This window comes from Dromiciops gliroides, chromosome 4 (assembly GCF_019393635.1).
Source record: "Dromiciops gliroides isolate mDroGli1 chromosome 4, mDroGli1.pri, whole genome shotgun sequence".
Lineage (NCBI taxonomy): Eukaryota > Metazoa > Chordata > Mammalia > Microbiotheria > Microbiotheriidae > Dromiciops > Dromiciops gliroides.
This window is the reverse complement of record NC_057864.1, coordinates 180,114,849-180,255,223: the sequence shown is the minus strand read 5'-3', so window position 1 is coordinate 180,255,223 and position 140,375 is coordinate 180,114,849. Positions and strand designations below refer to the sequence as shown.

General features: G+C 43.7%; 7 protein-coding genes across 18 annotated transcripts in view; 5 read left to right on the top strand and 2 right to left on the bottom strand.

Annotated features, from left to right (window-relative positions):
• Positions 1 to 46,556, top strand: part of ATP6V0A1 (ATPase H+ transporting V0 subunit a1) — a 58,638-nt gene extending 12,082 nt beyond the window's left edge. The window contains exons 6-23 of one of the 7 annotated variants that reach the window (XM_044004762.1): positions 4,962 to 5,044; positions 5,547 to 5,673; positions 7,463 to 7,545; positions 9,005 to 9,098; positions 12,556 to 12,768; positions 18,664 to 18,814; positions 19,763 to 19,902; positions 20,263 to 20,417; positions 21,103 to 21,193; positions 25,653 to 25,771; positions 26,294 to 26,510; positions 28,173 to 28,280; positions 29,108 to 29,182; positions 32,128 to 32,235; positions 33,318 to 33,335; positions 36,865 to 36,982; positions 37,271 to 37,442; positions 44,728 to 46,556. In XM_044004762.1, coding sequence (XP_043860697.1) covers positions 4,962 to 5,044; positions 5,547 to 5,673; positions 7,463 to 7,545; positions 9,005 to 9,098; positions 12,556 to 12,768; positions 18,664 to 18,814; positions 19,763 to 19,902; positions 20,263 to 20,417; positions 21,103 to 21,193; positions 25,653 to 25,771; positions 26,294 to 26,510; positions 28,173 to 28,280; positions 29,108 to 29,182; positions 32,128 to 32,235; positions 33,318 to 33,335; positions 36,865 to 36,982; positions 37,271 to 37,442; positions 44,728 to 44,821 — 2,166 coding nt within the window. In that variant the 3' untranslated portion in view covers positions 44,822 to 46,556. Of the gene's footprint in view, positions 1 to 4,940; positions 5,045 to 5,546; positions 5,674 to 7,462; positions 7,546 to 9,004; positions 9,099 to 12,555; positions 12,769 to 18,663; positions 18,815 to 19,762; positions 19,903 to 20,262; positions 20,418 to 21,102; positions 21,194 to 25,652; positions 25,772 to 26,293; positions 26,511 to 28,172; positions 28,281 to 29,107; positions 29,183 to 32,127; positions 32,236 to 33,317; positions 33,336 to 36,864; positions 36,983 to 37,270; positions 37,443 to 44,727 lie in introns of all 7 variants that reach the window. The other 6 variants (XM_044004760.1, XM_044004766.1, XM_044004763.1 and 3 more) reach the window with 6 other exon arrangements.
• Positions 46,557 to 55,890: 9,334 nt separating this feature from the next.
• Positions 55,891 to 65,078, top strand: NAGLU (N-acetyl-alpha-glucosaminidase). Its single transcript, XM_044000683.1, has 6 exons — positions 55,891 to 56,334; positions 56,398 to 56,545; positions 58,153 to 58,299; positions 58,382 to 58,467; positions 60,326 to 60,582; positions 63,240 to 65,078. The coding sequence occupies exons 1-6, from the start codon at positions 55,934 to 55,936 to the stop codon at positions 64,448 to 64,450; spliced, it is 2,250 nt and encodes a 749-aa protein (XP_043856618.1). The 5' UTR covers positions 55,891 to 55,933; the 3' UTR covers positions 64,451 to 65,078.
• Positions 65,079 to 65,343: 265 nt separating this feature from the next.
• COASY (Coenzyme A synthase) lies at positions 65,344 to 75,102 on the top strand. Of its 5 annotated transcripts, XM_044000677.1 has the most exons (13): positions 65,344 to 65,756; positions 66,128 to 66,307; positions 66,432 to 66,525; positions 67,006 to 67,227; positions 71,142 to 71,896; positions 72,337 to 72,551; positions 72,849 to 72,980; positions 73,190 to 73,379; positions 73,478 to 73,542; positions 73,963 to 74,047; positions 74,241 to 74,338; positions 74,466 to 74,612; positions 74,710 to 75,102. In XM_044000677.1, the coding sequence occupies exons 1-13, from the start codon at positions 65,375 to 65,377 to the stop codon at positions 74,755 to 74,757; spliced, it is 2,613 nt and encodes an 870-aa protein (XP_043856612.1). In that variant the 5' UTR covers positions 65,344 to 65,374; the 3' UTR covers positions 74,758 to 75,102. The 5 variants fall into 5 exon arrangements, with proteins under 5 accessions (XP_043856612.1, XP_043856617.1, XP_043856614.1 ...); XM_044000679.1 differs by lacking the exons at positions 65,344 to 65,756; positions 66,128 to 66,307; positions 66,432 to 66,525; positions 67,006 to 67,227 and adding an exon at positions 70,494 to 70,945; XM_044000680.1 differs by lacking the exons at positions 65,344 to 65,756; positions 66,128 to 66,307; positions 66,432 to 66,525; positions 67,006 to 67,227 and adding an exon at positions 70,501 to 70,646.
• A 559-nt stretch (positions 75,103 to 75,661) lies between these two features.
• On the top strand, positions 75,662 to 80,405 carry MLX (MAX dimerization protein MLX). The gene is made up of 8 exons (XM_044000686.1): positions 75,662 to 75,876; positions 76,180 to 76,216; positions 76,562 to 76,651; positions 76,921 to 77,027; positions 77,544 to 77,643; positions 77,768 to 77,867; positions 78,743 to 78,944; positions 79,547 to 80,405. The coding sequence occupies exons 1-8, from the start codon at positions 75,835 to 75,837 to the stop codon at positions 79,601 to 79,603; spliced, it is 735 nt and encodes a 244-aa protein (XP_043856621.1). The 5' UTR covers positions 75,662 to 75,834; the 3' UTR covers positions 79,604 to 80,405.
• On the bottom strand, positions 80,396 to 88,896 carry LOC122753324 (PSMC3 interacting protein). 2 transcript variants are annotated; one of them, XM_044000687.1, is made up of 8 exons: positions 87,959 to 88,896; positions 87,766 to 87,866; positions 87,400 to 87,489; positions 85,086 to 85,197; positions 81,136 to 81,281; positions 80,964 to 81,017; positions 80,778 to 80,837; positions 80,396 to 80,686 (listed from the first exon to the last, which is right to left on the bottom strand). In XM_044000687.1, the coding sequence occupies exons 1-8, from the start codon at positions 87,987 to 87,989 to the stop codon at positions 80,630 to 80,632; spliced, it is 651 nt and encodes a 216-aa protein (XP_043856622.1). In that variant the 5' UTR covers positions 87,990 to 88,896; the 3' UTR covers positions 80,396 to 80,629. The 2 variants fall into 2 exon arrangements, with proteins under 2 accessions (XP_043856622.1, XP_043856623.1); XM_044000688.1 differs by having other exon boundaries at positions 80,778 to 80,806.
• A 42-nt stretch (positions 88,897 to 88,938) lies between these two features.
• Positions 88,939 to 112,573, bottom strand: RETREG3 (reticulophagy regulator family member 3). The gene is made up of 9 exons (XM_044000684.1): positions 112,267 to 112,573; positions 103,833 to 103,939; positions 96,241 to 96,271; positions 95,148 to 95,274; positions 94,424 to 94,508; positions 93,476 to 93,613; positions 92,709 to 92,794; positions 91,669 to 91,801; positions 88,939 to 91,143 (listed from the first exon to the last, which is right to left on the bottom strand). Exons 1-9 carry the CDS (start codon positions 112,518 to 112,520, stop codon positions 90,689 to 90,691), a joined length of 1,416 nt encoding a protein of 471 aa, XP_043856619.1. The 5' UTR covers positions 112,521 to 112,573; the 3' UTR covers positions 88,939 to 90,688.
• A 192-nt stretch (positions 112,574 to 112,765) lies between these two features.
• Positions 112,766 to 120,003, top strand: LOC122753322 (tubulin gamma-1 chain). Its single transcript, XM_044000685.1, has 11 exons — positions 112,766 to 112,988; positions 113,403 to 113,515; positions 113,736 to 113,903; positions 114,653 to 114,721; positions 114,987 to 115,066; positions 115,517 to 115,643; positions 117,442 to 117,528; positions 117,647 to 117,796; positions 118,902 to 119,054; positions 119,170 to 119,331; positions 119,546 to 120,003. The coding sequence occupies exons 1-11, from the start codon at positions 112,940 to 112,942 to the stop codon at positions 119,741 to 119,743; spliced, it is 1,356 nt and encodes a 451-aa protein (XP_043856620.1). The 5' UTR covers positions 112,766 to 112,939; the 3' UTR covers positions 119,744 to 120,003.
• Positions 120,004 to 140,375: the final 20,372 nt, after the last annotated feature.

Here is a 140,375-nt window from a genome sequence, read left to right as displayed (position 1 = left end):
GATTAGGGCCCAGAAAATAAAGGTTGGCCATAACATGTAGGTAAAACAGGTGAATTTTTCTTAATGCATAACTTTTTACCCTTTGCTTGTCTTTCTTCCACCAAAACGTTAGTTATTTTATTTTGTGCTCTCCTGGAAACTTGGAAAGTTTACAGTGATTGCACTCATATATTGAATTTCACAAGTGTTTTTCTTCGGGGTGTGTGAGAACTCAGAATATCCTGAAGTTTTGAAAAGGGTGTGTTTGTAGTTAGCATGACAACTTCAGTTGATGATTTTCTGACCCCAGAATCTCCCACAAACTTTATTATATTAACTTAGGGAAAAGATAGGAAAAATTCCTATATTAAAAATGTAGGGAATTAGGTTACCAGGTGGCAGCTTGCTGAAGAAAGAATTGGAAAGAATTTAGAATAACAATTTTAAAAAGAGTTCCTAGCCTCCTAATCTGCCCTTTAGGTAGCCTTCATATCCAGTACAGATACTGTTTCTCTGGTAACCTGAAACATGGTTGGTGACCTTGCCCTTATAGGTCTTTCTGACATCAGCTGAGGCAAAAATGTTTCATAAACTACTTTAGTCACCTTGTTTGTATGTCTCACCAAAGAATTTTCCTTGGGTGGTGCTTCTCTTTTGTACCACCTATGCCGTGTAAGGAACTTGGCAAAGTATTTAAATTTAGAACTTTAACATCAGCAACTGACATATTTTGAGCTCATTTATTTTGAGTTCTGCTTTTCACTTCTCTCTTGGAGGGAGAAACTGGCTTTCCAGTTCTGTGTAGAGCACAGAACGAGTTTGCTGAAGATGTGATACATTCCTCAGTGTAGCAGAGGACTTTGGCTCAAGATGGGCTGCCTTAATGTAATGGAAAAGACTCTGAAACTCAAGTGCCTCTTGTTTCCATGAGGCAAAGCCTGGTTTTATATTGATAGAGGTTTGGGTGTGATCATTTAGCTTTCTCACTGACTTGTGAACTCTTAGGTGGATGATCATTTTTCTCACCAATCCTACAAATCATTGCATTTTTGAAAGGGTGAGGAACAGTGAGATAACCTCTCTCCTAATGTTTAAGTCCTTTTGCAACAGGTATGCTTAGTTCATTTAATTTGACTTACTTAATGACCGGCATATAGTAAGCACTTAATAAATGCTTAATTTATCTCCTTTTCCAGTGCACAGTCACTTCCTTAGCATCACTATAAAATAAGGGCAAAAGCTTTGAAAGACTGCAAAAAAAAAAAAAAAAGGTCTTAAATCCCTTCTTCTAATGTACAGATTTTTCATTTTAATTAAGTGATTTAAGAATTCTAAGCATTAAATCTACGTCATAGGAGATAGGGGATTATTAAATCTTTTTAATGCAGAGGCCTTTTGGTGAGAGCTACACTAATTGGGCAGATAGTACCTTACCTGTATTTGTCACCAACTCCATTGTGGCACCTGGCCTACAGTGGCTCAGTCAAAGCTTTCAGTAAAGTCTTTTGCCCACTGTGATCCCACAGTAATCTCAGGTGGTGCTGCCATAATGTAAAAACAAAGACCCGCTGAAAGAAGACATCTTCCAGTGCAGGGACACAGTTTGAAGAGTGCATTAGAAAAACGGGTTGAGGGTCCTTGAAAAGTTGATGGACTAAAGTGATCCTTGAGATTTCTTCCATACCTGAAAATGTAATATTTGCAAATGGGCTATAAGCACTAGCAGATTGGTTTCCCAATTATTTGTGGTATAATAGTAGTTCACATTAATGAATTAAAGAGAAATGGCTAAATCAGGAAATGATTATTCTGCTTTAAGCATTGGCTGCTCTGGAAGAGGGAGAATGAGTGTATGTTAAATATTCTTATGCTTTATGGTGATTACAAATTTGATTTAGCCATTTCTTGTCCAGAACATTTAAAATGATCTGTTAATAATAATATCCTTTTCTCAGTCTTCTTGCTTATGAAGAAGAGTTAGAGCTGAAGAGATTTCTCTGATCTTTTCCCATAAGCACTTGAAAGCATAAAGAAGACTGGAAAAGTAATGGTTAATGGCATGCAGATCCCTGTCTTCCTTTCCCTCTAACTTTTCTTTCCATCTGCTTTCTTTATTTTTCTTTCCCATCCATCATCACATGGGGTGAATAAGTTAGATGATGAAATGTAATTCATTCCTTTCTCAATGTTGGTGGCAAAAGAAGCATATACTATTTATTGGAAATTGAAGGGACTTGGACTGAATGTGCTGCTTATATTGTCAAGTGCTACCATCTCATTGCTGCTGGGCTCTTGCCATTCTCAGATGTCTCTGTGTTCTTTTTCTGGCTTTGAGGGTAGTAATAAATCAGGAGATTCAGCCTCTGAATATAAGTATGACGTTAGGCATGTTATAATTAAAGGAACCAGATAGGCTACAGATTAAGGATGTATGATATTGTCTTAGATGTAGATTTAAAGAAGCACAGTTAGTGGTATTGGTCAGCCAAATTTTCTGCTAGACATGATATTTTATTTTAACTTTTAAAAGCCAATTTGGAGACTTGTGAATATTAAGTAAAAAAACAGTAATTAGAACATAATCAGCCTTTTAGTTTTTCCCAATTTAGTTCTGATAGGTTGCTTTTATTCCTCAACCTACATAGTGTGTTGGATTAGTCCAGTTGCTGAGTGATGTTTTCTGTTTTTTCAGCTATTTTCTACATTCTTTTTTCCACCAGAATATCTTTATGGATTCAGATGGGTCCTCTCTGAGGGGAGTGGAGAAGTGGGCATAGTGGTGGTAGAAATAATATTAGCAACATTCAGTTTCACTGGATTTTGACTAAGGGTTTTGCTGAGAACCTTTTGCAAGGCAGTGTTACAACATTGAACTTTTAAGTTTAAAAAACAAGATACTTGAGCATAAATTTTAAAATGCAGTACCTAGTATTACAGGCCCCTTATTCTTTTTTCATTTAAAAATTGATTTAGGGGGACAGCTAGGTGGTGCAGTAGATAAAGCACTGGCCCTGGATTCAGGAGAACCTGAGTTCAAATCCAGCCTCAGACACTTGACACTTACTGGCTGTGTGACCCTCACTTAACCCTCATTTCCCTGCCCACCCCAAAAAAATTTTATTTAAAGAAAGATTTCACTTTATAACATTCAGTTGATAAGATTTTAAAATAAAAAGTCCACAGATTTATCATTTGAATAGAAATGGCAAATGATGTTAACTATTATACTGCCCTAATTTCCCAAGTCTCAAGACATTAATTCTGCCTACCAATTAATTTTAACTGATGATAACTTTAGTTTCCTAATTTAGTTCTCAAAAGATTTCCTTTGCTTTTAGTCCATCTAATATTATCATCTCGTGGACTCTTGATTTTTTCCCCCTGGAATGTCAAATCCATTTACTATATTATAGTCATAAGATTTAAAAATTAAGGTTTTCATGCTGCTTATTTAGTAAATTTGAGTGGAAATCAGCAAAACTTGTGGTAAAACTAATTGTAAAAAGAAAAACCAATTCTCTTTTTAAAATGTTTTTTATAAAATAAAACAGGGGCAGCTAGGTGGCACAGTGGATAGAGCACCGGCCCTGGAGTCAAGAGTACCTGAGTTCAAATCTGGCCTCAGATACTTAACACTTACTAGCTGTGTGATCCTGGGCAAGTCACTTAACCCCAATTGCCTCACCAAAAACAAACCAACTAAACAAACTTTCCAAGCTGTTCTGACTTCTTACCTCTTATCCCCTTTCTCCCCCCTCTCTCCTGCCAGCCTTTGGGTCAGACAAGTTGAGTAGGTATGTGTATTGATTGGTATTTGGTACTATAGGCAGTCAAGACAGATGCATAATTTTACTTTAAGGTCAGTTTCTTCTTTGTGATAGGAATGAAGAGCTATAGGATTGACTGTATGGAAAGAATGAAACAAGATCATGTTTGGGTTCAGGAAGTCTTCCTCTATCTTCCCATTTTATTGTATAAGTTGTAATAACAGAATTCATTTTGAGATTGATTGTACCAGTCTGTTAGGTAGATATTGTGGTTCCTCCTCTATTACTCTTAATTTAACTTTCACATACTTGATTTGAATCAGTGGTCCTCTCTCAAGTTGTGCGCCCAAGGATCTTCAAAGCTACAAACCTTCATGAGCCTCTGAACGTATCATGGTTTCAAAACTTGATACCTTAGTACAAGGTAGGAAACTTCATTATGAGTTTTTAGTTCTTATTTATCTCATAGAACAGATGTTCTAATAGTAAAAGGTATCACTGTGTTTCAGGACTGCCTCGATGTTTTGTATTCCATCTCTGTGTAAGGAAGAAAGATACTTTAAAAAGCATAAGCACAGTATTCCTTGGCTCTTCCCAAAGTTCTCCCTAACAAGGATGGAGGGCTTGATTGGTCCTGAAGCTCTTGGACTCTGTTTAGCTAACTGGTGATGTTTCTTCTGTTAACAAAACAGTGTTTGAGAGAGTAATAGATGCTTCTAAAGAGCAGTGCTTTCCTGTAACCCATGCTTGCCATAGTTGAAACTGTAGGCATGGGAGCAGCAGGAAACACCTCTGCAGCTTGAAAGCATCTCCAGATCACTCCCCAAAAGTACTTTCACTGCTTCATATGACTGCAAAGGTGTTCTCTGGTGCTTTCATGACTTATTTGGTGGAAATATAAAAAGAGGGAAAATGACTTCTGCCAAATAAAAGATTTATACATGTCACCATCATGTGATATTTCTTCTTTTCTTCTCTCTAAAATCATTTCCCCAGATGTTTTGCTGGGACAGTTATGTGTTACCTCTTGATTTTCCCTTTGTTCTCTTCCCTTTTCTGTGTGTTGTATTTATCTTTTTGTGTGTGTATCTTTTCTTTTTTTCATATTTATTTTCACAAGCTCATCTCCTGGTTCCTCGTTCCCTGCATGCCACTAACTATTTTCATTAGATATTAATTGATTTGTGAATTCAGGCTGAATTGCATCATCAGCAGATGGCGGATCCAGACCTGTTGGAGGAGTCATCAACCCTCTTGGACCCAAGTGAGATCGGAAGAGGCACACCCTTACGGCTTGGGTAATTATCATTCTTATTTGTCTACTCTGCATTTAAGGTGTGTTCTTGGGGGGGGGGGCAATGAGGGTTAAATGACTTGCCCAGGGTCACACAGCTAGTAAGTGTCAAGTGTCTGAGGCTGAATTTGAACTCAATTCCTCCTGAATCCAAGGCCAGTGCTTTATCCACGGTGCCACCTAGCTGCCCCAGGTGTGTTCTTTCTCTTCTATCTTAGAAAACTTACAAAGGAAGGAGACTCCTTGTTGCCAAAATGGTGGTCCATTCCTGAATGACTCCCTAGCCCATTTCATATATTTGCTACATTGACAGCCCCCTCCTGGTTCTTGTAGTGGGTGAGGCCAGGAATCTGATCTTGGCAGCTTGTTTACCTGTCCATAGCTAGTCTTGTCTGGTCCTAGGGGTTTTCTTTTAGCTGCTTAATCATCTAAAAGCTACCCATACCATTAAATGGAATAGTATCCTTATTCTGTTTGTTTGAGGTTTTTTCACCTTCCTTTTACAGCTTTGTGGCTGGTGTGATTACCCGGGAGCGCATCCCTACGTTTGAGCGTATGCTGTGGAGAGTGTGCCGGGGGAATGTATTCCTTCGTCAGGCTGAAATTGAAAACCCCCTGGAGGATCCTGTGACTGTAAGACAAGGAAATTGTATCCTGTGGAGTAGGATTCTGTAAAGGGGGCCCAGAACGGTAACAGAACACTTGGACCATACAAAAGTATCATTCTCAAAGAAGAGATCTTTATTTCTTTGTTTTCAATGAGCTCCAAGGCAGCCTATCTCCCTATAATTTCCATCACACATATGATATTTATAAGCTTTGAGGCTTGGATATGACTACAGAGGTGTTTTTAATTGGAAATAAATTTTTCTAGTTATTTGAAACTTCAGATCTAGCTCCACACATCTTCTGTTACTGATCTGGGACCTGAAACAATTTGCCTTTTTGTAAAATTCACCTAAAAGCAAGAATTCTAATTCGGTAGCATGTCATACTCAAATTCAAGTTATCTGGTAACTATGCTTCTGTTTCTACTGATTGAATTTTTATAAGAAACTCCAAAAGAAAGGGAAGGACACTATTTTTATGACTCTAAACTGATGAAGTTAATATTTTCAGCTGTTTAGAGCCCAAGGTTTTGTTCAGTTGATGAAGACTTCTTTTTTGTCTCTCATTTCACTAGTTAAGTTGTTGAGGAAATTGAGTAATTTTCTTTAATGTATTTTAAGATAGTTGAATCTTGAATTTGATAGAAGGATAAATTCAAAATACAGATTCCAGCTAGCATGTTAAAACTGTGTTTCTGGTATTACAAGTTAAACAAGTTAAATGCATAAGGAAAAAAATTAGAACAGCAGAGATACACGAATAGCCTAGAGTTGGTTACTACTTAAAATGCCCATGACTCTCTACTTTACTGATGAAACTGTTACCTTTCTGCTCCTACTTAGTATACTATTTATTAAATCATTGATCTTTGTTCTTCTGAAGAAATGTTGAATCTAGTGAGGTTTCAGGCTGTATCACCAAACTAAAAAAGACCCAAATGCTTATGCAACTTATTTTCCGTATCATAGTTATGGTTATGGTGACATAGATGGTCCACAAAGGCAATTTGCAGCCACATTGAAGGCTATTACTGAGCTTTGGAAACATTTCATGCTCAGTTTAAGGTCACACCTAGTCTATAACTATTCTCAGGAACATTAAGCCAAGTTTCCTCTGGCAGGGAAGAACAATATTTTATCAACAAATACAGGAAGGGGGTCTGGATATCTGTACCAGAGCAGCTGTACAAAGAATGTGCTCTCAATATCCCTGGAGAACTCAAAGATTTAAAACACTCCTGGGCCTTCCACAGCGTCTGCTCACCTTATTTCCTGATTTTCTCTAGAACTCATAATTAGATTAGAGTATAACCTAACTATTTAAGATCTCTATGCCTTATTTTTAAAGTCAAGTTTGAGTGATTTATGGTCATCCATTTCATAACTTCTTGGTGGCTTATTCAATGCAGCTCTTCAGTATCTCTTATCTGAGACCATTTAAACTCATGAGCAGAAATTAACTCCTTTCCGTTTCTTTGTCACCATGCAGACAGAAATGTTTTGAGTTGAATGGTAAATGATGAACTGGTAAATAATCTTATCCACACCTCTGGGCTAGACTGCCTAAGGACCTACCCTCTTGCCTAATATGAAGATAAATTAAAAGGACTCACCTGAAGTAAAAATCAAAGGGAATGATGTTTTTTCAGTAAAGTTGTTAAAGATGCAAGAGATGATTGACAAATATGGGAGCTACCCTTGTGTAATGTATGAAGGAACTAGGAAACATTGCTTCTTATCTACCAAAGAAAATAATTTATCTAGAAGTTTTCATGAGCATTTAGAGCGAAGAAATCTTTGTTTCTGGGTTCTAGGGAGACTACGTGCAGAAGTCTGTATTTATCATTTTCTTCCAAGGTGATCAACTGAAAAACAGAGTCAAGAAAATCTGTGAAGGGTAAGAGAAATGTATTCACTTAGTGGAAATATTAAAACTTCTTGAGTGTTTGGTTGAAGATGAGTGAAATAGTTATTCTTTTGAAGAAGACTATGTAATGCTATAGGGATGTTTTGTTTTTGTTTCTTGTGAGGCAATAGGGGTTAAGTGACTTGCCCAAGGTCACACAGCTAGTACATGTCAAGTGTCTGAGTTCAAATTTGAACTCAGGTGCTCCTGAATCCAGGACTGGTGCCACCTAGCTGCCCCTTATAGGAATGTTTTAAAATGCTGTAGGGCTAACTATTGGATAAGTGATATAAGCTCATTTTAGAAATGAACTTCAAAGTCATAAGTTTATTTTATTGAAGAAATGAAATCTTTCAACTCCAGTTCTTTATAAGTAATAAATTTATTGAAATAATATAGTCTGCATACATGTACCAAAAAGTTATCTGTATGTATCGTTTCTTCATGTTTTCTGAAATAACATTCTTGACCCCTCACTTAATCATAACTTGGGTTTTTATACTGCATTAAAATGTATGCCTTATTTGCTTCCTAACAACCCTTTGAAGTTTTTTTTGTTTTTTTTTTTTACGGGCAATGGGGGTTAAGTGACTTGCCCAGGGTCACACAGCTGGTAAGTATCAAGTGTCTGAGGCTGGATTTGAACTCAGGTACTCCTGAATCCAGGGCCAGTGCTTTATCCACTGAGCCACCTAGCTGCCCCTAACCCTTTGAAGTTAAAGAAGACAAATTTCAGTTTTACAAGTAAGGAAACTGAGGCTAAGAAATGTTAAATGACTTGCCCAGGTTCACACTAGTAAATAATGTCATTGAGATTTGAACCTAGATCTTTCTGACTCCAAGGCCAAGACTTTTTCCAATCTACCAGACTCTGTCATTTTTTTTTTTTTAGTGAGGCAATTGAGGTTAAGTGACTTGCCCAGAGTCACACAGCTAGTAAGTGTTAAGTGTCTGAGGCCGGAATTCAACTCAGGTACTCCTGACTCCAGGGCCGGTGTTCTATCCACTGCGCCACCTAGCTGCCCCAGACTCTGTCATTTTTTAAACCGTATTTTCCTTTATTTTTCTTTTTGTGACCAAAAGAGAATCTTACCGCTGCAAAAGCATAATAGTGATGACAACTCAAGCTAAAATCTAGACTTTCTTCATGTAACTTTGCCACTATTCAATTCCCTTTTGCTCACCAAATGAAAATAGAGATGAGACAGTGATAAATAATCAGAGAAAGATTATGTTAGAATTGAAGGCCTGCCTTAGAGTCAGAAAGACCTGGGTTAAAATCCCATGTCATATTTATCTCTGTCTCTGACTCCAGACTAATTGAGCTGAATCCACCACTTTCCCCCAAGCTGAGCCTTTTTCCATCCTTTGGGTGGCTCAAGTCACTTTCTCAGATGCCTTAGCTTGATCACATCACTGTCATTCAACAGTGGATTCCTGTGCATTCTAGGTTTCGAGCTTCACTCTATCCCTGCCCCGAGACACCACAGGAGAGGAAGGAAATGGCTTCTGGAGTTAACACCAGGATTGATGACCTCCAAATGGTATGATAACACAAACAGAGTTGGTAGTAGTCTATAACTATTCTTCTTCCTTCTGATACTAATAATTTATTGAATACCTTTGCCACCCAAAGTTCCCACAAGCAAATGTTCCTGGATGAACTGTCTCTGTTATGTTTGTGGCTTCCCAAGGAGATAAATTTAGGAAAGAGTTTCAAGGATGGACCGGAAAAAAAATTAACCACCCTCAAAAGGAACAGCATTGGCTAGGGAGCTATGGAGGGATTTTGTTCTTGTTGTTCATTTGTTTGGGTTTTTTTGCCCAAAACAGTGGTCTCCAAAGTGCATTAAAATGATTGGAGGGATATATGGGGGAAAAAAATAAGGGTCCAGGCCTCCAGCTTTGACACAGCTGGCTTCTGGCAGAGGCCTCTTCTTTCTGAGGAGCTGCTGCAGGAATGGCACGGGCATGAATTCCTTTCTTCCTACCTCCTTCCATCCTGCCACTGCCACTGCCACAGTTTATGACTATACTGGACTGTGGAAATGACAGCAGCAGGGACAAATACAGCCCTAGGATCCAGGTGAGAGTGAGAGGCCTGGGGCAGTCAGGGTACCAGTGACCAGATTAGGAGGGGTACTTCTCACAGCAGGGGCAATGAGTTGCAGCTACTGTGAGAAGCAGTGGGGATGGAAGTGGATGTGGCAGGAGAGACTGGAGCCATGCAGCTCTGGCTTCTGAGGAAGCAGCTGAACCCAGTCATTTCTGTTTCTCTTCCTTCCTTTCTCTAAGGACTGTGTAGGCTTTGTTGGTGGTAGAGACAGATGGAGGCCGAGCAGGTGACCAAGGGAACATTCTGACCGGGCCAGGGATGGTGGCTATGATGACTGTGAGAGTCAACAGTGGGGAAAGTAGCAGGACAGGAATGGATAGCAGGGGCCAAGGAGACCACAGCTAGGAACAGAGTTTCCACTGATGTGACCAGTGGGCTGGTGGAAGGTAACAACGTGCCTGGCCCTAGGGATGAAAGGACAAAAATGAAATAGCCCCTCCCCTCAAGGAGTTTACAGTCTGGATTAAGGAAGTCAGTTTATGCTTACAAAATACAAGATAAGTTTTAGAGGAAGGCACTGGCAAGTAGGAAAAAACTGAGAAAGGCTTCATGTAGAAAATGGAGCTAGTCTTTCAATGAATAAAGAAGGAAGGAAGGGGAAAAAAGTGTTAAGCCTTTACTATGTGCCACGCTGTGGGATGAACACTGGAGATACAAAAACAAAAGTAAAGACAGTCCCTTCCTTCAAAGACCTTTCACTCTGGTAGGGGGAAACATTACACACAGGGAATGGTGAGTCAGGGAGAGGTAGTTTGGTTTATAGTATTACAGAAATAGTTAGTGAAGGTAAAGAGCATTTTTAGATTCAGAAATTTTTTGCTAATAGTCATAAAAGTTTTATAGTCCACTGGCCTAGAGTTTTCAACTTCCTTCCATCTCATGAATATGCTATTTTTGTGACCCTATTAATACACATTCAAAGAACAGCTATTGTAGGCAAATGGTATTTGTGTTGAATTTTATAATATTTTATAGAACTAGTTTGCATACCACAGTTATTTCAATATCCCAGAAGGGAATCATGATTATGTACATAGATAACAGAGGAACAAGAAAGGCATTCTTACCGTGGTGTCTATGAACTTGTTTTTTAAATATTTTGATAATTGTATTTCATTATAATTAATTTCTCCTGGTAATCCTATGTATTTTATGTACTGAAAAACATTATTCTGAGAGCTGGGTCTGGTTTTTTGCCCTTTTTTTGTTTTTTGTTTCTTGTTTTTTTGGTATCTATACCACTTAGCACTGTGCCTCATACATGCTAGGCACTTAATAAACACTTATTGATTGATTGATTGATTGAGAAGAGGTCTATAGGCTTTAGGACTGCCATGATACTATAAAGGTTAAGAACTTGTGAGTTAATGCTTTGACTTCTTGGAGCCATTGTTAAATCAGAGTTGTATACTCAGAGATTATTCAGATTCCTAGCAGTGGTAAGAATTGCTAAGAGTATATCTTCACTTCCATCTCAGATTTTTTTTTCCCTCTCTCTGTCTCTCTGTCTCTCTCTCCATTTCCTCTCTTCCCTGTATTTGACTTCTTCTATCAACTGAGTCCCATGTCCACCTCCTACTTTGTTCAACCATGCTCTTAGGGCTAGGGAAAATGAGTTTTGTTTTTTGTTTTTCGGTTTTTTTTGGTGATTAATTGGTTTGTTGATACATCCTAGTTTTTGGTGTCTGTCCTATTTCATCTGAAACTTTTTTTTTTAAGTGAGGCAATTGGGGTTAAGTGACTTGCTCAGGGTCACACAGCTAGTAAGTGTTAAGTGTCTGAGGCTGGATTTGAACTCAGGTACTCCTGAGTCCAGGGCCGGTGCTCTTTCCATCATCTGAAACTTTTAACTGCATTCTGGATCAGGAATTTGATAGAGACTTGCAGATGATAGAAATAAAACTTAAGAATAGAGATTGAATGCTTTTATTATGTTGGGAAAAGTAAGAATGGATGTTGCCTTTTGTTTATTTAGAATCATTCCTGAAGCAATCTGAATAATAATTGTGAACTAAGCAACAATCAGATAGAGAATAATTTTGATCAAACTCTAGTTTGAGGGAATCACAATAAATTCTTTTGAATTCTAAGAGTTTTCTAAGCTTTGATTTTCTCTAAAAGTTATCCACCCCAGTCCAAGATAATATAAGTTTAAAAAAAAATTTGTATCAATATCTTTTATCTTCATATCACCTACATTTCCCATTATATCCCCCCAACCATACCTTATAACAAAGCACTGAAAATGGAAAAACAGAAACAATTTAGCAAAACTTATCACACCAACCAAGTACAAATTCGTATGTAGTTTTCTATACCCATAGTGCCCCGACTTCTGCGAAGAATGGAATATATTCTCTGTTGTCTTTTGAGCCAAGCTTGATCATTATAATTTCATAGCATTCAGGTTCATGTATGTTGTTGTTGTTATTTCCATTTATTTTGCTGTATGTATCTTGTTTTTCTGGTTCTGCTTATTTCACTTTATATTTGTTTGTATAAGTCTTTCCCTGCTTCTCTGTAGTCATCCTCATTATTTCTTATAATATTCTGTTATGTTTGTATTCCACTGGCACTGTAATCCTGAGTTACAAACCCTGCATGACAAATATGAGTCAATGCCAGGAAATAAATGGACAGTTTATTATATTTTCAACTTAACCACAGAGGGAAAAATCCATTAAATGAAAATCAGCAAACTAGTGGTTAATTAGGGAATAATTCCCTGCCACTTTGGCTAAGGAAAACCATTTCAGCCAGAGGAAAAGAAAGATAGAAACTAGCCAGCCTTTAAGAAAATCCAGAGCTCTGCTTATCTGTCAGTTGCCTCATGAAATATGAAGGTTTTGGTTGCAAGGCTTACTTGTTCCTTCTTTTCATGCAAGGTTCTAAATCAAACAGAGGATCACCGACAAAGGGTCCTCCAGGCAGCTGCTAAAAACCTCCGTGTCTGGTTTATCAAAGTTCGGAAGATGAAGGCCATCTACCATACCCTGAACCTGTGCAACATTGATGTGACCCAGAAGTGTTTGATTGCTGAGGTCTGGTGCCCTGTTGCTGACCTAGATTCCATCCAGTTTGCTCTCAGGAGAGGCACGGTAAGTATTGTGGAGCTGAGACATCCCTGCAAACTCCACAAAGGCAGTGGTTCTGATTTTTTCCATTTCTGTGATGGTTTTCCAAAGTGTTTTTTTCCCCGCTAAGTGTTTTAACATCTTTTATTTTATCTTTACCTCCTAAACACCCTTTAAAGATAAAGCTAGAATCATAGTCCTAGAGTTGGAAGGGGATTCAGAGGAAGCCCTCTCTCCTGAGAGAGGAAATTCTGGTACTCTCTCCTAAGATGTGAATCCTCTTTACACACATCCCTAACAAACGATCCACCCTCTGCTTAAAGACCAATCTGGTTATAAGAACCTCCAGAGAGGGAGAGTCTGGAGTGTGCCCCGTCTCACCTCAGCTTCTTGGAATTCCCAGCATTCTTTAAAGCACAGCTCATATGTTAGCTGGCCTAAGAAATCTGTCTTGGTTTCTCTCCTCCCACCCTTCTGTCCTAGGTTGTTAGTTTTCTCTTCCTTGATTATCCTGTCTATCTCTATCTCTCTATCTCTGTCTCTATATATTTGTCTAATTTCATGTTGTAGCCCATCAGTAGAATATAAACTCCTTGAGAGGAATAATTATTTTTCATTTTTTGTCTTTGTATTTTTGTATTTGCATAGCATAGTGCCATACATATAATTTTTTATTACTAAATGCTTATTGGGTTGAATAAGTTACCCATTCTATTTTGGAACAGCTCTGATTGTTAGGAGATTTTTTTCCTTATATTGAGCTGAAATCTTTCACTCTGTAACTTCCATTTCTTGCTTCTATCTAGTTCTGCCCTCTAGAGCCTTGCAGAATAAATAGCTCCACTTTTATATAATAGCTCATTACATATTTGAAGACAGATGTTCTTTCTCACCCCCTCAGTTCTTTTTCCCATTTTAAACACTCCCAGTTCCTTTTCCTAATCTTAGAGTTTTCTCAGCATCACAGTGGCTTTCTTCTGGACCCTATTTCAGTTTGCCTATATTTTTCCTAAAATATACCCAGATATGGGCCAGTCAAGGCAAAGTACAGTGAAACTGTCCTCCTTCTCTTCATTATATTTCTATTAATAAAATTCAGCCACTGATCAATTCCATTAAAATCTTATCTTCATGCCTCATTCTGGGGTGGAAGGGACCCTGGGTTTTCAAAGATTACACCACTGAAGTGTCTTATCTCTTGCATATGGTACAAAACTGCAAAGTATTTAAAAACCAACCGGCAATCATTCTCTGTGTGTGTGTGTGTGTGTGTGTGTGTGTACACACATGTATGTGTGTATATGTCTTTTGTCTGAAGACCAGCTAAACTAAACTCATTGCCAGAGTGTCTATGGGGTGACGAATTGGGTTGGGGGGAGCCCCCAACAGGAGGGTAGTGATAATTAAACTAAAAAGACTTTCAGCAAATCATTAAAAAAGAAAGAGAAGAGAACAGAAGCAAGTTCAGAAGAGGACGCAGACTAGCAAGGTGGTTTGGGGATTGCCGTGTTAAATCAGAAATAGATTAAAAAACCAAAAACCCAAGCTGTACATAGCATATATTCACAGTTTTAGACACAGTCGTCTTTTTCTTTTCTGCTTTGTATAGGGAAATGTTCAGTGTTGTTAATGTTAGTCAAGGTCATGCTAATCAAAAAAAAATTTAAGCAAAAGGAAAAAAATATGAAATTTGGGGTTAGTCTACCCTGGCTTGTTCTTAATGGACCCATATTGTTTCCTAATTCTATTTATAAATGCTCACAAAGCAGTTTTATTTTTAAAATAAATTTGTGTTGTTATATTTTGGTTTTATATCACTTACATTTCCCAGTGTGTGCCCTCCCCCTCCCAGAGAGTTCTCTTATGATAAAGATGTAAAAAGAGAGGGGGAAAATTTAGCAAAACTAACATATAAAAGAAAATCAGGCATTATATACAGTGTTCCACATTTATAGTCCATTACCTCTATGAAGAAGTAGTTTTCTTGCTGGCTTTTCCATTTACATTGTTGTAATTATAATGTATATGGTTTTCCTGATTCCCCTTACTTCACTTTGTTTCAGTCTATCTAAATTTTAAACCTTCGATTCTTTTTAGTCATCATTGTCAGTCATCCCAGTAGTAATCCATTATGTTCACATACCACTATTTGTGTAGCCATTCCACCATCAATGGGCCTCTACTTTCTTTCTTTTTTTTTTTAATGGGCCTCTATTTTCAAACCACTCTCTTAATAGTCCATTCTTCTGTGTTTTTTAGGAATCAAAGTCACTAACCTATGAAGAGTCCTTCTTTTAGATGGACTTTTTTTTTTTTTTTAGTGAGGCAATTGGGGTTAAGTGACTTGCCCAGGGTCACACAGCCAGTAAGTGTTAAGTGTCTGAGGCCGGATCTGAACTCAGGTACTTCTGACTCCAGGGCCAGTGCTCTATCCACTGCACCACCTAGCTGCCCCTAGATGGACTTTTAAAAAACATTTGGACATTTGTTAATCTCTAGTTGTGTGGCACCTCTAAATTCTCCAGAATTCCTCAGGAATCACTGATGACAGATAGTTACATCTGAGTTTATTTTCTCTAGGAGAAGGGTTGGCAGACTACATTTGCCTTAGAGCTAAGAATGGTTTTTACATTTTAAAATAAATTTTGTTATGCTTAAGAAAGTAAAAACAGATGTACAAAAATAGGTAGTGGGCTGGATTTGGCCCTGGATCATAGTTTGCTGGCCCCTGCTCTAGGATATTATTTACCCAGACCTGGCAGCTTAGACATACTGAGGACAGCTAGGTGCTTATAACATCTCCTCACTTTTCTTAGGTTTCTAATGACAGTTTTTGTTCTCTCCCTTGTGGATTACTTCATTGGTAGAGAAGACAAAAGGAATAGAGGTTTTAAGTAATATTCTGCCTCTGTCATCATCCTGTTCTTTCCTCCAGAAGCAACGATCCCATTCAACTATTATTTTTTTTTTCCGACTATTAGTCTTCCTCTTGCCCTCAATATAATTAAAAAACCTTTTGTGTTATATTCAGTATTTAATGCAGTCTCTGGTTCATATTGAACTTTAACCTTCCCGATACTGTTCTAACATAACCTTGTTCTTCTTTTATGTGTTCTCAGTTTTTTGTTCTTGCTTTCATCTGTTATAAATGCCCTTTTAAAAATCTGAACTTGTTGGTGAGCTCCCTGTTCAGTTACATCCTACTTTTTTTTTCCATTGGAATCATCTTCAGAATTTCAATTTTATTTTTGGTTTTTGTTGTTGTTGTTGTTTTTCCAATCTTAATAGTATTTCATGTTTTTACAATTAATGTAAAGATAGTTTTCAGCATTTTGGGGGGGGGGTTGAGGGGCAGTGAGGGTTAAGTGACTTTCCCAGGGTCACACAGCTAGTAAGTGTCAAGTGTCTGAGGTCGGATTTGAACTCAGGTCCTCCTGAATCCAGGGCTGGTGCTCTATCCACTGCACCACCTAGCTGCCCCTCAACATTTGTTTTTATAAGATTTTGAGTTCCAAATTTTTCTTCTTCCCTCCCTTCCCCAAGACAGAAAGCAATCTGATATAGCTTATATATGTACAATCACAGTGAACATATTTCTGCATTAGTCATGTTGTGAAAGAAGAATCAGAGCAAAAGGGAAAAACATCAAAAAAAGAAAAAAAAAAGTAGAAACAGTATGGTTCAATCTGCATTCAGATTCCACAGTTCTTTTTTCTGGATGTGGAGAGCATTTTCCATCATGAGTCTTTTGCCATGGTCCAGAATTTCAATCTTAACAACATCTACATTCCTCTTGGACTGACTTCCCTTTTAGATTCGGCTCCTAGCTTTTTTTAAAATCAGAATTCTTTAAAATAATTCCAGACTGGGCAGCTAGGTGGCGCAGTGGATAGAGCACCAGCTCTGGATTCAGGAGAACCTGAGTTCAAATCCAGCCTTAGACACTTTACACTTACTAGCTGTGTGACCCTAGGCAAGTCACTTAACTCCAATTGCCTCACCAAAATAATAATAATAATAATAATAATTCCAGACTTCTTCCCTTGCCACCCCCAATCTAAGGTATACCTCAGACTAGGCCTTCCTTATCTGCCACAAGTTAAAAATAATATAATTATCACACCCCTAACACTCAGCTAGATCCTGTGAGGGATAAAGAGAGGGACAAAACATAGCACCTGTCCCCAAGAAGCTTATAATTTCAACATATGTAAATAACAACACAGTGTGGTAAGTGTTCCAAGATAACTGCTCTAGGCAGAGATGGAGAGGAGGTAGCATTTGATTAGGGTCTTGAAGGATGACAGGAGATGAATAAGTGGAGTGAAGATTCCAGGCAAAGGGAACAGCATAAGCCACGAAGGTGGGGAAGTTCAATAGATGTTCAGGGAATATCAGGTAATACAGAAGAAGTGAGATCTAGGTTGTGTGTAGGGGAATAGTGGAAAGTAAGGCCTGAAAAGTAGATTCAGCCTAGATTATGGAGAGACTTAAATGCTAAGATAGAATTTTAGACTGTTTAGTAAGCAGTAACTGGATTCTGAATGCAGATTGAACTATACTGTTTCTGCTTTTTAGTTGTTTTTTTTTTCTTTTTTGAGGTTTTCCCTTGTGTTCTGATTCTTCTTTCACAACATGACTAATGCAGAAATATGTTTAATGTGATCATACATATATAACCTATATCAGCTTACTTTCTGTCTTAGGGAGTGGGGAGGGAAGGAAGGGAGGGAGAAAAATTTGGAACTAAGAATCTTATGAAAATAAATGTTGAAAACTCTCTTTATATGTAACTGGAAAATAATAAAATACTTTTATGATTAAAAAAACCAAAACAATAAAATGGCCCAAAAGCAAGTCCAGAAGAAAACACAGATAAGAAAGGTTGTTTTGAAAGTAATGTGTGGAATTTATTATATGCTTTTTTAAAAAGCAAGTGGCATGAAATGGGGATACATAGTTTCATATAGAATCCCTTCTTAAGTTTGGCTGTTTAGGCGGAAATACTCTTTTTTGGTGTTTAAGCTCAGGATAAAAAAAATATTTATTGAGCAGAAAGGGGTGCTTGAGAAAGATAACGTAATATTGTATACAGGGCAGGGCAGATTGGAGGAGGTAAGGTCTAAAGGCAAGGAGAGAACTGAAAGTGATTGCAGTAGTCCAGGCATAAGGTGATAAAGTCCTGAAATAGCATGGTGGAGGCAGGAAAAGAAAGGAAGGAACAACACATTGAGAAGGAAAAATCAATTACTTGGGTACTCAATATAGTTACTGAAGAAATCAAAGGCAATTCTGAAATTTTGAGCCTGTGTGATTGGGAAAATGGAGGGTACAATGACCAGAAGCAGGGTTGTTAGGAGGAGATGATGTTTTCAGGTATGTTTAAGGTGCTGGTGTGGCAGTTAGAACTGTCTTACTTATAATTGATACATTATTCATTTAAGAAATTTGATGGTAAAAGGAAAAAGAAAGTGCAATAGCTCAAGTATTTGAGGGACAGGGGAGAAAGTGGAGAAGGAAGGAACCAGATGAAGAGGGAGAGATCGAAGATGTCATAGGGAGAGGGAATTGTTGATGGATTGAGGTCTTAAAAGAAGTGAGCAGAAATAGGAGAAAGAACAAAAGTGGAAAAGTTCATCTTGGAAAGGAGAACCATCCTTCCTTTTGAGATGAAGGAAAGAAAGAAAAGATTCAAAGACATTTTGAGGCTGTGGAGAAGATAGTCAGACTTGAGTGTTTCCCAGGAAGATTGATTCCACGACTTTCTTTAGTTGCCAATAATAGAGTTCAGTAACTTATTTTAAGGAAATTCTCTCTGATAACTAATTTAAATCTCTCCTTGTGAGTTTTGCATTTAGTTCCAGTTTTCCCGAAAGCCTTGGAAAAGCAGTCTAACACTGTATACCTGCTCTTTCACAGGAGCACAGTGGCTCTACAGTGCCTTCCATTCTGAACAGGATGCAGACAAACCAGACTCCCCCAACTTATAACAAGACCAACAAGTTTACAGCCGGCTTTCAGAACTTGGTAGATGCTTATGGCATTGGAACATACCGGGAGATCAATCCAGGTAATGTCCTAGACATTTTTCCTTGAGAGCTACTATTGGACAAAAATCTCACTCACTGTTGAACAGCCAGGATAAACCAACAGAGTCTCTTGATAATAGATAATCTCCCTATTGGCAGTTGGACTGGTGCTATTGTCCATTTTGGCTCACTGTGGGGCTACTCTCAGCCCTAGATCTGTGTATGAAACCTTAGACTTCATACAAAGGACCATTGGCATCTTATAAGGAAGTTAGAATGACTCTTTTGTATTGAACTGTTAACATATTTCCTCATGGCTATAAAATACTTAGCCTTCTTCTGGCAAAGCACCAACAGAGGTACCTCCAAGTCAAATGTCAATTTCTGATTATGATTATTCCATTCTATGATAATGATCTTGACGGCTTTCCTTTTCTCAGATATGGCGGCAAATTTTAGCCAACTCGGATTACAAAAATAATCAATTGATAATATTTTAGGCAACCTATGGCTTACTGTTCAAATAGCTTGATGAACTTGTAGTTCTTTGAGAAAGAATTTCTCAGAGCATCAGTCAGATTCTTAAATCATTAGCCTAAAAATAGAACCAGCCTTGTCCTCAGTCTGGCAGAATCATTTATTGAAAAATAATAACTGCCATAGGAAAAACAAAATGAAAACAGACTTATCTTAGAAGTCAGAGAAGGGGAATATGAGGTTAAACTGAGCTGTCATTTCGTTTTCTTTTTCATCTTTGTTTACACTTAAGGTCAAAGCTGCTCTGTCCCTTTGTAGTTGCAGATCATGCCAGGAAGATTTACCCCCAATAACTTTCCAATCTGACAATTGATCTCAGACTTCCTTAGAGTAGAAAGTCCTTTTGTATTATTGACAAAATGTAGAGAGGACCATGGTGGATTCAACAGATCGACATTATTACTGATAGTCTTTCTCTCCCCGCCCCCTTCTGTTTTTTGGTTCCTGTATAGCTCCCTATACCATCATCACTTTCCCTTTCTTGTTTGCCGTCATGTTTGGAGACTTTGGCCATGGGATTTTGATGACTCTCTTTGCTGTGTGGATGGTTATGCGAGAGAGCCGAATCCTCTCCCAGAAGAATGAGAATGAGGTAAAGCTAAGTCACACTTTCATTAGACCAAGAGTCGCACTGTTATTTAAGGGGGCAGAGGGAAGCTTTTGCTTAAATTTTCATTGTAATATGACCCTGTTGGTCACCTTGTAGACTCTATCAGGGAAATAAACAGGAAGAGAGAAGTTGATATTAACACCAGTCACATGCTGGCTCCTACTTGAGAAAGTGAACTTATAGCTGGCATTGGTATCTTCTTTGAGTTGCATGACCCAAAATAAATCATGGAACACTTAGGAGGATTAGGATATTACATTTTTAAGAGACCCTTGTCACCACTGTGCCAAGACTAAATCCTGTCAATATATACTTGTGCTCTGCTTTCTTTCCATTTACCAGATGTTTAGCACTGTGTTTAATGGCCGGTACATCATTCTGCTGATGGGTGTGTTCTCCATCTACACTGGACTTATCTACAATGACTGCTTTTCCAAGGCACTTAACATATTTGGGTCATCCTGGAGTGTCAGGCCAATGTTCATGTCTAATTGGACGTAAGTTATTGGAGAAGCCAAAGATCAAAGCTATTTCTTCTCCTATGCTCAACTTTGCTTTTCAAGACCAGTGGTGACCTACAGCAGGGATGCATACTCTTGGAGTGCAGCCTGAACCAGATCAAAAAATAATTGGGAAATATTTAGCAAAATAAAAATACAGTAGCATGTAGATAATGTTAACATGGTTTTCTAAGTCAATATGCAGTTCACAAGGGATCCTTCTTTTCTATTTGAGTTTGACACCACTGATAAAGAGTACAACAAAAGGCCCAGAGCTAGTTTTTTTTCTTAAGGGAATGGCTAAGTTGGCAAAAGTTTTTTCCTATTTCAAAAAGGATGCAGTTTCCTCTTATATGTGACAAATTGAATTATTTTGGTAGGACTCAAAATCATCAGGGAGCAGAAATACATTGGCTTTTTTCATAATAAAATGTCAAGAAAGAACCCTTAAATTCCTTCCTTTGGGGTATGTTTGATTCATCGTAGGTATCATTCCTCTTTTTCCCCGTCTCTCAGCTCACTTCAGCTGTTTGTCTCTTCCCTTTCTCACCGCAGCCATAACCATGCTCCCTCCTCTAAGAAATAATAGTTTCTGTTTTTTTGTTGCAAGGCCAGTTTCTATCCCAAGGTCTTCCTTTCTTGGTCAAACCAGTAAAAGTGAATTTTTTTTTAACCTCTCTAGGGAAGACACACTTCTAGGGAATCCTGTTCTTCAGTTAGACCCTGCCATCAAAGGTGTATTCGAGGGACCCTACCCTTTCGGTATTGATCCGGTAAGAGTTCTTTCTTCCTATATGGTGACTCCTTTTTGTGTTTTACCTGAGCCTTGGTTACGAGAAAGTAAAAACAACTTAACTGTGGAATCTTCAGAGACCTGGAACTTTTCCAGGGAGATTCAGTTGGTAGTGGTCAAAGCCATAAGTGAATATAGCAACAGGGCTGCAAATTTTCTTCCTAGAAGTATCCCTGGGGGCAGCTAGGTAGTACAGTGGATAAAGCACTGGCCCTGGATTCAGGAGGACCTGAGTTCAAATGTGGCCTCACACACTTGACACTTACTAGCTGTGTGACCCTGGGCAAACCACTTAACCCTCATTGCCCTGCAAAAATAAATAAATAAATAGAAGTATCCCTCCCTGTCAGTGGAGGTGGCTCAGTGGTAAACTAGGGGAAAACTGATATTGAAATTGCAGCCTTCATATTAAAACTCATTTCTTAAGCCATGGTTAAGTTTTAGTCTTCTTTGAACTAATCTCATTAGGGTGAAAATGCCTCTTTTCTGGAGGAACTTGGGATTTCCATTCTCAGCCTTACAAGTAATGCTACCTCTACAATATCTTTTGCCTGCATTCTCTACTCTCCCCTCACATGGCTACTATTGTAGTGTGGGCACTTATTATTTCTCATTCGGACTATTACAGCAGGCTCTCCCCTCCCTCTGGCCAACCTGCCTTTAATCTTTCTATTTTCCAGCCCATCCTTCACACAACTGTTAAATTAATATTCTTAAAGCACAAGTCTGACCACAGAACTCCTCTGCTCACGAAGCTCTAGTGACTCCCTCTTGCCTCTGGGTTTAAATTGTCATTTAAATCCTTCCACAGTCTGTCTCCATCCCACCTTTCCAGGTTTATTGTATGTTACTCCTCTTCACAACACTCTTTTATCCATACATCCCACTTGCCACTCCATTCCTTCCCTTCGTGCCATTGTACATTCTGTCCCTTGTAGCTAGAAAGTACTTCTTCCTCTCGTTTGTCTCTTAGATTCTTTGGCTTTCGTCAAGGTTCAGGTCAAATACCACTTGATACTCCCTCCTGAACCCCCCACCAGGTCCAAAGTGGCTCGTGTTCTCCTCCCCAGTATTACTTTGCAGGAAATCAGTATATATTTTGTGTTTCTTTTTCTGTGTCAGTTCCCTCCAATAAAAGGCTCCTTGAGCTCAGGACTGCTTAGTGTTTTGTCTTTGTATTCCCAGTGCTTAACACATAGTAGGTGCTTAGTAAATGCTTGATGAATGAACTGAAGTAAAGGTGATCAGATCTACTAGATCATAAGCTAGATAAGGAGTTTCTTTTTAAGAATAGTTGAATGAAGAGAAACTATAATTTAATGTGTCATTGAAGACCTTTCATCATGAAGAATTTAAATAGAGTGCACTGGGGCAGCTAGGTGGCGCTGGATAGAGAACCGGCCCTGAATCAGGAGGACCTGAGTTCAAATCCGACCTCAGACACTTAACACTAGCTGTGTGCCTTGGGCAAATCACTTAACCCCAGTTGCCTCACAAAAATAAATAGAGTGCATCTCTTCTTTCCAGTTTTGTTGAGTTCAGCATCCTTTAAAAAAAAATTCATCAAAAAATCAAACATCAGCATCTCCTGAATACAAAGCACTGTGCTAGGTCATGGGGGAGATAGAAAGTTTATGTAAGACACTGTACTTGTTTTCGTGGAACTTATAGTCTATTAGGGGATATAGGATGCAACACAAATTACTGTAGTAAAAATTAAAATTGCATTATAGTCAATGCCTCTGTATTACAGGTCTTCTATAACAAATCTTTTTTTTTTTTTTTTTAGTGAGGCAATTGGGGTTAAGTGACTTGCCCAGGGTCACACAGCTAGTAAGTGTTAAATGTCTGAGGCCGGATTTGAACTCAGGTACTCCTGACTCCAGGGCCGGTGCTCTATCCACTAGCTGCCCCTATAACAAATCTTTTAACAGCTAAAGTTCCTACCCCCCATAATCACTTTCTAAGAGCACCATCAGTAAGGGGCCATTGTTTTAATGCCCCGAGCATAGTCACTCCAACAGGATTCTGAGTTATTTGTCAGTAGACACAAAGGCCCAGGTACCAATAGAAAGTAGCCATTTAATTAAGAAGGTCCCACAACAGAGCCTTGGGGATTTACCTACAATTAGAGGACGTGACATATAGGTGGTGACCTAGCAAAGGAGACTGAGAAGGAGCAGCCAGTCAGGGTGGAGAACCAAAAGAGAGAGCAGTGTCACAAAAACCCAAAGATAAGAGAGTATTCACAAATAGAGGGTGACTAAGTGGCAGATGTCACTGAAAGGTCAAGAAGGAGAGAATTAAGAAAAGGCCATCAGATATGGCGATTAAGAAATCTGGTAATTTTGCAAATCAAAGTTTCATTTGAGCAGTAAGATCAGAAGTCATATTACAGAGTTGAGAACAGTGATAGGATGTGGAGGCAATGAATGTAGACAGCTTTTTTGGGGGCGGGGCAATGAGGGTTAAGTGACTTCCCCAGGGTCACACAGCTCGTAAGTATCAAGTATCTGAGGTCGGATTTGAACTCAGGGCCTCCTGAATCTGGGGGCAGTGCTCTATCCACTGCGCCACCCAGCTGCTCCCAGACAGCTTTTTTTAAGAGTTTGGCCAAGCATAGGACAGTAGCTTGAAGGGGTCATAGAGGTTAGCTTGAGCCTTTTAAGGATTAGCAAGACTTGGTGTTTGTAGGCAGCAGGGAAGGAATCTAATAGGGGGACAGAGGAGATGAATGCATGGGCAATTTGCTAGAGAAGATAAGAGGGGATAGGCTTCAAGTTTCATGTAAGGGTTGGCCTTGGTGAGAAGTGCTACCTCTTCATCTGAGGGGAGGTGTAAGAAGGGGAGAAGATCTTAGTAAATGCTCTTTATTTTCTCAGTAAAGTTCAAGGCAAAGTCTTTAGCTATGAAGGGTCAGGAAGGTTTGTAGGAAGCTTGAATAGAGGAGAGGAGGTTTAGAACAGTCACTAATGGGGTGGAATAGCAATTAGGAAGGACTAAGGGATTGCCTTGCTGCCTTGAGAACCAGGTGAAATTAGAAAACAAATTGTAGTGGTTCCAGGCAGCACAATTGCTGGACTTTCTCTAGCTTCATGCAGCTGCAGGTGACTAGTATCATAACCTCCTAACTGGTCTCTTCCACTTCCCTCTTCTATACCTCTATTCTATATATAGCTGCCAAAATCATCTTCCTAGTGAAAAGGTTACTGTTCATGTCCTTCTGCTAAAAAACCTTTACAGTGGCCTCCCACTGTGTGAATGATAAAGTACAAATACCATAGCCTGACTGACATACTAGGCCTTTGACAGTCTGGCTCCAAGATACCTTGATAGTCTTCTTCAGGCCCCTTATGTTCTAGGCAAATTGGACTACTTGCCATTGCTGGGCCTTAGCCTGCCCTTGCCTACCTCAATGCATTCTTAATCTTTTCTCCTATACCTGAAATGGATTTCCCCTATGTCTTTACCTGTTTGAATTTCTTCCCTTCCTTTAAAAAGCCTCACTTAATTGCCACCTCCTCCACACAGCCCATTCCCAACTAGAATTGATCTCTCTCTCCCTCTTCTGTTATCCTATTCTGATATCTAGGCACTTATATTTTAACTTATATTATTTGTGTATGTATCTTACCCCTCTCACCATTGCACTAGATTTTTTGCTCCTCAAGGGCAAAAATCATGCCATTTTTCATTTTTGTATTTCTAGTATCAAGCAGAGTACCTTTGCAGAGAGATATTTAATTTTTTTTGTGGTTTATTTTAATGAATTCAATAGATGTTTATTGGGTATCTACCTGTTTGTTTCTACTTTGTGGGAAAAACAAAGATTTACAAGTCACATCCCTACCTACCTTCAGTGTGCTTATTGGAAAAACTGTCTATTACCCAATAGCTATAATTTTTTTCTTAATGTCTTTAGTTCTATATGAATGGCACTAAGTTCAGTATATAAGTTGAGGGGAGGAAGAGATCACTTCTAGCTGGGGTGATTGGAGAGACTTCTTAAGGGAGGTGGCATTTTGACCTAGATCTTGGGGGATGGGTAGAATATAGCCAGGTACAGATGAGGGGATATATAAAGAACATTTCAGATGGAGGAAATGGCATAAACAGTCCAGAAAGGAGTCTCCCTGGGCTGTGGAATTCAGACTGGACAGGTATAACGAGGCCAGATCATGAAGAAGCTTGCGTTTGAGATGAAGTTTGAACTTAATTGGTATGTCATAAAGAAACCATTTAAAAGTTTTTGAGCAAGAGAGTGACATGACTCAGGGCTTAAGGGTGATTGTGTGTGTCTGTGTCTGTATGACAGAGACTGTGTATGCTGTGTGTGTGTTGGCGTAAGAGAGAGAGAAATCTGTAATACTTTTGCTAGTGAAACTTGTTGCATCTACCCAATATTTCTGACCTCTTTTTAATTTTGCCTTATATCACAGATTTGGAATATTGCTACCAATAAGTTGACTTTCCTCAACTCGTTTAAGATGAAAATGTCTGTCATCCTTGGAATAATCCACATGACATTTGGTGTTACTCTCAGCCTTCTCAACCATACGTGAGTTACTGTTTCTGATACAGTGGTATACTTGGCTAGAAAAATGTCAGCATTTCAGGGAGTATTTAATTAGGCCTTTGTTCTTTAGGTTTCCTATTCCTTTAATTTCATTTTTCAGAATGAGATTGGCCTACATTCCTCTTAAGCATTTACAACTTGTAGTGCTTTTCAAATATTTTTTTAAAAATTAGTCTTTTTGTTTGCATAAATTATGTAGATAATTATGTTATACAACCCAGGGGTATACACTCTAAAGTCCCTTTCCCATTTGCTAGTGTTAAAGGAGGAGTGGGGAGAGGAGCATAATTTAGAATTCCTTTCAAGATCCTTAAGACTGGGGCTAAAGTTTGATTTTAGAATATTCTTATAATGCCAGAGTTGCTTTCTGCTGCTTCTTAAAAGTAGTGAAGACAAAATTGGGGAAGAGCCAGGGTTACAGCTCATGGGTACTTTTGTTCAGAGAAGGGTGACCCTACCTAAAGATAATCTGTTCACCTTGATCCTTTGTCTCTCCTTCTGCAGCTATTTCAAGAAGCCTCTGAATATCTACCTTGAGTTTATTCCTGAAATTATCTTCATGACCTCATTGTTTGGCTACCTGGTCATCCTCATTTTTTATAAATGGACAGCCTATGATGTTTATTCTTCTAAGGATGCACCGAGCCTTCTGATCCATTTTATAAACATGTTCCTTTTCTCCTATTCGGACTCCAGTAATAACATGCTTTATTCTGGGCAGGTGGGTGATCCCAAGAATGTTAGATCAGTCTGATATACTCAGTTATTCAGCAATTAGAAGATACGGTGTTTTAGACGTAGGTATCTTTGCATTAGTTGTCACTCATTCAGATCTAGGGAGCTAGGTGATGAAGTGGATAGAATGCTGGGCCTGGAGTCAGGAATACCTGATTTCAAATCCCACTTCAGACACACTTACTGGCCATGAGACCTTCACAAAGTCACTTAACCTCTGTTTGCATCAGTTCCCTGGACTGAAAATTGGAGCTAATAAACAGCATCTAATTCACAGGGTCAAGATAATATTTGTAAATGAGATCGTTTTTAGTAAAAGTGCTTAGCATATATAGTAGGTGCTGTATAAATGTTTATTCCTTTCTCTTTCCTTTCTGGTCTCTCTTCCTTTATCTTCCATTTAGAGACAACACCTTGAGCTTTGCAAAAAAGCAATTCTTTCACTATGGAGATGAACACTATTTTAAGTGAAAAATTGAAGTGGAAGAAAAATATGTTGTAGCGTATCTGTCCACTGTAATTGATTGTTAAAAGATAATAAGAAGGCAGCTAGGTGGAGCAGTGGATAAAGCACTGGCCCTGGAATTCAGGAGGACCTGAGTTCAAAGTCGGCCTCAGACACTTAACACTTACTAGCTGTGTAACCCTGGGCAAGTCACTTAACCCCCATTGCCCTGCCAAAAAAAACAAAAACAAAAAAAAGAATTAAGTTTTTGGGGCATTTCAGAGTAGCCCCTCAGAGTACAGTTACCCTCCTAGGGTCTTAGCTACCTTCTGAAGCTCAAATCGCAATACAGGTTGAAAATCTTGAACATTTCATGGCTTATAGGCCTGGCCTATTAGGCCACTTGTAGAAATCTGATGCGCCTGGAGTTTCTATGGTTCTGTTCCTAAACAGACTTGGGGTCCTCAACTCTTCTGTTATTGCTGTTCAGTCATTTCAGTCATGTTTGACTCTTTGTGTTCCCATTTCGGGTTTTCTTGTCAAAAATACAGATACTGGGGGGCAGCTAGGTGGTACAGTAGATAAAGCCCCGGCCCTGGATTCAGGAAGACCTGAGTTCAAATCCAGCCCCAGTCACTTGACACTTACTGGTTGTGTGACCCTGGGCAAGTCACTTAACCCTCATTGCTCCCGCTCCCCCCCCAATTTTAAAATAACAACAACAAAATACAGATAGTGGAGTGGTTTGCCATTTCCTTCTCCAGCTCATTTTACAGATGATGAAACTGAGGCAAACAGGGTGAAGTGACTTGCCCAGCTAGTGTCTGAGGCCAAAATTTTACTCAGGAAGATGAGTATTCATGACTCTAGGCCTGGCACTATGGTACCACCTAAGTGCAGCCTTCTCAGTGTTAAGGCCTACTGTTTGGGTTTGGATTGTTTATCTAACTCTAGATCCAGACACTGCTGAGTTTGTGGAGGTCCTGGTGGCTGCAGATATTGAAGCGTGCAGGGCTTGTTTAAGGTTTTCTCAGGAAAAGGCCTAAACTCTGAAAACATACTGCACATCTTCCAGTTGTTTTAAGAGACTGGGCTGTTGAACAGCATTTGTCTTAGAGAACATTTGAGCTGTGATTAGAAACATTGTGTGTTTGACCTCATGGATTTACATGTAACATGTTTTTCCTCTTCCTTTCTCTTCAGCAAGGAGTTCAGTGTTTTCTGGTGGTGATTGCAATGCTGTGTGTTCCATGGATGCTGGTGTTTAAGCCATTGATCCTTCGCCATCAGTATTTAAGAAGGAAGCATTTGGTGGGTGACTGATTTTAATGTACTTCTGCTCAAAGCTACTAGGGTTTTGTTTTTTAAGATCAGCAGCTGAATAATTTAATTGCATTCAAGGATATTGCCTAGAATGCCTTCTATATAACATGTCCTGGTTTGTCTAATGACCTTGTAAAACAACAGCATATATGTCTGCTTCTTAGAACTCTAGATTCAGCTTTAAATGGCTGGAATAGAGAAACCAAATCTTCCTTCTGTCCTACCTCTCCCTCACCCCCCCCAAAAAAGTATTTGTTTTATATTTACTCTTATCAGCCTGTGGCCAATGAAAACTAAAAGCATCAGCCAGAGTGGGGCTATAGGTATGGTGACTGGGTGAATTTAGTTTTGTGGTTTGCCTAGGAAACCACAGGGCTAATGCTGAGGCACCACTGTCTGTTAAAATGAGTCAGTAATACTTTCACTGACCAATACATCCGGGGAAAAGGTTTTATTTGAAGCAGAGCTGATTTTTTTTTTCTTTTTAAAGCAGCATACATACCTTTGTAAGCTTAATGCTAATGTACATCTGATTGTTTTTCATTTCTGGCTATGTAACAATAGTTAACTCCGGATGCGTGCCTAGGGAAACAGGAATGCTTTTATTGCATGACTCTCAAACAGCTTTTGGATTGTTTTGCTCAGTTGCAGAGCCGTGCAGTTACAAGACACTCCCTCTCCCTTCTCTGACCATCTTTCATCTTCCATGTACCTTCCATTCGTCTCCCATCACTCCCTTCCTCACCGCCACCAATCTATCCCTCTCCCCCCTTTTTTTTTTCTTTCCTCCTCCTTTCTCTTCCATTCACTATCAGGAAGGGCAGCCTGTGGAGGCCCCAGTCAGCCCAACCCAGAGCGAGCAGGGACTAGAGGCAGCAGCGGCTGCAACAGTGAGTGGATTGGAAACCAACCAACAATCACTTTACGTATTTTTAAAGAGTTTCCTAGTCATGTACCAGAATCCAGAATAACTATACTGAGGGCGTGGGGCATGTATGACTCTTGGGAAGTATGTCCTGGTTGCTTATTGGGACTGTAGCAGAAGAGATTTCTACTTCTTGAAAACAAATTCTGATGCCATCAGTATAATTATAACATGCTAAGTTCATATGCCAGGATGCAAGGAAAGTAACTTCTATGGAACTAGTTGTACTCCAGATTTAGCCCTGTGATCCTAACCCAAAATGACAACAGTGGGCAAATCCACTTTCATGTCCCTGTATTTTGTTATGTAAGAGGGAATTTTCAACTTCTAGGCAAGCTCATCTATATGACTTCTGAATTTACTTTTCCTATACTTAATTGATATTGAGTCATTCACTACTTGAAGCAATAATCTGTCTTCTCTCCAGAGGAGGGCTTTATATGCTTCTTTGACTTTGTGAAAATTTAGGGAGCCCTTGTATCCCCAGCCTTTCCTATGAGATTTCCAGTATCACACGTGCTATGTTGTGTGTATCATATATCTGGTAAAAGAAATCAGTTTGCCGTCTGTCCTCGCTACTACTGCCTAGTTATTCAGCAATAGTTATTTGAAATGAAAATATTAAATACTTGTTCATAACAAACCTCTTAATAGGATCTTATCCTGTGGCAATTTCCAAATCAGCATGGTGTGTTCTAGGAGAGCAATGCACATACACGCACATATCCATTACATATAGAGGATCTTGGCAAAAATGACTCATAACCATACTTCTGTACACCAGTAGTATCAGAAACCCTTAAAAGAAAAGGAAAGGTTATTTATGTCCTTGGTGTTATTTACATCAGGTGTTTCTGATAACATTAAACTCAGTTTCTCCTAAACATCCTAGCATTAAGCTAAAAAGTGCTGATGATTTAGCCAGAGACCATTTTAGTACTGATGCTCCACCAATACCGAACCATGCTTGCCACATAGTAAGCGACTATCAAGCATTAGCTTGATGATTATGGCATACAGACTCTTTTCTTCCCTGCAAGTAGAAAATGTAAGGCACATTGCCTTGATGTGTCTGTTCTTTCCATAAACTCTTCTCTCTACTTTTCTTAATAAAGTTAAGGTGACCTTGTGAGAATATCTTGATGCTTTTGGTCTGGCCTCCTCTTCTGTGACTTTCTACTGTGTTGTTTTACCTCAGGATCTGGAAGCCTGTGTACTGATTGGCTTTTCTCAACAAAAGCTGTTGACAAAGCATCCATTCTGGGAGGAGAGCAAGAGGTCTTTGGGACTATAGTAGTTTTAGACATTAGGATCTCTAGATTAAGAAAACAGATGGGCTGCAGATCCAAACACTAACATAATTTTGTTATGTTTTATCTTTGTTGTGTATTTTGTGTAACAAGTTATTTTGTATTTGCCAGTCATGTGTGTCTGTGTGTGTGTCCCTTACTGCTCTCACAGTGTTTTCCCCCTCTCTTGTAAAGAGGCCTGTCAGTGTCTGTTCTGGGATGTCCCATCTGTCTTGATTCTGTTTTATCAACTGGTTCGTGGAAACCTTCAGAGTCTGCCTTCCACTTTAATGAGCCCCACCCTTCCCCTACTCTGCTGCCTCTATCCCACAACCCTCCCCCCTAGTCAGAAACTAAAGTTGTGTGCCAAATGAAATCACTTTTTTCTCTTTTCCCCTCCGTTCTACTACCATCATTTAGCATGTGGTCCTTGTAGAGTCCTTAGGCACCACATTCAGTAGCACAACCCAGAGCCTGAGCCAGAACAAGAGATGAGGATTACTCTAAATATTGGTTAGTAGGCTGTGGCATGAGATAGATACTGAAAGGTGTAGTCCAGAGAGGGAATCTATGGGGAAGTAACCCAGCCTGCCTGAATTATCGTTAGTGCAGCTGAAATGGCTGACTGCTGGACAGAGGAGCAGCCCTTCTCTTGTTTGGCCCTTTTGAACTGTCCTCAGTGTACAGGAGCTGGAAGGGTTTGCTTGAAGAACAGTTAAGTTAAACCTCTTCAAATGTACAGCAGATCGAGGCTGAATGTTGGGGCCCTTGTAGGTCGGGTATAATTCTAATTCTACCCCTGCTTTATTGTACTCAGAAGTGATCTCCTCCCTCTCTAAACCTGAGTACTTATTCATCAAGTTGATTTAAGAATTGTTAGCCTAGAGATATTTCTGTGCTGTCCTTGTATGTGGAGGAGCTCAGGATCTGACCAAATGCCTATAAAAGGAGCTGTTCTAAGGCTCCAGAATCCTCCATTTAAGGAAGGGGGATTTTTAATTTATTTATTTTAAGCTTCTGTATAGTCTCCTAGCAAAAGTTATATGTGGAATGAGTGTGTCTCCGGCCCTGATAGGGGCTGACCTTTTCTTTTTGCTTGGGAGTGTCCAGAGAACAGTCATAGATCTGTGAAACAGGAGGGCTTGAATATAGATCTGTCAGGAGTTTATCAGACTGATACAGTCACTTGTTGCCTAGCCTACCTAGCTTGTGTGAATTATCGTCTTCAGTGCTACAAAAACTTGACTCCTTGAAGGTTGATTTGTGACTCCGATCTGTTTATATTAAGCATTTCATTCAAACAGGTTTCTTGATGGATATTGATTGTGATGAGGTTTGTTTTTTTCAGATGCAGCAGGCAGAATTACACATTTCTTCGAGAACAGGATGGAGCTGTAAATTTAGGTTGGGTTGGAGGCGTGGGTTTGTTGGACGTTCTGTATTTTCACTTTGCTTTAAAAAAAAAAGTGGGATTTGTGTGTGTGTGTGTGTGTGTGTGTGTGTGTGGTGTAAGAACATGATGCTTTTCTGAGGTTTGTATGCACTAACCATTGCCCCTCCCCACTCACTGAATGTCACATTAAAGTCCAGGCAATTCTACTCTTTCTGTTCATCCGTGTAGGGAACTCACAACTTTGGTGGGATCAGGGTGGGCAACGGACCGACTGAGGAGGATGCTGAGATTATTCAGCATGACCAGCTCTCCACCCATTCAGAGGACGCAGATGAGGTAAGATCATGAATCTTGGCCTTTAGGATCAGCAAGACAGTGGCGTGAGATTCTTCTCCCTCCACTTTGGGCACCTAAGGCCTTGTTCTCTCTTGGTCTCCTCCTTAAAATTCAGCTTGCTTTCTGAACTCTTAGAGTTCCACAGCATTCTCTAATGGGCCGCTGCTCCCAGGTAACCCAGTGCTGCTTACAGAACCTCTGGCAGTCTGGGTCCTAATGTTCAGCTTCTTGAGGCTACATGTCACTGGTAGTCTACTTTATGCAAGCCCCTTTGTTCTCTAGGCTGAGGGCAGAGCTTGGCTCCTGAACTCTTGATACTAGGAGTACATGCTGTACTGGTCCAAGGACCATGCATTTCTTCCTGCCTCTGCCATCCCACAGAGTGCCCAAATTATTTGGTATCAGTAAAATCAAAGCTATTACTCTGTTTTATACTGTTCCCATTGACTTTGATGATCCTGTTCCTTTTACATTGCTGGGGGGAGGGGAGACCATCCACCTAGAAAATGGTGGAATTCTTTTAGACCAGCTTCTGCAATCCTTGTCCTGGCTTCAGCGCTCTTATTTCAGATACTCTGACTGCAAGCTGCTGTGGAGGTGGTTTTCCTCCTTCCTGTAGGGAAACTGAAAAAATCATTTGGTCAGGCCAGGAATGACTTGTAAAGTCATTGTCAGTCCACCACTCTCCAAACACCTGATTGTGAAATGTGTCCGAATTGTTAACGACAATGGCTCATCTATTCTTATTGTCCTTTTTAAAGCTGATAAGTGATCGAGGGTCTAACCACCACCTGGCTGAATCTCAGGATTTTAGCCTACCCAGCCACTTTCACCATGTATCTGAGTGTTGGATTTTAAAAAAGGAATATTTTGAAAGGGTCAAAGCACATTTTAAAAAATCCTTTTATTGTTTCAAAAATCTGCTGTTTATATATTCCCTGTATTCTGAGGAGAGACTTCTAGTACATTAACAGCATTTAGCATTGTTTGTCTAACTGAGAGAAGATAAATTAACCATGTGCTCAATGCTTGTAATCGTGTTTGGTATGGCCTCACACTAAGTGTAAATTTGTGTTTTCAAGCCTTCCGAGGACGAAGTGGTAAGACTAAAGCTGGCTTTGCATTCATGTTTATCTGGAGCTTCTCTTCCCATCCTTGTGATCATTCTGCTGACCTTGCCGCATCCCCTGGCCACATACACATAGCCTTGCAGCTTGCATCTCATGGCCATGTCTAACACTTCATGAAATGTGTTCTTAACACTTAGCTCATCTGCATTAACTGCATCTCATGTCATTCACCTCTGTCTTTCTGTTTCCTTTGACTTTGCTGATCCAATACCTCTACAGGTCAACTGAGAATGGCTTTTGAAAAAAACAAAAAACTGCAAGTGATGACTGAGTTGGCATTCTTGAGGTTATTGCATTGGGGGCTAAATCACATTGACGTCTGTCTTCCTCTCTTGTGATGTTGCAGTTCCTATGCCACTAGGAATAACTGTGTTTTTTTCCTTGCCACCAAGCGCTTATGAGCCATTTCTACCATTTCCCCCTGATCTTAGATACAGCCAGCCTTTTGCTGCTCTCATCAGCTTGGTGAAATCCTAATATGCTCATAATTAATGTTCTTGAATCTCACTCAGCCTGGAGTTCAGCTATGACCTCTGTGACACAAGCTGAAGGAGCAAAACTTTTGAGAGGAGGCTTTTCCCCTCGGATTGTCTGACTCCACATCTCCTGTAACTATGCTCTTCATGGAAGAGGAGCTTACTATTATACCAATATACTCAGATTTTTATGGTAGAGGGAAGAGAAAATTGGCAAAATTCTCAAGTAGCCTGCAGATCAGAAGAGGGATATAGCTTGACAGCAGTTCACTTTAATGATGCAGAAGATTTTGTTTGTGTGTGTGTGTGTGTGTGTGTATGTGTATGTGTATGTGTATGTGTTTTAAGGACCTCATAGTTCTTCCATTTGTGTTTTCCCCAGAAGTTCTCCTTAAAATAGCAAAATACAAAACTTTGTATTCCCTGTTTCCCCCACCCCCACTTCCCAGTTTTCCCTGAGTGGGTAGTGAAATAGGAAGTATTTTCTTTTTCTGAAGACTGCATGGTCTTATTTCTAGCATCAAGTGGTCTTTGTGGCACATCTTGGTCAGTCTTCTATGGATATTTCCTAGCTAATCTGTGTGTGTGTGTGTGTGTGTGTGTGTTGGACACCTATGTAACACCCATGTAACACCAGCAACTTTGGACACATTTTCTGGGCTTCTTCCAAATCGGGCTATAACTCACCTAGTCACTAAGAGCATAAAAATTCCATGTATAGATTTCTTCATTTGTCTCTTTTATATTGGAATTTACCCTCTCAGGAGGACCAGTTATATTTTACAAAATCTTTAACCTCCCAGCTTATATCCAGGGACACTTTCCTTGAGATGGTTAAATAGTTAAATAGTTATAACATTTTAACACTTACTAAGCACCCATGAGTTGGGTCTCTACAACCAAATCCAGATAATTAAGACAGACAATTTTTATCTGGCCAAGTCAAGGAAAAAAATCAACTACTTCTGCCTGAATTTTCCTTCACTTTGGTAAAAACCCAGTTACACTGTCTGGTATTGTTCCATATTCCCTGTTAGTTGGCAATATTGATGGCAATTTTGTGTTTTAGGAATAGATGTGAATAGTTGATTGTCTGAAGAAATACTTGCAGTTGCAGCCGTGGGCATGGCCCATTTAATCTGCAGTAGAGGAGCGGTGTTAGTTACTCCCTCCTCCCTTTCCAGGGTAACCATAAGCGATAGAAGAGGAAGCTCCTAAAAGGCCAAGAGAGAGGAATTATTTTCATCAGTGAATCTTTTAAAAAATATTGGACTCCACCGAACTAGGACATGGCTCTCTTTTGTTGTGGCTTTGGGGGAACTAAAAAACTGTTTTGAGTTCCTCACCATTCCTTGGAGCTGTCAGGTTTTTTTGTTTTTTTCAGAGGTAGCTAAAAAGACTTAAGAAAACTATCCTGGGGAAAGGCTCAGAAACACACTAGAATGTATTGTAGCCCAAGGCCAAAGTAAAGCCTGCTTTCATCAGATGAACTCTGTCCTGGGATCTGTCAGGGCAGGGCCTACCCCCCTTGGGACATACCAGGACTGCGTTTGCCTTCACAGAGTTAACTGACTGAGCCATTCCATATGCATGGGCAGGCCTCACATGTCTTCCCACATGCGTGTCTGGTGCCCCTTGGGGCGGGGTCACATTCACATCGAAAGAAATAAACTATAATAGAAAATGGGCTGCACTTTTCCCCAAACTCTTTTCTGAGGCTCTGACTTTGAGCAGGGGGAGGGGGAAATGGTAAGCGCTCTCTTGGAGGCCTAAAGTGGTCCTGCCTTGCCCAGTGGTGTTGATCTGAGTGTTTGTTGTGTTTGTGGAATTTTAACCTGTGAGTTACAGGAAGCTTTCTTTCCCAATCTCTTGGTCTGGGGGGAAGTGGTTGTTCTAGGAGGGGAGAGATCTAGGACTCTGGTGGTTCTTTACAGGACCTTTTTGTCACTCCCCCTGTGTTAGTGGGAAGCAAGTGAGGAGCACTCTGGGCTTCTAGAGGCCATTAGGTTCTTTCACTTGGTGCCCTGGCTTTATGACCTCTCTGGGAGCAGCCCATAGTCAAGTTCTGAATCCTGACCCCCTCCCATTGTTTTGAAAATAACTCTGGGTGATTGCAAGGAAACTGGCTGGGGAAAAAATGACAGTGGAAGGGGTAAAGGGAGGGTCGTGTTTGGCCTAAACTGAGTACCCAGATAAAATGTGCAAAATAACTTCCCTGTGTTCTTTCAAAGGTCACAAAGAAATGAGAGGTCGCCTTGCCCTAGAGCAGATTCAGGGCACTCTCTCCAGTGAGGTTTTCCCTTCTCTTCCCTGAGCAGAAGCAGCCTAGGATTAATCACATAAGTATAGAAACAGTCAGTCTCCTAATGGCATATCAGAGGAAAAGCAATAAAAGTTAATACCTTGGACAAAGGCTTCAAGTCCCTTTTCTGGAATCTCTGTGGCATGAAATGTCAGGGACAAAGGTACCTGTCCACAGGCTCTTATTGAGCATCCCGAGAGGAGAGTCCTGTGCTTGGAATAAACGCTCCAAGGCAAGAGAATTCTTGCCTTCAAGCTTATGTTCTATTAGGGTGAAAAGATGTGTAATTATATAGTGTTAAAAGAATCAGATTCAGATTAAGTTAGTGAGGGGGCAGCTAGGTGGTGCAGTGGATAAAGCACCAGCCCTGGATTCAGGAGGACCTGAGTTCAAATCCAGCCTCAGACAGTTGACACTCACTAGCTGTGTGACCCTGGGCAAGTCACTTAACCTTCATTGCCCAACAAAAACAGATTAAGTTAGTGAGAAAAACTAGGATAATCCAGAGAGCTTCTAGGGGATACTGTAACGGAAAGTAAGAGCCAGGTTTGACATTACATGCTCACAGCTGCTCCAGAAGTGAGTGTCCAACTGTGAGAACTGCAGCCAACACTTAGTGGCTTTGCTCAGGTCCCATTGCCAAGGACTCCTCTGATGCCTGCTGCTCCTTGGTGCTGTGTGTGCTCTCATATATTCTCCCTGGTTCCTTTCCCTACAACAGTTCGACTTTGGTGACACCATGGTGCATCAAGCCATCCACACTATTGAATATTGCCTGGGCTGCATCTCTAACACAGCCTCCTACCTTCGGCTCTGGGCCCTCAGCCTTGCTCATGCACGTGAGTATCATTCTCCTACGATGAGATGCTACTGGCCAACCCTGCTCCCTGAGCATACTTCCCTAATAGTTTGGTTATAAAAGCCTTAGTTCTCCTGAGGCTTTGGGCAAAGACAAAAATGAATCCAGGGCAAAATGCAGGAAGAGGTCAGCAACTTCAGTTTTCAGTACAGTTTGGCACTGTGAGAGCTAGGATAGCGAGAAGCCTACAAGAGTAAACATAGGGCCCTAAGCAAGGAAACCGGGCCCCTTTATACACTGACAGCTTGCACTTTCCCTCCTCTTCCAGAGCTGTCCGAGGTGCTCTGGACCATGGTGATCCATATTGGCCTGAAGGTGCCGAGTTTAGCAGGAGGTTTGGGCCTGTTCTTCATCTTTGCAGGATTTGCCACACTGACTGTTGCCATCCTCCTGGTCATGGAGGGCCTTTCTGCCTTCCTCCATGCACTGAGGCTGCACTGGTAAGAGGCTGGGGAGGTTGCGGAGAAAGTGGGGAAAACCACAATATTGCTGATAACATTGAGATGAAAATTCAAAGCCTTCTGCCCTCCCAGGTCATATACCTATTCCCATTGGAAATTTCAAACACTCCTCCTTCCTTTAGGGTAGGATATTGGACTGTCCTGGGGAAACTGACTAATTTTTGCCTCTTCACAGATGACTTAAAAATGCTTGACAGAAAAACTACCCAAAAAAAACCCCAACAACAAAAAAAACCCTGACCTACCTTTGGAAAAGCATTTCAGCCTTCCACTAGCCCAGTGAAATTTCCTCAGTGGAGATTTCCATGTTCCCCATTCTTGTCTTTGGGTCTTCCCCCAGACCCCCCGAATTCTCTTTTGAAAGAATTTTGCCTGATTTTTGCTCACGTGTTTGCTATTGTGATCCTAAGGAAATATAAGCCATAGTATGAGTTTTTAGGTTTTTGACAAGTGACTGGCTCTCTAGGTTTCAACCTATAGACCAGCTCTTTTTTTCTGTTAATCTACTCTTCTGCAAATATAAGAAGTTGCCTTTGCAAGGAGCAACTCAGGGTTAAATTGAGAGGAAACATTGCAGAAATGACTGTTAGAAACCAGGCCCTCACTTAGTCTCTGCAACTTGGCTTGGCGTGTGTGCTTTAATGTGGTTTTAGATTTTAGGAAGAAAGGGGGTTTGTGTGTGTGTGTGGTTGGGTTTTTTGTTGTTATTGTTGTTTTTGTAGAACAAAGCTTGTAACATTCTGACTCTTGGAAGATCTGGCTGGCCTCGCCCTTCTTCCTTTGTGTAGCAAACAGAAGACTGTTCAGTGGGATGGCCAGAGCAGGGGAGCTCCCATGTGTGCTACCTCAGTCACAAGACCTCAACTCATCTCCACCACTCTCTGGGTCACCTTAGATATGTCATTTCCCTTCCCTGGGCCATAGCTTTCTCCTCTATGAAATGAGATCGTGGGACTCAGTGGCCTGTAGGGACTCTTCTAACACTCACATTCCATGAGGCCCCAGACCTGGGCTCTGACTCTCCCGAGAGAACTCCAGCTATTTCTGTTCTTCAAGTAAAATTGCACATCATAGCTGGAGACCTTTTCTCTTCTAGGTAGGTGTGTTATCCTCTTATCTTTGCCTTTAATCTGCTTTGTCTCTGGCTGAAGCTGTTGTGCTATATTCAGCTATTTATTTGTCTACCTTGAGAGTGAAGTGTGAGGTGTGAAGCTCACTCTGCTTTGCTTTGCTTTGCCAGCTCATTCCTTTAAGAAAGTTTGGTCTGTTGTCTCTACAACACCTCTCCCCTGCCCTTTTCTACTTTGGCTTCATTTTTTCCCCTCTCTCTCCTCTCATCTTCTTAGTCTTTTGCAGTTCCTATCCCACCACTCTTTCATTTGGAATAAAACTGAGGCATTCAAGAGTGGCAAATTATTTTGTAAAGGCACATCACCCCATTCTCAGCTTATCAGCTCTCTTTCCCATCATACTTCCTTAGGCCCTTGATGTAAAAGGAACATCTGAGTAACCAGCATGTGGTGACTCATAGTAGCATGAGTCACATTTTCTCACCCTCCCTGGCTTCCTTCCCTTCCTATTCATTCCACGGTCTCCAGGACTCAAGGAGCAATCACCTCCTCTCTCCATGTTCTAGCTTAAATGTCTGGCTGGCTGCTTCCTTTGCTTAAGTCATTACAGGGCCAAGAGAGAGAGCAGTGAGCCTTTGCTTGGTGAAGCCAGGAGAAAGAGGACTTCTTTGCCCATGCTGATTGGCATTAGTAGCATTATCGTTCTGACTTTTGTTTAGTATGTTAGAACCTATTCCAGATAAAGTGGAGTTTTGGGTGGTAGTCCACTCTCCTGGCTAGAAGTACAGTGCTCATCCTGGGCCCAACTGAGGGACTTGATTTCAGGTTTCCTTTCTCTTCTGAATAAGCCTGAGAAAACATGCAAGTCCTGATAGATGAAATCAGGTTTTTTTCAACTCATTGAGAAAACAGATTCCGGGGGCAGCTAGGTGGCACAGTGGATAGAGCACTGGCCCTGGAATCAGGAGGATCTGAGTTCAAATCTGGTCTCAGACACTTGACACTTACTAGCTGTGTGACCCTGGGCAAGTCACTTAACCCTCATTGCCCAACCAAAAAAAAAAAAAAAGCTAACGCTTTCTAAAAGAGAAAACAGATTCCATTGGTCAAAACCAGGACATGCATGGTATTTTGTGACCTCCAGGCTCAGTGTGAAAATTGCACCTTCTGTGTGTTTCTGTCCCCTGAAGTGTTATGTTTTTCTTTGTAACCAACATAGCTTGATTTATCACAACATAAACCCCTACCTGATATGAGCAGAATTTTCTGACATTAAAGATGTATATTTATGACATTTTTACTAATTCACAATTATATAGCCTATGAAAATTTACCAATCAGCTGTCAGACAGAAATCATCAGGGGTGAAATGACTTGCCCATGATCACAGAACTATAGAGAGAAAGTCAGGACTCAAATCCAGATTTATCGGTTCCTAGATTAGAAGTGGAATGGATCAGAGAGGTTGTCTGCTCCAACAGCTTCTCTTTATGGTTGAGGAAACTCAGGAAGACTCAGAGAGATTCATGGTTCTGTTCAGTGTTGAACAAGCTAATAGGTGTCTGAAATTTGAACCCAGGCCCTCAGTCACTCTTTCTTCATCGTTCTTCCTCTATGTGTTTCCCCCCTCCAAGACATTATCTACCTTGCCTTGCCTAGTTGATCCTCTGGTGTTAGCATATAGATTTCCTCTTAAGTGCCTTTCAAAAGCGCTAGCTGGCACATAAGGGGAGGAGGAAAGCAGAACCGACAACTTCCCTTTGCAACATTTCCTAAGAATCCAATTATTGCCCCTTCTTTCATTTTGCCCAGTCACTTACTACCATCTCCAGGAAATTTCCAGTGGCTGGGTTGGAGAATCCCCTTCTGTCCTCTCCACAAGAGAGGGTGTTGTTGCACGCCCCCCTCTCCTAGCTTGGATGTGCTTCAGCAACTTCATGGTATTCCTGGGATCTTCCAAGTTGAGATAGAGTTGCTGGAAGAATTCTGACTCGTGGCCATCTTGGAAGGGGCAAAGAACAGCTGTTTTGGCCGTGTCCGGCTGCAGCGCTATTCTTGCTATGTTTCCTGATGTCCTTCAGGCAGGATTGGTACCATGTACTTTACCACTTGCTGTTCAGCCCATGTGTCCCAGGTTTGGCTCACAGGACCACCCTATTATGCAATTTCTGGGTCTGCTCAGTGACAGCAGGAAAAAGGATAACTTTTGATTCCCCATCCTGTGAAGTTCATGGTCTGGGATTATTTCTCCAGGGGTGTGGGAGCCAGGAATCTAAAGGTTGCAGGAAGGCCCATGCTAGGCAAATAGGAGCCAGTGCTGCTGTGGAATGGGCTATTTCTGAGAGTCATTTGTTCTCTTATTGCATGAAAACCCCTTCCCTTTGAACTACAGTTTGTATCTCTTCTCTTTCCCTTTCCTTCTTCTTGCTTCCCACGCCTGCTATCACATCGTTAGCAGACATTGGAGGGATGTGACCGTATCAACCTTCCTAGGCTTCTAGGCCAAATTCAAAGTGATTCTTTTCTATGAAAACAGTGTTTCACTAGAGAAAATGGAAATATGGTTCATAAACCTGAGTGCTGAGACATAAGTTGACGTTTTCCCCAAAAAAGGTCATCATATATAAAATTATATTAAATATGGCCACTAATGATATATTTATATATAATATAATTAATATATTCAACATATATCAGTATATATTTTAGAAACCCTTTTCAACTTGGGCATTTCTTTCCCCTCTCCTTTTTCCCTCCCATCTCTCTCATCCCTCTCACACCCACTGTGGCTGATGGGTAAGAGGGCTCCAAGAGACTGTTGAATAGATGAGTGATGTTGGGGGGGATGGGGTGAGGAAAAGGGAAACTATATTGAAGCTTACTGTGGGGAGGGTATTTTCTGAGCAAATGGGTCATGAGCACAGACAACCATGTTCACACCCAGAAAGAGTAGTACAACACTGGGGCCTCAGATGGAGTGCCCCACTTGTCTTCTGCTCAAGAACATGATAGGACCTCTGAGTGAGTGTGATGCCGTCGGCCCTTCTGAGTCACGTATATTGGCACACACCAAGGGCTGAAGCCTGGGCAGAGTCTGCAGAGACACACGTTGGACTTCCTCAGGTCCTCCTGCAACTACATTCTGAATCCCTGGTAGAAAGGTAGAGGGGTGGGAGTGGTCAAAGTGGGCCCCCACAGAGTAATTTGTAGCATGTCCCTGGCTGGTGGAAAAACTGACTAGGCAGCAAGCCATGGCCCTACCCCACCCAGTCCCAGCGGACTTTGTGTTTGTTCTTTCTCAGGAAGTGCACGTTTCCCTCACAAGAGAAGGAGAGTGCTTTCCAGTTCTGTGCTATGGGGCACAGGGTGGTGGGGCAGGGAGGTGAAATCAGGCTAGCCCCAGGCCCAGCTGGTTCCTTTTAAGAGCCTCCTAAGGTATGATTTCTGGGCTAAGGGAAATACTCTCCCAACTTCTGGAGGCCTGAATTAGGCCCTTGGTCTGGGGCTCTCTAACCCCAGGGAAGCACCAATGCATAAATGTAAACTAGGTGTCCGGCATTGGAAGCTGCCTTTGGGCTGCTAGGAGCAGCTTGTGCTCAGGTTGGGGTTGGGCCGTTGTGGGGAGTTCTTCTGAACCACCAATAAGATTGCTCATCTCTCACCACTGTGTGTGTATGAACACTTTATGTAGTCCGGGCCGGCTTCTGGCCCTTTCTCTCTTGAGCTGCAATCTCTAATTGAGTATTCTGGTCTTTAACTTTGCTGACTCCAAGGGGAGAGCTATTACCCTTCTGTGTGGCCTATGGAGGGTGGCAGACAGAAGAGAGACCAGGGTGGGGGGAAGGAAGACATCTTACAGCCAGCCCCTTGCTTCACTCATGTATTATGGCATTAGAAATATTTGCATTGTTTAAGTTAGAGTTCATGCTAGTGTAGCACTGCCCCCATGGCAGTGATGTGACTGTTCCAGTGCCTAACCAAGTGAAGAAGACCTCTGCCCAAGGTGCTTATAGGAAAACTCTGTGACTTCCAGGGAATGTCTGGGATCCTGGGGGAGCCTTTGTGAAATGTTGGGGGAAGGCAGCACACACTCTTTTGAATGGAAAAATCTACTCTGCTACCAGGGAGGCCTGGCCTAGTAGCTCAGCAACCCCAACAGCCTCACAGGGCACAGAGAAGGCACTTCCAAGGAAAAAGCTCCCTCTATTTCCTCACCCACCCATTTTCTCATAACTCTTCTGAGATTTCAGTGTGGGAATCCTTGGGGTTTGGATTGGAGGATGAGGGAGCAAAGGAACCCCTGTGTTTGACAGAGTCTCAAAGGAGTTCCAATAAAGGAATTCATCTTCTGAATGTCATTCCCCAACCCCCACCTGGGGGTTCCTGAACCCCCAGGGTCTTGAAGGCCCCAGATGGAAAATATTTCTCAGAAGCTGCACACGCCTCTCTCTCTCTCTCTCTTTCTTTTTTTCCCCCTCTGAATCACATATTTTTCTCTCCATATTTGGATGTTGTTTGGTGGCTGGGCAGTTGTCCAGGGTCATACTCTTAAGATAGAGTTTATAAGAAGAAGCAACAGCCAAACAACCTCCATATCAGTCTGGTTAAAGAAGAAAAGGCCTCCCTTCTCTACCTCCCTTTGAGTTTCAAACTAGCCTCAGGGACACTGCCATGAGCAGAGAGGCCAAGCAGCTTGGGAACTGAGTTGAGGTTCTGTTTTTCCCCTCGGTCCCCAAGAGAAGAATTCCTGCTCACAAGATGTTTTTGTGGTCTGAGAATGCTTTAAGAATACTTCCCCTCCTCCCCTCCCCCATTTCCTGGGAATAGTCACATTTCAATAGAAAATCTCCATTGTAGCTCTACCAAAAAAACCACTACTTCTTCAGCAGCATTTGTTGAGTGCTCCCCTGTGATGGCTCAGATGTGTTATCATCAAGCCCCTGCCTTTATTCCGGAAGGCAGAGGCCTCCCGCTCCCTCCCAACCCCCCAGCACCATTTGTCCCAGAAGGGCTCCATGTGTCTTTTGTGAGGCAAATACATGCAGAGAGGTTTCTAGATCCTGGCTGTAGTGTTAGACTCTGGGTGAAAATGGGTCATTTGAAGCCCAAATAGGGGGGCCCGGGAAACATGGACAGTGGATCTGGGTGTGTCTATGGGACCTTTAAACAAAAAACCCATGACAGTAGAAACATTTCACCTTAAAAAAAATAACTTTTAATGAAGCATCTTTTACATATGGAGCTGTGCAAAGAAAATTGCATGGACACAAATCCGGCCCTTGGGGAGTGTGTGATTCAAATCAGATGCATGATTACTGGCAGAAAATCACCTGAGGAGGCATCTAGCCCAGTGGTATCAAACTCAAAGAGAAACTGATTCCTGAGGGCTGCATATTGACTCAAAAAACAACAAATTCACATTATCTTTGTTGTTTCTTTTATTTTTTGAAACATTTCCCAGTTACATTTTCATCTGGTTCTGGCTGCCCAGGAGTTTGACAACTAATCTAGCCCGATCTTCCCTCCTGTGCTCCCCCCCCCCCATTTTATAAATAAGGAAACCAAGACCCAGAGTGGTTGACTCCAGTAGCAAGGCAAGAGCACACACTGATATCAGGCTAGAGAGTAAAACATTAACCACAAATGTATGCCAGGTTATGTGGGATACAGACAAGTACCAGTGTGTTCTTGAGGAAGGTGTGAGAGAGGGGCACAACGAAGGGAAAGACAGCGTAGTGTGGGACAAAGAACATCAAACTGCATGCAAGTCATGGTTTTAACGGACAGTCATGTATGGCCTTGAACACGTCACTCTCTTCTGTGTAGACTTTAGTTTCTTCCTCTGTGAAATGAAGAGGCTTGACAGAAGTCCTTCCGACTCTCGGGACATTCTGTGGCTCTGGGAGTTCCAAGGCTGGGGAAGTCAGATGTTAGCGGAAGGTATTCTTAGTGATAAAATTGTGAGACTGACCCTAAGGGACTGTTTCCTGGGTGGAGTTTATCTGAATCTGCATTGTAAGAGGCCTTAGAAGCCCATCCAAACCCATAACTACAGCATCTTTGACAAATGATTGTCCAGCCTCTCCCTGAAAAGTTGCAGTGATGGGGGCACACTCCCTCCCAAGGCAACCCATTCCTCTGAGTGTGGAGTGCTGTATAATGATGAATGTTATTCTCTGTCCTCCTTTCCCTAGGGTTGAGTTCCAGAATAAGTTCTACAGTGGGACTGGCTTCCAGTTCATCCCCTTCTCCTTTGAACATATTCGTGAAGGAAGGTTTGAAGAGTGAGCAGTGGCCCAGGCTGGCCCAATATACCCCAATGCCCCTACTATGGTGATTAGCTCTTCTCTCCAGTCTTTGTATTTGTTGTGATCCCTGAGGCCTGGCTAGCCATCTGTGGAAGTCATGTAGACTGTGATTGCTCCCCTGTTCTGTTCCTGGTCCCCACAGCTTTGTGTTCCGTGAATGGCCTGAGCAGCCCAACTGTGCTTCTGACGTAACCATTGACCAGAGAGCCAAGTTACCTTCCCAGCCTCCTGCCCGTTACACATTACAGAGACCAGAGGGACGACCTCTCCCTCTCTTTCCCCAATCTGTGGTTCACTACCCTTCTCACATTTGCACCCAAGCAGCAACAGGTGTTTGGGGGAGTTGGCATCATTTTGTTTCTTCCCCTCTTGTCACAGGAGGAGAACAATAGCTCCCCACTCTTGATGTGTGTGCCCTATACCTCTAGCAGGAATTATTGGAGGAATTCCCATCTCTCTGTCCTCAGGAAGGAGGAACTTCACTTAAACTCAGCAACAGATCTGGGAAGGTAGAGACTTGTACCTCCTTCCCTGTGCCCATCAACCATGAACCTTTGGGAGTTTTGTTGTTATCTGGAGCTTAATTGGAGCAGAAAGAGGTTGGAAGTAGCCTGGGCTTAGGGCCAGGAACTCCTCTCTCTTTACTCCCCAAAACCCACATATTCCAAGGAGGTTTCTTGCGATTTCCAACTCCTTAATCCTTCCCATGTGTCCAAAGTACAGAGAATGAGTTACCCAGAGCAAGATTGTTTTCTTTTTAACCCATTGGTATTTCCCTCCACTAGCTGACATTTATCCTCTGCCCCCCACCCCAGGCCTTTCACAACTCCTCTGTCCCCCATCTCTTTACTGGTTTGGGGGTGTGTATGTGTGTGTGAGGAAAGCTGAACACTATTTTGCACAGACTTATCCTATCCGGAACTAAACAGTAGAGCCCCAAAGATCCTGACCCCTTCCCTACTCCACAATCATGCTGTTTTGGTATGGACTATGGCCACTCATGATGATTCTTTTTGTGAGACTGGTGGACCTTCCTTGTTTTTCAGAGATCTTGTCCTAGCCCCTTCCCACCCTCAAACTTATTTTTAGAAATAGCTATAGTTGGGCATGGGAAGTGGTACTGGGGAAGGGAAGCTTCATCTCCACCCAGGTGGCTAAATGGAGATCAGTGAACTGAACCTCCGGAGGATACGCTTCCCCTTGACCTACACCCGGCTGTCAGGTTTATGGCCCTTTAATCATGTGTTGGCACAGTGACCCCAATAGACATGACAGTTGTAGCTAAATTGGCATCTGTCCCCACACATTCCCCCAATTGGCTGGCCATATTCTTACTATCACTCCTGACCTTTACAAACGAATCAATATAGGGAGTTCCTTTGACTGCTGCCCCCTCTCTCGGGCAGTGAAAGTACGTCTAAATCTGTCTGGGACATGTGAGCACAACTCCTCTGAAGGAAGATGGTTGGGGGTGAAGGGGAGAGTGGTTGTACTTCCCCAGGGAAAAGAAATGCATGAGCCAGAGATGGCTGTGACCTGCCTCAGTTCCTCATGCATGGTGCTCCCCTGCCCACCCTGGACCCTGTTTACATGACCCGTGATGTGTGTTTACAGTAGAGTTTGTTTAAAGTGGAGTCACCCAAAGGAAAGCCTTGTGCAAGGGCCCTCTGCAAACACACCTGTGCCGAATAAAGTGTGTTTAGCTTCACTCAGAAGGCTGCTTCTGTCCCTGTCCTTTCTCAGCACCTTAATTCACATCAACTTGGTTCCCTCCTCCCTGCTTCTGACCAGCTCTGCCCATTCCCTTAGCATTGCTCTCTGCCTGACCCAAGGCTGCAGCTAGAGCAACCCTGGCCACGGCTGTTAGTTTGTGGAATTCTGGCCTTATCTCACATTGGCTTGGCACCTTCCCTCCCAAGGACTCCACCCAGAGGGGTTCGGTGAAGACCAACCCGATTCCCCACACCCAAACAGTCCTGGGAAGATGAATATCTTGTCCATAGACTTGGCACTAAGCCTCCTTTTCCCCTCCAAGTTGCTGCTCCCCAGGGGCCAGGGACCAGGCAACAGGGCTATTTCTGGCTCTGTTGCCCCAACCTCTATAATGGAGTAAAAGTTCAGCACCATCTCTGAGGCAGTTAGGCAATATGGGAGGCCCTCTGGTAGGTAGGCAGAAGGGAGGGATTGAGGGAGGTCATGTTCTTCCTCTTACTCAAATTCCCTGCTGTTCTTGCCCTTGCATTTCTGTCTCCATAAGCCAAAAGGGCAACTGCCAGAAGGAATGCAGAATTGAAGCAGCCTGTACTCAGGGAGTGGGGGAGAGAATTGACCTCTTCATGTCACCTGGTCCCTGACAACCACCCACCACTCCCCCAGAGGTCTAAGGGGGAAGTTAACTGGGATGTCAGGTCTGTGCTTGTCTCCAAGAAGAGGATCTGAAGTTCAGCCTGTTTGGGAGAGAGCAACTCCCTCTCCCAGCCTAACAGGAGAGGAGCTGATTGAGATAGAAGGTTTGGCTTGTTTCCAGAGCAAGTCAACATCAGGAATCCGAGGCATTGGGCTGGTTCAGAGAATGAGGGTGGGAGTGGGGGTCAGGCTAGCTGCTGCCAAAAGCATAGGCCTGACCCTGCCATGCCTCTCCTCAGTGAGGTCCCTATTACTTCCAAGATAAACTATAAACTCCTCCACTTTATGCCCAGTGCTCTTTATACCATGGTCTCGTCTTACTTTTATAGTCTTACACTTGGCTTCCCTCCGTGCACTCACACACTGCCTTTACTTGCTTTCTCAAACATGGCACTGTCTTAGACTCGTTGCCTTTGCATTGGCTGTCCCCGATGTTGTGTTGGGGGTGAATCTCCTTCCTCACCTCCATCTTTAAGTTTCCCAGACTTCCTTCAAGAAACATCAAATTCGGGGGCAGCTGGGTGGCGCAATGGATAGAGCACCGGCCCTGAAATTGGGATGATCTGAGTTCAAAAATCTGACCTCAGACACTTACTAGGTGTGTGACTCTTGCCACTGTACCCAGATGGCTCTGGAGGAGGGAGTGAGGTTGATGATTTTGCACAGCCCTGCCTCACTTAAACCTAATTCACCACAAGTCATGACATCATCCTGATATCATAGTCCTCTTCAAGGGCCAAGGACAAACAACAACCATGCCTAGCACATAGTAGGTGCTTAATGTGTGGTTTTTTTAATTTGTTTTGTTCTTTTGTGGGGCAATGAGGGTTAAGTGACTTGCCCAGGGTCACACAGCTAGTAAGTGTCAAGGGTCTGAGGCCAGATTTGAACTCAGGTCTTCTTGAATCCAGGGTCGGTGCTTTATCCACTGCGCCATCTAGCTGCCCCCTTAATGGGTGTTTATTGACTGGCTTCAGACACCTGCAAAGTGTGCCCTACTCAGTGCCACTATAACTTGAGACAAGTTCAGTCCCTGCCCCATGCAATCTAGGGGACACAGCTACTGCTCAACTGCAATACCATTTCTAGGTCTCTTCAGCTCTTTCACCCCCACCACACACACTTTCGGGGCTCCTGCTAATTCTGGCTATCCGGGAGAGCTTTAGTGGAGGAAACAAGGGTATAGCACCGCACTCCCGTGTCAGAGGAGGGATTGTGCTGATCTTTCAGGGTGGGACTGGACTTTCAGGACTGAGCACTGGCTCCTTGAGCCCTCTGGACTCTGCTAATCCTAGCGAATTCAATCTCTACGATAAGGTTGCACTGCTCTCTGGTGGCCAAACTGAGCAATGTCATTTTCCCCAAGAAAGATGGGGTGATGGGAGCTGAAGGGTTTGGGGAATTTGGGATGGGGTGGGGGCGGGGTTGGGAGGGAAGCCTTGTGAAAGGATCTCGAGGGTGGCATCTGTTTTCAGAGGCCAGGGCTGTGTGGGTCCGAGGTGTGTGGGTGTGATGGACAAAACTTTAGACCTGCCATTGAACGACCTCCACCTTTTCAAAACAGTATGCCGGTGGCTCCCCTGAACCCATTTCCTCACCTGGAGAACGGTGACAATGCTTGCCCACTTCAGCTTGCAGGGCTAGGAGGGATAAGAGGGGATATGTGCTGTTGCGCCTTAAAGTGGCCAGTTGAAACGGTTCTGAATGTTCCCAGGGGAGTGCCAAAGATTCAGGGATTGGGGTGTGGGGAGGGAGCTGAGCAGACTCTTTGTTTACATCCACCACTCCCTCTGGGCACCTAGGAGTCTACCCTGGAGACCATGAAGCCCCTATTTTTCCACTTCCTACAGAGAAGGGCACTCAGGATAGATGTGACAGAGGGTGATTATGAGGAAGGCAGGTCAAGGCCTTGTAAGAATACTGGGATGTGGGGCGGGGTGGGGGGTGCAGCTATGTGGCACAGTGGATAAAGCACCTGCCCTGGATTCAGGAGGACCTGAGTTCAAATCTGAGCTGTGCGACCCTGGACAAGTCACTTAACCCTCATTGCCCTGGGGGGGATATTGGGATGCTGGGAGATCTTGGGATTTTGGAAGCCTGGATCCAGTAGTTGCCTACAGAGCCTGGTTTTACTGCACTCATTCCAGAAGCTTGTGGTTTAGCAGAAGGAGCAAAGGATAAAGTGATTTCCACCCAAGTCCTGGGTCCTTGACCTATAAGAGAGTCTCTTTTACTCAGCTAGACGGTAGCCCCCTGCACTACTCTCCTGCCTGAGACCTCCAGTTTATTCCTCCTTGCCAAGATATATTGGGAAAATCTACCTCTGCCCTCACCCATCCACAAAAAGGACCCTGATTCCTTTCTTGATCAGCCCAGAGTCAAAGTCAAAAAGCATTTATTAAGCACTACAAGGCACTGCTGACATCAAGAAAGGGGGAAAAAATAGTCCCTGCCCTCAAGGAGCTTCCATTCTAACAGGGAAGACAATATGCAAACAACTCTGTACCAATGAGATATACAAAGGATGAACTGAAGGTAATGTCAGAGGTCTTCAAAGAAGCTCTGTATGACTACCAGATACGTTGTCAAGGGGATCCTTATTCCAATACAGGTTGGACTAGATGGTGAAGGAAAAATTCCAAAGAGAGAGAAAGAGAGAGAAGAATATGTTTGTGTGTGTGTGTGTGTGTGTGTGTGTGTGTGTGTGTGTGTGTGTGTGTTTCAATTCTAGCTCTACTATTTATTCCATGCCTGACTTTGGGCAGTGTCCCTTAATCTCTCTGGGCCTCTGTTTCTTCCTCTATAAAATAGAGGGTTGGCCTACATGGTCTGTAAATTCTTCTAGTTCTAAATTTTGTTAATCCCAATTTCAGAGGTGAGGCCACTGAAGCTCAGAGAGGTTAAGAGACTTACCCGAGATCACAAGCAAATCAGTGACATGGCTGGAATATGAAGCTGGTCTCTCTCTCACATGAAGTGTTTTCTCCCCTACTCAAAGCTGCTTCACAGTGCCTAGCACAGCCCCAAGGGTAGTCCAATAACATTTGTTTGTTTGTTTATTTATTTTTGTGGGACGATGGGGGTTAAGTGACTTGCCCAGGGTCACACAGCTAGTAAGTGTCAAGTGTCTGAGGTCAGATTTGAACTCAGACCCTCCTGAATCCAGGGCCAGTGCTTTATCCACTGTGCCACCCAGCTTCCCCCAGTCCAATAACATTTAACAAGCATTTGTTGAAGGCCTTCTTATGGGCAAGGAACCATCTTAGATGTTGAGGATAACAAAAATAAAATAAGATATAGCCTGTTCTGGTCTCAGAGCACTTACGGGGGTAGAACAAGTACAGAAATTTTGATTTTTGTTTTTGTATCTTCATTTGGCAGTGCCTGGCACACAGAGGACGTTAAAGAATGTCTGAGGGGGCACAGCTAGGTGGCGAAGTGGATAAAGCACTGGCCCTGGATTCAGGAGGACCTGAGTTCAAATCCGGCATCAGACACTTGACACTTAATAGCTGTGTGACCCTGGGCAAGTCACTTAACCCCCATTGTCCTGCAAAAAAAAAAAGTCAGGATTGATTGCTGATTATGCTCAGCCAAGGCTTGGCCTTGGATCACTACCACCCTTTGTCACCTTTGCTCCTATACACACGTTGCCAAATGATGGTGGAGAAAATCATATAACTGTTGTAACTGTGTCTGCTATGAATTTATGTTACACAACCTCAACTGGACCCTCACTGATGCTAGGCAATCCTGCTGTACCTCCCTTACTAACTCATTGTCCTACTCTCCACAGAGGTTTTTCCAAACCATTTCATCCCTCCGAAAACCTGCCATGGCTCTCCCCTTACTCTCTCAGCTGAGAACCTTGCCTCCGATTTTACAGAAAAAATTGAGGTCATATACCATGAGCTCCCTCTTCTCTTCCTCATCTATCACTCAGGTGTCTTCTGCCACTATTTCCTCCTTTACCCCCATGTCACATAATGAAGTAGCCTTACTCCTCAGCATGGGTAACCCCTCTACTTGTTCAAGTAATCCTATTCCATTTCCTCCTCTAGCAGACTGCCCCTTCTGTCATCTCCACTCCTTGTTTTCAGTCACTCCCATTCCTACTGGCTTATTTCCTACAGACTACAAATATGCCTGGAAAGCTCAGTGGTGCAATGGATAGAGCGCCAAGCCTGGAGTCAAGAAAACCTGAGTTCAAATCCAGCCTCAGACACTTACTAGCTGTGTGAGCCTGGAGAAGTCACTTAACCCCGTTTGCCTCAGTGTCCTCATCTGTCAAATGAGCTGGAGAAGGAAATGGCAAATCACTCCAGTATCTCTGCCAAGAAAACCACACATGGGATCATGAGGAGTCAGACATGACTGAACCAACTGAACAACAACAAATATGCCCATGTCTCCTCCATCCTGAAAAAAAAAATTCTTAACTTGATCTTTCCATCCCTGCTAACTATTGTCCTATATCTCTTCCACCCTTTGTAGCAAAACTCCTCAAAAAGGTGTCAGAAATATGTACCTCCACTTTCTCTCTACTCATTCTCTTTTTTTTTTTTTTTTTTTGGCGGGGCAAGGGGGGTTAAGTGACTTGCCCAGGGTCACACAGCTAGTAAGTGTCAAGTGTCTGAGGTCAGATTTGAACTCAGGTACTCCCGAATCCAGGGCTGGTGCTTTATCCACTGCGCCACCTAGCTGCCCCTCATTCTCTTCTTAACCCCCTTACGATCTGGCTTCTGACCCTATCATTCCAGCAAAACTGCTCTCTCTAGTTATTAATGATCTCCTAGTTGCCAAATCCAATGGCCTTTTCTCAGTCCTCATTCTCTCTGACATCTCTGCAGCCTTTCACACTATTGGTCACTCTCTCCTCCTTGGTACTCTCTTCCCTCTGGGTTTTCGGGACACCATACTCTCTGGCTTTCCTCCTCTGATCACTCCTCTTTCTCCTTTCCTGAATGTTCTTTCCAGATCACCCAGATTGCTCCTCAGGGTTCTGTCCTGGGCCTCTCCCTCTGTTACTTCACTTGGTGATTTCATCAGCTCCCATGGATATCAGCATGCTGATGATCCTTAAATCTAGCCATCCTGCCCCAACGTCTCTGCTGAGCTCCAATCTTGCATCTCCAACTGTCTTTCAGATATCTTGGCCTCTATGTCTAGTAGACATCTTAAACTTAATGTCTAAAAGAGAACTCATTGCCTTTTCCTCCTAAACCCTCTTTCCTCCCCTCCTACCTTCCCTATTACTGTAGAGGGCAGCACCATCCTCCTATTCCCTTAAGCTGGGAGTCATCCTGGACCCCATCCTCCCCGTATCCAAGCTGCTGCCGAGGCCTGTAGATTTCACTTTTACAACATCTCTGAAATGTGCCCTCTTCTCTCCTCAGACACTGCCTGACTCTAGTGCAGGCCCTCATCACCTCATGCCTTGATTACTGCAACAGCCTGCTGGTGGTTCTGCCTGTCTCGTGTCCCTACTCTAAACCATTCTCCACTCAGCCACCAAAGTGATTTTCCTAAAACAGGTTCACCCCCCCCCATAAATTTCAGGGGCTCCTTATTGCTTCTAGAAACAAATATAAAATGTTGTTTGCCATTTAAAGCCCTTCCCATCTATCCAATTCTCTTATACTTTACTCTCTGGTACATACTCAACCATCTGGTCACAACTGTTGCTGGAACAAGACACTCTGTCCCTCTGCTCTGGCTATTCTCTCTGCCTGTTGTTCCCACTCCCTCCTCTGATCTACTTGGGCAGCTAGGTGGCACAGTGGATAGAGCACTGGCTCTGGAGTAAAGAGGATCTGAGTTAAAATCTCACCTCAGATACTAGCTGTGTGACCCTGGCAAGTCACTTAACCCCAACTACCTTAAACATACAGAGCCATCTGTCTTCCTGATGTATATCTTGCCACTGGACTCAGATGGCTCTGGAGGAGAGTGAGGTTGGTGACTTAGATCTAATTCGGTTCAGATCACGACATCACCCCGATGTCATGGTCCTCTCCGGAGGGAAAGACAAAGAACAACGACCTATTTGGACTTCATTTAAGTCCTAACTAAAATCCAGACCTCCTACAGGAAGTCTTCCCAACTCCTTTTAATTCCAGTGCCTCCTCTCCGATTTCTATTTATTCTGAATGTAGCTTGTTTGTTGTCCACCCCCCCCCCCATTTAATTGTGAGCTCATTGAGGGCAGGAACTGTTTTATGCCTTTCTCTATACCCCCAAGGCTTAGCCCAGTGCTTAGCACACAGTAATGAATGTTTGTTGACTTTTTAATTTAATTTTATTTTTTTGGTGAGGCAATTGGGCTTAAGTGACTTGCCCAGGGTCACACAGCTAGTAAGTGTTAAGTGTCTGAGGCTGGATTTGAACTCAGGTCCTCCTGAATCCAGGGCCAGTGCTCTAACCACTGCCCCACCTAGCTGCCCCGTTTGTTGACTTTTGACTTGATTAAACCCATTTTGTTCCATTTGCCATATTGCTGTGTTGACTAAGCTCAGGACCAGGGTTGGTTTCTTCTAGTCTGCCTTCTGCCTTTAGGAGCTTTGAAATTGCCCAAGAGCTCTTAAGAGGACTTAGACAGCCTGACTGGGTCTGCCTTGTCTCTCTCTCTTTTGGGGGGGGGGGGGCGTGAGGCAATTGGGGTTAAGTGACTTGCCCAGGGTCACACAGCTAGTAAGTGTCAAGTGTCTGAGGTCAGATTCCAGGGCCAGTGCTCTGTCCACTTCGACACCTAGCTGCCCCCTGCCTTGTCTCTTTATCTTATCTCTAAAGGAAGAAGGTTCCTTTTTATCCTCTTGGGAACGTCTAGAAAACAAGGACACATTCCTTCCTTTGTAACTACGTACTGATAAGTACTCCATTTTTCTCTGTCCAAACCGAGCATCTCCTCTTTCTTTATGGCATAACTGTTGCCAACTGATGGTGCTCTGGAAACTATTGCCTGGTAACTTTAGACCCTTGGTTAAAAAGAGAAATGAAGCATGTTCTCTTTGTGCAGCTATTGGCCCAAGTTTTGGTTGTCATCAAAGCAGATTCCCATTATATATACTGAAACTTCAGTCCAGTTAACACTGAATCATAGAGATCTATTTCATTATTTAGGTCTTTGGGGATGAGAATTTCACCATACACGACCTTACTGACTGATTATATGCAAATAAATGTTGGGTCCTGATGAAATACATGACAGGGCAATAAAATCATGGCTATTGCAGGGAAGAAATTAAAATGGGCAATGTATCTGTTTCTTACATAAAAAGAGTCTATATTTCCTGAAGTAGCCTGGGTCTGTCATTAATTTGGGTTTTCTTGCACTTACTACAATATCACTTTTTTCTCCTAATTCATAGTGTCACTTGTGTGGGAGGATTACCGCAGATGTTGGAGCAGTCTGTTCATTTTAACTAACTTTATGTGTGCTAGAAAGAAATTTTTGTTTTACTTAATGTATTTTTGTTGTTGTTGTTGTTGTTGTTTTTGTGGGGCAATGAGGGTTAAGTGACTTGCCTAGGGTCACACACTTGTCAAGTGTCTGAGGCTGGATTTGAGCTCAGGTCCTCCTGAATCCAGGGTCGGTGCTCTATCCACTGCACCACCTAGCTGCCCCCTAATGTTTTGTTTTTTTTTAGTGAGGCAATTGTGGTTAAGTGACTTGCCCAGGGTCACACAGCAAGTAAGTGTTATGTGTCTGAGGCCGAATTTGAACTCAGGTACTCCTGACTCCAGGGCCGGTGCTCTATCCACTTCGCCACCTAGCTGCCCCCTAATGTATTTTTTAATACCCTGAAAAGCCATTGTCTGCCATTCCCCTCCCCCATATGCAGAGGAACTGAGGCAAGGGAAACACCTGTTTACAGATCTTCCCCAAGTCGAATGTGTGTTCATCAAATTTTATCTGTGTACATATGTTGTATATATAAATTGGATGAGTGTGTGGGTGGGTGGTGGCTGGAGGTGTATACTTCTAAATGTTGAGCTTCTGAGTGTTTTTTTTGGTAATGTAAATGGAATACTACATTATTATGAGTAAAGGCATAGCTCACCCTGTTATTTGAATAGCAGGATCTCATTTATATATAGTTTGGGATTACACAATAAAAGAATTTGTAAATGTAAAAACAAACAAACAAAAAATAACTGTTACCAACTGAATAACGACAGGACACAAATCCATCGACTTCTGCCAATGTGTCACACTTAAAGTGAATAAACTTCGGTTTCCTCTCTCTGCATTGATGTCTGTGGCTACTGGAATTACCTAGTACCTCAGGCCAATTTTGTCACGGGAGACTGAGGCTGATTGAGGTTAAGTGATTTGACCAGCTCGCAAAGCTTAGTACAGCGTCTGAGGCAGGATTCGAACTCAGGTGTTCTTGACCCCAAATCCCCCGTTCTATCAACTCACTGCGCTCCCTCCTAGGAACACAAGACGAAGCAAAACCTGCTAAATGCAAAGGAGAAGTGGCTCTCAGAGAATCCCGCAGAGATGTTTAAGTAGCCTAAGAGCCAGGAGCAGGTGCCTCACCAGAGGATCATTTAACACCCTAGAGGGCACGTGCACGAAATGGCGACCGCTGATTGGTCAGCAGGGGCACCGCCCCCTCCAGAGTATTAGGCGATTAGTCGAGGAAATTAAAAGTTGGGCTCCGGGGCGCGGGAGCTGAGAGTTATGGCGGCGGCGGCGGCGGCGGCGGCGGTAGTGGCCCTTCTAGCCTGTTTGCTAGTGAGCGGGACCGGGGCAGACGTTTCCGGGGACGAGGCCCGCGAGGCAGCGGCCGTGCGGAGCTTGCTGTCGCGGCTGCTGGGGCCCCGGGCGGCCACGGGCTTCTCGGTATCGGTGGAGCGCTCCCTGGCGCCGGCCCCGGGCGCCGACACGTTCCGCCTGAGTGGCGGCGGGGGTGGCAGCCCCGTGCGGGTGGCCGGCTCCAGCGGCGTGGCGGCCGCGGCCGGCCTGCACCGCTACCTGCGCGACTTCTGCGGCTGCCACGTGGCCTGGTCGGGCGCGCAGCTCCGCCTGCCCGAGCCGCTGCCCGAAGTGCCCGAACCGCTCACCGAGACCACGCCCAACAGGTAACGAGGGGAGGGGGCGGGGGCGATTGGGGAACGAGGCTCATCCCCGCCCCCTCCGTGCAGGTACCGCTTTTACCAGAACGTCTGCACGCAGAGCTACTCCTTCGTGTGGTGGGGCTGGGAGCGCTGGGAGCGAGAGATCGACTGGATGGCCCTGAACGGCATCAACCTGGCGCTGGCCGCCGTCGGGCAGGAGGCCGTCTGGCGGAGGGTGGGTCCGGGCCGGACCGGGCCGGGGGGAGAGGGCTTGGGGCCAACGGTCCCGGGGAGCTTCGTCCGGCTCTCCTCCGCCTCCGCACCCTCCTCCTCTCTCTCCCTTTCCCCCCTCCTTTCCCCTTTCCCCCCCTCCCTTTCCCCTTTCCCCCCTCCTTTCCCCTTTCCCCCCTCCCTTTCCCCTTTCTCCCACCCTTCCCCTCCTCTTCCCTTCTCCCTCCTCCTCTCACTCCTCTCTTCCCTCTTTCCCCCTTCACTCCTCTCCTCCCTCCCCTCCCTCTCCCTTTCTTCTTTCTCTCTTCTCCTCCCCTGCTTTTCCCGTTTCTCTCCCTTTCTCCCTCCAGCCCCTCTTCTATCCCTCCTCTATCCCTCTATCCATGCTCCTCCTTCCTTTTCTCCATCACTCCCTCCTCCCTCTCTGCTCTTCCCCTTCTTTACCGGCCTCTTTTCCTTCTCTTTCCTTTCTCCCTCTTCCCCTCTTTCCTTCTCTCCTTCCTCTCTCTCTCTTGATCTTTTCTCCTTTTCCTCTTTTCCATCTTTCCTCTCTTCTTCTTTCCCCCTTTTCTCCTCTCCCTTCTCCGTCTCCCTACCTCACGTCCTTCCTTCCCTTCTCCTCTCCCTCTTTCTCTTATTCTCCTCTCCTTTGTTTTCTCTCAATTCCTCTCTTTCCTCCCCCATTTCCCCTTGTGCCTTCTTTCTTGCCTTCACTTTCTTCCTGTATCTCCTTCCTTCTCTCTTCCTTCTCTATCCTCTACCTGTCTTTCCTTTTCTCTCCCTCTCTTAATTCCTCTCCTCCTATCTCCCTCTTTTCTTCCTTCCCTTCTTTCTCCCTCCCTCTCTCTCTCCTGCTGTCACCTTTCTTCCTGCTCTACCATTCTCTTCCTCTTCCCCTCTCTCACCCATCACCTCTCCTCACACTCTCTCTTGCTCTTTTGTTCTCTTTCTCTTTCTCTCTCCCTCTTCCCTTCTCACTCTATTTCTTTTTCCTTCTGTATTCTCCCCCTCCCTTTTTCCCTCCTCTTCTTTCCTCTCCCTCACCCTCCCATGCCCATCCCCATCTCTTTCTCCCTTTTTCTTTCTCCCCTTTCTATTTTGAGGAAAACAGATTATTTCCCATCCCCGGGCCTCAGTTTCCTTCTCTGTTAAAGGAAGAATTGGACTAGTTGGTCCCTTCCAGCCCTGTCATTCCATGAGTCTAATTCTAATGACATTTTTTTTTTAGTGTGGGGCAGCGAGGGCAAGTGACTTGCCCAGAGTCACACAGCTAGTGTCAAGTGCCTGAGGCCAGATTTGAACTCAGGCCCTCCTGAATCCAGGGCTGGTACTTTATCCACTGAGCCACCCAGCTGCCCCCATGAGTCTAATTCTAACTTGGTCTGGTTGATGCCTCACTTAGATATCCAAATATATGTTGGGAGGGGCCAAGTGAGGGACATTCTGGGATCTTTGGAAAGGTAAACGACTAGGAGTCAGAAGATTCCCACCAGACCCAGGCCTCAGTTTTCTTCTCAGTCAAAGGGGGATGAGGATAAACTGAAGTATGCATTGAGGTGACTTCATAACCTGCACAGGTCTTGTTCATGCTGTTATCTCCCTTTTCTCCAGGTGTACTTGACTTTAGGCCTGAATGAGACAGAGATAGATGAGTACTTCACTGGCCCAGCCTTCCTGGCATGGGGGCGCATGGGCAACCTGCACACCTGGGGTGGCCCCCTGACCTCCTCCTGGCACCTTAAGCAATCTTACCTGCAGGTAATGGGGCAGTGGAGAGGAGGCCTCCCTGGGCTGAGTGAAGGGGTTCCTGATGATCCTGACCCTCCCTTTGCCTCCCCAGTACCGGATTCTGGAGAGGATGAGATCTTTTGGGATGAAGCCAGTGCTTCCTGCGTTTGCAGGCCATGTCCCCAAGGCATTTACTAGGTGAGTTTACCAAGTGAGAGCAAGGCAAGACCACAGATGGTAAGTCTCTGCATGATTCAAAGGTCCTGTCTAGGAAAGGCAGTAAGAGCATGCTAAAGGTGGTGTCAGCGGACCTGGGTTTGAATCCTGATCATCTGTGTGACCTTGGGCAAGTCCCTTAATCTTTCCACTCCTCCTTTTCCCTTCTGTGTTCTCAGGAGGGTAGACCAGACAGCCTGTAAGGACTGTTCGTCCCTTCCAGGACTCAATTCATTACCTTAGAATACCCCATTTGGAGGACAAGGCATTCCAGTGCCTTTCTCTGGAAAAAAAATGTAACATGATAGAAAAAAAGAGGAAACCTAGGTTTGGTTCCCAGATCAGATACTTGTTAGTCACTCTGGGCAGCTCACAAGTCCCTCCCTCCCTCTGAGCATGCATTTTGCAATCTGTAAAATGGTAGAAAATAAGACATGTATTGTTTCCAGCAGTGTGCATAGATTTGGAAGTGGAGGGAGCTTTGAAGGTCTTCTCTCCCTGGCCCCCAGGGAAATGCTAGTGTCTTCCCCCCAAGATGGCCTGGTCTCTGCCTTGTGTGTCTAGACCTGAATGGATTAGCCTGTAAGCCCCTTGGAGGCAGGCATGTTTCACTTGTCTTTGTATCCCACCATCTAACACAGAGTAGATGCTTAAGAAATGTTTGTTGCTTGATTAGACGGAAGCCCTGAGAAGTTGTGTCTTGTCTGTGGTCACAGAGGAGGAAGTGGCCAAGCTGGGATTTGAATTCGATTCCTTTGGCTCCAAACCCAGCTCTCATTCCACTGCTCCACAGGGTCGTTGTTTTAAAAACCACTTTAGGGGGTCAGAAGACTTGGATCCCAGTCTCAAGTCTGCTGTGTGGATTGGAAAAAGTCACTTCCCTCCTTTGGGCTTCTTCACTCAATCAGCCAATCTATCAGATATTTCTTGATTAGGCAGTTCAGCACCTACTGTGTGCTGGACTAGGTGGTGGGGATGCAAGTGCAAAGAATGAAACAATCCCTACCGGAAATGAGCTTGTGTTCTGAGGAGAAGACAAACAGCATATAGATCATGCACCTCCTCTCTTCTGTAAGATGATTGGGGATATAAGTGTCTGCAGTAGGATTTGAACCCTGACTCCAGGCCCAGCCATCTTTCCCTTACACCCATGAGCCCCTAAGGAACTCTTAAGAAGCCCTTGTTACAGAGGACACTCCTGGGATCTCTTGCCTTGAGGTTCTCCCCAGCCTTCCTGCCTCCACGAAGTATCATATGTTTCTGGCTATAAATTCGTGACAACATTAGAGAGAGTTATTTTATCAACAACATTGTTCCAAAAAACGGTGATCATCCTACTTGGGGGTTCTTGCCCTGGGCTCCTCGAAATTGGTTTGGTTTTTGTTTGTTTTAGCATTTTGATCATTGTGTTTTCATAGAGTCTGTTTCCTTTGTAACCTTATGTATGTTATGTCATGCATTTGACAATATTATTGTGAGGATGCCTCTAGAGGCCACACCAGGCTGCCTGAGGAGGTGCATGTCACCAAAAGCTTACAACCCCTTACTGTGTTCTGACGGTTAATCCCTGAAGGAGGAGACACTGACACAAAGAAGCAGCCAGTGTGTAGAGATGTAGTGAAGGTGTGAAGAGGAACAACCCCTTCCCCCCATGCCCCACTTCTTTCCTGGGAAGGTCACTGACCTCTGGGGTCCCCTTCACAGGCTCTCTGTGTAGGGATGGGAGGTTCCCTGGCCCAAGTTTCTCCCCTTCATCAATAGGATCCTGCCTCTCTGGGCTCTGCCATTCACCCCTCCTCCATCATCCTCCCCCCACCATCATCTCTTCCTTCCCTGGAAGGGTGTTCCCTCAGGCCAATGTCACACATCTGGGCATGTGGGGCCACTTCAACTGCACTTACTCCTGCTCCTACCTCCTGGCCCCAGAAGACCCCTTGTTCCCAGTTGTGGGCAGCCTCTTCCTGAGGGAGCTGACCCAGGACTTTGGCACTGACCACATCTACAGTGCTGACACCTTCAATGAAATGGAGCCGCCTTCCTCTGAGCCAGCCTACCTGGCTGCTGCCACAGCTGCCGTCTATGAGGCCATGGTTGCAGGTGAGTAGGGCAAGGTGCTGAGGGAGGTGGACATCCTGGGAGGGATCAGACAAAGAAGGGAGATGGGGGATGTCAGCCAAGGAAATGAGAGTTAGTTTGGGGGCATGTGTGGGGTGCAGGGGGAGGCCTGCTGTTTGTGACTGTGAACCATTCTCACCTCAGATCCTTACCAGCTGAGTGACCCTGGGCAAACCACTTAAATCTCTCAGAGCCTCATTTCTTCATCTGTCAAATGGGGATAACAATAGCCCTACTGCCGGGGGTCATTGAGAGGCCCCAGTGAGATCATGTATGTCAAGTGCTTTGCAGAGCTTACAGCCCTCTACAAGCGTCCCCCTCTCAAACCCTGGCCCAGAGATCAGATTGATTGCAAAATGTCAGAATCAGAATGCACTTGATGCAGTCTGGCTCCAGCACTGACTGACTGTGTGACCACTAAGGGTCCCACCCTTCCATTTTGTACATGGGGAGGTAACTTCTGAGGTCCCACAGCTACGGAGTGATGAGGCTCAGGCCGGAGCTGGGGCCTCCTGACTCCCTCTGCTCACTGTCATCTGGAACCTTTGTTCCCTCCCAGAGAAAAGGGGCCTGGTCCTGTTCTCTCCACCCTGCATCTTCCTCTTCACTCCTCAGCTTCTCAGGCTAATGGCTGCTTCCCTTCTGCCTCCAAACTATCCTCAGAAGCCCTCACTTGATCCTCAGTGACTGATAACTCTCCTCCCCGTCTCCCTCTCCCCTTGAGGTGCTGCCTGCAGTTAGTGTCTCTGCTCTCCTGCCCTGCCCTCTGCGGTCTGGCTTCTAACCTTGGCCTTCAGCTGACACTGCTCCCAGTGTCACCGGTGGCCCCTCAATGGCCAGAGCTGCTAGTCTCTTCTCCATGCTCAGCCTCTCCCACTTTGGCCCCTGCTCCTCTCCAGACAGTCCCTCTCTCTGGGCTTGTGCGACACAGCTCTTCTCTGCTTCTCCTCTTACTTGTCAGATCCCTCCAGTAAAATTCCTTTACTGGAGCTTTGTCCAGGTCGCACCTCCTAACCCTGGCTGTCCCACGGGCTGCCTTCTCTTCTCTCTCTGTGCCAGTTTCACTTGGTGATCTTGTCAGCCCCTGTGGATTCACCTACCATCTGTCTCCCTATTGATCATTCTCAGATCCATGTGTCCTGCCCCAAGTTCCCTGCTGACTTCCAGTCTCTCATGTCCAAATACCTATTGGACGTCAGCAGCTGGACAGCCCGTAAACGTCTTACGCACAACCCGTCCAAGGAAGCTATAGATACAGATATTGACATAGATATAGATCTAGATAGATAGATAGATATGAGAACTAGGAAACATATTTACAACACATTGTTGTCTTTCATTCCCCAATCCCCCCTCCCCACACACACACCTTCCTAACTTCCTGTTTCTTTCAAGGCTCTTCCCATCCTGGGTTTAGGATTTCAGTATAATCCTCAACTCCTCACTCTGAAATGCCAAAATCCTGTCACTTTGTCCCATCCCTCTCTCCTCTACCACCACCCTGATCCAGGCCCTCTTCACTTCACACTTGGACTATCTCAGTAGTCTGCTGGCATTCAGCTGGTGTCCAAGTCTGACCATGTTAACCTCTTGTTCAGTCTGCTCCTGTGGTACTCATCACCTCCAGAATCGAATAGATTTGGTTCTGCTCTAAACATTCTTTGACTTATACACCTCCTCCCACCCCCACCCCAGGCCCCTTTCAGGCCAAATTATACCTCCCTCCATCACATTTACTCTGTGATTCACTGCCACCAACCTTCTTGCTTTCTTTTTTTTTTTGGTGGGACAATGAGGGTTAAGTGACTTGCCTAAGGTCACACAGCTAGTGTCAAGTATCTGAGGCCAGATTTGAACTCAGGACCTCCTGAATCCAGGGCCAGTGCTTTATCCACTTTGTCACCTAGCTGCCCCCCTTCTTGCTATTTCTTGAGCAAGACCCTGTGCTGTCCCTCATGCCTACAGTTCTCTTCCTGTGCCCCTCCCTGGCTCCCAGCTGACATCTTACCTTCTACAGGAAGCTTTCCAAAATTCCCTTCATACTGGTGTCTCCCCTCTGCTGATTAGCTCCAGTTCATCCTGTCTGTATCTTGTTTGTACATAGTTATTTCTATCTTGTCTCCCTTATCAGACTGTGAGCTCCTTGAGAACAAGGCCAGTTTTTCCCCTTTATTTTTATGTCCAGCACTTAGCACAGACCCTGGGGCAGCTAGGTAGCACAGTGGATAGAGCACCAGCCCTGGAGTCAGGAGTACCTGAGTTCAAATCTGGCCTCAGACACTTAACACTTACTAGCTGTGTGACCCTGGGCATGTCACTTAACCCCAATTGCCTCACTGAAAAAAAAAACTAAAAAAACAAACTTAGCACAGACCCTTGCACATAGTAGGCTCTTCCTAAAGGCTTGCTAAGTGACTTACTAGGACCAGGGATCCTGAGGTTCCCTAGAGGTAGAGGTGATGAGACAGAAGTGGGGCTGGGTGTGTGTTGGTCCAATTTCGGAGGGTTCCATAGGGTGTGTGGTCAAGGGTCGTGATGTTGTAACTTCCTTTCTGGGTTTGGGGTCCCCTTTGGGAGAGACCCAGGTGTTTTCCTCCTCTCATTAGCAATCCCTTCTTCTTCCACCCCTTTTCCTACAGTGGACACTGATGCTGTGTGGCTGCTACAGGGCTGGCTTTTTCAGAATCAGCCAAACTTCTGGAAACCCCCCCAGGTGAAGGCTGTGCTGCAGGCTGTGCCCCTTGGCCGCCTTCTCATCCTGGACCTTTATGCTGAATCCCATCCTGTCTACTCCCACACTGACTCCTTCTATGGGCAGCCTTTTATTTGGTGCATGCTGCACAATTTTGGGGGGAACCATGGGCTTTTTGGAGCCTTGGACGCCGTGAACAGGGGCCCCTCCACTGCCCGTCTGTTTCCCAACTCCACCTTTGTGGGTACGGGCATGGTCCCAGAAGGCATCAACCAGAATGAAGTCGTTTATGCCTTGATGGCTGAGCTGGGCTGGAGGAAGGATCCCTTGGCTGACCTAGGGGCTTGGGTAGCAGGCTTTGCAGCCCAGAGGTACGGGACTGCCCACTCCTGTGCAGAAGCTGCCTGGAGGCTGCTGCTACAAAGTGTCTACAACTGTTCTGGTGCGTTGTGCACTGGCCACAACCACAGCCCCCTGGTGAAGCGACCATCCCTTCACCTGGACTTTTCTGTCTGGTATAACCGCAGTGACCTGTTTGAGGCCTGGAGGCTGCTGCTGGAAGCAGCCCCAGAGCTGGCCTCCAGCCCTGCCTTCTGCTATGACCTGCTGGACGTCACAAGGCAGGTGGCCCAGGAGTTGGTGAGCCTGTACTATGGGGAGCTCAGGACAGCCTTTGAGGCGGGGGCAATGCCGGCCTTGCTCACTGCTGGTGGTCTGCTGGTCTTTGACCTACTGCCCTCCCTGGATGAGCTGCTGGCCAGTGATGAGCGCTTCCTCCTGGGCAGCTGGCTGCAGCAGGCCCAAGAGATGGCTGTCAGTGAGGCTGAGGCCTGGCATTATGAGCAGAATGCCCGCTACCAACTGACCCTCTGGGGACCCACGGGGAGCATCCTAGACTATGCCAACAAGCAACTGGCCGGCTTGGTGGCCGGCTACTATGCCCCCCGATGGAAGCTCTTTGTGGAGATGCTGGAGAAGAGCCTGGCTGAGGGCACCCCCTTCCACCAGAGCCAGTTTGAGAATGAAGCCTTGCTGTTGGGGCAGGACTTTGTACTGGGGAGGGAGAAGTTCCCCACCCAGCCTCAGGGAGACACTGTGGACTTAGCCAAGAAATTTTTCCTCAAGTATTACCCAAGGTGTCAAGCAGGAGCCGTGTGACCCCCACCCTACCACATCTGGGATATTCAGTAGTTTGTGGGATCCTAAATCCTATCAGTGGCCTAACTTGGGACCTCTGGGAGTGGATAGTCTGTCCTTTGTTCACAACTAGGCTGTGTCTGGTTCCTAGAGACAGGAACTAGAGTGGGCTCACTAAAGAGACCTTTTTTAGCTAGGATGAGAGAAGAGTCATGACGGTCTGGGATTGAAAGCTGGGGCAGCTAGGTGGCACAGTGGATAGAGCACTGGCCCTGGATTCAGGTGGACCTGAGTTCAAATTCAGCCTCAGACACTTAACACTTACTAGCTGTGACCCTGGGCAAGTCACTTAACCCCAATTGCTTCACACCAAAAAAAACAAACGGAAGTGGGCCCTGTGAATTGAGAGTAATTGAGGCAGGAGATATCCATGCTGTTCTCTCTAGAGGAGAACTCTGAAGAACTGGAAATCAAATCACTATTTTCTATCTCATTCAATCAATAAATCAGTATTTCAGCATGTCTGTTTAGATCTGTCCTCAGAGGAGCCAAGCAGAAATGTGTATTGATTAAGTAGACGTGTTTCCCCTCCCCTGAAACTGTGAAAGCAGCTACTTTTGGCTCCAAGCATCTGCCTCTTGCCTCAGTTTCCCCCACCCAGTTTTCAGAGAGGGTGAGACTTTTTCCTTTGATGCCTGCCAGCAGATTAGGCTTGGGCAGAGGGGGGGGAAGTGTGAAGAAAGGGGTAGTGAAGGCTCGCTGGCCTTGAGATAATAAAGTAGACACAACAAAGGAAGCTGGGGGCTCGAGAAAAAGGAGGTGCCCTTGGGGCTCAAGGGCCGTACCAGCCTCTGTATCTTCGCCCTTTTGCCTCTGATTCCTTCCATCCACTCTCTGCCTGTCTCCCAAATCTGTCTCTTCCTGGTCCCTCCGTCCTGTCTTTCTATGGAGCCGAAGGTAGTTCTCATCACAGGCTGTTCCTCTGGAATCGGTCTGCATCTGGCACTTCGCCTGGCTGCTGATCCTTCAGGCAGCTTCAAAGGTGGGAAGACCAGTGTGGAGGTGGGGGTGGGGGCCTCTGGTTTCACGGAAGGAGGGAAGGGAAGTTTTGTCTCCTGCAGGGAAGCCCTAATTCCAGGGAATCCATCCTCCCCCTCAGTATATGCCACTTTAAGGGACCTCGAGTCTCAAGGCCCTCTGTGGGAGGGGGCACGGGCTCGAGGCTGCCCTCCAGGCTCCTTGAAGACGCTACAGCTCGATGTGACCGACTCCCACTCGGTGGCAGCTGCCCGAGACCACGTGACTGAGGGCCGAGTGGACATTCTGGGTGAGATTACAGGGACCCTTCGGCTCCTCTTATGTACTTAGGCAGAGGACAGTACAGTCCCCCTTCCCAGGACCATGCTTTTCTTTCCCAGACAGTGAGAGGTTTGAGGGTGCTTGGGGATCTGAGGAAGCTTTGGAGTTTCCAGTATGTCTTCTCGCAACTTTGACCTGGTCCACCCCATGACACTTTAAAAAGTGTTCTGAACACTATTGTTGAATAGTGTCTCTCTGCATGAATGAAAGTAAGCTGGAGGGCTTGGAAATCTGAGGATGGTGAAGGTTTGATCTGGGATGTTCTTGGTCCAGCATCAGTTTGCTGGGGGTGGAGGGGAGGCAGTAGGGTGGGGACGAGGCATGGGCTCTTCTCTTCAGTATGTAATGCCGGCCGTGGCCTGCTCGGGCCACTGGAGGCCCACGAGGTAGACACTGTGGGCTCCGTGCTGGACGTCAATGTGGCGGGGACAGTCCGTACGCTCCAGGCTTTCCTTCCCGATATGAAGCGACGCCGCTCTGGCCGGGTGCTTGTCACTGGGAGCGTTGGCGGCTTGATGGGTGAGTTGGGGAGAGGGGGAGACCAGGTGTTGATGGTTATGGGGGCACCGATCGGGTGGGGGATTTGGGGCATCCAGGTTTTAGCTCAGTCCCATCCCCTCTTGTTCTCTTCTGGTCCCCAAAGGCTTGCCCTTTAACGCAGTTTACTGCGCAAGCAAGTTTGCGCTGGAGGGTCTATGTGAGAGTCTGGCTGTGCTGCTGCCGCCCTTCGGTGTTCAGTAAGTAACCAGGATACCCCTAGGCACCCCAATTCCTTCCTCCCTCCCCCCCGGGGAAGCCCCAGAAGTCTCGTCCCGCAAGAAGCTCCGCTTAAGACTGCGCCCCTTGTTGAAAACTATTTCTACATGTAACTGGAAAATAATAAAATACTTTTTTTAAAGACTGCGCCCCTTCTCCCACTTCCGCTTTCTCCAAGTGTAGCAACTCCGGATCCAGTATCAGAAACTCTGGACTCTGCCACTTGTTAACTTTGTAATAGTTTCTCGGGGCACAGTGTCCTCAAATGCAAAACAAAAACGTTGGATAGCTAAGGGCCCTTCCAGCACAAACGTTCGTGGACGCACGTCACTTAGGAGCCTTGGCATCGCCTAGTTCTGGAGGGGAGGGAAGGGAGGGTGGAGGGGGCTGAGACTTGGGAGGCCAGACGGTGGGACAAGGATGACGCCTCCCATCCCCAGTCACTGTTTCTGTGCTCCCAGCATCAGCCTTATAGAGTGTGGCCCTGTACGCACGGCTTTCCAGGAGAAGCTGGAGGGGGGTCCTGGCGGAATACTGGGAAGCGCCGACCTGGAGACGCGGGCTCTCTTCTCCCGCTACCAACGCCACTGTGAGCGGCTCTTCCGGGAAGCGGCACAGGACCCAGAAGACGTGGTGGAGGTGGGAGGTAGCGGGGTCCGGAGAAGCCTGGAAGCAGACGCGAAGTAGGCAGGGTCTGGGGGCCTGTCTGCTCTTCGGCCCATGCTCGTCTTTCCCCCTCCCACAACAGGTGTTCGTCCGTGCGCTCCGTGCCCCTCGCCCGGCCCTGCGCTATTTCAGCACTGAGCGCTTCCTGCCGCTGGCCGGGCTCCGACTCTCCGATCCTGGCGGTTCTCAGTATGTAGATGCCATGCACCGCGCTGTCTTCTCGGAGCCCGAGGAAGGGGAGGTCGGCAGTGAGGCCGGAGGCCTCGAGGGCCCCTGAGTTAGCCGCCCTTCTTTACACCCCTACACATCCTCTCAAAGTACCCTCCCCATATTGCCTAACCAGAAACACATTTTTGGCAGAAACAAATTTTCCAAAGGGAAGCAGAGGTGGTGGCTCGTAGGAGGGGACTGTTTGACCTTTTCAGGGACCTGGTGTATTGGGAAAACAAAACAAAAACTTTTGGTTCGGTAACAGGATAGATCAGGTCCGACCACTTACTTTGTCGGTATGTGACTTAAGGCAAGTTACTTCTCAGTTTTTCCTGTGTAAAATTAGTTCATTCATCAAACAAGCATTTTTCAAGCATCAAAGTCCCTGTGCGAAAATTAGGAAATTGGACTAGGTGGTATATAGATCAGCAGTGTCAAACACTTTAGCTTCACTGAACCAGATTAAAATGTAATTTGGAAATATTTAATAAATAATAACACAATGGAACATAGGTAATGTTAACATGTGGTTTTCTTTTCTTTTTTTTTAAGAGGCTTTCAGTGACTGGTATTTATTATCAAAGTCGTAATGTCAACAAGATGCCACAACTACAAAAAAAATTTCGTACATTGCAATCTCAATGCAAACAGTGGAATCCCAGTCATTCAAAAAGTAATTAAAATCATCCCAGAAAGCAACTGAATTTTAACATCTTTATACATCCAGCCAACAAATTAAAATGGTTAACAAGGAAAACAAAATACAAATTTGGAAGTCTGGTATTGATGTTTAAAAAAGGCAACTGCTTAAGCATTTCTATCAATTCGCACATCAATCTGCCACTGAGTTTTATCCCATTCATCATCCGGCAGGCTCTTTCTGCCACCTCTGGAGATTCAAACTTAACCATGCCACAACCCTAGGATTTGCCATTCTCCATCTTGATGTCTGCACACAACACAACATGTGGTTTTCTAAGTCAATATGCAGCCAAAGGGATCCTTATGTGCAGTTTAATGGCTCCATTTCTTCTTGAGTCTGACACCACTGGTATAGATTGATTCCTTCCAAAACTAACAGTACTTGGTTTTGTTACTTAAGAACTTCAGCTGTCATTATTGTACTTCTTTGAACCCCATTTTTGTCATCTGAAAAGCAGAGAAACCAGCCCTGCTTATCTCACTGGCTGCTGTGGAAAATTGAAATAATAGATGTAAATGAGATTTTAAAAAGGCAGAGCCCCTGAAAATGTGAGTAGTCATTACCAGGAAATAAGTGGGGACAAGCAGTGACTAGAACCAATCCATCCTGTTCTCATTCTCTACCCTCCCCACCACTCCCTGCCCAGCTGCTGGAGGAGGGCCCTTCTACTCCCCTATCACAGCTTTCTTCCCAGAAAAGCTGTTGGGGAAAGCTAGGAAGGGGAGCTATATGTAATCCCCAAAAGACATCTAGTCCAATGGCAGTTGGGAGAAGGTTAGGGCTTTCCCTCAACACATGCTCTTCCATTCAAGGTAGATGGCTGAATAGGGGAGAACTATTGATAAATGGAAAAGGACTTTAACCCCTGAACCAGAGCCCTCCTCTGAGGGAAGGGTAAATGTACACTGCCACATAAGGGACAAAAGAGAAAAGATAGGATCCTAGGGAAAGCTGGGGCTTGGAGACAAAGGATTTTCAGACCCTTGGAGAGGAGGCCATTGACTTGGTTTGTGTCCCAGTAAGGAATCACTCAATAAGCATCTATTCGGCACCAGGCAGGCACTGAGAACAGAAAGATAAAATGGTCCCTGACCTCAAAGAGCTTACATTTTGTGGGGGAGCTATGTACACATGTACTATGTTGTGTGTGTGTGTGTGTGTGTGTGTGTGTGCTCGTGTGCATACACCCCCCTCCAATGTATCCTCTTTTGGGCACTTCTCCAGAAGGCAGCCACTACCTACAGGGTTATAGTGTACCTGACTGGGGAGTGGGGTTTGGTGGGAAGGGCGGCAGGATTTTAACCCTATAGTCCCCAAGCCTCCACTTATTTTTCTCCCTTTGACAGAAAACCAGTAGACCCAATTAGCTCAAAACAAAAACATTCACTAAGGTGGCATGGTAAGAACAGAAGCTACAAAACAAGTCCCATAGATCCTGAGACACAGTCTCTTACAAACACCCATGTCAGCTGTGAGAAGAATGGGCTTAAACTGAAGAGTATGATGGTAGCAGGGCACACACATGAGGCTCCCGACTCTGAAACAGAACGAAGGGCTTCAGTATCTATTATGGAGAACTCAGGAACTTTACCCCAGAACATAGCAGTATCTGTGGGTTAAATGGGCTTATGGGTCTGCTCCTCTCTGCAGGGGGACTTCTGAGTCCATAGCTCTTTGCTGCAAGAAGTCTCACCCCTTGAAGGTACTTCCACCCTCGAGTGACTGCTTCACTGAGATCTCTCTGAAGAGGTCTCTGTTCCCAAGGGTGTCGTGAATTCCTTCAAAGTGACTGGGTTGTCTGTCTCCTGGATGAGTGATCGATACACCTTCTCTGAGTCGTATTCACTCGAATTGCATAACTTTCAGGGCGAAGCTTATTTAAAGACTCCATGGCTTTATTTATAAAGCGTGTTTGGTTAATTTCCAGCTCAACCAAAGGTCAATCTTTGGTTTCAAAAAGAGAAAGGTTTTCCGAAAGGGATGAACAGGGCAGAAACATCTTATAAACACTTCACGTTTGTCTCTGTCAGCTAGGGGACGATAAAATATTCCCTCCTTTATGTGGGCGGGTGGGGTGGGGTGGCGTGTGACAACGGGCAAGCCCCTTGACCACTTGGGCCTCAGTTTCCTCAGGTGCAAAATGTCAAATTGGACAACACGGCCTTAGAGATCCCTTCCAGTTCTAGACCTGTGATTCTGTGACTCACTTTTCACAGAGGTTCTTTTGCGTTGGCTATAAAATGAGTGGGTCTTATTAGTGGCCAAGATACCCTGCAGCCCAGACAAAACACCGGACTTCACCCGCCCCCGCCCTCTGGGCGCCTCTGTTTCTCACGTGATCGTCCCGCCCTCTCCCACTTCTCGCGAGATTCTCACTCTTAAGGCCCTAGATATCCAGGATTTCTCCGAGCCCAGAATCGCGAGCTGCCTGGTCCGAGACGGGAGCGTTTCCGGGCGGGCCCCAGGGAGAGGCGATAGCTGCAGCGGCGTTGGGAGAGGGAGCGGCCCGAGTCTGGGGGCTCCGTGAGTACCGGTTTAAACCCGGGTCCGGAGCCACTGACAAACCCGACCTGTCGCTGCCACGGGCGGCTCCGCCCCCTGGAGACAAGCCCCGCCCCTTGGAGACAGCTCAACTTCCCCACGTTTCTCTCTCCTCCTTGGAAACAGGGGAAGACGAGGGTCCCGACTCCCGAGTTTCCTGCGCTGTGGTCCGGCTCTAGAGCTAACCTCTTCTTCTAGTGCCTTCCTGTGACTTTATTTCTCCAAGACCTCCCTATTCCGAGTTACAAATCTGATCGCGCATGCGCCAGTGACCCACGGGGGTCAGTATTCTAGGTCGCTCGGCGCAGAAACCTACGCATGCGCAGGCAATCCTAATGAGGTTGAGGAAAATCTAGCGGGTTCCGTCGGAGAGCCCTGCGCATGTGCGGCAATACCGCCTAGGGGTAATTCACTAACCACCCGTGTTGTGTGGACCCCATCTCCGTCCCCGAGCCTCTCACGTGTGTCTTCCTACAGGTGCCATCGAGGGGAACCGTCAGTGACTTGGGCAGTGGTGGTGGCTTTGGTCAGCATGTCTGCCTTCCGATCCGGCCTTTTGGTGCTGACATCCCCGTTGGCAGCCCTGACCCCACGCCTGGCACCCATTCTGACCTCCGCAGCTCGACTGGTGGAGCAGACCCTCTACGTCCATCTGCAGCCTGGCCTCAGCCTGGGTGGGCCGGCCCAGCCTCACTCCAGCCACGTGCAGGCCACTGTGGAAGTCATCAACCTCATTACTGGCCTATATGCTGGGGCTGATGCCTACAGACACCTGGACATCCGCATCCTGCTGACGAACATCCGTACCAAGAACCCAACCCCACCACCTTCACTTGGCTCTGTGCAGAACCTGGCCCACCCTCCTGAAGTGGTGTTGACAGACTTCCAGACCCTTGATGGGGGCCAGTACAACCCAGTCAAGCAACAGCTAGAGCGATATGCCACCAGCTGTTACAGCTGCTGCCCTCAGCTGGTCTCTGTGTTGCTCTACCCAGAGTATGATCCAGGAGATGCTTCCACGGATCCATCAGTGGCACCCTATTCCGCTGTTCCTTGCTCAACCTCCCCTATGCCTAGATCTCCCAAACACTCCCTACAGGGCTACAATCATGTGGCAGTTGGGGGAACATTTGATCACCTGCACAATGCCCACAAGTTGCTGCTTACAGTTGCCTGCCTCCTAGCCCAAAAGAGGCTCATGGTTGGAGTAGCAGACAAAGATTTGTTGGAAAGTGAGTAGATAAGTCTGGGGGGTGACTTGGGGTGGGGAGGTTGGCAGAGCAGGGGAAGATAGACTAACATTCAAGTCATGGGAGTAACTTTTGGATATGTGCACTTTATTCTCTTGCCCCCCCTTGGAATTGAAATGTGGGTCCAAGGCCATGTTAAGTTAAGTTTCAAAGGCTGACTTTCAAACTCTTCCAGGTCTTCTCTATTATGATCTCCCCCATCCCAGTTGTCAGGTACCCTGATCAGTGTAGCCCCCTTCATTAGTAATCATTGTTTCTTCCTCCACAGCCTGCTTTAATGCTCCTTTTTTCAATCAGCCCCAACAAAAACAGACATCTAGGTACCCTCTCTCCCTCTCCCACAGTCATAGCCACCTTCTCCCTATCAATGTACCTGTTTTTGCCTCCTTTCTTGCTCCATTTTCTTTCACTTCTTCCCTTAGATAAAGTGCTCCGGGAGTTACTCCAACCATATACAGATAGGGTGAAACATCTGAGTGAGTTCCTGGTGGACATGAAGCCATCCTTGGTCTTTGACATAGTCCCCCTCCTAGATTCCTATGGTCCAGCTGGCACTGACCCGTCCTTGGAGTGCTTGGTGGTTAGCGAGGAGACTTATCGTGGGGGTTTGGCTGTCAACTGCCGACGCCTTGAGAATGTAACTCCTTTGGGGAAATGGGCAGAGGGAGTGGTTGGGGACAGGAAGGGGGGGGGCATGTGTGTTGGAGTGGGATCTCCAAAGACTTAGGGAAGGAGTGATACTTTAGAGAGATACTGGGAGTGAAACAGAAGAGCTTATAGTTTATATGCCAGTTCCTGGGTTGGCTATAGTTGGGTCCTTAATTTCACCCTCTGAGTTGTTTGCATGGCTTAAAAATGAGCCCTGAGGGTTCAGGGCAGAGCCTTCTTGTCTCCTTAAAATATCACCCCTTATTGCCCTTACCTCTTGCCACAGGGCCTGAAAGAGCTGGCTTTGCATCAGATTTTGTTGCTGAAGAACCCAGACCACAGAGAGAATGAGGAAGACAAAGTTAGCTCCTCCAGTTTCCGTCAGCGATTGCTGGGAACCCTCCTTCAACCTCCAAATGTAAATACCTTCCACCTCCAGGGGTTCAAAGTGCTGATGGTCCCTGAAATGGGGAGTACTGGCCCTTAGTGGGAAAATACCCTTTCATTTCTCTGATGGGGGAGCCTACATGCACACACACGGGCCCAAGTGTCTTGATCTTAGTTTTATAATCTCCCCTCAAGGAAGGCCCTTCCCTCGGCTTTTTCAACTTTTTCTCCTTTTGGCAGAAGAGACCAGACCTTCCCTCCAATGTCTATGTAGTGGGGCTAACAGGAGTGAGTGGCTCAGGCAAAAGTTCAGTGGCCCTGTTACTGAAAGCTCTGGGGGCAAAGGTCATTGATAGTGACCAGCTGGGACATCTGGCCTATGCACCTGATGGCCCTGCCTACCAAACTGTGATAGAGGCCTTTGGAACTGGTATGTCCTGTAGGGGAAGATGAGGTGGTTGGGGGGACTGAGGGAACAGAAACATCACACTTCTCTCGATGATGAAGTTCTTATTTCTGGCATACTAGATATTCTTCATGAGGATGGCACCATCAACAGAAAGATTCTAAGCAGTCGAGTGTTTGGAAACAAGGTGAACACACTAATCGATTTTTTTTGGGGGGGGTGTTGGGGCATTGAGGGTTAAGTGACTTACCCAGGGTCACACAGCTAGTGTCAAGTATCTGAGGCCAGATTTGAACCCAGGTCCTCCTGAATCCAAGGCCAGTGCTTTATCCACTGCACCACCTAGCTGCCCCGAGCACACTAATCTGTAAAGAGATCTGTGGCTTACATGCAATCCCGTTTCCCATGGACCATGCATCCTTGGCTCAAAGCCCCTTTTTCCCTTACCCCTGAAGTTTTCTGTCTTTTATCAGTAAAGGAAGTCTTTTAGTCATCTTCTTTTACCCCTCCCCCCATTTGTTGCTTCAAACTTAACAGCAGCTGGTTTGTTCTGTCACAAGGTAGGCTTAATGAATAACATCTTCCCTTGTCCTCTCTCTGCCACTAGAAACAGCTGAAGAAGCTCACAGACATTATATGGCCAGTCATTGCCAAGATATGCCAAGAGGAGATTAACAAAGCTGCAACTGAGGGTGAGTGGGAAGGACAAGAGCTTCAAAGGACTGGTAGGAAAGTTCTTCCCTCGTCCCCTTCCCCTACCTGCACCTCCATTCCAGGGTCAGGGCATCCTGCCCAACTGCCAGGCAAGCATATCCCAGGGAATCTCTGATCCAGGGCAAGAGGCTGGGATGAGAGATCAGTAGAATGACTGGGGTCCACCTGCAGGGAAGACTATATGCGTGATTGATGCGGCCTTGCTGCTGGAAGCCGGCTGGAACAACATGGTCCATGAGGTGTGGACAGTCATTGTCCCAGAGACAGAGGTAATTGGACTCCTCCTATCTCCCCATTCCCCTGCTTCAGCTCCCCTCTCTGAGCTCCCGAATGGTTCCTGGATCATGTTACTAGGACACCTCAGCAGTATCCTGAATGATGGTTTTTGTCTTTCAGGCAATAAGGCGCATCATGGAGCGTGATGGTCTGAGTAAAGCTGATGCCCAGGGCCGCCTGCAGAACCAAATGAATAATCAGCATCGTGTGGATCAGAGTAATGTGGTGTTGAGTACAATCTGGGAGCCACATATCACCCAAACACAGGTAAGGGGGTTGAATAGGAATCTGAGGGGTGGAATGAGAGGTCCTAGTGAGCCCCCTTTGACTAATACCTCTTCCTTCCCACAATTGTCCTCTGAAGGTGGAAAAAGCGTGGACTCTCCTGCAGGAGCGAATCAAGAGACAGTAATTCACTCGTGGAAGCTTCTCAGTTTGATCCTTGATTGCTGATGATTGATGGATGTGGTGTGGGAGAATCCGCAGAGGGCAGGTCCCGCCGCCCATGGGGAGGGCTCCTGGGGTTTTCCCAAGGGCTAGGCCCAGACAGAGGCAGTGCTGAGCTGCTCAGGCTGCGGTGTGGTGGGGCAGCCGGGTTGGAGGCACGGGCCACCCGCAAAACCCCAGCAGCCACCGCTGGGCTGGAGGAAGGGCACAGGGGACCCCTGCCTTCTCTGCTTGGTGTGTCTGGGGCCCCACGGCTGGCTGGGACCAGGGGTGAAAGTACTCAACTAATTAAAGCCGAATTTTCCTGTAAGGCGCTGGCTTCCTGTGCTCCTTGCTTCCTGGGAAGGTGGCTGGGTGAGCCACACTTAGAAGTTCCAGCCCAGGTTGTGGCTAGGGTGAAGGGGCTAGGAGGCTGCGAAGCCCCGCTGCTGCCACCCTACGGCCATAAACGGGCCTGCATCCCGGCCACTGGAACCGGGGCGAGTAAACCCGCGGGGCATTGTGGGAATTGTAGTTACTGAACGGCCAGGAAGGACCGTTTCCTCATTATCGTTACGTAAGGCAAGCGCATGAGCAGATGACCACGGTAGGAAACCCCCTCCCCCTTTCCCCCCCTTTTAAGATTTAGAAAATCTTGATTTAGGGGATTGAGTGCCATAAGATAGGGACAGAGAACTCCGTTACTGCTCCATACTGGAAATTAAGTTCTGGGCCAACACCCTTTTTTTTTTTTTTTAGTGAGGCAATTGGGGCTAAGTGACTTGCCCAGGGTCACACAGCTAGTAAGTGTTAAGTGTCTGAGTTCGAATTTGAACTCAGGTCCTCCTGAATCCAGGGCCGGTGCTTTATCCACTGCGCCACCTAGCTGCCCTTGGGCCAACACCCTTTTAAAAATTCCTGGTGCGCTTCACTCCTATGCTACGCAGGCGCGGCGCGCCTTCCTCCCGCGCCTTGGGATTGGTGAGTCACGGGCCATGTGGTCTCGGGTCCCGCCCACGAGGGGGGGCCTGCACTCGGCGTTTCCGGTTCGTTCGGTCTGACAATGACGGAGCGGGGCGCCTCTCCTGAGGACCCCTGGGTCAAGGCAAGCCCCGTGGGCGCGCACGCCGACAAGGGGAGGGCGGGTCGGGCACGTGCACGCAGGGGGAGCGGGAGAGCGGGGGTTTCCCCCACTTCTCCCCAGTTCTCCCTGCCTCGCCCTCAGGGGCTCGGGGCTGGGGGCTGCGGAGACAGCCCCGGCCCCCCGCGTGCCCAAGTGGGGAGCCGAGAAAGCGGACTGTGTGTGAGTGTCTGCGGCGCGGGGGGCGGGGGGGGGGCAGGGGTCGGGGCTGCGTCTGCAGCCGGCTCCGGGCGGGCGGGAACCTGAGCAGCCTCCCTACCCCCGCAGGTGGAGTATGCGTACAGTGACAACAGCCTGGACCCCGGTGAGTGGCCTTAGTCTGGGCTAAGCGGCCGCTCCCGCCCCCTTGGGGTGTTGGGAAGGGGGCGGGGTGTGCCCTGGGGCAGAGGGTATGGGGGCAGGGTGTGCCCTGGACTCCAGGGATTTGGCGGAGGGAGGGAAGTAAGGTGTCTCCCTCTTTCGTGCAGTATAAGTAAGAGCCCTAAGGGTTTGGAAAGCAGTGACTAGCCCAGGGTTGTTTGGGTGGAGGGAAAGAACCGTCGGGGTTGGGGGGGGGGGTTTGGCAGGGTGTTCTGGAGGCCAACCTCGGAGTCGAGCTAATGCCTGAGGGTCTGACGAAATAATTTTTTCTTGGGTGCCTCTTTTCCAGGGCTTTTTGTAGAAAGTAACCGAAAGGGGAGTGTAGTGTCCAGAGCCAATAGTATTGGCTCCACCAGTGCTTCCTCAGTCCCCAATACAGGTAAGCAGCAACCCCCTTATCCTTACTCCCTGTCATCTCAGGCTCTTTACCCAGGACAGCTCCCTTGTTTCCAGAAACCTGGGCTTTCAAGAAGGCCTCCAGAACTAATTTTCTCACTGACTTGAGGGTCTCTGCAGCCTAATTTGGGTCTTTTAGGATTAACTCACCCCTGAACTCCAGACTTCTCCTTTCCCCAGCAAAGGCTAAGGTTGTCCTGCTTCTTTGTACCACTCAAATGATAGACACTTTGCCACTTTGTGACCCAACAGACGATGAGGATAGCGATTACCAACAGGAGCCCTACAAGGAGTCATATAAGGACAGGAGACGCCGAGCCCACACACAAGCAGAACAGAAAAGGAGAGACGCCATCAAGGTGAGGAGGAACCCTGAACCCTTTGACCTCATTCATGTCAACCGAGGCCTTTTCAAATCCGAGGTTGAGGTGTCTGGCAGGTGACCTAGATACCAAACAAATGGCAGTGCACCACCTCTCCCGTAGCTTCTCAGCCATAGGCACTACCTCTTCATGAAGTGGTCGGCTGAGGGGCAGCTAGGTGGCGCAGTGGATAGAGCACCAGCCCTGGAGTCAGGAGTACCTGAGTTCAAATCCGGCCTCAGACACTTAACTTACTAGCTGTGTGACTCTGGGCAAGTCACTTAATCCCAATTGCCTCACTAAAAAAAATAATAAAAAATTAAAAAAAAATGAAGTGGTCAGCTGATTCCAGGTCATGGAGCCTAGTCTCCTGCTGGGCATGTCTCCTGTGACAGCCTCCCTTTACTGTCTTCTCTGTGGGTGCTGATTTTATGTCATGGTAGAAGAGCTTCCTGATGGAAAGCATTAGTAGAACTCATATACTAGCATGATCCTCTTTTTTTCTCTCCCCAGCGAGGCTACGATGACCTTCAGGCTATTGTCCCCACCTGTCAGCAACAGGATTTCTCCATTGGCTCCCAGAAGCTCAGCAAAGCCATTGTTCTTCAGAAGAGTATGGGACTAAGGGGTGGGGAGTGGCAGGGGGAGTAGGTACCAAACTAGGAAGAGGGCAAGACAGAAGAACATAGCTGTTTTTAGTTGAGCCACTCTTCATGCCTATCGTATTTTCTCTCCAGCCATTGATTATATCCAGTTCTTGCATAAAGAGAAAAAGAAACAGGAGGAGGAAGTGTCAACACTACGCAAGGATGTTATGGCCCTGAAAATCATGAAAGTGTAAGTAAGTAGAGGAAAGGCAAAGCTCAGATGGAGAAAGAATTGGAAAGAATAGGAGAAAGACCTTAGGGACAGGTATTTTGGCTATCATTTTAGTGTTTGAGCAAATGAGTCATTTAAGGCAGCTAAATCATGCAATGTATAGAGTAGTAGGCTTAGAGTCAGGAAGATCTGAGTTCAAATTTAGCTTGACATTAGCTTTGTGACTTTGCTCATCGCTTTACCTCTGCCTCAGTTTCCTTAACTGTAAAATGGGAATAGTATCTCCTATCAGGGTTGTTATCAAATGAGATTTAAGGCACTAGCATAGCATCTGGCACAGTATACTTAATAAATGCTTGTTTCTGTCCTTTAATTAATGCAGTTAACTTCAAAGTCATGTTAGCTCAAACTCCTTCAGGGTGGAGACTATGATTTTGAAAGATGTAACCCTGGAAAGGATGTCAGTGATTTAGTCCGACTTGTGTTAGAAAGGGGGAAATAAGTCCAGAGAGGGGAATTGTTGACTGTCCATTGACACAGCCCTAGAGGCAGAGCTGAGGGAAAGACAACTTCTAGATAGTCACTACACTTTATCTTGGTCTCCAGTTAAATATCTTGCACATGCATATCAGATGTTTAATACTAGTGTGAGAGCAGAGAGAAAGAGTAAGGACAGGGATAATCATAACCACTTTTTGCAACTGGGCCTGGTAATTGGATGCACCTAGACAGTCCTATAAACTATTGCAACATCATTTTCTCATGGCTAACTGCTTTCAGTTCATTCCTAGCTCTGGTTTTAAAGACTGGAAGGGGCCCCTGAGGAGTCTGAAGGGGGTTGGGGGCAGAAGGATGATACTGACACATACCATTATGTCTTTTCTTGATTTCAGGAACTATGAGCAGATTGTGAAGGCACACCAGGACAACCCTCATGAAGGGGAGGACCAGGTCTCTGACCAGGTCAAGTTCAATGTGTTCCAGGGCATCATGGACTCTCTGTTCCAGTCCTTCAATGCCTCCATTTCTGTGGCCAGCTTCCAGGAGCTGTCAGCCTGTGTCTTTAGCTGGATTGAGGAGCATTGTAAACCCCAGGTATGCTGGTTGAGACCAAGTAGGGTGGGGTGCGAGTGGTTTGGTTGACAGCAACACCCATTCAGCTGAAGCCCCTTCAGGCAGGGTGGTCTAAGTCACAGTTGAAGGCAACAGGTTGGTGGTGGCTTTTTCTTTCACTAGACCTGTGATGTCGCCAGTATAGGAAATACCTTTAGCGATGTAGATTGGCACCTGTTGTGCGGGCCAGTCATAGTTGGTTGGGGGCAGTGAAAGGTTAAGTGACTTGCCCAGAGTCACATAGCCACTATAAATCATAGGTAGTACCTGAACCCAGATTTCTATCGGCCTCTAGGTTCCTTTGCCTCTTTTCTTTTATGCTTTTATTTTTGACCCCCTGAAGTCTAACCTGGTTTTTGGTTGCAATTTAAAATCAGTCTGTAGATATTAAGCACCTGCTTGTCAAGCACTTAAAGTACTAGTTCCTTTTTTTCCTTTTAGAAACTATCCTACTGTCTGTATTGCCTTTGTGTCCAATCCCCCTTTTCTGAGAAAGGTCGATTACTACTTTCGGGTGTAGAGAAGATGCTTGAGGTGTGATCTTGGCCTAGACTCATTCCTCTTCTCTCTTTTCCTACCCCTAGACTCTCCAGGAGATTGTTACTGGGGTCCTGCACCAACTGAAAAACCAGCTCTACTGACTGCCTTTCAGCCAACACTCTTAGAAGTGGGGAACCAGGAGGCTTGTTGAGTTCTGGTTCTGATGTCTCAAACAGGACATTTGCTGTGTGCTGGGTTTTGGACAGCTTCTGACTAATTTATTTTATCAATGTTAAACCCATCTCACACCTGTGGGAGTTCTAGGGGCCATTGGATTTGTTCCCTGGAAGTCATCTCTGCCATCTTCCTAAGCTTCCAATGTAAACTCATGACAAGTGTTTATGGTGTGATTATGGCTTGGGGGAGGGGCAGTGAGAAGGTGTGCTTCTGACAGGAATCTGGAGGAGGCAGAGAAAGTATTTATGTAACCGTGGGGTACCACAGGCACTTATCCCCCACTGGTGCTGCCATCTCTGTGCATGGCACAGACATCATTTTTTAGCATGTTCTACAGGGATTTTTTTCCCCTATGGAGTCTGCCACGGTGATCAGAAACCTTAATACAGATTTCTCAACTTTTATTTCAATGTAATTTTTAAAAACTCTTACAATTTTATTAATTTTTAAAGTTAGCCAAGTCTTGTGGTGCCTCAGGCTCACTTGCCATCTCTTTTGACAATAAGAGTACATTAGGGATAGATGTCCATTCTCCTGACCAATTTCTACTTGCTATCACAATCTATCAGAAATAAGCCAGGGAAGAGTGGAGAAACTTCTATCTTAGATACATAGAAGCCTACCCCATCTCCTTTTTTTCAGGCTTACAAGGAATTTTACCATCCAATGGAAATTAAATATTTTTATATCAAATTGTAATTGCAATAAATTTTACTAAATGCTTAAGCCCAGATTTGTTCTGAATTTATCAAGTCAAATCCTAAGTAATATATGTATGACCTAAGTAATATATGTATAACCACCCACTTTGTTGGTCCTAATAAGTCTAGTCACTTTCCCCTAGTTTAGATGACTCCTGTAGCCAAAAGGGCACCTGGAAGTGCCAAAACACCACTACAACCAGTCCAGGAAGTGCCTTCTGACTTCAATATTATTTGGAGAGAGGTTCCTCAGGGGTCTGGAAGGGTGACGTTGTAATCTTCATCTGTCTCAATTCCAACTTCTTCCTGTAGGGCAAGAAGAAAAGTAAACAGACCTACCTCCACATTAGGGACTTGGTCTGGAAACAGGGGAGGAAGTTTGGGAGGCAACACTTACAAAAAACTGCTTCTTACTCTTGGGGTAACCTTCAAGAATTGCATCAAACAGTTCAGTTGCCTAAGAAGAAAAACAGAGGGCAGCCCCTAAGCTGCTCAGTGCTCGTTTAGTCCCTCTGCCCCATCTCCAAAGAGTCTTCCCAGGGTTTGTGCTTGAGCATCATCAGGCTGAGGTACTAACACTTACCATCCTCTTCCGCTTCCTCCACTCTTTGTGATACTTCTGTTTCTCCTGATATACCTGGACATGAACCCAAAAGATTCTTCTAACTCCTTAGGAATCTCCCCCTCAGCCTGGCTTGAGCCAAGCCTTCGATAATGACTCCAAGGGGGTGATTCCCTTCCTCTATTCCCTTTACCTTTTCTTTTTCTTCTGGAGTCACATGGTTGGTGGCTGCTTTGATTTTATTTAGCCTCTCTGTATAATTGGCACATTCTTTTTTTAACTCCTCAATCTCTTTACACATCTCTGGTGTAGTCAGGGAGCTAGTCAATTCTTTCAGCTCTGAAAAAAAGCCAGACCAACTTTAGTAATGATTCCTAAGAGGACCTAAGGCATCTCAAGATAAGGGAAAAAGAAAGGGAGATTTGGGAATCATGTACATAGCAGTGAGGTCACTGTGAGAAAATAATGGGATTTGACAGATGCCCAAAGGCCCCACCTAGAGATTGATTTAGAACTGATTGAATTAAGTGAGACTAAGAGAATGACTGAGACCCTACTTAGTTATTTAAATCGAAACCACACCTGGCTGGCCCTAAATAGGGTATTGTTCTCAGAAGCTAAGGATTTAGAACTCAACAATGAGACCACTCTGAAGTCCAGTGAACCAATCTAACCAATCAGCTTGAAAGATGGCCCCTTCCAAGGGAGGGAGACAGGAAGTAGGAAGTAAGGCTGCCTCTCTGGTTCTGTCTCTTTTGTTCCAGAATATCATGGTGGTGGTGGAAGAGAAGGAGGCCAGTGTGAACCCTAGAGTAGATAGGTTTCTTAATTTACTGAACGGTTGCTGAAGCTTCTAATTTATAAGTAAATCCTAGCTAGTTTCCCCTACACGGTGGGGGCAGAAAAAGTCAACCACACATTGGATTTTAAACATCAGTCATCAAAGAAAGTGCAGAAAGCTACAGAATAAAGGTTGTATTTTTCAACAGTCCTAAAATTCTATCTCATCATGTTTCTTAAGGTGGTTCAATTCAAGTTAGTTCTAACTGCCTGTGCACAATACTAGGGGTACCAAGAAAAATTAAACAGTTCCTAAAGAACCTATTTTTTGGAGGAAGGGAGAGAGATGATTTTTAAATTAAACCATGGTAATTCGAGGTCTAAGAGAACTAATAGAGATTATCACAGACCTGGCACCTGAGGAACTTTGAAGAAAGATCATATTTGGAAAAGGGGAGATTAGAAGAAAATGCATTCCTGGCAAGCAAGAGAATAAATGTCAAGTTTAGAGAACATCTAGTAGTCCAGATTAAAGAGAAAGGAACTTGACAGCTAGGTGGCACAGTGGATAAAGCACTGGCCCTGGATTCAGGAGAGCTGAGTTCAAATCCAGCCTCAGACACTAACTAGCTGTGTGTGACCCTGGCCAAGTCACTTAACCCTCACTGCCCTGCCCCCCCCCCCAGAAAAAAAAAAAGGAGAAAGGAACATAATGAGCTAGCACTAGAAAGATAGGTTGGAAACAGATTATGGAGAACTGTTAATGTCAGGCCAGGATATTTGTTTTTCATCCTAAAAAGTGAAAGTTTTTTGAACAAGGGACTGGCTTTCCCATTCTTAGATTATCTTGGCAGCTGTAGGGAAGGATGGATTAGTGAGGAGAAGACTGGAGTCCCATTAGGAGGGACAGTAGAGGTGGGAAGGCATAAGGAAATGTCCTTGTGACTAGAAAGAGATGCAAGAGTTGTTATAGAGGTAAAATCAACTTGGCAAGTAAGAACATGAGAGAAAAAAATATAAATCACAGATGTCTAAAGTTACGAACTTGTGTGACTGGAAGATGGCACTGGCCTTAATAAAAAGGGAGGTTTAGAAGAACATAGAGGTATCGAGAGAAAGATGATATGTTCCCATTTTGGACATGTTGAGTTTGAGATGCAGATTGAGGCTGGATATATAGATCTGGGAGTAATCTCCGTATAGTACACAATTAATTCCATGAAAACTGAAGATAGAGATCATTGAGGGGTAGAGTTAAGAAGTGGGGGGGGGCAGCTAGGGGGCACAGTGGATAAAGCGCAGGCCCTGGATTCAGGAGGATCCGAGTTCAAATGCAACCTCAGACACTTGACACTTATAGCTGTGTTACCCTGGGCAAGTCACTTAACCTTCATTGCCCAACAAAACAAAACAAATAAATAAATAAGAAGAGGGTGCAGGACAGACCTCTGATCAACATCTTTGTTTAAGGAACAAGGAAATGAATGACAACTGGGGAAAGAAAACTAAAAAGGACTGAGTGACTAGAGGAGAAGAACTTAGAGAAAGTAGTGTCACAGAAGCCAAGAGAAGATTATTTGAGAAGAAGAAAATATAAACAGTATGAAAAGCCACAGAGAAAACAAAAGATGAGGATTGTGTAAAAAAAAAGCCATTGGATTTAGCAGTTAAGAGATTACTGGGAACCTTGGAAAGAGCAGTTTCAGGAGACTGGTACAGGTGAAAGTCTGATTATAAGGGGTTGAGAAGGGAACAGGAATCAAGAATTGGAGGTAGCCAGTCCAGTAGACACATTTTAGAAACTTGGTAGTAAAAAAAAGAGATTAAAGGATAACAATTTAGGGGTAGGGGAAGCTAGGTGGCACAGTGGATAAAGTACCAGCCCTGGATTCAGGAGGACCTGAGTTCAAATCCAGCCTCAAATACTTGACACTTACTAGCTGTGTGACCCTGGGCAAAGTCATTAGCCCCAATTGCCTCACCAAAAAAACCAAACAAACAAACAAACAAACCAAAACCCCAACAAAAAACAACAACAAAAAATTTAGGGGTGGCTGGCTGTCAAATGACACATTTTAAGGATGAGTTAAGACATGGGAAAATTCAAACAGTAGGGAAGGAACTAGTAAAATGGAAGAGACAGGAAAGAACTGATCACTAAAGGAAGGTACTGGTGAAGGGGATCAATCAGCTAATGTTGATTAAACTCTGTGTGCCAAGCACTGTGCTAAACAGAAGGTATGAATAGGAAAAAGCAAGAACAGTCCCTGTTTGGAAGAAATTTTAATATAATAGGCAAGATAACATGAATCAGTGAATACAAGAATGCAGCCTTGGAGGCAAGGCAGAGGCTGAATTAAGTCAGGCTTAGCAGGAAAAGCAACCTCTTCTTCCTGAGACTAAAGGTGAAGGTGGATAGGAAAGGTAAGGGTGCTCACGAGAGAGGGCTTCAGTTTTCTCAGCAAAGTAGTGGGAATGAGGCTATCTTCAGAGAGGTAGGGGTGAGAGGCTTCCAGATTGAGAAAAAGGTTTAGATGAGTCCTTAAGATGGGTGGGGTAAAGTCAATTAGAGAAAAATAAAAGGATTGTTGTATAGCATCGAGGGCTCAGTTGAGATTAGAAATATGAACCTTCAGTGGTCACATTCAGTCTGACCAAGAGTTGAGAGTTGGAAGGTAGTGCATGAATAGTGGTAGGACAAAAGTCAGTTCATGACAACAAGGATCTGGACGGTGTGATGAAGATGGATAGAGTGAACCTCAAAGAAGTTGCTGACTGATGGCATCAGAGGTAGGGTCTCTAAGTGACAACAGGGAGCAAGAACAGGATAACTTCTCTTGGGCCAATATATTAAAAGGCATGAGAAAAAACCAGCACCAGGGTGTCAAGGATCCATGTCTTTTGGAGGAAAGAGAAATTTCTGTGGGGACCAGAGACAGGAAAGAATATGGGATGAAGATATGTAGAATGAAGGAAATTGTGTTAATAACAAAGAAAAGGATGATAGGAAGTGTGGATCAGTAGAAGCATGGATAAGCATATAAGGATGAGTGTATGGGATAAAGTAGATAAGAATTGGGGGAAAAAGTAGCAGAGAAAAAGAATGTTGACCTCTACAGATGATAACTCTGAATCAAAGCAATGCAGGAGGTAAGAGTTTCCCAGTCATAAGATGGGGAAAGAAACAGTTGATTAAGACAAATTGATGATTTCTCTCTTTTGAATAAGTCGCATTTGTGCCACCTTTGGGTCAGATATGTATGTATTTGAACTCAATATTGGAAACAAACCCAGAATTTAACAATTTCTCAGCTATTGGGCAAACTGAGCCAGCTCTTTTTCTGCAGCCACCTGGCAACTTACCAGCTTCCATGTGGCGGCAGCTCTGCTGGACACTTTGGACTTTGGAAGTGAGTGACAGAATTTCATCGTCAAGGCCTTTGAGGTCTGTGTCACTCACAGTATCAAATTCATCCTGTCGGAGACAAGGAAACAAGAAAGGGACCAACCTTGAGCAGTGCTCAAAGCAAAAAACTCACACTCTGTAAGGATATGTATAAAACCCTGTAATTCTGCCTTATTCCCCAAATCCTAATCCTGTCTCTAGAGCAATGGTATCAGACTCAAAAGAAATGGGCTATGGCAGATAAGAATCCCTGTAGGCCCCATATTGTCTTAGAAAACCACATATTAACGTTATGTTCTATTGTATTTTTATTTATCTTGTTAAACGTTCCCAATTACATTTTTTTTTTTGGTGGGGAAATGAGGGTTAAGTGACTTGCCCAGGGTCACACAATTAGTTAAGTGTCAAGTGTCTTAGGTCAGATTTGAACTCAGGTCTCCCTGAATCCAGGGCCAGTGCTCTATCCACTGCGCTGCCTAGCAACCCTCGCCCCCCCCCCCAGTTACATTTTAATCTGATTCAGGCAACATTCCTGTTTGTCAATTCTGCTACAGAAGAAAGGACCCTTGGAAACATAGGTGGAATTAAAGCATAAGGAAAACGGTGAGTTACAAAGGTCTCTAACAGCTCATTAAATTAGCAAGTATTTTATGAGCATCTAATACGCTTTAGCACTAAATGGAAGATGTTCACAACACAGAATAAGTATTTGTTGAATGAATATTTTGTAAAAGTGCTAAGACATGGGGGCAGCTAGGTGATGCAGTGGATAAATACTGGCCCTGGATTCAGAAGGACCTGAGTTCAAATGTGACTTCAGACACTTGACATTTACTAGCTGTGTGACCCTGAGCAAGTCACTTAACCCTCATTGCCCTGGGGAAAAAAAAAAGGAAAAAAGTGCTAAGACACACTTCATATTCTCAAGGAGCTTAGTTTTATCAGGAGAAAAACATAAATATAATTACATATTACTGTTTATAAATTTAGGTTCTAAAACAAATGGTAATTATTAATAGCTAAAATTTATATAGCATCTTCTCTATGCCAGGTGCTTTAGAAATTTTATTCATTTAATTCTCACAACAACCCTGGGAGGTGCTATTATTATCCCCATTTTACAAATGAGGAAACTGAGACAGACAAGTTAAATGACTTGCCCAGGGACAAAGAGCTAATAAGTGCTTGAAGCTGCATTTGAACCCAGGCCTTCCTGTATCTAGTACCAATCTTCTATCCACTCTGCAGAACCCAGAGAACATTATAACAGCATTGTAACCAATGTTGTAAGGATGAGTAACTAACTTAGCTACTATGATTGACAATGATCCAAGGTAATTGCAAGGGATACATGAAGAAAAATGCTATCCATATCTGAAGAGAGAATTGATAAACTCTGTATGTAGACTGAAGCATACTTTTACTTTATTTTTCTTGTGTTTTTTTTTAGTCTGGTTTATTTTGCAACATGAATATGGAAATCTGTTTTACATGACTGCACATGTATAATCGATATCCAACTACTTGCCTTCTCTAGAAGGGAGAGAATTTAGAAGTCAACATTTTAAAAATGTTATAAAAGGTTTTACATGTAAATTGAGAAATATTAGGCTGAAGTTGTGAAAAAAGTCTGTGGAAAAGAGGATACCTGAGATAGGCCTTAGAGAACATTAAGGATTTGGATAGGCGTGGGGAGGTGCATTTCTGGGTGATCAAGTAATATAACCAAAGGTATATAGGTCTTCAGGAATGAGCACAGTATTTTTGAAAACTGTGACACAAACTTGACTGGAATGAAGGATTTTTATTTGGGAACACACACACACACACACACACACACACACACACACACACACACCACCCTCAACATAGAAGAGGACAGTATTATATAGGGCCTTGGATAGAGACAGAAGCTGCACTGGCTTTTGGGAATTTTGGGGGGTCATAGCAGGGAAAGCAACTAAGATGGTCTTATCTGAGGGTCTGAGAGGGCCCCAGCTGGCACTGAATCGAGTAGATCTGAAGTTAAGAATCGTCCGTATGAGAGGAGTTTTGAGAGATGCCCCCCCCCCAAGCCTAGGCAGGCTAAGCATCGACTATATCATCACATTAGGGACGTCGTGGCGCATGCGCTCTGGCGGCTACAAAGGGCAGACGGCACTTCCACGGGAGAGTTTAGGGGAGCTTGCTGGAGAACCTGGCTGGCTCAGGGAGTGGGTTACCTAGCTCCAGCCTGACCCTGAACACAGACCCCGAAGCGGGTCCTCTCACCTGGTCCGCAAAATAGATTTTCTGCTTGCCGTACACCTTCTCCTTGATTTTGCCCTGCTGCGCCAGCTGCTCCAGGGCCTTCACCACAGCCTGGCAGAGACAAGTGGGGGGTTGGGAGGAGCCGGCCCAGGACTGAGAGGACCCGGCCGGGATGGGCTCGTGGCGGGGGCCGAGGGCCGGGAGACCCGGTGGGGGGAGGGTGTGTGTGTGAGGAGGGGCGCCCTGCCCAACGGCCGCCTCATCCTAGGGCCTCTAGTGTAGGACCAACGGACACTCCGGGTCCCGGCCGTCTTTCGGGGGTCTGGAAGCCCCTGAAGCCGGGGTGCCTTCGGCCGCTCGGGGGCGGGCTCTCCGGGGACATCTCACCGCCTTGCCGAGCCCGTGATCCCGCTGCAGGTTCCCGAACACGTCCTGAGCGCTGTAGGGTCGGTTCTGCTCCCGCAGGTAACTCAGGACAAGCCCGGGGGCTGCGGGGAAGGGACGGAAGTCATTTCGCAGCCGGAGCCGGCCGGTCTCCGACCGTCCCTGGGCTGCCCACTCCGCCCGACTCTACCCTCACCTGCCGCCAGCTCCGCGCGGCCTTTACTCATCTCGTTCCCGCCAGCAGTCAAACAGCCGGAAGCTGCCCCCAGCTGGCGACTCCCTCCTTCCGGAAACGGGTAGAGGGAGGCCGAGCGCGGTGATTGGCCCACGTGACTGGAAAGCCGTCCCAGACGATGGATTTAAGGCAGAAGGCCTTCCCGGCCACTGTAGAGCCTAGCGTACATTTTTCCATTTCTTCAGGTTAGGTGGTGGGGACGGGGTGGTTGCTTGCTTCCAGGGGGGCCCGCAGGATAGGCACACTGCTCTCCTGCAGCGTAACCCTTAACTGGAGATACGGCTACAGCAACACGCACGTCTGAGGGTAATAGCCGGTCTCCAGCTCTTCCTAGCGCCCTGTCGGCGGCTCGCGTGGGCCGCCCTTCTTGCAGGGCTCTGCCCCCAGGGGGCGCTCGGTCTTGGACCTACGGGGACGAAGAGAGGCTGGGGGAGAAGGGCGATCGTAGTGAACGGAAGAGGCCGTTTCCTGTCGGGCAGATGAAGGCCTGCCACCTGACAGGTGCTTTCTATTTGTGCCTACACAGGTCTGTGGGGCAGAGCCTGAAATAAACGTTTCTGGTTTCTGAGATGAGTTGTGGGCCGGAGAACAGCTGTCCGTCCTAGCCGAAGCCAGGAAAAAAGGCGGGCAGCTCCCTGAACCTGGGCCGGTCAGGATCCTTCACCAGCCTCCAAACAGGCCTCTCTCCCATGGGGCCAACACGCTAGAAATGCAGGGGCTGGTGACAGGTGCTTTGTCATCTAAAAGGGCATTGGAAGGGGCACAGAGAGAGCCCCTGCGCGGCACCCCCCACCCCCTTCTCTCATGACGCATTTTCTTTAAATTACACAGATACCGTCTTACTCTTCCGGTCTCAAGGGCAGCTACTCCACTGGGAACATCAACATTTTTTTCTCATACAAGATTTATTTTCGAATATCTGCCCTCCCACCCACCCCCCAATTCACAGTGGAAAACAGATTCAGAGTAGGAGCCCCCTAGTCAGAGGAAACACCCTAAGAAACTCGACTTTTCTCCCCACTCTCCGCCCTCTTTTATCCATTCCCAGGGCCTGAATGTACACATATTCGTGCAAACCCAGACATCTCAGCTATCTCACAACTGCTTCCTCTCAGACCTTGCCACCTGGTGTCTATGCATCACAGCACTACCTAAAAAGACATGGGAGCTTTGAATTGTCCCAGGGTGGTATGATGAGGGAAATTCTTCTCAACTTTCACAGAAGAGTCAGATGGCAGCTGCTGCTTCTCTCTTCCCTTGGTCAAATATTTCATTCACTGCCCCCTATATTTCTTCAAACTACATCAAAAATGAAAACACCCCAAAATGCAGCACATGGAAATGGGCTCTGTCCAACATTTGTCATAGTCTGGGAGTGTAGGAGGAATGGTCCCTGAGGAGCATCGACGGGTTAGTGCAGAGGAGAAGTGGATGGTTTGATCTCTTATGGGGAGGCAGAGGACTCTGGATGCAGCCCCAGGGGATATGGTGGTCTCTGAGGGGTTTTTCCCGAATTGGGAAAGGAGAGACATTGTGTGGCATGTATCTGTCTCTTGAAGGATTACAAAAGGAATTATGGCATGGCAAAGGCCCTGTCAGAGGGTCTCCACATTGGAAAAATACTCATGCCAACTGCATTCATCCTTGAAGTCCCTAGCAAGGATAGGGAGAAGTCAAAGTAAGAACAAGTAGTGTAGAGGCTGGCAGGGATTCAGGGAGCTGGTGCAAGAACTGAATGAATGCCACTGGGCCATTTAAAGTGCTACTTTGCCAAGCCCCACAAAGTTGTTCACATATGGCTGGGGGAGGGGTAGGAGGGGAAGGGGAAAGATAGGAAAGAAGTTCAGAAATGGCTATTGCTTTGCTCATTATTCAGGTTAGTGCTTAAATAAAGTGAGGGATTAGCAGGGAAACAGACAAGTAGGAAGCTCCAAGGGCTGACATGAAACTGAGAAGACCTGGAGAGCAAACGCAGAATCCTCCCCAAACTCCACAGCACAACCAGCAATTCTAGCAGAGATCTTGCTACCCACCCCCCAACCCCCACTATTTCTTTCTCTGACCCTCTTTCTTGAAAGCAGTCTTTCTGGGCACTGGAGGGAAGGCCATAAGTGGTAGTAGGGCAAGCCTGCTCTGCAGAACCAAGGGACGAGCTTATTTAGAAAAAACAGATCATGATTAAGAGACACAGCAATGAAACCATCCCAGTCTATGCATCTGGTCCCAGGGGCCTCTAGCACCACCCCACTGCATTAAGAGCCATTCCACACTTTGGCTTTAAGGAAAGGATGGGGAAGAGGGAAGTAAGACGGGCAGTTGTTTTACATAGGGTCCCTGAGCACCCATATTGTAGCAAACATCAACCCATAAGACAGAAACTCTGGGACAGTGAGTCCCAGGGGCCAGTTCATCAAACTCCCTTGTTCCCAGCAAAGAAAGTATCCCGATGGAAGAAGCTTCACTTGGAGTTTGGCCTCCATCATCTATGACTGAGCCCAAAAATGGGTGTCCAGCTAGAGATAGGGTAGCATCCTCTCTAAGCAGGGGCCCAAATGGCTAGCCAACAATGTATACAGATATCAAATTTAGGAGGTGGGACCCAGATTCTTCTTTCCCTGCCTCCATCATCCCCAGTGGGATAGGGGAAAAAAGACCCAAACCACAAACCATTCCCCCAAAAGAGGATGTGCCTCAGTGGCTCCGAGAGCTTGAAGGATCTAGCTGATTGAGCTCTGATTGGTCTAGCAGTTCAAAGTCATCCCCTTCAGCATCAGTGTCCAGATCAGAGCTGGGGGCTCTTAGATAACCTCGTGTAGCTCTTTGAGGGGCAGCAGGGGGAGCCTGCTGGTGGGCCCTTGACAGGGCCAGCTGGATCATACCCTGGGAGACCAGGCTGGCAAGGTTGCTGGTGAGGTTGGCTCCTGTGGGAAGGGTGCTGAGTAAGAGCTCGGGCAGGGCAGCCTCATCTTGGCTGGTGGTTGGCCCTGAAGGCTCCTCAGCTCCTGGAGGGGAACGATAGACGAGGCTGGGAAGCCCTATGCTGGTGTCATCCTCATCATCCAGGCCCGCAGCATCCACATTAATGGAAGGGAAGTCAGGGAGGTCCCGGGCAAATGATTCCTCAGGGTCACTATGACCATCCAGGTCTAGGAAGAATGAGGAAGGGTCAGAAAGATGGCTGCTGCTCGCTGTATCACTTCTCATACTTGTGTTACTCCAGCTATGAACAATATGATTAGAGGCCATTCCCATCCAAGACTTTCTCTGGTGAATTCAAACCCTTGTGACTGGTTACCTTTCTTCTACTTACAGGTTTGGGCAGTTATCTTTCTATGCTCCCTTGGCCTACTCAGAGGCTCTCAAGGAACAACCACCACCACCTCCAAAACAGGAGTTTCCCAACCCCTGCCACACACAGAGGCTGGAATCAGAGATGATTCAAAGACCAAAGGTTTCTCAAAGCCATTTAACCTGCACTTTGGTCATGTCTAACTTCTGCCAGCTGTACTATGACCTCAGAACTCCAAGTCACTTAATCCTAAAATAAGGGGTCCGGTGATACCTCCCTTCTATTAGATCGGACAACAGACAGCTCATTCCACTAGATGAGTAAGCAAAATATGGTCAAACCATTGTCAGGCTAGGGGGAGGAGGACTGGGCAGTGTCTCACCTTCTGATCCCTCAGTCAGCGGTGTCTGACCCCTGGAGAGATTGAATGTGCCATTATCTGTGCAGGAGACCTCAGCATCTGAATGCTCTGAGTCTGTGATGGCCAGTTCCTTAGCCACCATGGAGTCATCCAACTTAGAGGAAAAGAAGACAGATAAATCTTATTAAGAGTGCCACCTAATTGTTTGTTAAGAGCAGACACTGGTTACAGTTCTCAGAGATAGTCATCCTCATTAGAAAGACTCATAGCCACGAGACCTGGGAATAAAGGCCAGGCCCCAAGACAATGAAAATGAGAATAAAAATGGCAACCACCACCCACACATCCATAGCCAATAAATCCTAAAACTGTCCTTTTTCTTTTGTTTAAGTGAGGCAATTGGGGTTCGGTGACTTGCCCAGAGTCACACAGCTAGTAAGTGTCAAGTGTCTGAGGCCGGATTTGAACTCAGGTCCTCCTGAATCCAGGGCCGGTGTTCCATCCACTGCACCACCTAGCTGCCCCAAAACTGTCCTTTTTCAAGCACCTTGGTTTCCCTACAGCACAGGCAAACCTAAGAATCTTGGTCTTGGTCAACATGTAGGCTGTTTTAGGCCAAGTTTCCTGGGGGAAAAGTCCTAACACATCATTCCTGTAGAGGTCAAAGGCAAGGCAGAGTTGGGAACACTGACCACTTGTTTCTGTCATAACACCTCTAGAGAATATCAGTGTCCAGAGGTTGCCAGGAGGAGAGGCAGGTATACTGCTTGATTTGAAAGTTGTTTGTGGAGAGACCTATTTAAAGCTAAGGCTCCCACAGAGGCACTAGGATTGCAGGACAGGGTGTGGGTGTATGAGGAAGCTACTGTGCCAGTCACCAGGCTCTACAAAGGCCCAAATGCCAGTCTAACTGTCCTCTTTCCTGCTGGGCTTAAAGCCAGACAGTGGCCAGAGCACATCATAAATTGGAAAGAGGGTTGTTGCCTACACACAGGGTGCCAAGTGGTTATCAGGAAGCTGGAAAGGAAATCAAATACCTAGTGGACCTAGCACCACATTACCTGGGGACAGAAGGCAGCTAGCTCTTCTTCACTATCACTATTGTCCTCCACAGCACGATCAGGGTGCAAGGCTCGGGCACGCCGCACTGTATGAAAACAGAACAGAGAAGCTCTATCATCCTCTTGGGTGAACATTTCTTCCTGGGCTTTCAAGATGAGACACCAAAGCAGGAAGGTGAGAGACCACTTGCTCTGAACCAGCCCCAAAGAACAGTGATCATGCCTGAAGGTGTGGTAGCTAAGCCTGTGGAGCAAGATGAGTTGACAGCACAAGATAAATATACGACTCCCAAGTGTCCCCACCTCCACTTGTTATGCCCATTAGATACCTAGCAACTAGGCATGTCTAACAGCTTTCTGGAGTGACCTGGTGCAGACCTAACATCAAAAGGGCCATCTGAGCATTGTTTCAGCCAAGAACAAAAAGCAGACCTCTAGCCTAGGCGAAATGATTTCCCTGAGGGAGACTCATGCTTTCCAAGTGACCCAGGAAAGAATGAAGCTCTGTTATTTAGGTTTCATGGGGGCTATGCTGCTCCCAACTTGCTGAGGAAGAGAACTTCTTCAATGGTCCTCACCAGGTGTCTGATGGTTTGTGCCCGGTAGGACAAATGTGGGCTGTAATCTGGCATAGAATATTGTTTACCTTTGCTGTTATCTACCCCCTAAACTGATTCCAGGGATATAAAACATACTATTCTTCCCATCTCCTATTCATACCCCCTAACTTGCCCCAAACAGGAACTGGACACCCTTAGGATACTTACACTGCCTTTCCCTTTGCCTGGACATCATGTAACCATGGACACTGAAGTCCAGTCGCTGCAGGGCTGGCTCTAGCCTCATGTACAATCGATGTCCCAGTCTGTGGTACACAGCAAGGGGCCATAGCAGGAGAAAAAGAACTGGGGGGGAAAAAAGCAAGAAGTGGCAGGAAATTATAGAGGAAGCTATACAAAGTAAATTTCATTTCTGCTCCATAATGCTGAGGTCCTATGTTGCCAAAGTTGCACTGGAGGTGTTTTTGTATTTTCTAACAGGTTTCTCTGTGAGTATTTGGATATATTTAGGAATGCTCATAGCTGTGCCTTGTCTTCCCTGCAAAACTCACATCTTCTCAAGGGCAGGGAAACTGTTGTCCATCTGTATCATCTGCTACAGAATTTCAGTGGTACGGGGGATCAGAGTAGTACTGCTGAGGACATATCACTAACAGAGTTGAAAGCCAGGTCATGGAATCAGCTCCACAGAGCTGCTGCTGAGCCAGAAACCAAATAGTAAATGGCTCAAAAATGTCACATGGTACTGAATGAGGTCAGCCTAGATCAGGGCTAGAGCTTAACAAATCCAGCCTCAGCTGACTTCCTAGACATACAAGCAGTAAACAATTTAATCTATAAAATGTCAATGAAAATATGATGGAATTTAGGGCACCTGAGAATCATGTGCAGGGCACATACACTAAAAACTCTCTCCACAGGGAAAACCTGTAGCTGGGAATGTATCTGTGAGCCAAGATTTCAAAGACTGACTTACTAGAATCAAATCCACCAACATGCTCAGGCCTCTTCCCCACCCCCCCCCCCCAAAATCTCTAGGTTACTTCCTTAAGGCCACGACGTCAGAAAAGCTTTCTCTCTCGCCACATGGTCAGTTATGGTTGGGGGAAATCTGTGATGTGGGCTGCTGCTGGCTATGCTGTGTGTAAAACTTACGGAATAAGTAGGAGAGCAGGAGGCCAGGGATGTAGCGGCCCAGGACAGCCAGAAAGGTCAGTATACCACAGCTCAACAGGCAGAACTGGGGAAAAACCAGGAAGACAGCATTAGGGTTCTAATATACAGGAAAGGCCAGCCTGAGATAATGCTTTCTGATCCATGAGTCAAGCAACGGACACATCAGATCTGACAGTGCCTAGATGTTACTGGTAGGGGAAGGAGGGCTTATCATTTCTATTCAAACTCCCTTTTTATGCTGCTAACCTCACAGGACTGCACTTCACATTAAGACATTTGTTTGAATAGGACTCAGCCAAAAAATGCTTTCTTAAAAGCACAAGGTGGTTGTTGTTGGTTTTTGACCCAGAAAAAAACCAAACAAACAAACAACCCCCTCCCACCGCAGTAACCTCACACACAACACAGAATGCACATGGACATGCTTTCTTGCTTAGAGACAGGAAGATGGCACTAGTGTGAGCTTTGTCTAAGTGTCAAAAACCAACTCAGGAGTCACCAAAGCTCTGGTCTTGGCCTCTGAAAGTGAGAACCTCCTCCCACTGCCTTTCTTTGCTTCCACTAATGCCACTGCCTTGCCCTTCCTGGAAGACAGTGCTTGACTCCTGATAGGGTTTAACAGTAACGAGGCTGTGTCAATGGAGAGTTCCGAGCCTGGGCTGGGGGCAGTGAAGGAAGGGAGAAATGTAAGGGAGGGTCTTACCTTGCCTGGGTTTTGCTTTTTGAAAAGCAAGAGATTCCTTATGAAAGTGGTCCCACTAACCCAGCCTTCGGCTACATGGTGGCAGAGCTCAGGCATGCTAAGGAGCCGAGGGTGTACAAAGCCCCAGCTACAGAAGAAAGAAGGGGATCTGTGAACAAAGGGGCATGGGGGTTCCCCAGGCATACTGAGAACTTGGTACAAATGCTAACTAATGTTTTCTAGGCTTTAAACTGGGCTTGGGTGGTGGCCAACCCTCCCCCCTCCCCCAGTGCCATGGAGATGAAACATGGCCACATGCTGACAGCTGGGCTTTCTTCTTAGCTCACAGGTTGAAACTTGAAGTTGGGAAGCAGGAGAATGAACTTGTTCCAACAACCCCCTACCTGGTGAGCAAGAAGTCCAGGCTGCATGTGTAAACCTCCCACCCTGCTCCAGGGCTCTTCGTGCTGAACTCGAGCCTTTGCAAATCACTTTGATTGCAATACGGGAATAAAAGCAGCACACAATCTGATACCAACACTGCAGAGATGGAGGCAATTGGTGGTGTGTAGGGAAAATAAAATAAAACCAAAATAAGCCACACCACAAACATCTTCCTGGGATCAGATGGATGATGTGAATGGAATCAATAATGAAAGCAGACACTATGGACACAAGAGTTATCTTTGGCTTGCTGGTGCTAGAAACTAATGTGTTCTCTGACAAACAACATTAACGAGCCAGAGGCCACATAATACACTAGAGGACCTAGTATAGAAATGTCAGGAAACATAACATTGGTGCCTGTCTACTGTCACGCTGTGGCTGAGTAATGCATCTACTCCCTGCCCCCATCCCTCTGTCTTCTTCTACTCCTGACATGCCAAGCACTAAAATGTTTCCTATTCAGAAACCTCTTTCAAAGATAAAATGAAATTGGATATTTCTGTATATATTTTGATTGAATTTCAGACATGCCAAAGGTGCTTTAGAACAAAAGAGGCAGTCATCTTACACTGTGTATTTGGAGAGCAAGGTTATTAGCGAATCAAACACCATTTCTTAGAATGAATCAATCAGAGCAATGAAAAGGGATTTAATTAGTTTTTCATACCTCTCATTGTCTAATGCGTCGGGTCTTGCCACTACAACATTAAAACAAACATCAGCATTAGTTGGTAGGAAAAACTGAACATGATAATGTTAGGTTGTTGTTACAAGCTCTATCAGCTTGACAACTCACGTTTTAAAAGGTTTGGAGAAAATACAGCAGCAAACACAACAGAGTCACCAAGTTACACTAGAAAGTTAGGGAGTTACAGACAAGGGTATGTTAATCTAAGCCTGTTTGCATCTCCAGGGAACCCAAAATGGAAAAAGAATTTCTACTGTGCAACTAAATTTGGAGGCGATGGAGGCCAATGTTAATAAAAAAGAAAAATGTTCCATCAGCACCATTTTTGTATAACTGAATGTGTTCACACGTGTCTCTATTTGCCTGGCTAATAATCTATCAACACATAATCAAGTCATCTTTAGGCATCATCTCTTTGTAATTATCTCACAAAATCCCTCTCTCTAGCCTCAACTTCTTTCCTAAGCTTTGGTCCCACAACTCCAAACGTCTACTTGGACATCCCACTTTGAAGTCCTGACAATCCTTCAAAACACAAATTTCTAAATGACCACTCTAAAAACTAGACTGAGCTATATTAAACCAAACCCATCATACTCTCCACCCCCCACCCCCACTCTGACTCCCAACTGGCTCTTCATCCTGACTTTTTCCACCAAAGGTCACATTTTCTTTTTCATCCTCCATATCCAAGTAGTCACCAAGTTTTAGTGAGTCTTCTTTTTCAATGTGTCTAGAATTCATCCTTTCCTGTCTTCTCTTATTATTATCATCCTACTTATTACCTCACACCCAGACTACTGCAATGGTCTCTTGATTTTATCTATGAAAGACTTTTGAAACAATCTCCCCTCAATATGACCCTGTATATTAACCCAACAATAATAAAACAATACTTTCAGCACATCCCCCTTAATCAAAAGCCTTCAATAACTCCCTCACAGTCCACAAGATCAAAGTCCAAACTTCTTACCCTTACTTTCCAACTTTATTACTCACTACTCTGCTAGAAAAAAGCCTGCTCAATCATTTCCCAAATACCTTTCCTTTTCTGACAACTTCAACATTTATAAAGTGCCTACTGAACTCAGAATACTCTGCTACATGCTAAAGGACAACGTGAAGAGCAAGTGAAAACACCGTCCTCAACATGATAGAACTTTTTCTCTAGTAAGGGGAGATAAAATACCTACACCTATAATTACCTCCTCACACACATACCTCAACTGTAATACATGAGAAGCAAATGAAGAGAGTACTATTCAAGATCCAAGAAGGATCATAACTAACTTAGGGGAATTAAGGAAAATGTTATGGAGTAAATGGGATTTTAGCTAGGCCTTAAAGGATGGGTAGGATTTTAAAATGGGGATGGGAGTAGGGATGAAATGTATACATAAAGGGAGGGCAGAGATAGCATGAGCAAAGGTATCCAGGCTGGTTAGCATGCAACATGTCCTGGAGACTTGCAGTTATGAACAAGAAAGTTTTTAAACGAAAACAGAGAAGGAGAAAGAGGAAAATTTTCCGCATATATCTGCCAAACCAGATACACAGGTATAAAATGGGGAAAAGAGAATTGACAAAACAGGATCAGTAATCTATAAAGAAGGACATTTAAGAAGATAGCCTACAATAACATTGAGACAGCTATACGCAAATGCATGAACTGTATATATAAAATAAATAAGCTGAACTAATAATATGTAAGGTTAAATTCTAACTAGAAGCTTCATTAAGATTTGGATGGGTGGAACTCCTAACTGAAATGTGGCGATAATAATAGCTAACATTTATAGAGTACATTAAGGTCGGCAAAGCACTTTGTATATATAATCTCATTTGATTCTCACAACAATCTGTGAGAAATGAAGACATTTCTGAGTCAAAAGGAGCAGAACAGATTAAAAAATGCAGCAGAGTAGCATTATATATTAAGAAGACATATTTATGTGAGCAAATCCATTAACTGAGATGTGATGGGGATCAATGGAGGGAGGAACAAACACAAAATTTTTCAAGGAATATAGACCACTTAGCAATAAAAAGAAAAAAGATGAGTAGGATGGCTGGGAAACATTTTTAAAAATCTGGTACAGGTTGAAAGGGGACTTCAGCTGCCTTAACTGGACATCTATTAGAGTATACTAACAAAAAATAGGACAGATGATAAATTCTTGACTTCTCTTAATGATAATTTCATTCTTCAAGTAATCAACAAAGTATACTGCTACTCTGGACAGGATCCTGACCAATAAAGAGCCACTGGGATGGAACCTTGGGAGAAAATAACTACTCCATCTTAGAGTTCATAACAGAGAAGGAAAGGAAAACCAGAAAGAGTCTGATGCACACCAAAGTTTGGAATTTCAAAGAGTTCAAAGGAAGGAACAATAGGATCCCACTGCCTAAAATTCTACAAGCAAATTTAACCAAAGAAGGATGGATTGGAAGCTCTCAGGAATGAAATTCTGAAACACAAATAAATCCTTTAAGAAAGAAAATAATGAACAATTTAAAACACACTGATTGAACTAGATATACAAGCTCATGAAACAACATATATTTAAAAAATTTTCTCTTAACTTTTGTTATATTCATTCCTAAACATATTCTTCTTCCCTTCCCCAACCAATTTAGCTATGCCTTGTAACAAATATTTAAAGAGAAAAAAAGCAATTCAACGAAACCAAAACAACAGCATTCCTTATCTGACAACCATATCTGACTATATATGCAATATTCCATATCAATTCCATATTCAATATTCTATATCCTCAGGGGGCAGCTAGATGGCGCAGTGGATAGAGCACCGGCCCTGGAGTCAGGAGTACCTGAGTTCAAATCCGGCCTCAGACACTTAACATTTACTAGCTGTGTGACCCTGGGCAAGTCACTTAACCCCAATTGCCTCACTAAAAAAAAAAAAAAATTAAAAAAAAAAATATTCTATATCCCCAGTCCTTGCAAGTCACTTGTCACCTAAGGCCAAAGTTGCTCAATATAATAACACAGTGTTCCATTTATTCTGTTGTTTTCTTTTTTCCCATTTACATTGGTATAGTCATTGGGTAATGTTGTTTTCCTGGTTCTGCTTATTTTATTCTATCAGTTCATAAAAATCTTCCTTTGCCTCTATGTATTCTCCACATTCAATGTTTCTCATGAAACAGTGACATTCCATAATTCACAATTTGTTTAGCTAGTCCCTACTGATGGACACTAACTTGGAATTTTATAAAGCACACATAGAAGATATAAAGTAACAGAGGATGAATAAAATCCTATAAGAATAACATTAGGAGAGTTAATATTCAATTATCTATAAATTAATGCTGAGAAGAACAGAAAAAAGATTTTCCTGCCATGCTGGGGGCAAGAGGAAGCAATAAGACCACTGCTTGGGGTAGATGGAAAAATGATAAAAAAAATGAGAGAAAGAAGGGAGACCATTGAACTCATATTTTGTTTCCACTTTATCTACTAAGGAGGTTAATTATTGGACTAGGAAGGGAAAAAGAAAGTTAACAAGGAATTGAAATCCAAGATAAATGAGCACCCAGAGTTGACTTCAAAACACTAGATTAAGATAAACTCTATCCTAATAGCATTCTGCAAGCATTGGGGAATGACAGTGGAAAAAGTGTGGCAATCAGGAGAGTTAACAAAAGCCTGGAGATAGGCAGATATTTTCCCAATTTTCAAAACTAGAAAGAAGATGGCATCTTCAAATCATCAGTTGGTGAGTTGATTAATAAAGGTATGATTTGTGAGAATTTGGGAAAAGACTCAGTTATCACCTAGAGCCATCAAAGTCATCCCAATAACCTTATAGAAAAGCAGTTCAACAAAAAACAGGGTTAGTTTTCAAAATAAGAAACAGACAATCATAAGAAAACATATTCCAAATCATTAATAAGAGAAATGCAAACGAAACAATTCCAAAGTATTATTTCACACCCATCAAACTGGCAATGGACACAAGACAGAAAGTGTTAGAGTGGCTACAGAAAAATGGGCACACTAATACACTGTTAGTGGAGCTGTGAATTAGTCCAACTATTTCCAAATACAATTTGGTCTTATTTGAGAAAAATGCCTGGATTGTTAATACCCTCTGATCTCACTACTGGGCATATAACCCAAGGATATGAAGGACACAAAAGATACAACACATACCAAAGTCAGAGCAGCACTTTTAAAAGTGGGTACCTATTGTTTGGAGGAATGATTATACAAACAAGTACACAAATGGAATGGAATATGATTGTGTCATAAGAAATGATAAACGTGAAGAATTCTGAGAAACATGGTGAGACACGCAAATGTATGCAGACAAAAGAAAGCAGAACCAGAAGAACAATGTATACAATTACTATAATAATGTAAATTAAAACCACACTAAAAGACATCAAAATTTAGAAAATGTAAGGACCAACTTTGGTTCTAAAAGAGAGATGATGAAACACATTTCCCTATTTTTGGTAGAAAAGTAAGCTGCTATGGATACAGAATGTTGCTTACAGTTCAGGCCTGGTTTTTATGTCAGGGGGTTCTACTTAACTGTTTTTCTTTGTTAACAGAAGATTCTATGGGGTGGGGTTATTAGGAAATGGCTGCAAGAAATAACAGGCTTCAATAAAACATTTTTAAGAAAAGAACAAATCATGCCAAACTAACATATCTGGGGGGCGGGGGGGGGGGGGGGGGGGGGGGGGGGGGGAGAAGGGCATTGAGGGTTAAGTGACTTGCCCAGGGTCACACAGATAGTAAGTGTCAAGTGTCTGAAGCTAGATTTGAACTCAGGTCCACCTGAATCCAGGGCCGGTGCTCTATCCACTGCACCACCTAGCTGCCCCCCGACCCTTTTTTAAAAACAGGTTCACTAGACTCATATTTTAGGAGAATATAGAAACATAGTATGCCTGGCTTATAGCAAAGCATCTCACAATGTCACATTATTTTTGTGACCACAAATAATATGGGTTTAGTTGGATTCAGAATTGTTTTAAGGACAGGACCCAAACAGAAATCATAAATGGATTTGTTTCAGTTTAAAGGTAGGTCTTCAGTGGAATACTCTAGTCATCTGTTCTTGGCTCTCTACTGTTTTAACATTTTCCTCAGTGATTTATATGAAGAAACAAATGATTTGTTGTTTATTCAGATCTGGAGATGACATGAAGCTGGGAGAGATAGCTAAAACACTGGACTACAGAGTAGAATCCAGAAAGACTTTGACAGGCTAAAACGATGAGCTGACGCTAATTTCTTTAAATTTAATAGATAAATATAAAATCTTGGACAAGACTAAAAAATAAATACTATGTTAGGGATAAATACAAAATAAATGCTACATAAATACTGTATTAGGGAAATATTGCTGAAATAGTTAACATAAAAGAGGTCTGGGGATTTTAATGAACTATAAGCTCAGTATGAGTTAACAGTGTGAAAGATAAAAAAAGACATGCTGTAAGGCTGCAGTAAGACAGGCATAATGGCCTGAGCAAGAAAGGGGATAGTCTCATTATACTCAGTCCTTGAGAACTATAATCACTTATAGGTGCCACATTTTAAGAAGGTCATTAATAAACTGCAACACATCCAAAACAAAATGAACAGGATGGTGAAGTAATCGGAGACTTGTTCTACTTGGCCTCAGAGGGGGGAAGACACAGCTAAGAAGAATAGAGAGAAGTTGAAGAGAGAAAGAGAGATTTAGCCTTGATGTAAGAGAAAACTGCCTAATAAAAAGAGACGTTCAAAAGCACTGCTGTGAAAGCTAGGTCTCTATCACTGGAGGTCTTCAAGGATAAGGCTAGATGATCATTCCTTAGGGACTAATATAAAGAGGGGATTCATAGTTGATTAAAATTTTAACTAAAGACCTGAAAGATCCCTTTTCTGAGATTCTGTGGAATGGAAAGTAACCTAGTTTTGCTGGAACACTGTACATGTGGAGGGGAGTGAAATAGGCTTAAAGGACAGGAGAGAAGCAGATCCAGTAGGGCCTTGAATGCTAGGCTTAGTTTGAGCTTTAATTGCTGGCAATAAGAAACCACTAAAAGCTTTTGAACATAAAAGTAACATGACAGAATCTGTACATGAGAAAGATAAATTTCATAGCAGTATGAAGGATGGACTGGAGAAAGATGAGAACAAAGGCACAAAAGTCTGTTGGGTTTAGGAGGCAAGCAATCAAAACTGGTGGTAATGAAGTCTTGAAGTTGTCTGGTGGCAGTGAGAACAGAGAGAAGGGAATCGCTGCTGTGAGATTTGTTCAAGAGGTAGAAATGAGAGGAATTGACAAATGAGTAGTTGTAAGCAACGTAAGGGAGAACAAAATTAAAGATAACCCAAAGTTTTAAGCATGGAAGAAGACTGAATGAATGAGAAATAAGCCAAGAGAAGGGAGACCTGGGGGAAAAAGATACTCAATAGTTCTAGTCATGTTGAGTTTGAGGTGTCACTGGGACATCCATGTGAATAAGGTACATTTGAAATGCAAGTCTGAAGCTCTATGGAAAGGTCAGGTTGAAAAATAACACACTGGAGAGTTACCTGTGTAGAAATGAAAACTGAAACAGTGGGGATAAATGAGATCAGCAAGGGAGAGAATACAGGGGAAAGAAAGTTGAAGGCAGACCAAGATTAAGGCACAGGGAAAGAAAGATATGACATCAGAGAGAGAGAGAGAAAAAAAGAAAGGTAGGAAAATAAGAGAGTGTAGCGTCTCAGTAGACAAGTAAGGAGGGAATGTCCAGAAAAAGGGGGTGGTAAGTGTCAAAAGCTGGAGAGAGAATGAGGACTGATAAAAGGCCCTTGGACTTAATATTAAGGTGATCAATGCTTCCAGTTGAAAAAGTAGTTTTCAGTAGCCTAGTGGGGATGGAATCCAGGTTATAAGATGCTGAAGACTGATGGAGGTGAGAGTGGGGTGAGGAAGTAGAAGTACTGTGTCTTTATTCCTATTTTTTTCCCACCTATAATGCCTGTCCTTCTTTCTAACCATTTGAATCCTTCAAGGCTCAACTTATGTCCTACTTCCTGCATGAAGCTTCCCCTGATCAAATCAGCCTATAATCATTTCCATCTTTTCTGATTCATAGCATCATCTATCCCAATACTTTTACATTGTTGTTTAAATTTATTTTTTTTTGTTTAATCTCCATAGTTAAATTGTAAAGTATTTGTAGACAGGGACCAAATTGTATACTTCTTTGTTATTCTCAGTATTATCAACATGTAAGAGCTAAATTTCTATTTCATGATACACCTTTATTAAGTAAAGTTTGATGCATCAAGGGAATAAACCCTAAGAATGTCAAAATGATCTCTCAGGCCAATAATGAAAGCAAAAGACTGTTCTCATGATGAAGGAACTGTTTTCTACAGTTTACTGTTCAATAGATTTACAGAACTTTAAAAGGAACACAGGCTCTACATAATTACCCTAAAGCAAAGGATTCATAAATTAAAAGAAAATTTTCCCTACTAAAAAGCAAAAATCACAAGAGAGGTAAAAAAAAAATTCTAGAACAGATTACTCCAAATTCTTCCAAACTCACCTCTCATTTCAGGCCAGATTTTGTTCTTCCACTGATCTATACATACAATTATCATCAAACTGAATGCAAGCAAAAACACCAGACGAAGGGAGGTCAGTGCAAAGAACCTGCAAGGAAAGAAAAAAACAAAGAGATCATTATGTAATTAGTTCGAAAAAAAGAAAAATGCCATGCAAAAGGCTGAATGGTACACTGGGAACCCCCTAACCTGGGTTCTAGTTCCTTCTCTATAGTTGTAACTACCTATGGGACCTTAGGCAAGTCACTCAAATTGTCTAAGCCTCAAGTAAGTTTAGAGATGCTTTCCTTGCCAAAGGCAGGAAACTAGACTAGATAATACTCTGAGGTACCTTTCAGCTCTGAAGAAAAATTCTGCCTTGACAACAAGTAGTTTCAGTACAAGACAGGATAGTAAAATACATTTCTATCAATCCCTCTATTACATTACTATAGAAATTCTGAACATCCTTTAGGGTATTGAGTGAATGTTAGGAATTGGAAGGAACCTAAATACTGTCTAGTTTGGTAGTTCTCACTCTATACTACAAACATAACACTTCCAGAACTCTTGCAGCAAAGTCTTTTAAAATAATTTTTGTGGGGAAGCTAGGTGGCACAGTAGATAAAGCACCGGCCCTGGATTCAGGAAGACCTGAGTTCAAATCCGGCCTCAGACATTTGACACTTACTAGCTGTGTGACCCTGGGCAAGTCACTTAACCCCAATTGCCCCCGCCCCCCAAAGATTTTTGTTTAAGGCCTATTAATACTACCAATAGCATAAAGCTTATTTTTGCAATTTGTACTTTTAAATTGATTTTATTCTTTGCGGGGGGGGGGGGGGGGGGGGGGGGGGGGGGGGGGGGGGGGGGGGGGGGGGGGGGGGGGGGGGGGGGGGGGGGGGGGGGGGGGGGGGGGGGGGGGGGGGGGGGGGGGGGGGGGGGGGGGGGGGGGGGGGGGGCCGGTGCAATGAGGGTTAAGTGACTTGCCCAGAGTCACACAGCTAGTACGTGTCAAGTGTCTGAGGCCAGATTTGAACTCAGGTCCTCCTGAATCCAGGGCCGGTGCTTTATCCACTGTGCCACCTAGCTGCCCCCTCTTCATCAGTTTTAATAATCAACACTTTTGATTTCTTTTCTCTTTAAACTTAAAATCAGTAAAATCTACCTTTAAATTTGCCTTATTTACCTAGGTTAAAAATCCATAAAACTGATTTTACTTAATTGTCCATAATAAACATTGCAGTAAAAAACATAAGACCATAAACACATTATTTGTATATATTGAACAGATTGTGCATCTTTTTTAAATCCGAAATCATGAGATGATTTTAACCACTATTACTAATTACTCACACCACAATGAAACCACTCAGGTCTGGAAATCTAAATAACCAGTTTGACCTTAACATCTAGACTACAAGGGACAGAAGCAGCCAATGAGTATTAAGTGGTCTCACTTTACAAACTATTTCCCATTACAAGACCTAAAAAAATCCCCACCTGGGTGAATAATCCAAGAAGAAAAGAATTGGGGGTGGGGAGAGAGAGGAAGGAATCAAATAGTAAATGTTTAAAAAGAACAATTATACATGAGATTAAAATGAGGACTGGAGCTAATAAGCTTCAGGAACAGGTAAGGGTCATTAATCCTCTCTCTAAAGCTGAGTTCCACCATCTCCACAAATAAACAAATTTACCAGGGGCTAACAATAAGAGCTCCTAAATTCTGCTGCCCTGATGCTAACACTTCCCTGTCCCAGCAGCATACGGATAGGCCTATCCCCACCTCCTGGGAACACTTGGAACAAGGAGTACCCATGGAGGGAATCCAGACTGTCTACAATTTCTGCTCACCAAGTCATAATTGCAAATGCTGTTTACATGGACTCTAAGGACAGGATGGGTGTTTGTTAATCTCCCTTCAGATGCGTTTGTTTTCCACAGACCGAGGCAATGAGAACACTTTCGGAGCTCTGAGCCATTTTAAGACACTTTGTCTGTGGTGGGATTTGATGTGGGCCCCACCCATCATTTTCCTAAATTCTGTTTAATAGACAGGTCACTAAACTCTTTTGGAGGGCAAGATTATGAGACAAGCTTCTAATCTTTTCTTTCCAATAAGCACCTACACCATCCTGAGGAACACAGGGAGAGCACAATGCCAACACCCTTGAATATACTATCAACCTCTCAGACAGATAAAAATCACAAATGGAAAGACAGGTTCTAATGACTAGTTTACTAGTAATTACTAATTACCTCAACATAAATTTAATGCCCCATTTTGGCAGGTAGATTCTATCATTTTTGATAAGCTGTGCTTTCCCTGCTTTTCTGTTCCCTCCCCTGGCATAAATTCCTCAATTAAAAAGGAATTAAGGACAGCATATTTTGGAAAAAACAAAAACATAACATGTTTACTTTTATTTCATTGGGTTAATCTGGAAATTTATCTGCCAAGGAATTTTGTCACTAGATACACTTGTATCTATGAACTACAATGGAAGAGAAAGGGGTTTTGAGACAGGAATAATCCAAGTGGTTTGAAGGAAAATGTGCAGATCCTAATTGCTTAGTTTATCAGATTAGTCACCCAAAAGTCTCTGGCCTCTGTCAACCAGAAACTAAAAGGAAGATGTAAAAGTCAGGCCCTACAAAAAGTTGGGTTGGAGAGAGGAGGAGGGAGAAATAAAATAAACATCTCTCTGAAAATGTAATTAGAATGACACCCCTGCAACTTAATTTTAAAAAATAAAACAAATATTGCAAACATAGTCTTCTTGATTATTCACATGCTACAGAACATGCTACATGTGGATTATCCCCTTGGTGGTTCATTGATAGGCAAATGTTTTATCCTAGGTTAGCTTCTACAATTTAACACATTCTCGTTATCATCTTTTAAAGAATGTAATCTAATTATCATATTGGTCAGGGATTCTTAACCTTTTTTGTGTGAAGGATCCCTTGGTTTTGTGATGCCTACAATGCCCTTCTCAGAAGACTGTTTTTAAATGCATAATATAAAATATATAGAATTACAAAGGAAACCAATTATACTGAAATAGTTATCAAGATTTTTTTTTAAAGAAGTCCATGAACTCCCTGAAGTATTAGTCTATAAGGCCAGAATTACCATGGGTTCATTCAAAACCCAATGTTTTAATTATCGGTGCTTCTGATCCCCTTCATTAGTATAAGAATAGTTAACAACAAACACGTTTAAGTAGGCATTGTGTTAATTAAGCACTGGGAAGGCAAAGAAAGGAATGAATAGTCTCTCCTTCAACAAGTTCACATTCTAATGGGAAAGAAAACATACAAATGGCCATGCACATACAGGATACATCCAAGACAGATGGAAGGTAATTTCGGGTGGAAGGCACTAGCACTAATGGGGACCAGGACTAGCTTCTTACAAAACACTGGATTTTAGCTGGAAATTTTTACCACAGGCAAGAAACGATCTAATCACTAACATGCCTTCTTTCAACAAAAGACACTGGGCAATTTTCAGATTTTTGCGGTATATTTCTAGTTATCACAGGAAAAAGTCATTTCAACAAGGTTTTGGTAAGCAAACAATATCTAATCTAAAAGAAGAAAAAATATTACTCAGACATACATGTTGCTAACTGGCTACTGAACATGTTTATATAGTTTATAGGTATGCAACTTGGGGATTATTTCTAGAGTAAAACCAGAAGTGAAACTACCTTTCTGGAAATACACACCCACCCTGAGCTTCTATCAAATGTATGTTAATGGTAGACTTAACATAAAATTAACAAAACTCCAGCCAAATCAGCCGAACCAAAAAGCCACGTCACTGAGAGCTCAACACTGGTCCTTCCCTGGATACAAATGGCAGAAAGAAGAAATCTTCAAAAATAATTTCCAGAACAAAATGAAAATACAGGTTAAGTGCTATGTTCTTTTCTCCATCTGTAGAGTTAGCTATCAATCCTCACTTTAAACTGGAGGGAAAAAATGCTCTGTGCCAAAAGAACCTTCTAATGATGAAGAAAGTTTTTAAGTTTTGCCTGAATCACTTCTTTACTCATATCATCTGTGCAATCAAGCGAAGGGTTTTTTTCATGTTCCAGGTGCATTAGATGCCACAATAACTCCCTAAAGTATGGTATCTCAATCCAGATGGATAAGAATACTCAAATCATTCTTATTCCAAATGGACCCCTAATTCAGTCTCTAATGAATCCCCAATTCAGAGGCCTCCTGAATAACTGCAGACCTTCAGCTAGCAGTCTTGCTGAGAAAGAGCATGAACCAGAAGACCCCTGTGGTAAATCTGGAGCTGCTTTCCAAGGCTCTGTATTTTACCACTATATTTACTAACCTACAATATGATTCAAGTATGTAGCTCCAGTCTGGTCCACCCAAGAAACTCACTAGCTGACTAGATCTTGTCCTGTTTGTTCTCACCACTAATTAGGGCTTAGGATGGTATAGTCACAACACAAGAGAAGGGAGTGCCTCACAATCCTCAAAGGTGAGTCCTCAAGATAATTACAGATATGCAGCTGAAGACCTACAAAGGCATGCACCACTGGAAGGTTCCTGGCCAGGACAACCACAAGATATGAGATGTGGAAAGCCCTAAGGTTAAAAACTAAACTCTAAAAACCATCAGAAAGGCAAGGAATGTTTCCCTAAGCATTATCAGCAATTTATCAGTTAACCTCAGTGCCCAAAGAAACTTTCTAAAACTAAATTACAGAACAGTAGTCCATCTTCTCTAATAGAAGGAGCTTTCTCTTAAGGACTTGGTATAGGTAGTTCTGTGCACACCAACTAAGAGAAAGAAATGTAATACAGTAATGATTCTTTCTCAGGTACAAGCAGATGCTGATCCAAAAAAGGACACAGAGACTTATGACTAGAAAGAACTACCTATCCAAATTCTGAGTGTGACTTCTGCAGTGAGAACAATTTGTATTCTTTGTCTAACACAACACTCTTATTGGCTAGTCAATTATATACTATTTCTGGGTACTTCAAAAGGAAGAAAAGATCTTAGACTCATTTCTCTCTCACTTGAATTAAGACTTATTTTAGGCTAATTCCTTACCGCCCATACTTTAAACACCCCCTCCCCATTTCATTAATGCCATGTCTTTAGTTATTTCTAGAAGAAATGTACACCTCCCCCACCACCACCATAGAGCCCTCCTTTGTAATTAAATTAAGTAAAACTGCCTATAACGCAGCTTTGTGTGACAAAACAGACAATATTCTGCCCTAGGTCTGGGCTTCTTAAACTTTTTCTACTCGCGACTTCTTTTTGCTGGAGAAATTTTCATGTGACCGTGGTATATAGGTATATAAAAGAGATATAACCTTTTACTTTTGCCAATTTTTCACGACCCTCACATTCAGTTACCGGATCCCATATGGGATATCTCAATCCACAGTTTAAGAAGCTAGGCCCTAGGTTATGTTTCTTTATCTGTTCTCCAAGACCAGCATTGGTGCTTTAAGTTATTCTGAGTTGGACTTCCTTTTTTGTGATCTTTTTGTTTACCTTTCAATCAGTGTAGATATTGCTATTTTGGGGTCTGCTTATTTCACTCAGTTTATGCAGATCTTCCTACATTTGTCTTGTTCCTCATATTAGTAACTTCTTACTACACGATAATATCCATTACATTCATATAGCACAGTTTTTTTGGACATTCCCAAATTGATGGCCAGCACATTGTTTCCAATTCTAAGAAGTGCTACTATATTTCGATATATGTTGGACTTCTGTTTCTCTCTGACTTCCTCCAGATATATGACCTGTGCCTGCCTCTCATTCTTTAACTTCTTAGTTCAAGAAATAAACAGAATCCCATATATCTAAAGGAAAAGATGATTCACACCCTCAGTGAATACTGCTCCTTGAAATGTGGATCCTGGCCTTCATTCTGAACATTTGAAATATATGAAGTAAAAAGTACTTCCCAAGGCAAATAATTCTATCAAATTCTAATGACAGACTAACCTAATCTTCAGGTTGTTACCAATGGGAGATTCAATTTTTGCACTTTAGATGCCTGAATCCTTTTTACAACTAGCTTCTTGATCCCAGGACATACCAACTGATCTTTTTCAAAACCAGAATCACACCCATCATTCTTGCCACATCTCTTCTCCACCTATTTACTATATGTGAGAATGTAATAAGAATAACTATATATTGGACACACTGCAGACAAGTTACTAGGAAATGCCAGAAATAAAATCCTTGCACAAAAATATTTTAAAAGGTCCACAGTATCCAAAGGAAGCTCGAAATGAAATCCTGGACAAAATATATTTTGTTACTTAAGGTAAACCTGACTAAAATCAGTAAGTCAAAGTTAAAAATAACATTAAAATGAGCACATGTCATCCATTAGGGGAGTTCCACATGCCCATGCCATCACCACATCTACTGCTTCAAGATGATTTCCATGAGGGAGCTGCAGAAGTTGGATTCTAAACCACTGTCGATCCTGCTATTACACTGTTAACAGGAGGAGAAAGTGAAGTGAGGAGGGTCACCCTGTTCAAAAATAGATTTCAAAGACATATCACCAGTGTATCTGGTTTAACCAGCTGCTGATTTATGATACAACTACTCCTAAAGATGGGAAAATTTATCAATTATTCACTTTAATAAGAAAAATTTTATTTAAATAAGATAAAATTTCTTTCTTTTCAGAGGAGAAAGAATGGGAATTTCACCGCAAAGAGTAGAGAATATATCATTTTGGAGCAAAAGGTACTATGAAGGGGGCAGCTAGGTAGTGCAGTGGATAGAGCACCAGCCCTGGATTCAGGATGATCTGAGTTCAAATCCAGCCTCAGACACTTGACACTTACTAGCTGCGTGACCCTGGGCAAGTCACTTAACCTTCAATGCCCCGCCAAAAAAAAAAAGGGTACTTTGGAGGAGGGGAGCCTAGGTGGGATACTGCAGCAAGGATTACTCTATAGCCAAAAGGTCACATGAAGACATTTGAGCACTTACTATCCCATGATCCCATGGCACAGGACATCTCAAGAGATATTAAGAAGCTGTCTCTTTGTACTTTCCAGTTTTGCCTACAATCCTCCTAAATGCCTGATTTACACTAATTCTACCACACTAAACTCAGATTAGGTAGCCTTAATAATCTGGTTCCCCACCAAGATGGAACAGGCTAAAACTCAATGATACCAAAGATGCTTTTCCACCATTGAATTCTGAATTACCTATTCTGTTTTAGTTCACTAAGCCACATTTTAAAACTGAATACATAAACGTGGCTTGTTTTAAATATCAGGAGTTTGCATAAGTTAAGCCTTAAAAAAATAAAACCAAATAAATTTTGTCTTGGTTTTATATCCAGGATGACTTCACTCAATGTTCTGTAGAAGCCAGTTTTCATTACCCCATTTGAAAAAGGTCAATAATGTTTTCTCAGTTATCAGCAGAAACCCAAGCTGCAAAGTGAGATAAATAGAAGGACCCAAGTTCACTTTTGTCGACTGCATATTACCAACGGCAGCAAGAGCTGCTCCATCCACTGCCCATTGTCAAGAGCCTTTAAACTGAATGACAGTTTTTCAAAGCGTATTTATAGGATTACTTTTCCAGTTCAGCTGAATTCAAAACCTTAGTTTCCTTTCCTATTAACCATAACTAAAGATGTTTACATAATTACTAAGGACATGGAGGAGTTACAATCACAGTGGCTTTGAAACCAATAAACTCTCGCTCTCAAAAATTGTTAATAAAATACATCTTCTTTAAGGACTAACACTAACTCGACAACTTGGGGGAGAGCAGTCTGTAGGGTCAAGGAGAGGGGTCTGATATAGAAGTTCAGATCCCTGACCCTTCTTTGGAGGCGGGGGGAAGCACTGGCCATGGAATCAGAACGTTAGAATCCTTGTTCCGCTGTGTACTTGTGACTTCGGACAAGTCACGGGCTCTCTGAGCCTCAGAAGATGGCCTAAGAAAAACTCCGAGATGATAGGACCATCTATATTCTTCTCTACCCTACCCACGGACGTATCTTTACGGTCTCAAGATCCCTGGCTGAGCAGTAACTGCCAAAGAGGGGCAGCACGGAAGAGTGGACCGGGCACTGGCCTGGGAGTCAAGAAGACTGGGTTCAAATCCCAGCCCTTCCTATGTGACCTTGGACAAGTCACTTCATTTCCCTGTGCCTCAGCTTCCTCATCTGTAAAATGAAGGGTTCTGGACTCGATGGCATCCAACTCCCAGATCGGACTCTACGACCCAATGAATGGAAGTCTCTGGACACAACCACAAGGAAAGTCGAGGTGGCAATGGGGGTACGCATACATGGGAGAAAAAGGGGAAGGGGTCGGAGCCCTAAGGCCGACCTGGAAGCGGTGGGCCGAGGGTAGACAGGGGAAGGCTGGGCCGGGGTCTCTCACCAGAAAGCCGCGTTAAGGGCCAGGCACCACAAGGCGCTCCTCGCCGGGCGCTCCCACACCAGGGCCGCCTGCACCCGGCTCAGCAGTGGCTCATAGGGCCCCAGCACATCCAACAGGGCCCGCTGCACTTCCTCCACCTGCCGATCCCATTCGCCGCCGCCTGACATCGCCCCGCGGCTCCTGAAAGCTGGTACCGGCCGCGGCTCTGCTCCTGGGCCGGCCGCAGCCGCCGCAGACTCCTCGGCCTCCGCCATCTCCCTCCAGGAGCCACAACATCCGGGGCCGCGGCCCTTTAGGTGACAAAATACGCACTGCGCAGGCGCCGGGACCCTCGGCAGCCTTCTTCCTTAGCGCGCCTGCGCCCCAACCCCAGTTATGGATCGTCGCTGAGGAAATTGTAGAAACCCGCTAAGGCCACGCCCCCATGTAACTGGAAAAGAAAGGGTAGAAGCCGGTGACGCACAGGCGTAGTGCCTATCAGTGAAGCGCTGAGGCAGTGAAAATTGTTTACTTCCCTTTCGCCTTCTGAGCGGGCTGCTCACGCCACCAATCAGGCACCGCGGAGGATGGATTGCGCACGCGCAGTGGGAGTAGCGAGTTGGCGGGCAGGCGAGCGGTAGGTAGCTACGGCCGCCGGAGGCAGGAGGCTCCTGGGTCACGGGAACGAATAGCCATGCCGCGAGAGATCATCACCTTGCAGCTAGGCCAGTGCGGCAACCAGAGTGAGAGCCGGGCCCGGAATCCAGATGCCCCCTCCACCAGCCCATCTCCTGGGGATCCACCCACTCCTCCCTCAGACGCAGGCATCTCCCCTCCTCCCAGGCGGGGGTGGGACCCCCCACCATACCCTAGACTCAGGTGTCCTGCCTCCTCTCTTCCCGTGATGTGAACATACTCCTCCCTAAATCCAGGTATCCCCCCCGCCTTCCTGGTAGCAACCCTCCCCCAGACCCAGGGGTCATGACTTCTAGCACTTGGTATGCCAGGCAGGACCCAGGCCACCTACTGATGACAAGCGGACACTATTCCCTCCAGGATGTTGGTATCCAGTCCCCTCCCTCCCCCCCCCCCAATCTTCTGGGTTTAAACACCTCCTACGCCTCAGACCCAGGCTTTCTGTCCCCACCTCCATACAGTTGGGTTCGAATTCTGGAAACAGCTCTGCGCTGAGCACGGCATCAGCCCGGAGGGCATCGTGGAGGAATTTGCCACTGAGGGCACAGACCGAAAGGACGTCTTTTTCTACCAGGTGCCCCCTAGAGTACTGGGCCTGGGAACTAGTGGGAGTGCAGGGCATGGTTCGGGCACAGGAAAGCCGAGAGTGCCATTCAGGGGACTGGAAGGACAAAGGAGCCTGGCCTGTAATAGAAAGGAACTAAAGCCATGGGGGGAGGGGCATTAAAGGACAAGGGCTTTGGGACTTGGGTAGGTCATGGGTGACAAAGGGTCACTTCTTTTCACTGTGACAGGCAGATGATGAACACTACATCCCAAGGGCTGTGCTGCTGGACCTGGAGCCCCGAGTGATCCACTCCATTCTCAACTCTCCCTATGCCAAACTCTACAATCCTGAGAACATCTACCTGTCTGAACATGGTGGAGGGGCTGGTAACAACTGGGCCAGTGGCTTCTCACAGGTGCCCAGCCCAGGCTGGCCAAAGACCATGCTTTCTGTTTCCAGGAATCAGTGATATCCCCAAGCTAGAAAGTTTCTAGTTGTGTCTTTGAATGGGGAGAGAATCATGTTATTTCCCTGAGAGAAAATTCAGTGGCAGTGTTCCATGGTGGAAAGATCTTAGATTTACAGTCAAATAATATGTCCAAATCCTGGATCTTCCATTTAATTTCTTTGTGACCTTGGTCAAGTCATCTGCTTTAGGTCTGTTGAGTGTCTTGGACAAGGTGATTTAAAAGGACTATTCTAGTTCCTAACCTATCATCCCAAGCAATAATTTTCTCTGCCATAGCAAAGGGAAATAAGTGGTGATGCCAAGAGAAGGTTGGTTACTGTGGAAAGTTCTGTGTCTTAAATGAGTTATATACAAATTGCATGCTAGCTTCATTTTGGCTCAGTAGTGGAAGCTCTTACTGGAATTGGGCCATAGTCTCTAAGGAAGACATGTGTCTGAGGGAATAACTATGTTGTAAAAAGAAAGTGTGTGTATGTGTGTGGGGGTCGGGGTGGGGCGGCAGCTTGGTGGTGAAGTGGATAAAGCACTGGCCCTAGATTCAGGAGGACCTGAGTTCAAAACCAGTCTCAGACACTTGACACTTATTAGCTGTGTGACCCTGGGCAAGTCACTTAACCCTCATTGCCCTGCAAAAAAAAAAAGTGGGGGTGGACACTCTGTGGCAAAGTCCTTTGACCTAACTCATTTCTATACAGGGGGAAAAGATTCATGAAGACATCTTCGACATCATAGACCGGGAGGCAGATGGCAGTGACAGCCTGGAGGTGAGAGAGCCTGTGATTCGGGGAAACAAGGAAATGAGAGTGGACCATTTTCTATGGCATCAATAGTTAAAACTCCAGCCTACTAAGTATTTGCTCTGGGTTATAAACTTTATTCACATAGACATGGGGCTAGAAAGTGGGCTATGTTCCTCCTTTTCTGAGATCCCTAAGTTGTACTAATTGGGGATAAGGGGTGAGGCTTTGGCAGGTATGAGAAGTTTTGCTCTGTGGAAGCTAATAATGGATTCTTTTCTCTACCCACTAGGGCTTTGTCCTGTGTCATTCTATTGCTGGGGGAACAGGCTCTGGCCTGGGTTCTTACCTTCTAGAGAGACTAAATGACAGGTAAGTGTGTGTATATGTGATAGGAAAGGGAGGGAGATCCTGGGCTAATTCTTATCCACTTCCCAAAAGAAAACCACTGATCTCTTGAGTAATGATGGGAGCGAAGACAAGATGATGCCTTTGACTATATGTTAACCTTTTGGGGAGAAGAAAATAAATATCTCTCCCCTCCCCTGGCAGAAAAGGTAGACAGACTTACAACCAGGAGCTTGGTTATACTAATGGGTCATTGTACCAAGAAGAGGGTCTAGGGAATGGAATCAAGAGGTTGGCTTATTCTCTTTTCCTGAGCTCCTTCGTTCATCCCTACTCTCCAAAATCGATTATCATTCACACCATTGGACCCAGACAGCTGGGGGAGTGGTAGGAAGAGACAGGTAGGGGATCACCTTTGTTCATAGTGATTTCCCCTCCCAGCGCCTCCTTTTTCTACTTGCCTCCTCCTTACAGATATCCCAAGAAGCTGGTGCAGACGTATTCAGTATTTCCCAACCAAGATGAGATGAGTGATGTTGTTGTACAACCATATAATTCACTGCTTACCCTCAAGCGGCTGACACAAAATGCAGATTGTGTGGTAAGCTCTGGCCCAGGAAAGAAGTCTGGGATCAATCAGCAAGCATTTACTAATCAAGTACACTAGTAAGGTACTGGGAACACAAAGACAAAAGTGAAACAAACCCTGCCCTCAAAGGCATCAGGAGAGAAAATATACATAAATGAATTTATGAAGTAAATACAACCTAAAGTTTAGGAGGAGACCACTCCCATCTTTGGGGGGAGGGGACCTAAGAGTTTCAAGGGACACATGAGATTCATTGAGTTAGAGGGAAGGTGGAAGTGCATTCTAGGCATAGGGCGCAGCTAGTGCAAAGGAACAGAGATGGGAGATAAGAGTGTAGCATGACATTGTCAGTTTGGACAGTAGAGTTAGAGGAGGGGATTGGTATATAAGTCTGGAAAGATACACTGGGGTCAGCTTGTGAAGGGCTTTAAAAGATATTTTGTTTTAGAGGCAGTAGAGAGCCATTAGAATTTTTTGAGTAGGAGAGGGATGCGGTTAGACTTTATTTTTTAACCTGTCCTATGTGTTCATAAGTGTGGGAACTCCCAGGGAGGAACTTCCTCTACCAAAAAAAATTCCTTGAACTCTCTAAGCAACTCAGAGAGTTTCTTGGGACACTGAGAGCAAGTATTCAGCCAGTTTGTAGTAGAAGCAGAACTTGAATCCAGGTATTTGACAGACACTGAGGCTAACTCTCAATTCCCTATGCCGACTGGCTCTTAGGATCAAGCTTGTACTTAAGGAAAATTACTTTGAAAGCTATGTGGAAGATGGGTTGAAAGGGGGAGAGGGCAGAAGGAGGGACACTAATTAGGAGGCTATTGCCCTAAGCCATGCAAAAAGGTGATGAGGGTCTGAACTAGGATGTTGACCATACAAATAGAGAAAAGGAAACAGTCAAGAGAGCTTGTAGCTGTAGAAATGATAAGGCTTAGCAGCTGATTTGATTTGTGGGGGGAGGTCGAGGAGACAATAAGGCCAAAGTTGTAAATCTGGAAGGATAGTGGTGCCCTTGGCAGACAGGAAAGTTTAGAAGCGGGGTGAATTTGGAGGTAAAGATAGGCTCTGTTTTGAACATGTTGAGTTTGAGATACCTACAAGACATCAAGTTTGAAATATCTAATAGACAATTGAGATAAATGACTGGAGCTCAGGAGAAAGACTAGAGCTGGATATACAAAAGTCTTAGTGCAGCTTTAAGAGCTTAGGTTTAGAACAGTCTATGCAAAGAGTGGGATAGACAAACAAATAGGGAGAAATAAAAGGATTATCTTGCTGAAGTCCTAGGGGAGGGCCTGATTGAGTTTGGATAAAGTAAATTTGTAGTGGATCCAGTCAGCTTGGTTGCCGGATTCCCTTCACCTCCATTCAGCACCACATGAGGAGGACTACAAGGCAAATGGTAATAGTAATCCATCCCACAGCTTGGGTTTGACCAGGTCTGAGCATCTATAGAAAAGGGGCCAAGGGATTTATGAATAGAGGACAGTGTGAAGTTTAACTGGTTAATTATAAGGTTTCTATTGAGAAGGGGAGAGAATGAGGGTAGTACAGGGTTAATAGCCTGGGTCCTACTCCAAAATCAAGACATTTCCACTCTCTGGGCCAGATCTCCCCTCTCCTTCCCCAAATGCTATGTCTTATTCTCTGATAGGCCTTGGTGTGTTTTGTAGCTTTGGGATTCTTGGGGAATTCATCCCAGGACCCCCAGCCTCGGGCAGAGCTCTCTGACAATGCATTCTATGATAATTTAGGGAGATTAAGCTCTTGGCCCATTTTCCTGGCAGTGGGACTTTGCTTCTCTCCTCAGGTGGTGCTGGACAATACAGCTTTGAATCGGATCGCTACTGACAGACTGCACATCCAGAATCCATCCTTCTCCCAGATCAACCAGCTGGTAAACCCCTCCAGTGCATCTCCTTTGTTTTAGTCTCTCCATGCTGTGGGATGGTCCTAGGGAAAGGGACGATCCTCTTTTGTGGACTGTGGCTAATGGTGTGTCTCTTCCCAAACAGGTATCAACCATCATGTCAGCCAGTACCACCACCTTGCGCTACCCTGGCTACATGAATAATGATCTCATCGGCCTCATCGCCTCCCTTATTCCCACACCAAGGCTCCACTTCCTCATGACTGGATATACCCCCCTCACCACTGACCAGTCGGTAAGCAGCTGCCTTAAGTCCTGCCCCCCTTCCACTCCCAAACCCACCCTCTTCATAGCTCTTCCAGGGTTATCGCTTGCTAGGTAGAGTCTGGTCAGGTCTAACCCCTGCTTTTTCCCTGCATGCTGCCCCAGGACCCTGTCCCAGGGAGCAGACCCCAGAGGTTTGGGGCAGAAAGACTGGTCCAAAGTGTGCCTCTCTTTTTCTGTCTCTGCAAGCAGCTGACTTGTACTAAAGAGTTTCCTGATTCCTTTCTCAGTTTTGAGTCTGAGATTTAGGTTTTTGCTGGCCTGAAGAGAAATGAATCCCTGACCTCTCCCAAGTCTCCCCTCATGTTTTACTAAGGGCCATATAGGTTTAGTGCGTGGCCACCTCAGCAGCTTTTCTCTTTTCTCACCTCTCTCAACATGTAGCCAGTACAGGGGCAGCTAGGTGGCACAGTGGATAACACCTGACACTTACTTGACACCTGGCCAAACCCAAACTGTGGGATGGATTACTATTACCATTTGCTTTGTAGTCCTACTCATGTGGTGCTGAATGGAGGTGAAAGAAAACCGGCAACCAAGCTGTGTGACCCTGGGCAAGTCACTTAACCCTCATTGCCCAGGGGGTAGGGTAACAAAAACATATAGCCAGTACAGATTGAAAGCTAGAGAAAGTGAAGTCCTTCAGACTGTTCTTCCATCTCTGGAATGTGAATCCTGGGCTAGATATAAAGAAGTGTATCTATTCTACAGGGTGGGCCAAAAGTCACAAAGTCACAAAAGGGTTTCAATATTTTAAAACTCCTTTATTTGTTGTTTTAAATTTATAATACCATAGCAATAAATACAGTATGTATAGAATATATATTATCTGTATTCGTAGAGAAAGGGGGGGGGAATAAAAAATAATGTTCAAAGTTATTAAAATATCAGACCCTTCGTGACTTTTGACCCACTCTGTAGTATTCAGCTAGGGCTAGGGAGCATTCCCAAAGCAACTACACTACTCCTGGTCAGCTCTGTTAGTGTGGGCCTCTCGTCACTTTGTGTGTAGATCTTTGTGTGTATCTAGGCAGTGCACAGCCATTGTCATGTCCCCTTATAATTGACCTCTTCAGGTGGCCAGTGTGAGGAAGACAACAGTGCTGGATGTGATGCGTCGGCTGCTGCAGCCTAAGAATGTAATGGTATCCACAGGCAGGGATCGCCAGACCAACCACTGCTACATTGCCATCCTCAACATTATCCAGGGAGAGGTGGACCCTACCCAGGTAGGTAATTCCCCTACCTAACACTTGCTACTGCTAAGGGAGAGTCTCTGGACCTTCAGGCCAGCAACTAAATGTACTTTTCCCATGCCCTCATTCTCCCCTACCCATGCCCTAGGTCCACAAGAGCTTGCAAAGGATCCGAGAACGAAAGTTGGCCAATTTCATCCCCTGGGGCCCAGCAAGCATCCAGGTGGCACTGTCTCGGAAGTCACCCTATCTGCCATCTGCCCACCGAGTCAGTGGACTCATGATGGCCAACCACACTAGCATCTCCTCTGTGAGTGATCGAACCCTTTCTTATCCCCTTCTTCACTGTTACTACATTCTTTTCTACAACTTTTTACAGACCCTCATAGGTTACCATACCTCTGGCTTTTTGTACATTGAGTGGGAATAGAAGGTCAACACCAGTCATTATGGTTCCCCCAAGCCACAGTGCCACTAAATTCTCTGTGATTTGTCTTCTTCATTTCTCTCTTCCTAACTCATAGCTGTTTGAGAGAACGTGCCGCCAGTATGATAAACTGCGGAAGCGGGAGGCCTTCCTGGAGCAGTTCCGCAAGGAGGACATCTTCAAGGAGAACTTCGATGAGCTGGACACATCGAGGGAGATTGTGCAGCAGCTCATTGATGAATATCATGCCGCCACCAGGCCCGACTACATCTCCTGGGGGACCCAGGAACAGTGACCTCCTCACTACTCCAAGGACAATGGCCTTTATTTACTTGCCTTACTGCTGTGCCTCTATGATAGCCTACCTGGCCATCTTTCTGCCCCAAGGGCTCTGAGAATGAAGCATAGGAGAAGCATCCCTGATTTCATTCATTTACTACAGTGTGTTCACACACACACACACACACACACACAGGGCAACAGCCCACTGCTCAGGCTTACTACTATCCCTCTGATGAGACTTTATCTCTAATAAAGCACTGGATGTAAGAGCTAGCAAAAGTCTGTGGACTGTGGATGATGTACCCACATCCCTTCTTATTCCTGTTGGAGGAGGTTGGGTGGAGTAGTTGAGGGACAAGGTCCTCCCTCATTCCAGTTTTCCCAACTCTGGGTTTGCAAACTAAGATGGCTCCCTCTTCACCGTGGCTCCCCTGTCCCTAAATGCTGCTCCAGACCTAAGAAGAGGGCCAGCCCAAGAGACACTTAAGTCTGCCTCTCTGGTTCAGTCCCTCTTCACATTCCAGGCTGCCTCGCTTCAGTATGGGAAGGCCATGTTGCCTCAGCTTTCCACCCCCACAACAAGGCTTAGGCCACATTGCTTTACTAATAGTATTGGGACCTGGTCAGGTGATGGGCTCGGAGCAAGCATATTGTAGGTCAGAACCAGGGATCAGATGAGAAGGTCAGGAGTCAGAAGGAAGAGAACACAGGGAGGTTAACAGTCAAGACAACTAGGTCAGAATATGCAAGAGTTTCCAGGAAGGAGATGCCCCCAAGGACTATAAGCAAAGCTGGCGGGCTCTCCCATGTTGACTCTACTCTGAGTAGCTCTTGTCTGCTCTCATTGGGGAGATGTGCAGGTATTTTTAAGATCCAGAGCCTTCCACTGATGGCATTTCCAGACAGCAGGATTCTGCTCATCAGTGAGGTGCTGTACAACCTCCCTCACTGTCTATAAGTGGATGAGAACAGCTTTATAAGCCCCATGTGATTCTGGGCCTCTAGTCCTAGAGAATGGGGAGGAAACAAAATATGTTCTTGGAACCTCCAAGGGCTTTAGGAGCTCTATTGTGGAAATTTATTTTGATTTGGGGACCCTACCTTTAGGCTGAGATTAGAAAGCCTTAGGCCCTCAGGGTCTCTTCTGTGTGGGAAGTGCTGGCGCCCCTCCCCCTCTGCTTCAACTGAGCCAAAAAGCCCCATGGGCTGTACAAGATGCCAGGTCAGACAGCTGGGGGGAAAAAAGCCCCCAGCTCCCTCTGAGCAGAGCTATCGGAAAGAACCCAGATAGCCTGTGCTGAGGCACGGGATGCTTGAGCATCCCCCTAGCCCCAGCCCTGGCTGGTGGATTAGCTTGGTGTGTGGGTACAAAAAGCCCCAAGATTTGAGTGGAGAAAAGAAAGATATATATATATGACCTGGGGGTTAGACTTAGATGGGGCTGAGAAGAGGACTGGGGGCTGCTGAAAAGACAGCAAAGGTTGGAGAAGACAGGGGGCTACAAGGATGCAGGAGAAGACGAGGACTAGGAGCAGAGAAAAGAGAGGCCGAAGGGCAGACTGATGGAGCAGACAGACAGACAGAAAGTCGGTAAGAGAGAAACACGGGTTCAGCGGTGGCAGGAGAGGAAAGTTAGAAGCAGGGGGATTTACAAAGTGAAAGGGGCTCGGAGTTAGAATACAGGCAAGAGGCGGCTAAGGCCCTTATTGTATTAAAGAAGGTCCAGGTGCAGCAGGTGGGAAAGAGATGCACCGCAATGCATTCAGGTTCTACATTTTATTTCCCTGTATTCTTAATTTTCAATAGTATCTCATAAATAAACTCTGCTTTGATTATTTAATTAAGAGGCTTCTTAATATTTTGCTTATCAATTTGGGAGTGGAGCAGTGTGGTGGAACTTTATAAACGGCCCACATTAAACTAACAGCAGTCGGCTAAACAGTCAAAAGTCCCAGATTAAGTACCCCAGTCAGATTAGCCCCCAAATTAGCGACTAGTCATTCAAAATATTTTCACACTGAGAGGAACATATGGATATGACCCTCCACTGAGATGGAAAGTGCCCCCCTTCGGCCTAGTGATCTGATCTCAAAGTCTTAAAGCCCCCTATTTCCCTCTCTCTCTGTTTTTCTCTAGAGAGAGGCAATAACGGGAAGCTACTATCCCCCTTTCTAAATATAGGCATATCAACTTAAAAATTGCTTCATAGGGTCTGCACCGAGACATTATGTAGATATGATAAATTGTTGCTGAAACATGAAATTTTGCAAAATAACCTATGGCTGAACCCCTGAGGTTGGGGCACTCTGACCCAGGAGAGAGACTTATCGCTGAACATCCCAGGAGAAAGATTTATTGCTGAACCCAATTACCGCATTTTGCTCAAATTAGATGTCTGTAAAAAGTATAAAAACTGCTTGATTTCTAATCCCAGTGTGTCACACCTCCTGGTTGTCCCAGTGAGTGTGGTACACCTTTCTTTTGAAAGAAATAAAATCAATGCTTCGGCCTCCTTTCTCCTCGAGTCTCTATTACAGGGGTCAGTGGGTGTACTTCCCATCCCACTCAACACTATCTACTATGTGCTTGGAAACCACAGTATTTGAAGTGTGTTGTACTGCTGAACTGGGCCCAATGAGCTATGCTTCAAGTAAGGGCCATGACCCTGCGTAGAAACTCTAGTGTCAGCCAGGGATAACCCCACCAGGTGTCAAGTGTGGGAAGAACACTGGGTACCATTGCAGGAACTGGTCAGTGGCAGCTCCAGTGACTCAGCCAACCCTCAACTAAAATCTACCTCACGCCACCCAAGGGAGCAGTGATTAGTAGCTTCTCTTACTGTCCTTTCTGTTGCCTCACCCACCACCTTTAGGGCTGACAAAGATCAAAGCTGGAAAATAAGAGTGGGCGGAACTCCTAGTGTCCTGGTTGGCAAAGAGCTCAGAATGTGGGGATAGAACATTCACCCCATGAAGGGGTTCTGATTAATGTGAGATTGGCAACTACATCCCAGGACTCTTACTGCTTGAGTAGTGAGTAAAGATTTCCTTTTTCTGCTGTTCTAAAAGTTAAACTTGAAAATTATCCACCTGCTTTGTATTAACAGGCCCGTGGCTAGAGAAGGAGCTTTTCCCTTGTAGGATTAGTGGCCAGAAAGGTGGGAAATTGAAGATATTAGTTCCAGTTAAATTGCAGGCTCTGGCTGGTGGAGAGAAGGAAGCTGACCACTATGGTCTTTAGTTTTCCACTCCTCCCCCCCCCCCCCCCCCCCCCCCCCCCCGCAAAAAAACAAAAACCAAACCCTTTGATTGTCTCTGATGCTCAAGCCAGGGTGAAGGGGGAGAGAATTTTGGAATCCCCTGAGGGGAAGTGTTTGTCAGATAACAGTCTCATTAAGGTGATTACATTATGACAATAAACACCTGTGCCCCTTTTTAGTTCTTCCTTTCAACTTGGTTCCTCTCTACCTCTAAAAAAAAAAGTATTTCATAAGGTGTACTATCTTTGAGAGGGAGAAAATCTAGGTGATTTAAAAACAAACCCCCAAATCTCATTTTTTAAAAAGTAACCAATTAACCCCAGTTAGAAATGGGAATACAGGAAAAAAAAAAGATTATCACACCTGAAAGAAAAAAGAATTGATAAAACTAGGAGCTGTTTTTTTTTTTTAAAAACAACTAAAATGCTGTTAGTCTGCTTTTGTAAAAAAAGGAAAAAAGGTTAAAACATTGGCACTATCAAATATGAAAAAAATCACAGCAAATAAAGGAAATTATCGAGTGTTTTTATATGCCAACAAAACTAAAAACATGAAATGGATTAAGTATTTACAAAAATAAAAAACACTCAGATAACCAGAACAAAAAGAATTTAACTCATTATCAGAAAAAGAAATGGAACAAGCCATAAATGAACTCCCACAGAAAAAAACCCAAGATCAAATTAGTCTAAAGTGAATTGTATCAAATGTTCAAAAGAATTCCATTTTTACATAAGCTTTGTAAAAATTAGATAGGAAGGGATACTATCAAATTCCTTTAATGAAATAGATATTGCCTTAATACCTAAACCAGAATGGTTTGTGGCTAAACCAAAGCATCAAAAGAAAACTAGACCAAAATCAACAATGAGTATTGATACAAAAATAGTGAAAAACACATGAGCAACAACATATTTAAAAGAGCATATACACTCTGACCAGATGGGCTTATACTAGAAATGCAAGGTTTGGTTCAATACTATGAAAACTACAGATGTAACAGACTTTTAAAAACAAAAAGATACAGAAAGGCTTTTTGACAAAATAGAGCACCTATTTAATATAGCACCCACTCTAGGCAACTTCCCTGACTCACACTTGAACTGGAAGGTTGGGAACCCCAGAGATTAGCTGACTACTTCTCTACTAGAGGGATAACCTGAGTTGAGGTTTTCTAATATTCTAGATAGGCGCTCAGGAACCCCATCTGGTGTGGTCCACATTATCAGTCAGCCAGACTTAATTAGCTTTTAGCCAGCAGTATTTACTAAACCAGTATAATGAGAATAGTTGGTACAAACCCAATCCCCTCTAAAGCCTGGGACAGCCTCTCCCACAAATACATAGAATCCAGGGAAAAGTGGGCTGAAGTTTTGAGTTCCCGTCTGGCAAAAAGGTAACAGCTGCTAATTATTGAAAATAACTTTTCAGGGGGCAGCTAGGTAGTACAGTGGATAAAGCACCAGCCCTGGATTCAGGAGGATCTGAGTTCAAATCCGACCTCAGACACTTGACATTTACTAGCTGTGTGACCCTGAGCAAGTCACTTAGCCCTCATTGCCCCACCCCCACCCCCCCAAAAAAAAAGAATAGAGGGAAAATAACTTTTCTTTGTGGAACTTCATTCATATTGCTTGTAGGTATAACTCTGCTGAGCTCCAAAGGTCAATGAGGGGCAGTTCATGACATCAGAGGAGATCATGGTCCCTGAAGCCATCTTTCTTCTATGATCTTTTCCTCCATGGTCCTTGCTTGGGACACCAGTACATCTGGAACATTGCTACCAACTCTGAAGGGAAGGCCAAATCTTCCAACCTTTCAGAGTTTACAAGGTCATCCTCTAGTCATCGAAGAGGAGGAGAGGGAGAATGTGATACTCCCTTTGGGCTCACCCCCTTACCCTTTTGCTGTTTTCTTGGTACAGGAGTGAAAGGTGTGCCTTCTTAAGGAATTCAGGAAACCTGACTCCCTTCCTGCTCCATTCTCTTCTCCGGTATACATAGGCTTAAAAGTATTTCTAATTCTTTCAATAAATCCCAATACATTTCCTGTGTGCCTCATCTAATTTCATCCAATGGCTCAAAAGCATTTCATTCCTTCTTGTTGAAGGATTTGTGCACAACTAGTTAATGCTATTACTGATTCAGCAGAGGTACTTGGGCCTTGTTCACACCTAGTTTACACCTTTAACTGGAGGAAATGTTCTCACTTGGTAAAAGTATCAGGATTCAGAGTGTCTTATTACTTACATTAATTGGAGTTGAGGATGGTACATCCCTCATATTAAAATATTTTAAAAGGCATAAGAATAAAGAGGCCTTTTCTTAAATATGGTAAATAATACCCATCTTAAAACCAAGAGTTTGCATTATCTGTAATGAAGAAACAATAAGATAAGGTATAAAGCAAAGATATCCATTGTTACCATTATAGAAATACAGCAACAGAAGAAAAAAGAGAAACTGAGGGAATAACCCTGGGCAAAAAAGAAAAAAAAATTTTTTTTGGTAGATAAACTAATGGATTAGTAATAGCATGGTTTTTAACTTGAGATCCACAAACCTCTAAGGGATCTATGGATAGATTTCAGGGTGGTCTATAAACTTGGATGGGGAAAAAATGATGTCTTTATTTTCACAGACCTCTAACTCAAATTTAGCAACTCCTTTCATTATACATTTTTTTAAGGCAGGACAATGACGGTTAAGTGACTTGCCCAAGGTCACATAGCTAGTAAGTGTCAATTGTCTGAGGCCAGATTTGAACTCAGGTCCTCCTGAATCCAGGGCCCATGCATTATCCACTGTGCCACCTAGCTTCCCCTAATTATATATTTTTAAAAAACAACATTATTTTGAGAAGGGTTTCATAGGCTTAACCAGATTGCCAATGTGATTCATGATATAGGAAAGATTAATAACCTCTGACTTAGAGAATCGATTAAAAATTAATTGAAACAATAACTTCAGCAAAGTAGCATAATATAAAATAAGCCCATCATCAGACTTTTTGTGTATTACCAACAATACCTAGCAGGAAGAAAAAGAAAGATGAATTCCATAAAGATAACTACAGAATGTATAAAATGTTTAGGAATCTATCTACCAAGATACATACAGAAATTATATTTCTTTAAGTATCAATTTCCTTAAACATCAGTTATTTCGTATGTAACTGGGTAAAAGTTTCTGATAATGCATTACCTCTTCAATTGTTCTGAGTTCCCTTTTTTCACTTTCGATATGAACAATTTGTTTTTTATCTCTTTCAGACTAGCTATTTATTTCATCATGTTTAGAAAACAAGGGGGCAGCTAGGTGGTGCAGTGGATAAAGCACCAGCCCTGGATTCAGGAAGGCCTGAGTTCAAATTCCACCTCAGACACTTGACACTTACTAGCTGTGTGACCCTGGGCAAGTCACTTAACCCTCATTGCCCCACAAAAAAAAAAAAAAGGAAAGAAAGAAAGAAAAAAAGAAAAACAAAAAACCAAACAAGCGCTCCAAGATTTATTTGTCAGTTATCAATGGTTTTGTTGTTTTAAATGTTATTGATCTTGTCTTATATTTCAGAATGTCTACTTTGTGCCCAGGAAATTTTTTCCTCTAAGACTTTATTTGGACTTGCTGTGAGGCTGATTTCTGCCTTGGGGTTGGCCCCTAGGCATCTCAGTCCAATGTATGTCCTGATACTTCTCACCTTTTCCTTGATTTGCTCATTTTAGCAGCCTCATTCTAGGTTGGAGAGCCTGCACTTGGATCAGCCTGAGTTCTTGCATTTCTCAATAGATTGGGTAGGCCCTGCTTGCTTCTGAGTACGGAGGTCAACAAATCCACACACAAGAACCATATGAACACAATTATACGATACAAACTTGAGTAATTAGGGAGATACTCATTACTCATAGTTGAGCCATACCAATATAATAAAAATGACAGTAATGCCTATGGGACCCAGCTCTATCTGTGTTTCTCCAACAGACCACAGTCAAGACCCCTCTGTCTTCCCAGCCTTTACCACCATGATGGCTCAATGGTTGTCTCACCTTGCAGTCTTCTTCCCTTCTGGTGCATTTTAAATTTTTTTTTTTTTTAGGTGAGGCAATTGGGGTTAAGTGACTTGCCCAGGGTCACACAGCTAGTAAGTGTTAAGTGTCTGAGGTCGGATTTGAACTCAGGTACTCCTGACTCCAGGGCCGGTGCTCGATATATCCACTGAGTCACCTAGCTGCCCCCTCTGGTGCATTTTTAGAACTTTAGAACTTGAAGGAGTATTTGTGTGAGAAATGGGCTCCTCTGGGATTTTCACAGTGCTATCTTTTTTTTTTTTTTTTAGTGAGGCAATTGGGGTTAAGTGACTTACCCAGGGTCACACAGCTAGTAAGTGTTAAGTGTCTGAGGTCAGATTTGAACTCAGGTACTCCTGACTCCAGGGCCGGTGCTCTATCCACTGCGCCACCTAGCTGCCCCACAGTGCTATCTTAACTGGAAGTCTCTGGTTTAAAAAAAAAAAAATTAAAGCCGTTGTGGAAGAAGCATAGTTTTTCAAGCCCTTCCATGGCCTTTATGACAACCATTAAGACCATCTTACCTCCCTTTTTGATGATTTCATATCATCAAGTAACTATTCTGACTATTAATTCATTTCTCCTTGTACCTCCATACTGGAAGACTAACCCTCCTCTGAATGGAGGAGGGTGTAGCAGAGAATTCCTCCTCAAACCTCCACGAAGGACAGCACTCAGGCCCAGGCCAGCCATCTCTTCATTTCCCAACTGACTGCTCTCCTTTGGACTCCATCATGTACCCTTCTCCCTCCACTTTTCCCTTTTGATATAGCAATTGCAATTGGAAACACATGTGACTTTCTATTCCTACAGTTTACCATTTCTTTTCTCTTTTTTCCATATAAATATTTTATTATTTTCAAGTTACATTTAGAGATAGTTTTCAACATTTGTTTTTTAATAAGATTTCTAGTTTCGAATTTTTCTCCCTCCCTCCCCCCTTCCCAAGACTGCAAGTAATCTGATATAGGTTATATATGTACAATCACATGAAACATATTTCTGCATTAGTCATGTTATGAGAGAAGAATCAGAGCAAAAAGGAAAAACCTCAAAAAAGAAAAACAACAACAACAACAAACAATAGAAATAGTATGGTTTGATCTGCATCCAGATTCCACAGTTCTTTTTTTTCTGGATTTGGAGAGTATTTTCCATCATGAGTCCCCTGGAACCATCTTGGACCATTGTATTGCTGAGAAGAATCAAGTCTAGAGGCTGAGAAGAAGCCCAGCCATTCCCCAGGCCATGCTGTAGCTTGAATAGTATGTCCTGGAAGCAGCGCCACACTTTAAGGAGTTAAAAGCTAAGAAATAGTAAGCTAGGATGAGTAGGCAGAGAAAGCAGAAGACTATCGAAAACTTCTTTGGGGGTAAGGTAGACCACGATACAACCTCAGAAAAAGAAGATAATAACAGGGTCAAAGCTCCAATATCCAAAGCTTTCAGGAAAAATATGAACTGGTCTCAGGCCATGGAAGATCTCAAAAGGGACTTCGAAGAGAAAGTAGGAGAAATAGAAAGAAGATGTAGAGAAAAGGAGGAAAGAATGGAAAGGGAAATGAGAGCGATGCAGGAGAGTCATGAGAAAAAAGTCAACAGTTTGAAAAGTCAAATGGAAAAGGAGATTAAAAAACTGTTGTCCCCAATTGAGAAATGGTCAAAGTATATGAACAGGCAGTTTTCTGATGAAGAAACCAAAGCCATCTATTCCCATATGAAAAAATGGCCTAAATCTCTAATAATTAGAGAGATGCAAATAAAAACAACTCTGAGGTACCACCTGACACCTATCAGATTGGCTAAAATGACAAAAAAGGAAAATAATAAATGTTGGAGCTGTGGGAAAATTGGAACACTAATGCATTGTTGGTGGAGCTGTGAACTGATCCAACCATTCTGGAGAGCAATTTGGAATTATGCCCAAAGGGCGATAAAGCTGTGCATATACCCTTTGACCCAGCAATACCACTTTTGGGTCTTTTTCCCAAAGAGATCATGGAAGGGGGAAAGGGACCCACATGTACAAAAATATTTATAGCTGCTCTTTACGTGGTGGCAAAGAATTAGAAGTTGAGGGGGTGCCCATAAATTGGGGAATGGCTGGACAAGTTGTGGTATATGAATACAATGGAATACTATTGTGCTATAAGAAACGATGAGCAGGAGGAATTCAGAGAAACCTGGAGGGTCTTGTGTGGGCTGATGATGAGTGAGATGAGCAGTACTAAAAGAACATTGTACACAGTAATATCAACACTGAGTGTTGATCTACTGTGATGGACTATATTCTTCTCACCAATGCAATGGCACAGAAGAGTTCCAGGGAACTCATGATGGAAGAGGATCTCCAAATCCAGGGAAAAAAAAAAAAGAACTGCGGAACATAGATGCTGAATGAACCATACTATTTCTTTTGTTTTTGATGCTGTTGTTTTTTTCTATTTTGAGGTTTTCCATCATAGCTCTGATTTTTTTCTCTTATAACATGACCAATGCAGAAATAGGATTACCTGCTGTCTAGGGGAGGGGGAAGGGAGGGAGGGAGAAAAATCTGAAATTGTAAAGCTTGTATAAACAAAGGTTGAGAACTATCTTTACATGTAACAGAAAAAAAATACTTTATTAATTAAAAAAAACTGTTTGATAAAAATAACTGCCTAAGAATTAGGATTGAACAAATGGAAGCTAGTGACCTTATGAGAAACCAAGACACAGTAAAGCAAATCCAATTGAATAAGAAAATAGAGGACAATATGAAATATCTCCTTGGAAAAACAGCTGACCTGGAAAATAAATCTAGGAGAGATAATTTGAAAATCATTGGACTACCTGAAAACCATGACCAAAATAAAAGCTTAGACACCATCCTCCAAGAATCAAGTCTATAACGGTCAGTTTACCGTTTCTTAACGGGAAATATATTTTAGCTTAAATCATCTGGAAGAGATTAGTCATTGTAATTGACCTGAATTCTATTTCTTTTTAATCTTATCTTTCTAGCATTTAAACATGACTACTAAGGCTCACGGGGGTAGGTGTACTGTACCCTTCTCTGTCTTGTATTCAAATAGGGAAGAAGTAAAAGAAGTATTTAATGTACAGTATGAATCAGATATGGGCCAGGTAATTCATTCCTAGATGCAAAAAATAAATGCTACACATAAAGAATCATAACTAATATGAGTAGAATTGACAGGATTCTGTAACCACTTATAACTACAGTTACAATAATCGGAAAGGCTCATAATTAAGTCTCATCAAAACAAAAAATATTTAGCAAGACTACTAATTTGGTATTTTACATTTCATCCCAGCACTGCACTATCCAACCACTACCAGGGCTTGTCTGCTGAGGAAGCAGGCCAGACTTGGACCAATCCCCTCTCCAAAGCAAAGTGCTCTTTCCCACTAGCTCACTCCTGCTACTGCTGAAACCAACTTCCACAGGGAGCTTCAGTCCTTTCCTTTCAAACTCACAAGGTAAATATCAATTCCTAGATAAAGCCATCACTGAATCTTTTTTTTTTTTTTTGGTGGAGCAGGGTCACACAGCTAGTAAGTATCAAGTGTCTGAGGTCAGATTTGAACTCGGATCCTCCTGAATCCAGAGCCGGTGCTTTATCCACCATCACTGAATCTTAAGATCAGGAAAGAAGAAACACAAAATATGGCAGAGTTGGTATATGTGGAATTTTATTGGGCCACAAAAATGATGCATTTGAAAAATGTAGAGAAACATGGGAAGACTTGTGTGAAGTGATATAAAGAAAACTAAATTAAAAAACAACAACAACAGTGGTGGGCAGCTAGGTGGCGCAGTGAAGGGCTGCTAGGTGGCGCAATGGATAAAGCACTGGCCTTGGATTCAGGAGGACCTGAGTTCAAATCCAGCCTCAGACACTTGACACTTAATTAGCTGTGTGACCTTGGGCAAGTCACTTAACCCTCATTGCCCCACAAAACAAACAAACAACCAGGGGCTACAGTAATGTAATGAAGACATAGCAAGGACCATATGTGCTTCTGGACATATATGACAACACTGAAGGGTTTACAACGGGAAATGATGAGTTGATGACTTAATGGCTGAAAAAAGGTAACCCTCAGGCATGAGGACTCTTTCTGGTTGTGACCCAAGAGTCAGCTGGGGAAAGGGAGCATCATCCTTTTTTTCCCCGAACAGCCTCCATTTAGCAGGGAGCACACGCACCACCTCTGCCTTTTGTTTTGTTTTGTTTTGTTTTGTTTTGTTTCTTCTTTCCTGATCTTAAGATTCCAGGATGGATCTATCTAGGATTGATGAAGACTCAAAACAAGATACAATAATTTAAATTTAGATAATTACTGTTATCTGGGAGACTGAGACAAAGCCACAAAGCATTTCGTGGGACTGCTAACTTGGCATTTCATGTCATACCTCAGATATGCACTATACAAACAAACTCCTTCAAGGTCTTCCTATCTTCTGGCAAGCCAGTCCAGAGGTTGGGCTCTTCCCCCTGTTGATGGTCACTTTCTCTGATAAAGAAACTCTCCTTCCTACAGTTCCAACCAAAGGATCTAGGATTTTCAACTTCTTGAACATGCAAAGTTGCTTCCAAGACTGGTTGCAGAGCCATTGACACTAGGCATGTCACCTCTCCATGGCTGGCCACTTTTCAGTTCCTCAACATCCTTACAGTATTCCAGTCTTGCTTTGACTGCTGAGGAATGGAGAGTATAAACATGAAAGGGAGAAATGAGCAGAACATAAAACAGAGCCCTCTGCCCCAATTCAGACTTCCCCATCTCCTCCACTCCTCTGTACCAGGATATATTTCTTCTTCTATTCTCTATTGGTTGGGGGGAGGAGAGAAGAAGAAAGAGAGGAATTGAGAGAAAGTAAAACAGAGAAGAGAGAAAGGAAAACTCTCTCTGGTTTGCCCTTCATTTCTTGTGACATCTCCACCACCGAGAGATTGAGAATAAGGAGGTAGCAGAGGCCACCAAAGGCCACCAAGAGTCCTCATTACCTTGTTCAGAAAAGGATGGTGGCTTTATCTGGGATGACATCTTAAGTAAGGCAACAGGGCCCCTGACAGTTTTAAAAGACGTAAAGACATCAAAAGGGAGATGACAGAAAAATGGCAATTAACACTAAGGAGGATGTCATTAACAACCTTAGAAATCACTATTTCATTACAGTCACAGAGACAAAATGTGAGAACTTTTAGTGCCATACCAACCAAACTATCAAAATAGATCAATATCAAAATAGTTAATAGATCTAGAAAAAATAATAACAATTCATCTGAAAGAACAAAAGCTCAAGGATATTAAGGGAATCAATGAAAAAATACAAAAGCAGGTGATCTAGCAGTACCAGATCTCAAACTGTATTATAAAGTGGTAATTATCAAAACAATCTGGTACTAAGAAATAGAGAGGTGTGGGTAGCTAGGTGGCGCAGTGGATAAAGCACCAGACCTGGAGTCAGGAGGATCTGAGTTCAAATCTGGTCTCAGACACTTAACACTGACTAGCTGTGTGACCCTGGGCAAGTCACTTAACCCCAGTGACCTCACCAAAAAAAAAGAAAGAAAGAAAGAAAGAAAAAGAAAAAGAGAGAGGTGGATCAGTGCAACAGAATAAGCACAAATTACATGGAATAGTTTATCTGTCAGATTTATGGACAGAAGAAGAATTTAGGACCAAAGAAGATATAGAGAGAAATACAAAATATAAAATAGATAATTTTGATTACATAAAATTAAAAAGCTTTTGCACAAATTAAATTAATGTAACCAAGATTATAAGGAAAGCAGACAACTGAGAAAGAATTTTTGCAACAAATATCTCTCATAAAGGCCTCATTTCTCAAATACATAGAGAACTGAGTAATTGGTAATTGTATTTCAACATAAGTGATGTCCTTTGTAATCATGTGTGTTTCATTTAAAAACATTTTGAGCAGAGATCTAAAGACTTCACCAGCTTGCCCAAGGTGTCCATGACACAAAAAAGGTTAAGTTTGGCTATGAGGAGGAGAGAGGACAACAGTTTAAAGGAGAAACAGGGTAAAAGGAAGGCATTTTAGGATAGGAAATACTTAAGTATGTTTGCAGGTCAGGACTGGGAGTGGTAGAAGATACATGAGAGAAAAGGGATTAGTGATGGACGATAATAATGGAGGAAATGGAGAAGGCCAGGATTCTCCTTAACCATGAATTGTTTTATTAAGGAACAAGGATAAATAGAGATCTGAACAACTGGAGAAATATCAGTTGCTCATGTGTAGGCCAAGCCAATATAATAAATGACAATTCTACCTAAGTTAACTTATTTATTCAGTGCTATACCAATCAAATTACCAAAGAATTATTTTATAAAACTAGAAAAAATAATAACAAAATTAATCTTGAAGAACTAAAGAACAAGCATGATGAAACATGACCCCAAAGATGAAATTTGAGAAAGTACCAGCATCTCTTCTATGTAGAGATGTATGCCTTTTCAATATACTGGTTAGTTTTAGTTTTGCTGGGAAAAGGAAAGGAAGAGAAAGGAAAAAAAGGAAGAGAAAAGAAAAGAGAAAGAGGTATTGTACCAACATGAAATTCTGCAGAAGAGTTTATATAAAGCAGATTGAAAAAAATTCTCTCTTGGTTTTAGACACGGAGTGACCTCTGCCTGAACCTAACCACCCTTCTGTGTTAATTATATAGCACCCAAATGCTAAACCAGGGGGCTGACACCCGTTGTGCAAGGTGTAATTGTGGAGCAGATTTCTAGACAAAGAAGCCAATTTCACATAGAAAGTACTGCTTTGGCCTAGACCAGACAAGCTGCTATATCCAGATCAAACCCATGATGCTGGGAGCTCCCCATGTGGACACCTGGTCTCCCCCTCAAGCTGTATTTCTAAATTCCCTCTAATCAACAAAATGAGCAATCACAATTACAGAAGACTTATGATAAAATGTGCTATCCATCTTGAGATGGAGAGCTGATGGACTAAGAGTATGGATTATCTCTATTTCTCTATCTCTATCAACACATATATATGTGTATGTATATATACCTGTATATATGTGTGTATGTACACATGTGTATATAAACATATACACACATAAACATAGATACACATATCTATTTGGACATAACTAATGAGGGAATTTTTGTCACTTGACTATATGTATATTTTTAAAGGTGGTTTGGGGGTTTTTTTTGGCTTTCTCAATGGATGCAAGAGGGGAAATAGGAGGGAAAGAATTTAGAACTGAAAATATAATATAATGAAATAACATAATAACAATATTAATTATTTTATATAGCCCATTTTTTGCTCATTTGTCAACATATTTTATTACTCTAATAGAAAATAATATAATAAAACAGAATTTTAAAAAATGTTAAGTACTCCCTCACTTATTTTTTCTATTGCTTAAATAAAACTTTTTTCCTACAACATTGTGGTTTGAGGCAGCTAGGTTGTGAAGTAAATAGAGTGCTAGGCCTGGAGTCAGGAAGACCTGAATTCAAATCCCACCTCAGACTCTAGCTATATGGCCTTGGGTAAATCTTTTGACCTCTGTCTCCGTTTCCTCAAATGCAAAATGAAGATAATAATATCACCTGCTTCCCAGGGTTGTTATGAGCATCAAATGATAAATTTTCAAAAAGCATCTGGCACATGGTAGGTGCTAGAAGCAAATGCTAGCTATTATTATTGCCACATCATGGTGTTTTCCATAACCTTTCCATAACTTTGTTCCTTTGCAGTTACCAAGTATCTATGCTGAAAAGAATAAACAGAGAATACTGAAGCCATGATATTCCAGTGTGTATGAATGAAGAGTCATAGATTACTAGAGCCAGAAAGGCCCTTCAAGGTCTCTCTTCATTCACTCTACAACCACCTTTGCTCAGGTCCTTAACACGTTTCATGTAGACTATTGCTATAGCCTCCTGTTTTTTCTCCCCACATCCAGTTTCTCCCCTCTCCACTTCATCCTTAGTTGTTGTTATTGTTCAGTTGTCTCTTTGTGACCCCATTGGGAGTCTTTTTGGTAAAGATACTGGATTGGATTGCCACTTCCTTCTCCAGATCATTTTACAGATGAGGAAACTGAGGCAAACAGGGTGCAGTGACTTGCCCAGGGTCACACAACTAGGCAGTGTCTGAAGCTGTATTTTAAATCAGGAAGACTCATCTTCCTGACTCCAGGTCTGGCACTCTATCCACTGTACTACCTAGCTGCCCCTAGTTCATCCTTTACACACAGCCAAAGTGATATTCCTAAAGCACAGAGAGATCCAAATATGTAACTCCCCTGTTCAAGAAGCTCTAGAGGCTCACTATGGTCTCTAAAACAAAACAAACACTCTTTTAGTGTTTAAAAGCTTTCACAATTTGACTGAAGGCTGAATGCACATTATGTCCAATTGTATTCTATAACCCATACTATCTATCCATCTATCTAAACACATATATTATACATATACATATGTATATATGTAAATATATACATGTATAAATGCACATACATGACATGTATATTATAGAGACACATACATATACATTTATGTATATATTGCTATTTTCACCCACAACACTCCATCTCCCATCTCTAACTTTACACAGGCCATCCTCCATGTTTAGATACAATCTTTCCTCACCTCTACCTCTTGAAACTACTTGCTCCTCAAGCCTCACCTCAAGTGCCACCTCCTTCAAGAGGTCTTTCCTGATTCCCCAAATTCATTAGTGTCCTCCTGAGAGACCATTTTCGATTTATTTGTATATATTTATTCATCTGTCAACACATCATATTCCCTCAATAGAAAGTAAGCTCATGGAGAACAGGGATTGTCTCCTTTGGTCCTTTGAACACCAACATCTGCCATATTGTCACATAGTAGTCATTTATATGCCCATTGATTGATTGACATAGTCTAACTCCCTGTTTTTTAGATAAAGAAACTGAGGCCCAGAGATTTGTGCAAGATCTAATTTGAAGTACATAATATAATCAGAGAGTGGTATAGGACAATTAAAGGTACAGGACAGTGGGATGCAATAGTATGGATCATTGCAACAGGAATTCAAAGAAAGGAGAAATTACTAAGTAGTTAAAAAGGCTTAATGGAAGAGATGGGGCTTAATTTGAACCTTGAAGAATAACATTACAATCATTTATACTTCTGTTTGTGTAACCACCCTTCCAAAGCTACTCCTCACAACTTGCTCTCTCTGAGACCCTCTTCTCCATCACATTCCACTTGAAGGTTGGGTCCCACAGGGGTGATGGCTATCTCAGGTTCTAGGGGCAATGCTACTGTCTTTAAAATAAAATACACACGGGGCAGCTAGGTGGTACAGTGGATAAAGCACTGATCCTGGATTCAGGAGGACCTGAGTTCAAATCCAGCCTCATACACTTAATACTTACTAGCTGTGTGACCCTGGGCAAGTCACTTAACCCCAATTGCCTCATCAAAAAAAATAAAATAAAATACACACTCCTTTAGCATATAAGGCCCTTCACAATCTGCTTCCAGTCTACCTTTCCAGGCTGATTACCTGTTATTTTCACTCTTATACTTTATGGTCCAACATAGAGTAAAATAAATCAATGTATGAATAATATAATCAGAATGATTTAATCAGGGCACTAACAATTGGGGACATCAGAAAAGGCCTGAAGAAGGAGGTGGCACTTGAGGTGACTCTTGTGGGTGGGGTTCCATTAGACCATTGAAAAATCTGTGCTTCTGGATTGGAAAGAGTTAAGAAGAGAGTGAGAAAAGAGAAAGTATAGGCCCCTATTGTAGATGGCCTTTTCTGAGAGTTTAGTTACAACAGGTAGAAAAGACCTTGGACTACTGTTAGCAGAGTCAGAAGGATCAAGTGACAGGTTTTTTTTTCAGGATATGTGAGACATGGGCCTCTTTTAATTATTTCCTTTTTATCCTGTATATAGCTTGCTTTGTATGTATTTGTTTGCATGTTGTTTCCCTCATTAGATTGTAAGTTCCTTGAAAACAGGGACTTTAGTCACTTAATAAAAATTTATTTATTAAAAATAAATCTGGGACAGCTAGGTGGTGCAGTGGATAAAGCACCGGCCCTGAATTCAGGAGTACTTGAGTTCAAATCCAGCCTCAGACACTTGACACTTACTAGCTGTGTGACCCTGGGCAAGTCACTTAATCCTCATTGCCTACAAAACAAAAACAAAAACAAAAACAACAACAAAAAAATAAATCTGTGGGAGGAGGTGGAGCCAAGATGGTAGAGAGAAGTTAGGAAGTTTCCTGAGCTCTCCCCAGTTTCTCTCAGAAATATTAAATCAAACCTCTAAAAACATTCTGGAGCTATAGAACCTACAAAAAGACAGAATAAAACAATCTTCCAGCTAAAGATCATTTAGAAGGACCTGAGTAAAGGTCTGTCTCACTTGGGTAAAAGAGGAGCACAGCCCATTACAGACAGTGTCTGAGGCAAGCCAGTGGGAGGCTCTTAGCCACAGCATAGCTAGTTGTACAACAGGTCAGTTGTGAGGCCTCCAGCCCTAACACAGAAGGCAAACTGCCAGCTTGGGTATTCCTTACACAACAGGTGGGACTTGGTTGGGCTACCTCAGAACAGCAAGCAAACCATGAGCCCCTGAGGCCTCAGAGCAGAAAGCCAATGATCAGACCCCTGGCCCCTAGAACAAGAAGCTTGGGACAGTGCCCCCTGTGCCCCAAGAGCAGAGATGAACTTTAAAAGTAATGAAATAAGCTAAAATATGAGTAAGAAACAGAAAAGAACCCTCACCATAGAAAGCTATTATGGTGACAGGGAAGACCAAAACACAAACTCAGAATAGGAGAACACTGTCAAAATTCCTACATATGAGGCCTCAAAGGGGAAGATAAATTGGTCTGAAGACCAAAAAGTCTTCTTGGAAGATCTCAAAAAGGAGTTTAAAAATGGGAGAGGTAGAAGAAAAAATGGAAGGGAGAGGAGAGAAATGAGAGTTATGCAAAAGAATTATGAAAAAATGAGTCAACAGCTTGCAAAAGGAACCACAAAAATTGAATGAAAAAAACAATTCCTTAAAAAAACAATTGGCCAAATGGGAAAGGAGGTACAAAAGATGACTGAAGAAAATAATTACCTAAAATTAGAATTAGGCAGGTGGAAGCCAATGACTCTCTAAGACATCAGGAATCAGTCAAACAGAATCAAAAGAATGAAAAAAAATAGAAGAAAATGTAAAAAAACTCACCAGAAAAACAACTGACTTGGAAAATAGATCCGGGAGAGATAATTTAAGAATTACTGGACTACCTGAAAGCCATGATCAAAAAAATAGCCTGGACTACATATTTCAGGAAATTATCAAGGAGAACTTCCCTGAAAAATAATTAAATAAATAAAAAGATGGAATGAAACAATCTTCCAGCTTAAGATAATTTAGAAGGACTTCAGTAAAGGTCTGTAAAATAATCATCAAAAGAATCCACTGATCATGTCCTGAAAGAGATCGCAAAATGAAAACCCCAAGTAATATTGTAGCTAAATTCCATAATTATCAGGTGAAGGAGAAACCAGCCAGAAAGAAATAATTTAAATATCATGGATCCACAATCAGGATTACATGGGACCTGGCAGCTTCAACACTAAAGGATTAGAGGGCTTGGAAATGATATTCCAGAAAGCAAAAGAGCTTGGATTGCAAGAATCAATTATGTAGCAAAATGGAGAACAATCTTTCTTTTTTCCCATATAAATATTTTATTTTCCAGTTACATTTAGAGATAGTTTTCAACATTTGTTTTTATAAGATTTCTAGTTTCAAATTTTTCTCCCTCTGTCCTCCCCAAGACAGCAAGTAATCTGATATGGATTATATATGTACAATTACATTAAACATATTTCTGCATTAGTCATGTTATGAGAGAAGAACCACAGCAAAAAGGAAAAACCTCAAAAAAGAAAAACAACAACAACAAAAAGCAATAGTGATAGTATGATTCAATCTGCATCTAAATTCCACAGTTCTTTTTTTTTTTTCTTTTCTGGATTTGGAGAACATTTTCCATCATGAGTCCTTTGGAACTATCTTGGATCATTGTATTGCTGAGAAGAATTAAGTCTATCATAGTTGATCAACACATAATGATGTTGATACTGTGTATAATGTTCTCCTGGTTCTGCTTATCTCACTCATCATCAGTTCATGCAAGTCCTTCCAGGTTTCTCTGAAATCTACCTGCTCATCATTTCTTACAGCACAATACTATTCCATTACATTCATATACCACAACTTGTTCAGTCATTCCCCAATTGATGAGCAACCCCTCAATTTCCAATTCCTTGCCACCACAAAAAGAGCAGCTATAAATATGGGTCCTTTTCCCTTTTCCATGATCTCCCTGGGAAAAAGACCTAATAGTGGTATTTCTGGGTCAAAGGGTATACACAGCTTTATAGCCCTTTAGCCATAATTCCAAACTGTTCTCCAGAATGGTTTGATTAGTTCACAGCTCCACCAACAATGCATTAGTGTTCCAATTTTTCCACAACTTCTCCAACATTTATTATTTTCCTTTTCTGTCATATTAGCCAATCTGATAGGAGTCAGGTGGTACCTCAGAGTTGTTTTAATTGAGCACAGTCTTTCAGGGGGAAAGATAGACAGTCAATGAAACAGGGGACTTTAAAACTTTGCTGATGAAAAAAAACAGAATTGAACAGAAAATTCGATCTTCAAATACAAAACTCAAGAGAAGCATAAAAAAGTAAACAGAGAAAAAAACAACCATGTTATTCAACAAGTTTAAACTGCTTACATCCTTACATGGGAAGATAATACTTGTAACTCTTGAGAACTATATCTCTACTAGGGAAGATAAAGGGAGTATACATAGAAAGAGGGTATGGGTATAAGTTGACTTCGATATGATAATATAAAAAAAAATAAGGGATTAAAAAAGGATTGTACTGGGAGAAGAGAAAGGGGAGGCAAGATAGGGTAAATTAAATCTCATGAAGAGGCACAAAAGACCTATTACAGTATAGGGAAAGAAGGGAGGGGGGTGAGTATTATTCGAACCTTGCTTTCATCAGATTTGGCTCATAGAGGGAATAACATACATATTCATTTGATAAAGAAATTTATCTTACCCTATAGGGAAATAGGAAGGGAGGAGTGAAACAAAATGCGACGTACCAATAGAAAGAAGGGAGGGCAGATTGAGGGAGGCAGTGGTCAGAAGCAAACACAGGTGAGGAGGGACAGGGGAAAGGAGAGAGAAAAGTATAAACAAGGGAAACAATAGGATGGAG

Excerpts from the sequence above, each read along its gene's own strand:
- NAGLU (XM_044000683.1), top strand. The coding sequence starts at position 55,934 with ATGGCGGCGGCGGCGGCGGCGGCGGCGGTAGTGGCCCTTCTAGCCTGT. Across the intron at positions 56,335-56,397 it reads ACCGAGACCACGCCCAACAG|GTACCGCTTTTACCAGAACG; the intron begins GTAACGAGGGGA and ends CCCTCCGTGCAG. Across the intron at positions 60,583-63,239 it reads CTATGAGGCCATGGTTGCAG|TGGACACTGATGCTGTGTGG; the intron begins GTGAGTAGGGCA and ends CTTTTCCTACAG.
- COASY (XM_044000677.1), top strand. The coding sequence starts at position 65,375 with ATGGAGCCGAAGGTAGTTCTCATCACAGGCTGTTCCTCTGGAATCGGT. Across the intron at positions 65,757-66,127 it reads GGGCCGAGTGGACATTCTGG|TATGTAATGCCGGCCGTGGC; the intron begins GTGAGATTACAG and ends TCTTCTCTTCAG. Across the intron at positions 66,526-67,005 it reads CTGCCGCCCTTCGGTGTTCA|CATCAGCCTTATAGAGTGTG; the intron begins GTAAGTAACCAG and ends CTGTGCTCCCAG.
- MLX (XM_044000686.1), top strand. The coding sequence starts at position 75,835 with ATGACGGAGCGGGGCGCCTCTCCTGAGGACCCCTGGGTCAAG. Across the intron at positions 75,877-76,179 it reads CTGAGGACCCCTGGGTCAAG|GTGGAGTATGCGTACAGTGA; the intron begins GCAAGCCCCGTG and ends CTACCCCCGCAG. Across the intron at positions 77,028-77,543 it reads AAAGGAGAGACGCCATCAAG|CGAGGCTACGATGACCTTCA; the intron begins GTGAGGAGGAAC and ends TTCTCTCCCCAG.
- LOC122753324 (XM_044000687.1), bottom strand. The coding sequence starts at position 87,989 with ATGAGTAAAGGCCGCGCGGAGCTGGCGGCAG. Across the intron at positions 87,490-87,765 it reads ATCACGGGCTCGGCAAGGCG|GCTGTGGTGAAGGCCCTGGA; the intron begins GTGAGATGTCCC and ends TGTCTCTGCCAG. Across the intron at positions 80,838-80,963 it reads GGAGGAAGCGGAAGAGGATG|GCAACTGAACTGTTTGATGC; the intron begins GTAAGTGTTAGT and ends TTTTCTTCTTAG.
- RETREG3 (XM_044000684.1), bottom strand. The coding sequence starts at position 112,520 with ATGGCGGAGGCCGAGGAGTCTGCGGCGGCTGCGGCCGGCCCAGGAGCA. Across the intron at positions 103,940-112,266 it reads GCCCTTAACGCGGCTTTCTG|GTTCTTTGCACTGACCTCCC; the intron begins GTGAGAGACCCC and ends CTTTCCTTGCAG. Across the intron at positions 91,802-92,708 it reads TAGCTGCCTTCTGTCCCCAG|TTGGATGACTCCATGGTGGC; the intron begins GTAATGTGGTGC and ends TTTTCCTCTAAG.
- LOC122753322 (XM_044000685.1), top strand. The coding sequence starts at position 112,940 with ATGCCGCGAGAGATCATCACCTTGCAGCTAGGCCAGTGCGGCAACCAG. Across the intron at positions 113,904-114,652 it reads GGGCCAGTGGCTTCTCACAG|GGGGAAAAGATTCATGAAGA; the intron begins GTGCCCAGCCCA and ends ATTTCTATACAG. Across the intron at positions 114,722-114,986 it reads ATGGCAGTGACAGCCTGGAG|GGCTTTGTCCTGTGTCATTC; the intron begins GTGAGAGAGCCT and ends TCTACCCACTAG.